General features: G+C 46.8%; 11 protein-coding genes and 1 long non-coding RNA gene across 22 annotated transcripts; 2 read left to right on the top strand and 10 right to left on the bottom strand.

Moving 5' to 3' along the window:
• Positions 1-40,950: 40,950 nt before the first annotated feature.
• Hoxd1 (homeobox D1) lies at positions 40,951-43,176 on the bottom strand. Its single transcript, XM_063259344.1, has 2 exons — positions 42,403-43,176; positions 40,951-42,069 (listed from the first exon to the last, which is right to left on the bottom strand). Exons 1-2 carry the CDS (start codon positions 43,058-43,060, stop codon positions 41,735-41,737), a joined length of 993 nt encoding a protein of 330 aa, XP_063115414.1. The 5' UTR covers positions 43,061-43,176; the 3' UTR covers positions 40,951-41,734.
• Positions 43,177-50,405: 7,229 nt separating this feature from the next.
• Positions 50,406-53,996, bottom strand: LOC134478242 (protein bassoon-like). The gene is made up of 3 exons (XM_063258745.1): positions 53,703-53,996; positions 51,039-51,401; positions 50,406-50,906 (listed from the first exon to the last, which is right to left on the bottom strand). Exons 1-3 carry the CDS (start codon positions 53,994-53,996, stop codon positions 50,751-50,753), a joined length of 813 nt encoding a protein of 270 aa, XP_063114815.1. The 3' UTR covers positions 50,406-50,750.
• Positions 53,997-54,811: 815 nt separating this feature from the next.
• Hoxd3 (homeobox D3) lies at positions 54,812-61,023 on the bottom strand. Its single transcript, XM_003478554.4, has 3 exons — positions 60,906-61,023; positions 59,642-60,262; positions 54,812-57,710 (listed from the first exon to the last, which is right to left on the bottom strand). The coding sequence occupies exons 2-3, from the start codon at positions 60,180-60,182 to the stop codon at positions 56,953-56,955; spliced, it is 1,299 nt and encodes a 432-aa protein (XP_003478602.1). The 5' UTR covers positions 60,183-60,262; positions 60,906-61,023; the 3' UTR covers positions 54,812-56,952.
• Hoxd4 (homeobox D4) lies at positions 60,913-91,058 on the bottom strand. 6 transcript variants are annotated; one of them, XR_010050881.1, is made up of 8 exons: positions 90,922-91,058; positions 81,726-81,856; positions 80,598-80,621; positions 79,908-79,990; positions 78,351-78,449; positions 76,247-78,094; positions 75,282-75,711; positions 60,913-61,025 (listed from the first exon to the last, which is right to left on the bottom strand). XR_010050881.1 is itself a non-coding variant. In XM_023561092.2 (8 exons), exons 6-8 carry the CDS (start codon positions 76,674-76,676, stop codon positions 75,237-75,239), a joined length of 732 nt encoding a protein of 243 aa, XP_023416860.1. In that variant the 5' UTR covers positions 76,677-78,094; positions 78,351-78,449; positions 79,908-79,990; positions 80,598-80,621; positions 81,726-81,856; positions 90,922-91,058; the 3' UTR covers positions 73,830-75,236. The 6 variants fall into 6 exon arrangements, 5 of the variants coding, with proteins under 5 accessions (XP_023416860.1, XP_063115415.1, XP_063115417.1 ...); XM_023561092.2 differs by lacking the exon at positions 60,913-61,025 and having other exon boundaries at positions 73,830-75,441; positions 75,615-75,711; XM_063259345.1 differs by lacking the exon at positions 60,913-61,025 and having other exon boundaries at positions 73,830-75,711.
• On the top strand, positions 90,579-93,368 carry LOC134478316 (pulmonary surfactant-associated protein D-like). Of its 2 annotated transcripts, none has more exons than XM_063259349.1 (2): positions 90,579-91,220; positions 92,837-93,368. In XM_063259349.1, exons 1-2 carry the CDS (start codon positions 90,819-90,821, stop codon positions 92,885-92,887), a joined length of 453 nt encoding a protein of 150 aa, XP_063115419.1. In that variant the 5' UTR covers positions 90,579-90,818; the 3' UTR covers positions 92,888-93,368. The 2 variants fall into 2 exon arrangements, 1 of the variants encoding a protein (XP_063115419.1); XR_010050882.1 differs by lacking the exon at positions 90,579-91,220 and adding an exon at positions 91,685-91,947.
• Positions 93,369-95,214: 1,846 nt separating this feature from the next.
• Hoxd8 (homeobox D8) lies at positions 95,215-98,191 on the bottom strand. 4 transcript variants are annotated; one of them, XM_063259342.1, is made up of 3 exons: positions 97,027-98,191; positions 96,508-96,647; positions 95,215-96,429 (listed from the first exon to the last, which is right to left on the bottom strand). In XM_063259342.1, the coding sequence occupies exons 1-3, from the start codon at positions 97,589-97,591 to the stop codon at positions 96,355-96,357; spliced, it is 780 nt and encodes a 259-aa protein (XP_063115412.1). In that variant the 5' UTR covers positions 97,592-98,191; the 3' UTR covers positions 95,215-96,354. The 4 variants fall into 4 exon arrangements, with proteins under 4 accessions (XP_063115412.1, XP_063115411.1, XP_063115410.1 ...); XM_063259341.1 differs by having other exon boundaries at positions 96,508-96,650; positions 97,027-98,147; XM_063259340.1 differs by having other exon boundaries at positions 95,215-96,647; positions 97,027-98,146.
• Positions 98,192-102,919: 4,728 nt separating this feature from the next.
• On the bottom strand, positions 102,920-118,507 carry Hoxd9 (homeobox D9). 2 transcript variants are annotated; one of them, XM_023561091.2, is made up of 5 exons: positions 118,382-118,507; positions 107,269-107,477; positions 105,789-105,971; positions 104,224-105,197; positions 102,920-103,877 (listed from the first exon to the last, which is right to left on the bottom strand). In XM_023561091.2, the coding sequence occupies exons 4-5, from the start codon at positions 105,020-105,022 to the stop codon at positions 103,636-103,638; spliced, it is 1,041 nt and encodes a 346-aa protein (XP_023416859.1). In that variant the 5' UTR covers positions 105,023-105,197; positions 105,789-105,971; positions 107,269-107,477; positions 118,382-118,507; the 3' UTR covers positions 102,920-103,635. The 2 variants fall into 2 exon arrangements, with proteins under 2 accessions (XP_023416859.1, XP_023416858.1); XM_023561090.2 differs by lacking the exons at positions 107,269-107,477; positions 118,382-118,507 and having other exon boundaries at positions 104,224-107,238.
• On the bottom strand, positions 107,878-111,636 carry Hoxd10 (homeobox D10). Its single transcript, XM_003478562.4, has 2 exons — positions 110,183-111,636; positions 107,878-108,837 (listed from the first exon to the last, which is right to left on the bottom strand). The coding sequence occupies exons 1-2, from the start codon at positions 111,135-111,137 to the stop codon at positions 108,560-108,562; spliced, it is 1,233 nt and encodes a 410-aa protein (XP_003478610.2). The 5' UTR covers positions 111,138-111,636; the 3' UTR covers positions 107,878-108,559.
• A 92-nt stretch (positions 118,508-118,599) lies between the features above and the next one.
• Positions 118,600-120,918, bottom strand: Hoxd11 (homeobox D11). Its single transcript, XM_063259343.1, has 2 exons — positions 119,565-120,918; positions 118,600-118,835 (listed from the first exon to the last, which is right to left on the bottom strand). Exons 1-2 carry the CDS (start codon positions 120,340-120,342, stop codon positions 118,600-118,602), a joined length of 1,014 nt encoding a protein of 337 aa, XP_063115413.1. The 5' UTR covers positions 120,343-120,918.
• A 5,443-nt stretch (positions 120,919-126,361) lies between these two features.
• On the bottom strand, positions 126,362-128,124 carry Hoxd12 (homeobox D12). The gene is made up of 2 exons (XM_003478568.3): positions 127,189-128,124; positions 126,362-127,042 (listed from the first exon to the last, which is right to left on the bottom strand). The coding sequence occupies exons 1-2, from the start codon at positions 127,763-127,765 to the stop codon at positions 126,804-126,806; spliced, it is 816 nt and encodes a 271-aa protein (XP_003478616.1). The 5' UTR covers positions 127,766-128,124; the 3' UTR covers positions 126,362-126,803.
• A 331-nt stretch (positions 128,125-128,455) lies between these two features.
• On the top strand, positions 128,456-131,640 carry LOC134478317 (uncharacterized). Its single transcript, XR_010050883.1, has 2 exons — positions 128,456-129,071; positions 130,413-131,640. It is a non-coding gene; the product is annotated as an uncharacterized LOC134478317 (long non-coding RNA).
• A 1,036-nt stretch (positions 131,641-132,676) lies between these two features.
• Positions 132,677-134,816, bottom strand: Hoxd13 (homeobox D13). Its single transcript, XM_023561145.2, has 2 exons — positions 133,885-134,816; positions 132,677-133,109 (listed from the first exon to the last, which is right to left on the bottom strand). Exons 1-2 carry the CDS (start codon positions 134,666-134,668, stop codon positions 132,859-132,861), a joined length of 1,035 nt encoding a protein of 344 aa, XP_023416913.2. The 5' UTR covers positions 134,669-134,816; the 3' UTR covers positions 132,677-132,858.
• Positions 134,817-138,378: the final 3,562 nt, after the last annotated feature.

Below are 138,378 nucleotides of genomic sequence, written 5' to 3'. Positions count from 1 at the left end.
TGAAAGGAGCTGCCCTTGTTGTCTATTGTTGGTCTTTGTCAGTGGTCCCCTTCTGTGACATGCAGAAGAACTGACAGTGTGGGCTGTAGGACTTGTTAAAGCACAACCTGCATCGCTCCTATTTCAGTGGGGTGTAATTAGCACGTAGAAACCACATAGACTTTGGTGATGCTTATACTTGGCCTTAATTCCCGCTCCATTACTCCTTAGCTATCTTTCTTTGGATAAGAACTCTCTGACTGTTTTCCTTCTACAATGGTAGACCTAGCAATACCTTCCTGATTAGTCCATGGTAAGGATTAACTTAGAGAAAGTATATCTCACATTTTCCACCATCAGATCCCTGTTGTGGTCCGCAATTGCCATTCTCTAACTCACTTGAATTATCCATTGTTGAAATACACCCTGCTTCAATTCTTTTTAATATGAAATATACATAATATAAAATTTAACATTATAACCATTTTTTAAGTAGAATGGCTTAGTGGTATTAAATAAATTCACATTTTTGGGTTATCAATCTTCAGAACATTTTCACCTTCCCAAACTAAAATTCTAAATACACAAAACACTTACTCCCCATTACCCCCCACCCTCAGCCCAGCCCACGATAGCCACCATGCTACTTTCCATCTCTATGAATTTGACTACTCTGGGAAGCTCATGATATAAGTAGTATCATATAATATTTGTCCATGCTATTTTTAATAAACTAACTAGAATTCAAGACTTCATTACTGATTACTTTGTTTTGACATTAAATTATTAACACTGCCTCCTACAGTGTATTGCATTCAAGATGTTGGAGTCCAACCCAACCCACCTGCCTCTGTTTTTACTATCCTAATGGGATATGAGACTATATCCATGATGACTATTATGAGGATGGTGGTGGTGGTGATGGTGGTGGCCATGCATCCTTTCATCATTATCTTCCCAGACTTTCAAGTCTTCTAAAATAGTAATTTCATTGTCAGAAAACTCCTTTCATCCTTTGCCTCTTCACAAGGCCTGTCATCTCTTGCCAATGTAAAACTTGAGAACTTTTTGTGCCAAAGCAACCATTTGTGACCATCTGGACTCAAAACTATTCATTTGTCATGTTTTGTATTTAATGGGTGCACCAAAGGTACTGGCATCCTAGTACTTCTGTTTTAAAAACCATTCCTCTTTGTTCTATATTCAGAGGTCACTTTTCCTTCAGGTCTCTTGTGAACTAAGATTAAATAGCACGATTTGCTAGAGGATTAAAAGTTTGGTGAGAAAGAGGTGTTGATACTGACACTCAAGTTTTGGCTTTGGAAGGATGAATTTCCTGTTAACTAAAACAGAAAGAACTGAGATGTCTTAGGATAGAAAAAAATACCTGGGACTATGCTTAACTTGGTATGATTTTAGTTGCTTCAAAGCTTATCAGACATTCAGTGGCAGGTGGTAAGTAGGCGATCAAGGGGCAAGAAGAGAAATCAAAAAACCATTGACATATGGGTGATATTTAAAATAGTGTAGTTAAATGAGATCACGCTGTGATTAAGTGTAGACTAGAGAGCAAAGAGGACCAAGGACTGGGTGCTTCAACATTTCTAGGCCAGTCAAAGGAAATTGAAAGGAAAGAGTGGAAGGGTAGGAAGAAAGGCAAACTAGAATAATGTCCTGGAAGACTAGAGATGATGAGTGTCTTAAGGAAAAATGTCATCAACTGTCAAATGTTGCTGATGGGTAAATTGACATAAAAACTGAGAAATGACCATTGGCTCTGGAAACCTGGATATCACTGGAGACCTTCAAAAGAGTAATTTCAATTACAAAAGGAAATTCCACCTAAATTGAGTCCAAGACACAGTTAGAGACAGAAATTGGAGATGACTACTATAAATAAAGAGATTTTTCAGCAAAAGGACAGTGAGTGAAGGGAATAGCTAAAGAAGGAGAGAGGGCAAAAGAGGTTTTCCAAGATGGAATAACATCACAATTGTATGCATGCCATAAGGAGGAAGGAAATGATGCAGTAGTGAGGAGAATTATCAGAGCAACATCCTTGAGTCAATGAGCATGATAATAGGGTACAGATACAAGGATTGTCATTGTTAAGGCCGTAATGAATTGTCCATAAATAGCTTGAGAAATTGTCTTGCATGTATGTACTGGTAGATGAGTGGAAATGACAGAGATCTAGGGAAGGTTCTCCTGTGATCCCTTCAAGTGCTCTGGTAAAGCAAAGTCATCAACCAAGAGTAAAGAAAGTCAAGGAAGAGATGGAGGTTTCACTGGATATGGTGGCACATGCCAGCAATCCCAGCACTCTGGAGGCTGAAGTGGGAAGATAGAAAGTTCAAGTCTAGCATGAGCAATTTAGCAAGATCCTGTCTCAAGATTTAAAAAATAATTTAAAGGGCTGGGGATGTAGTTCAGTGCAAATGCTTCAACCTTAGTAAAATACACACACACACACACACACACAGTGGACATTTAAGGAAAGAGAAGAAATAAAATATACAGCAGTTCTACTCAGAGGATACTCAGCAGCAGACTGGTTCTTTTTGAAAATTCTTCGTCATCTGTTCAGGAAAAAAATGACTACAAAAATTAAAAATAAACATTTAGAGTTTTTATAGCAATTTAACAGAGTAATCTTTAAGGTTTTTTAAATTTAGTAATAAGAATTTGGGACTCATATTCTTGATGTTTTCCTTTAATTTCATTTTTCTTTTAGTTCATTTCTGTTGTATTTCATGGAAATGTTACTCCAAAATGGACTGAAAATTATAAGAAACTTGCCCTTCCCCACTGTTAATTTAAGAAATGCTGGTTCAAAAAATGGACTACAATAGCACAATACCTGGGAAGCCCTAGAGACTCACCTGATGTTAGTAACCATGAATTTAAAATGGTCAACACAGCTATTTTTATTTTGTCTTATTCAAAGATAACTTTTTTTGGATGGAAATTTGGATGTAAGCAAGGTTTTGGTTTCCACAGTGAGTACAATAAAGGGGAAAAGACAAGAGATTTAGAGTACAGCAAATAATCAATTATAAAGAGTACAGCAAATAATCAATTATAAAGAGTACAGCAAATAATCAATTATAAAGAGTACAGCAAATAATTGATTATTTAACTTTCCAAATTTCAACAAATGCAAATTTAAGATCTGTGCATTTCTTCCCATGTAAAGAATACATTTAAAAAAGCTGTAAACAAATACTGAACCTAATATGCATGCTGAAGAGTTTAGGGAAAGTAGAGATGTCAGTACTTTACTTCAAAATGCAGAAACTTACTTCGAAATCCATTCTAAACGATGCATTGATGAATAAATAGAGAAATGGCATGATGGATAAATCTGTGATAAAAATGATAAAATTTGAGTGACAGATATATAGTCACTATAAAATTCCTTCCATTTTGCTTTTTAAAAATTTTTCATAGTAAGTGAAGGGGAAAATATTGCCTTGAATATTTTTGTGACCATTCATTTTTACCAGATTATTACCTCCAGAAGGATAGAGGCAATTATATCTGGAAGGCTATCTAGTCCACTCTTCCTGTTTTACAGATGAGGAAACTGAGCCCTAAAGATGTTGAGTGACTTCAAATGGCAAGCTAGGAGCATATTTGACTCAATACTTAGTTTCTTCCCATTCCACCAGAGGCTGCTGAATCCATAGCTCAGCCCTAAAGGATACATAGAAGGATTTCTAGAAAGCCTATAAAATCCCAAAAACTCAATGTGAAAGTCTGGGTATATGTTCAAATTTGCATATTCTAAGGAGAAAATACATCTCTCAAAAGACTTTTAAGTGGTCTTTGATTTGAAAGTGATTCTTACCTCTTGAAAAAGTTACTGGGAGAAATTTTCTTCCCACTTATATTCCTTGAAAATACTGAGTACAGGGCCTGGGGATTTAGCTCAGCAGCATAAGCAGGCAGTCGTGAGTTCGATCCCTGGTACCGATAAAAAGAAAAAAAGGCAAAAAAAAAAAAAAAATACTGAGTACATTGTTAAGACATTTAAGAAACACCTAGAAACTGGTAATGTATTACTTATAGTCAGTGTTACATGCATAATATTTTTTAAACTTAGTAATGGTATTAAAGGTTCTTTGTAGTTCCAAAACACACTGTAAAGGTATGAGTAACAGAAAGCCCTCAAGCTCTTTGTAGTTAATTATTTTTTACCTTGTCCCACATAAGTTTTGTTTTACATTCTGAAAAAAAACAAATGTTTTTCTTTTTATTGTAGACTTCTTTGACGTCCAGAAATTACTGTTGTTGCTTGGGTAAATTCACTTTTTAATGTCCAAGCGAGGTATTATGTAACATCCCTCAGGCTCAGGCAGTGAGTCACCCTGCCTCTGCGTGTGGTCTGCATGACAGTTGCCTCTGAGGATGGGGTTGGGCTGTGGGCCCCAGCTCAGCTCTGCTCCTCCACCACTGATGCAAGGAAAATCATCTGCTGACATTAGCTTTCTTATCCATAAATAAAATTTAATACTCCTGAAATAGAAGTGCATTATTAATATGAAATAATGTGTTAAAATAATCTATAGAATATGATAAAATAAAGTATATGATATTATGTTTGGCAAATCAAGGAAAAACTTATAGTTTGTATAATATAAGAAACCAAAGAGGGGGAAAAAAGAAACCAAATGTAAGTTATTGAAGAAATGGCTGATTTGGCCAGAATTATTCTAAAATTGGAAAGAAGTATTTCATCCCATAGTATCATGTCCAGAATGACTCTTCCATCTACCTGGGTCTAAGTTAGCCAGCCCTCTTTCTCTGTATTTCTCAACTCTGCCAAAAACTACCTTCATCTATCAAAGGCCACATTTGTTAAGGTAATATCACAAAATCTTACAAACAATAACTTCCTCAGGTTTTTCCTGAAGTCCAAAGACAAGCTAAAATCGGACTGCCTGTAAAGCTACTTAGGCTGTCAAAAGAAAGAAGAAAAGAAGAATTGTACAGGAAGTAAAAGAGTCAATGAGACAAATTAGAGGAAATAAAGAATTCTGGTGTGGATTGAACTGACAAGCTCAAGAACAAAATGATAAAGACCTTTAATCACATCAGAAAGTCTATAAAACTGTGTAAGTACCAGAACTAGAAAATGTTAATAATAAACCTTATCCTGTTACATAAGCGACAAAATGAACTGCCAAAACTTTGGAAAGGTCAGATCTATCATATATTGTATCTCTATTGAATGCTCATACTGAAAACTAATTGGAAGTCTAATGAAGAATTTGCTTCTCTAAGAAGGTGCAATCTTACAATGAGTCAGAGGCTTTAAGATACAGATGCTCTTGGATCCCTGTGACTGCCACAGGATCACACTGGAGTGATGCTGGAGCAGATGAGCTGTCCCAGGGAGGCCATCTGACACTAAATGTCTCCTAGCCGAGATCAGACAGCCACTTCCAGCCAAGATCAGCAGAACGGGCTATAAGCCCAAAGTTCAGTCCTTCCACAGACTACCTTTTACCATACGGGACAGAGCGAGTGTACAGGGGGAAACCAACGAGGAGGCTGCTGTGATTGGCTGTGCTGACACCATAAGTTGCTGACCATTATCAGCCCCGCAGAGTGGGCTGCAGGATGATGTGCCTTGGATGTGATGTGGAAGACAAGACCTGGGAAGTGGTCTTTCCCCCACACAGAACCTGCTTTGCTCGAGCGTCATATCTAACTACTAATTTACAACAAACACAGGGGACAGGAACCATGTTAAACAATAACAGCGGCTAGCAATCAGCAAAATCCAGACTGGGGTAGGGGATAATCTATAGAATAAAAAACAGATTGTAGTTTACAGAAAGATCACATTAAAGTACATTTATGAGACAATTAGGAAAATTTGAATAATGATTTTAACAATATTAAAATATTACTGGTTTTATTTTAAATGTGATGTTAGCATTGTGGTTATTTTTTTATTTTTATAGAAATACATAGTAAAATATTCATGAATGAAAAGATCTATTTGGATTTTGGATTTATTTTATTCCAAAATTAGTCACTTGGTAAGTGGGAGTGTAAACAAAACCAAATTGGACAGGAATTCATAATTATCTGAAGACGGTTGGTGAATATGTGGGGCTCATCATATTACTCTATCTTTGTGTATGTCTGAATTCTTCCAATAAAAATGTTCAAGAGTATGGGAAAATACATTTACATGTAATATATGACAGGCCACAGTACACAGACGCTGCTCTTCCTCATGAGTGACAATGAAGTCCCACTAATTTAATATGCCTTTTTCCTTTTGAAAGGATTCATTCCTCTGAAGATCTCCGGTGATGTTGTCAATACAAAAAGACCCCTGAGCTAGAGAGTGGTCTAAACAAACTGAAGAATAAGAAAAAAAGTTCAGCAAGCCTACTTCTGGGTATTTATCCCAAATATTTAAGTCAGTATACAGAAGAGACATTGGTCCTCCTGTGTTCTTTGTGGGCTGTTCACAACAGCCAATATACAGAAATAACCTAAATCCACAGATAAATGGGTAAAGAGAATGAGGTGTGTGTGTACCCAGGGAGTACCGCTTGGTCTTTAGAAACAGAGAAATCCTGTCTTTTTCAATAAATGAGCGGAGGACAATGTGCTAAGTGAAATAATCCAAGCACACACTCACTTCTCACTTCTCCACAGCATTTAAAAGAATACAAAGGTTCCCAACACAAAGAAATAATAAATGACTAAAGAGTCAAAATGCTAATTACCCTGATTTGATCATTACACAGATACATGTATCAAATTATTACACTGTACTCCATAAATATGTACAATTATTAAAAGTGAATTAAAAATTTTAATAAATAACTAAAAACAATCTATAGAATTTATAGATACAGATACTAGAAGGCTGGCAGTAGAGGAAATGGAGAGATGCTGTCAAATGGTACAAAGCCTCAGTTAAATAGAAGGACTAATTTTTGACCTGTTGCACAGCATGGTGAATGTAGTTAGTATTATACCTTGCAAAATCACTAAGAGAGTAAATTTCAAATGTTCTTATCACAAACAATAAAGGTTTGAGGGGATCGATATGATAATTAGCCTTAATTAATTTGCAACATATTAATAAATCATAGCATCACTCTACCCCATAAATATGTACAACTTCAGCTTGCCAATTCTCAACAAAATTTTTAATGTATAAAAAAAGAAAAGAACACATGCTCGACACACGTTAATGTGTGCTACAAATTAGTATGTGTTAGTATATACTCACTGAATGACTTCTGTTTTTAACTAGCCAGATTTCTTAAATTATTAAAATAAAATCATGTTCAGGGCAAAAATATCCAAATAATGAAGATAGGAAAAAGACAAAAAGCAGAAGTTCTACCACTAAAAACCCAGTCTCTCACTCTTGGAGATGTGAAACCACTTAGTTTACACAGCACTGAGCATGCTTTCAGAATCTTCAATGCGTAATTGTGAAAGTGTGTTGGATGTGCATGCAAAAGTTGTTTTTAAAGAATATTTGATTAAGCACAAAGGCAATCTGGTTTTGGTTATTTTGTTATAAACAATTATTAGTGACTATATAATACATCTGTATTTTGTCCCAACTCTTACACTGACAGGCAGACCTAGAGCTGAATCATAACTCCTTTGTCATATGATTTTCCTTATCATTCTAAAAGTTTGTGTTTGTCTTAATCCTTTGAAAATATAGCTGAACTAAAAAAATATACTAAAATGAAAACATTAGTGATTTATTTATCACTGTTTTCTAAAATCTTTGAAATTGAAATTGTTAGATTTTGGGGGGGGGCTAATTGTGGAACTATCTCATATCAACAGAGTAGATCCAAATTTTAGAGTATAAAAAGAAACTAAGAACAGTATTTCTGCTTATTTTTATATCATCTTTTGCCTGATTAGGAGTAAAAATAATTATAAATATGTGCAACAATACTTTCAAAATACATTAAAATTATGGCAGTAGGTTTTTGCTATTACCTCTCTATAATTTTTAATCTTCTTTAAAATTGTAAATGCTCATAGCAATAAACAAAAATGTTTCATTTTCTAAAAATTTAATCCACTAACTTTCTACCATACAATGTGATTATGGAGCTCTTTTGAAGTGGCTCTCAATTAAACACTGACAGTAAGTTCTTTTTTTTTTTTTTGCTCATTAACTCATACAATTCAAGGTTCACCTTAAGTTTGAGTTACCCGTTACTATATTTTTAATACTCTTTCTATTGATGATTGTTTTGTTTGTGCTTTTCCAGTGAGTACTCATTTTTCAACTACTAGAAAAAAAAAAAAGAATATGAAAGGCAGCTTTTACTTTGGTTCCATGCAGGGCTGGTTTCATGGGCATGAGACCCGCCTGCACTCAGGGTCCCATGTTCCGAAGGGCCTTAGACATAGTTTATGGCTCTGTGGTCACGTTTTGCAATTCCTAATTAATTCCATCATGTGTTTTGCGAGTGCAGTTGGAAGAGGCAATGGTGTGGGCTCATAAGCAGAAACACATGATGAATGTCCACTCTTCCTCACATATCCCGCTTGCCTATAATATTCCCTAATTAGCACAGAATCCCAGGGACCTTGCATGTCTTGCTCAGCAAGACTCAAGGCAGGGATGAGTTAAGCATTTTATGAGGGCCACTGCCTCCCACAGTGTATCAGTACGCTGCATATGTACAGCCTTTCCAGCTTCTGATAAGAACAAAACACCTGTGCATACAACAACTACAAAACACACATCATATCATTTCAGTGATTCTACACACAATTTAAATACTGTCGTTGCCCTTAAAATTCATGTCTCACAACATAAAGGTGAATGTTACGCCAATAACTTAAATTTTTCATTTTTCTTAGAGCAGCAATAAATAACAAAACAACATCAAATACGATGGGAAGTCAAGAGACTGCGGAAGAACGAAAAAAACAGCCTTATAATGGAGTAAATTTAATGATACTTTTCCCTAAATTTAAAACAAGGAGTCCGTGTTTTCGTTTTGCACCCAGCCTCACCAATTCTGTACCCAATTCTGGCTATGCATTCTTTGTCTGCTCCAGGAACCCTTCTGCAGGAAGCATCTGTCTTCCATTCTGAAGTCATTACTTCACCCTCGCAGCTGAGGTTTGGCTGGAGACAGAACATCTTTATTTTGGCAAATGGGCAGAGCTGGCAAACAGAAGTAGCAAAAGGAATAATCATGTATCCTGACGTCAAGTATGCTAAAATGCTGAGGTTCCGATAGATTAGCTTTCCTTAGCTCCATTGTGGTTTACAGCTGTGAATTTTTCACACTGAAGAGCAGTTGTCAAGTACAGTAAATATTTTTCCTTCATCACTTCTTTACAAAAGCTCAAGACTTCCCAATGGTGCCTTACTGGGAATTTTATTTTCTCTTAGAACTACTAGGAATGATCCAGGTCTAAGCAAAAGCGAGATGAATTTTTATATGTGCCTTTCTGTCCTTTTTTCTAATGAACCGTCTTCAGAGGATTTCAATGAGTATTTCTGGGAGCCAGTTTGATGAGTAACTCAGTGCTAGGCACTCGGGACATGGTGAAATAGAGTCTCCACCCTCAAAGGGTTTAAGAGTCCCAGCCGTCCCGGGGGAAGTGAGTGAGGCCAAAACGTGATGCGAGTGATCAGGTGGTTCACGGGGAAAGTTCCTTTGTGTCTTTTCACACAGCCTAGCAAACTCTATTTTTCTTGCTACATAAATCACTCCCTAATAGCAAGTTAAGCATATTAAGCTAACTTAGAGCACCACTGGGTAAATATATTATTGCTGCAGGAAATGGTAAGACGGGACTGGAACTGACTCATTTGTGAGGGGGAAAAAATGCTACTTTGAAAAAAAAAAAAAAAAAACCCTGTTGTTCTCTTGCACTCACATTTCAGTTTCCCAAATTTGCGAAGCCAAGTACAAAAATTTTATTTAGAAGAATTTGATCAACATAAAACTCCCCAAGTCCCAAATCTGCAATTCAGAGTAACTTCACTGACAATGATCAGAATCATTCCTCGGCTGTGACAGGTTGCTGTTCCACTTCCAAGTCCATTTACCTAAGTCTCTGAGGCCCTCTGCTTTCTGCATTCACTCACGCTTCTCCACCTCAACACCTCCATGCAGGCTAACAACTCGCTGTGTGTTTCCAGAGCCAGGCTCCTGGGAGGTGCGCTTTTGGTTCTATCATAAAAATCCTCCTAAAATGATTTAATGTATTTTAAATTACTTACTTGTTGGAAGATAGAAATCCTTTTGTAAAAGGCTCATAGTTACTCCCAGTAGTCCCCAGTTCCATCATATCTCCCTATTCCTTAATGTCTATGCCTTCCTTCTTTGTAGCAATAGGACTACTGATTTTTAATTCAGGCCAGACCCACCTGGTGTAAAGACATGTGCCAGCTTCCTCACCAGCTAGGTATGACCATATAACTAGGTTTTATCTAATGTGATAGAAGCAAAAAATATGTATTGGATATACTTGTCGCTTACTGAAATGCATAAACGACAGCTGGAACCGCAGCAGCCACTTTGGACTATGTGATGGAATACTAAATGCTGTAAAACAGAGAGCAGAAGCTTAACTCATTGATGATTTTAAAGACTGTGTACTTTGAGGTTTTTACATGAAAGAAAAGTAAGACTTCATCTTGATAAACCCACTACTATTTTGTATTTCTGTTGCTTTCAACCAGGCTTACTTCTAGCTGATGACAGATTATTATAGATTCCAAGTTCATCTTGCCTAAGTGAACCTAATCTTAATACATTTTTTTTCTCTACCTTAAAAATTATTGCTTTTCTACTAGAGAGTCCTCAAGGAACATCATATTTTTTGCTGTTCCAGTTTATATCTGAGTTATTTAAAAACTGCAAATATTAACATAATAGCTCAAACGTCAGTTTACTGTTTTTCTGCTGATGCATGTAATTCGGCAAAGACTTACTTAGCTAAAGCATTCAGCACTAAGCCCACCTCTAGGTTGGTTTCTGGTCTTATCCTTCCCACCAATTTGCACAATTCAACATTTAAGTAGCAAAAAGGGAAAAAGAACTAGCGCATCTGAGTTCTACTGCAAGCATGGCACATGTCTAATGGAACCGTCATTTCCTTCTTAAGTGGAGCTTGGGAGAGTATTTCCTGAGGGGGCCATTGAAGGAATAACTGGAATGTGAGAAACTCTCCTGAACAATCTTAGAATATATTGGTTGGAATAACTTTAGTTCCAAACAAGGCAATAGCTAAATATATCAGCCAGTGGCAATAAATATCTCGAATTTAGCAGAAAAACTAAATACGTGAACTCCAGAGAGCTTCAGAGTCTTTCCTGTCTGATTCCTGGGTAGCTTGGAGAACAGTTTCTTAACCTTAAGAGTTGACACTGGGTTAGAATCAGAGCTGTCTGCTCATTCTTTGGTCCTTTCCATACTGGGAAAGGGTCCGTTTACTGAGGACTTTTCCTCAGTAAAGGGACAACAAGTCTCCAGAAGAAAGCACGAATGCAGGAGCCAGGCCCATCCTTCCAATACCAAGAGCTGCCTAGTTGGTCTATGGCTGTACCAGGTGGTGTGGGGAGCTGAGCAGACATTGTTTCCAATTTGTTTTTCTTCTTTGCCTCAAGGTCATACTCAACATCAAGGCAGACAGAGTAACAGAGTCTGATCTATTAGCAGAAATTATGAAAAGTATTTCCTGAATATTATTTATGTCCCTGATATTCAATGTGTACAAAACAATAGATATATGTTCTGTCCTCTGCCTACAGTGAAGTTGGCAAAATCAGGCATGAACACTTGTAAAGATCTTTTTCTGCATCTGAGTCCACTATTAGGCTGTAAGCTTCATGTCACTGGAGTCTGTATTCAACACATTTTGCTACTCTTTTTAATCCAGTCTCTTCCACTTGATAAGTATAAATAAATGACTAGAAATGAAATCACAGTGAACGGCAGGTACCAACAGGAAATATCTGGGAAGTGAAGAGGGGTAAATGGATAGTCATAGTTTGGAGGTAAGGTGAACCCTTTAGGAAACTTAAGACAATTAAGGCACTCGAGGTGCAACCTTAAAGGAAACATGGGGACTTGGCCTCTTATTTTCTCTCTATCTCTCTCTCTGCTTCCCAGCCACCTTGAGGAAAGCAGCTGTGATCCATCATGAGCTTTCTACAATGATCTCTGTCTCACCACAAGTCCGAAGCAATAGGGCCAAGAGACCATGGACTGAAACTTCCGAAACAGCCTTTCCTTCTGCCTTAGTTACTTTTTACTCGTTGCTGAGACAAAATATCTGACGCCCAGAGTTAGAGAAATAAAGGTTTATTTCTTACAGTACTTGAAAGTTTCAGTCCATGTTCAGTTGACTCCAAAGGAGCATGGCATGGTGGGGCAGCCATCCATGGCTGCTGCAAACAGCAAGGCACAAATAAGCAAGAGAGAGCAAGACACACCTTCTTCCCGCCATTATGTCATATCCTGGCTCCACCCCTGGGCGGGTGTAGCACTCACAACACCAATCGCAGCGCTAGACAATGAGCCAATCACAAACACATAATTGCATGAGGCTTGGGGGCCACTGACATAAATCATGACACCTTCCTTTATGTTGTTTATCTCAGGTATTTTGTCACAGTTACAGAAAGCTATGAATAATGTTTACATATTACAACTGTTAACAAATCATTAAATAATAAGGCTTACCATATGTAAGACACCATACTAGACAGTGCATATATGCAATATCATATTGTTAATATTAGGTATTATTAGCTGCCATTATTATCCTCTTTGAGGAAAAAGAATATGAAGCTTAGAGAAATTAAGTAACTTCCCCAAGATTGTAAAATATTACTCAGACTCAAAGTCTGGACTCAAATCCAGGTTTATCTAGTTCTAATGTTGTTGGTTTTTGTTTTCTTTCTTATAGTGCTAGGAATCAAACCTAGGGCCTTACAAATGTTAGGCAGACTGTTGTAGTCAGGGTTGTGAGGAGGACAATTAAAACCAGGACATGAAATTTATAATATTATTTTATGATAACCACCCAGAGTTAACACAAGAAAATGTAGGAAATCTATCCACAACACTAAAGACTTGGAATATTTAGCCAAGGGCCTGAATCCTACAGCAATGTCCCACATGAGTCCAGATGAAGACCCAGAGCTCATGACAATGCCTCCCATGAGTCCAACTGGAGGCCCAGAGCCCACAAGAAGGACTCACGCCAGTCTGTTCTATAGATCTGTGCTGGGAAGGCCCAAAAGTCAGTGGTGGAATCTAGGAAGTCTATGCCAGCAGGGTGAAGGAGCTGTGCTGAAGGTTGAGGGTTCTAGGGCTGTCCTGAAAAGCACCACAGTCATCCTTCAGCAACACAGAGGTCCCGAGCTCTTCCTCCAACAAGCACAATCCGGTACATGCCAGGAAGCCAGCATGACAAGTTCATCCTGGAGATTAAGCAGCACATGTTTTCCTCTCTGGAGCCAGGAAGCAATGCTTGATGTAAGGACTAGAGCTTCTCCGGGATAACCAATGGCTCAAATAGCAACACGTAGGAGAACCTACAATGCCTCAGCGCCTCAACACAACCCTTCTCCTTCTCCACATCTCTATTTATGCTGGCAACTTCCTCAGGTGGAACATCTATGCTCGGCACCATGGTGATTTAATTCCTCTGGCGTTAAGCCGACCACCAGTTTTTAATCTATGGTGCAAACACTCTTCCACTAAGTCATAATCCACACCCTAGCTCATGTTCTGGTTTTTTGTTTGTTTGTTTTGTTTTGTTTTTTTGTCTTTTTCCTTTTTATCAGTATCAGGGATCGAACTCACGACTGCCTCCTTATAAGGGGCTCATGTTCTTAAACACTACAATATTATTGAAGTTCAAATATTGAAAAGATACATGATTCTGACCCAGTAATCACACTTGGGAGAATATTTTCTAATTCAAAAGAAAGACAGGACATTCAGAACATAACGATTATAATTACATAACAAATAAATGTACTGGCACAAGGGGAGGGCATACCTCAGTGACAGAGCATACACAAGCTCTGGGTTCAAGTTCCAGCACTACAAAAAAAATTATATATATATATATATATATATATATATATATATATACATATGGAGTTAATGTACTCTTCAAAGTGATCAAAATAGCAAATTTTACCACAATAAAATTTTTTTAATTCATTAAATATAAAAAATAAAATAATATTTAAAACAAAAAGGGATTGCTTTAAATATTTATGTTACAAAATTAATGATAATATTAAACATTATAAATACACATTACCTCTTTTGTTTCTATCTGTACAATGTATATCAAGTTGTCTACAAATTTCTAAACTCTCTTTTTACTGAGGAAATGGGATTTTTCTTAAATTCGATATTGTCATATAGTTGGGTATGGAAATATTTTAGTTTTTATTTTTGGTGGTAGAGATCAAACCCAGGGCCCCATAGGCAATTGTCAGGGTGCAAAAAAGTCTTTCCTAGCATGCATAAGGCCTTCAGTTCAACCTCTAGCAGCACAAGCAAAAAAAAAAAAAAAAAAAAAAAAAAAAAAAAAAAAAAAAAATCACTACATAAAGTAATATTCTAAAAAGAGAAAAACAAAGATGGCTTTAGGATGAAGCGACTCGAACTTTGCCATCCATCAACCATGCAGAATTATCTCAGGGGTTACTATAGCAATTCAGAAATGTACTCAAGGAAGAGAATGATATGGAAAAGATTAAAATTCTAAGAAAAAAAGAACAATACCTCATAAACAAAGATATTGGTTCCTACATTATTTTTAATTGCAAATAAACTGAAATGGCCAGAAAGAATGAGGAAGTTAGCTATTTTATAGTACTTCCACTGGAGAGAATATTGTGTGGCTATTAAATATTGTAATCTGAAGTTTTTATAGCAACATAGAAATACTTATGGCTTAATGTTAAATAAAAAATAGGATGCAAAATGTTATTCACATTATATCAGCAATATAAATATATGTGTGTTGACTGAAATAAAACACATAAAAACTTAAGCAATGGGTGTGACTGAGTGGCAGAATTATGGGTCATGCTTCTTCTCTCTATTCCCTACATTTTCGAGAACATCGCTTCAATATTGTAATAGTTATCTATTATTGCAGTGTGAATTATCCCAAAACTTCACAGCTTAGGCATTAAGCATTCATGTCCTCACAGTTTTGGGGTAGAGTTCAGGCGTGGTTTTGTCAGCAGTTTACAGCCCCAAGACTGTACTCAGCTCAAGGCAAGGCCAAGGCAGGTTTCAGCTCCGGTCTCACTCTGAGAGGGGTTGACAGCACTCAGTTCTTCACAGCTGTCATGTTGAGGGCCTGGCTTCCTCCCCGGCTGTCCTCTAGAAGTCCACCTCCATTCCTTGTCACGGCCACCACTTCACAGCCCAGCACAAAACATGGCAGCTGCTTTTCATCAGGGTGAACATGAGAGAGCAATCAAGGGCAATTGTGACGGAAGCCAGAGTGATCTTGTAGTCTAATCTCTGAACGGAAATCTCATTACTTTTACTTTACTCAGTGGGGTAGGGGCAAGTTTCTCCATCCAGCCCACACTCAAGAAATTGGGGATCACTGGGGCATTTTGAAGGATGCCTGCTATAATCTCACTAAAACAAAACTAACAAAAATAAGAGCTCTTCTGTTCATCAACCAGCAGTCCTAGTCTTTGGCAAGTCCTCTTACCACTAGTACCAGGAATAGCCAGTCGAAGTTGATTGAGATGTTTATGCTTCTGGGCATGTAGAAAGGCCCCTTGGGGCTGTTTCTGAATGGAGGTAGAGGCTGGAGGATAGGAAAGTGCAAGTCTGGCTGCTACCAGAACCAAAGGAAGAATAATTTCTCCCCCTTCTTTCCCAAACTGTATTATATTTCCTTATGTTTTATCCTTGAATCTTTTGACTTGAGAAAGTCCCCTTATATTAAATTTTTAAAAGGATCAATGGGTGAATGAAAAGATAACAGAGAAAAACAGCCCTAAGCAAGTGCGAGCTGGTAGTTTGTCATGTAGATTCTACCATAGCAGCAGCCTAATGTTTGCGGAATGCTACTATGTTCCATTCCATTGGAAGGTACCGGATGTCATCAGTAGACCAAAGATATATGCAAGGACAAGAAGAGAGAAAGAAGATGAGACATCCTCTCCTCCAAGATGAGGAGATCAGATGACCAGAAAGAGAAAGAAAAAAACTGCATTAATTATGGGGTAATCACATCTAATTATGCCCTCTCCAACAAAGTGCCCAACCTGAGTTTGCTGGTACTCACATTCCATCACAAACAGGTCATTGCAATGTAAGCATCACATGCAAATGGTACTTCTTCAGGTTATTCCCTGCAGACACATGCAGAAAAGTAACCTTGTGCCCCAGCTTGCTGTCTGAAACATGAGGTGAACTCCCAGAGGACTCAGAACCCTACTTCAAGGCTACTATGACTGCCACAAATCTGGGAACTCTCCCTTAGATAGACAAGGCTCACTTGAAGTGTGTGATTCAAAAACAGCTCTCCCAATCTAAGTGACAAATCTCTCCAACTGAGAAGGGCTTTTATAGCACTCTCCTGAAAAAGAGAAACCCATTCTCTTTTTTGTTGCTGTTGCAGTCTGGTTTGCTTGTATTTTTCTTTAGGGGGAACATGCAAAGATTTTTTTGGGGGTTGTGATAGGCAAAGATGTCCACATCCTAATCCCAAGAATTTGTAAATATATTGCATTATAAGACAAAAGAGAACTCAAATTGTGTATGGGATTATGGCTGCAAATCAGCTATCTTTAAGACAAGCAGATCGTCCTGGATTATCTAGGAATTGCAAGAATCTTTAAAAGTGTAAGCACGAGGCAGAAGAACCAGTGTTCATGTGATACGATATGAGAAAAAAAATCTCCTGGCTTTGAAGATTAAAGGGGATTTGAGTCAAGAAATGCAGTTGTTCTGGACCTGGAAGGCACAGAGATAGGCTTTCTGCAGAGTTTCTAGAAAGGAAACTCCTTAATGGTGGTGCCATGAGACCCAAGTCAGACTTTGGGCCTCCAGAACCAAAAGATAATAAATCTACGCTGTCTTAAACACTGAATGTGTGTTAAATTGAAGGGAAGTTGCAGAAAATAAATATAGGGCTTTGGAATGAAGTTCACTGATAGAGAGTTTGCCTAGGATGCATAACGCCCAAAATTTAACCTCCAGCATTATAAAACAAAACAAAACAGAACAAAAATGGATACAATCCAAACACATTGCTAAAGTATAATGTAATCTGTGTCACACTGATTGTTCACTGGAAGAGGTGGCACAGAAATCTCAGGATTGGTTCAGCCTGAGTGTAGGAATAAGAGCAGGCTGAGCCTGCCATCACAATCATTAGAGGTATTCATAGAAACAGCAAGTCTTAAATTTCTCATCGACTTTTCACACTGAGTTGTGATAGTAACATTCATCTACTGCAGAAATTGATTTCAGTTACTAGAGAAATTGGAAAATACAGGCTTGTTTATTTCAATCAAAATGAATGGAAAAATAAAGACATTTCACTTCTGCTGGTACTCTGAGAGCACAAAGCCTGCTCTCAGCTTTCTTTAAGTCCAAGAATTCAGAAACATTTTGCCAGTGCCAAAAAAGAGGAATCCTTTAATGTCCATGTAAATCAGAGGAGCCTGGCATTTTTAAGCTTGCTTTTCATAGGCTAAGTTAGATGAAATCCATTAATCTACTCTGGAAAGATAAAGAGCGAAGCCACTCTCCTGGGATGGGAACCTGTGATTTCAAACAGTTTAGCCTTTTCAAAGTGAAGGCTATGGTGTGGTGAACTGGTAAGTGGTGAGAGATGGATTTGTCTTCTTAAAAAGCCTTGGAAATTCCATGGGATTTTCTTTCCTTTCCCACCTCCCCCGCTCAAGAGTTGGTGAAATGGAAGACTGTCAGATGAGTGTGGATGTTAAGAGGCATATTCTTCCCGTGATGCATTTGCTGAGCTTCCATTAACACTTAGGGGAATTATGGGCTACTATCGGTGGGAGAATATATCCCTAATACTCTATTTTTAATTTTTTTTCAATTAACAATTATGTTTAGTCAATCCCCAGTGGGATTTGTTGGTGAGGTTGCTGGCTTCCTAATGCAAGTTTCTTTCAAGTTATCCACGCTAATGCTGATGACCTGTTTTCACTTGAGGACAGTCTGTTAGATATACCCAATGTGTACCTAAATGCATTTGTGAATTATCTCATTTAGGAAGATGGTTTGCTCATCCAATCCAGGGATTAGAAATTATATTGATCCAAGAGGCAAGACTTGCTATATTTAGTCTGAAATCAGTGCCAAAAACCCATGGCCAGACCAAGTGATTGGGGGCCCCTGAAAGATTTATTTCAGCATTTTATTAAAAATCAAGATTAGCAGTTATGCCACAGCACATGAAAGATACAATTCTCAGGTTTCCAATTATTTTAAATTTTTGTTTGGAGTCTCCTTTTTAGAACATGATATTTAAGGAAGGGACCAGAAGGTTGAAGAACCAGCCTTTAGGAAAGACCAACTGATATATTTATTTCCATTCTGCATTAACTCTTTGGAGGCATTGGCTGACCTGAAAGACACAAACTCTTTTCGCATTTTGTTAAAGGGTAACACTGATCAACCTCTGCAAGCTAAAGAAATCAATACCTATGGAAGTGAAGCAAAAGAGGTGCAGAGAAGCTACAGTGGAACAGTCGGTTAGCGTGCAATGCTGATACAGAAAGTCACAGGTGCAGCTGAGTGGGCAGCAGGATCAGTGTTCCAGGCAAGCTGCCTAACTCCGGACCCCATGTGCTTCTCTTTCCTGCTAAGCCTCTCTCAGTCTGAGGGAAGAGAACTGTTGTGTTTCATTTCCATTGGAAAGTGAGGAAGTGGGACCATTACAATACTGGAATGGGTTCAGAACCTCTTGCCAAAAGAGAAAAAGCAGAATAGTTCCTGGCTTCCATCCTTTTTTAAGCCATCATTTCTTCCCTTCCTCCCTTGCCTTTCTGAACTAAGAAAAGCACTGATTAAATTAAACATTAAAACTCCAGGAGGAAAAGGATCTCCAGGAGGGCACAGATTGTCATTTATCTTTGTATCTCCAGTGCCTGGTACAATACCTGGCCCAGAATAGGTGCTTGTCACTGACTCCTCATAGGAAAGACACTTAATTAATGAACCAGTGAAACTGGTTCTATTTATGCACACTGGAAATGCTGTTTCACTTTCAAATGTAAGAAACTAGTTTGCCATTATTTTAAGCCAGCCTACTTGAATATATTAAGTATTCCTGAGTAGTGTTATGAAAGACATAGACATAGAACTATTTTTTCTCTTGCTACACACACACACACACACAGATTCACACACATGTTTAGTACTATATTTGTGCACATATGTAGTACGCTATTTTCAGTACATCTCCCAAAAGTGATTTGAAATTATTGGTATTCAGAAATGTAGGTACTCTGAGCTTCCAAGTTACATCCTAGAAGTGATCTTTTATATTCTCATTTTATTGTTCTGGAACACACTACGCACATGCTCTACCACTAAGCTACACTCTCTAAATTTCCTCTATTGAAAATAAACGTACTAGGGCTGGAGATTTAGCTCAGCGGCATAAGCACCTGCCTTGCAAGCAGGTGGTCATGAGTTCGATTCCCGGTACCGATAATAAAAAAAAAAAAAAAAGAAAGAAAGAAAGAAAAGAAACGTACCTCTAAAAATGATGTTCATAGGTCTCTGAAATGTAGGTACTTCTGGATGGGCTTATAAATTGTCTACCTGTAGTGGAAAAGAACTTCAAAAGCTTGGGTACATGTATATGTTGTTACCATTAGCAAGAATTTTATTTTAAAGAAAAGTAGTTCACAAGAAGCTAGCCCCTTTTAGTGAGCCAGAGGCAGCCATGCAGGTTGCTAGGAGGAGAAACAAGAAAGCAGACCCTTCCTGTGAGCCGGCCAGCCTGTGGGCTGGGAGCCAAGAAGAGTGGAGCCCCACCCATTCCCATAAGCAATCAGCTGATCTAAAGGAACATAGGCTGAGATGAAAGCTACTGAAGTTTAAAAAAGAAAAGCTTAATGCTTGCAGTGGCTAGTGTCTGATTGACTTTCCAAGCCTAAAGCCAGTAGTCTGAGCATCTATTTAGAAAATGGCAGCATTCAATTGTAGCAAATATGGGGGATTTCCTTCTGAAAACGGTAACCATTATTAACTCCCTATTATCTTATTTTAAAGTCCTGTACCATTTTCATTGTTTGGTTTGGTTTTATTCTGTTTTGTTTGGTTTGGCTTAGTTTGGTTTGATTTTATTATATCTGATGTAATGGGCAGCTGTAAAGATAACAAGATATATTATTGTAGCCATTGTAGATTTCCTATTATCTTGTTTTCAAGTCCTGTAACATTTTCATTGTTTTGTTTTGATTGGGTTTATTCTGTTCTGTTTTGTTTGATTTTATTATGGCTAGTGGTATGGGCAGCTACTCTGAAGATAATAAGAGGCATTGTGATAACAAGAGGCATTGTTGATTTCCTGTTATCTTGTTTGGAAGTCCTATATTACTTTCACTGTTTTGATTTGATTGGCTTTATTCTGTTTCTGTTTCTTTCATTTTATTCTCTTGAAAAGAAAAGTAGTTCATATGTAAAACATGGCTGCTTGTGAAGCAATGGTTATAACTAAAGTTATACATCATCAGAAAACATTCAAAAATTTCCAAAATAACATGTAGTGATGCTCAAGGAATTCTCAAAATGTGTACTTATTGCTCCCCACCTTGAGATTTATTTAAAAGAAAATAAGGTGCTTTTGTTTTGTACTGGAGATTGAACCCAGATTTCTACAATGAGCTACATTTCTAGCTCTTTTCATTGTTTATATTGAGACAGGGTCTCACCAGGCTGGACTCAAACTTGCAGTCCTCCTGCCTCAGCTGCCTAGAATGCTAGAATTATAAAGGTAATCTACCTGCTTAGGGAGAGGGGAGTCTACCAAAAAGCAAAGTTTGCAACTTTTCTTATATAGCATTCCACGAAATGCTGTTTCCGAGTAAGAGAAAAAAATATTCTAAACAAAGTTGTAATAAAATACATTTCTTCATTAAAAATATTATTATAAGAATGTTGTTTTTGGAGGGGCTGGGGATATAGCTAAGTGGCACAGTATCTGCGTGGCAAGCATGAGGTCCTGAGTTCAACTGCTGCTACCAAAAAGAAAATGTTATTTTTATGAAATGTGGGACATCTGTGAAGCATTTCAGTTCATAATCTTGAGACAGAGATCCCCCCCATAATACAGCACTACCTTTGGTGAATGTATTGGAATAATGAAAGCATCAATACACTCAGGTCATACATGAGGTGTGTTTGGATTGATTATGTGTTCTAATAACCTGCAATTTAAATGAAGAAATTTTTCAATAAGAATGTAGTAGGACCACAGAGATCTTTGTGTAGCATAAAACTACATGGAGAGATGTGCTGTAATGTGAATAAGACTAATTGATCATCTTATTGAAGAGGCACTTATCTTGAGATGAAAAATGGCCACACTGTCGTTTGACATTTGGATTGCCGACGGCTTGACCAGAAGAAACCTTAGTCAAACACTCCAGAGACAAGAGCAGTTCAAGGCAACAGCTGCTTGCCAAAGGTCACTGATAGAATAATAGGACTTTTTCTCTAAATCTTAAGAAACTCATCTGATGCAGCTCCATGTCCCAGAGAGGATATGATAAGACAGTGACCCACATTTACCCTTTTATTCAAAATAACTCCACTCAGTGTTACAATCAGGAAAACGAAACAATCAAAATTTCTCCTTAACAAAATCCCTAAGTAACATACTCTTCTGAAATATGTCAAAAGTAAAACATCAGCCAGATTTCATGGAATGCTATATAAGAAAAACTGTAAACTTTGTTTTATGATTTTTGGTAGATGTTTTTATTATTTTGACCAGAGATGTTAGATTACCTTTATAGTTCCAGCACTCCAGGAGCCTGAGGCAGGAGGATTGCAATCTCCAATAACACATACATGCAAAAAAGTGAACTATTTAATATTGAATACTTTTGAGAAAAACATAAACTAAAAAATACCTAAGTTTAATTGCTATCTTCCTAGCTCTGATCAGTACTTCAGAGTAGTACTCTGAAGATAAATTTAAAATCCATGTTTGCTTTCCATCAGGAAGGAGACTTAGGCAGGCTTAAAAACATTTGCAACAAACCAAGAAATCCAGTGGGTCCTCTTCGCTGAGGAGCTCTTTTTCTGATAGAACAGTTAGATCCTTAGTCATTCATGCACTTGCTCATTCTAGCATTTCTTGTCCCCTAAAACTGCTCACAGTAAAAATTTTAATTTTTAAAATTGCTGGGAATTTTAATCTTATATTAGCAAATACCACACAGTGAATTATTTCACAGATAAGCTGAGGTTCATTAATGGAGATGAAGTATGCCCAAATCATGGACGTGTTACTCTGAACCTAGGAAAGGGTTTTACAAAGCTGCCAACTTTAACCAGTATGTTTCCCTACTCCTCACTGACCACAGAGGAGGATGCAAAATCTAGGAGCATCCCTGAGAAGTCATGGTTTTCCTACTACCCACCCACTCCTGAATTTTTGCACGGTGGATGGCAAGTTAAAATATGCACTATAGAATATAATTTGTGGCATACCTCTTAAGCAGACTATGAGGCCTAATAAAATGCACATATCTAAAAATAATAAAATAAAATAAAATGAAGTAAAATATGCAGTATAGGAGCTGGGCATGGTGGCACTTGTCTGTAATTCCCGCACTCTGGGAGGCTAATGACCACAAGTTCAAACCCAGCTTGAGTACCTTACTGACTTAGTGAGACCCAGTCTCAAAGTCAAAAACAAGTAAAGAAAGAAAGAGAAAGAGAAGAGAAATAGAAAAAGAAAATTTTTAAAGAGGGAAAGACTGGGGATATAGTACAATGTGAAGTCCCTGGGTTCAATCCTCATTAAAATAAAACAAAACACAACATGGAAGAAAGAGTGAGAGTCCTGGGCATAAACAAAAGCTGTAGAAAAGAAAACTGATAACTGATGTATGTAGTTTGTTTATTAACAGGCAAATAGGTTACAGATGTGAAATTGTATTTTTAAGCCTCTCAGTTTAATGTAGAAATATTATTAGCTTGTTTATAAATCTCATTTTTTTAAATAAAAATGTGAACACTTTCAAAACAAATGAACTGAAAATGAAACCTGAATTATGTATAGGGGTGGGGAGGAAGCAGCTCCTTTCCTCTTTACCTTGATAAGAGCTGGTTAATTATGAGCTTCGGAGCCACCTCCTTACCATGACCCTCCTCCCATGCAACTGTCACCCATTCCTTTTCTGCGCAGCATGGTCACTCTGACCACCAAGGGCTCTCCACGAACTACCTTTGCAATTCATTCTATCCCCATGCACTGTTATGAGAACTATCTGGAATTCATTGCAAAACTAGATTGACAACCAAACATTTTTCTTCCCACAGTAATGTGAAAACATTTTTGAGTTCTCTTAGGCACGAGCAGTTTGTTTTGTTTTGCTCTGTTGTTGCTAGGATTTGAGCCCAGTGCCCCACATATGCTAAGCATGTGCTCTACCACACAGCCACATGCCCAGCTCCTCTTTTTGATTAACAGAATTGTCAGTAGGTTTTTAAAAACACAGTATAGTTTGTGTGGAGACAAATGTTGTTCTTCTAAATTACTGTATGATTCAAATTCTCACCCGTACTTTCTTCATGGTGCCTAATCCATCCCTTACAGTTTGAATTGCATGGAAAGATATTAACAACATCCTACCTATTCTCTTCCATCAGGAATTCATGCTTTTAAACCCCAGAACAAAATGCATACATCTCTGAAATAATATTTTTTAGATAGCTACCAGTTCTATGAACTCAGTAAGTTATCTTATTGCCAACATTATGTTTAAAAGACTCTGAAGATCAAAAGTTTACTTGCAGCCCAAAATTGCCCAAACTTTATAACTCCTCATGCATCACACTTGAGCTATAGCTGAAGAATCCTCTGCTGTTCCAGACAGACCTACGTCTGGAAAAGTAACTTCCTTTGGAACCAAAAGATTACTTGAAACTAAAGTGTCAGGAAGAACCATGCTAAATTGTGGAAGAAAGCTATAATCCCCAGGCTTCTGTCTGAGTTTGAAATTAAGTTGAATCCTAATCAAATCATTCAAGTGTTTAAACACTCCAAGTGGAAAACACTTCAAACATGAGAAAAAAATAAATAAAGAACGTAGAAGTTGGTGTAAGAGAATGCAAAAGGTATTCGTCCTTACAGTTGCCCCCTGAGAGACACAAGTGAGAGGTGGGCACACTTAAGTGAGAGAAGTTAGGCACTGGGATAGGAAACTAGTTTACTACAGGAGTGAAATGAGCAGAGGATACTTATTTGAATTAAATATAGGACATCAGATAAAAAATCTAAATTGTAAGGCCAGGGGGTTAGCTCAGCAGCATAAGCGCCTGCCTGGTAAGTGTGAAGTTGTGAGTTCAATCCCTGGTATCAAAAGAAAAAAAAAAAAGATTCTTTAAAAAGTCCAAATTGTGTTGCAAATGCTTACCTTTGTCAAGACCCTAATGATTTAAGGTAGATAGTAGACTATGGGGGACTATGGAATGTCTAAGATGGCCAGAGACCTCTGTCTTCCTAGGACCAGCACATAAGAATCAAAACATAATTAGAAATTAAGTCTCATTGCTGTATTCTGAATTTTTAGGTTTCCTAAAGCTCCAATGTTGAAATGCAATCCCCTGTGCAATAGTTTTAAGAGGTCAGGCCTTTGGGAAGTGATGAGTCATGAGAGAAAAGGCCTCATGAATGGATCAGTGCCCTTCTAAAGTGGCCCGAGGGAGCCTTTTGCTTCTTCTACATATGAGGACACAGTTACAAGTTGTCATGTCTGAGAAAGAGGGCCCTCCCCAGTCATCAAATATACTGATCTTGAACATCCTAGCCTCCTAAACTGCTGGAAATAAGTTTTTATCTTGTGGATAAGTCACTGGGTTTATGCACTTTTGTTACAGCAGCGTAAATAAACTAAGACATTCATTGTCTAGTTCCACCAACAAATATCTGTTAAAACACAATTACAAAAGTCAGGACAAGAAGGAATAAAACTGAAAATTATTTAAGGTAGATGAAAAATTGACAATACTACTTACAAACTCAACTCATTTTATTTGGGAGCCAAGGACATCTCACTAGTAGATGGCTAATTTTCTAGTTCAAAAGGCACCTATGTCAAAAGATTCCTCTAAAATTATCTAAGAGACCAACCCTGAAACTCAGAAAAAAAAGTGTCTCTGAAAAGCAGATAAATAGCTTTCAGGATGCTGCATGATAATGCAAACTTGGCAGTCTTTGTACCTGTGAAAACTTGCTGATGGGCTCCAGTGTCCACCACGCAGTCGCAGCTCTGGATTCATCTTTTAACTATAGAAAATTCCACAAGAAGAATCTAATAATCCCCTGGGTCATCCCAACCACTGAACACATACCCTGTATTCTAAATATAATCTTTCCCTTTTTCCTTGGAGGAATACTAATGACATGTGTGGACCATATGTTACCGACAAGTATCTCTCCAATCAGCAAGGAATTTCCTAGGATTTTTCATAGGCTCCCTGAGGAACCAGAAATAGACAGCAAGAGAATTTGGTTGAAATGAGTCTCTTAGATTGAATTAAATATAGCCATATCCGTAATAGTATCAAGGTCTGCTAAAATATGTTAAATGAGTTAGGTGTTCTGGAACTTGCACATTATATCATCAAGTCATAATTATCATTTTTTACTTTATATGGAAAATATTCCATTATGATGTTTTATAATCAAGAATCACAAATATGACCATTAGCTTGAATAAAGGCATAAGTAGCATTCAAAACTATGCTCAGACCATCTCACAGATGAGTAGGGAATGTACCAGAACAACTCACAACAAGTGGGACTTGTCATGGCCAAAAGAGCCTCCAGTATACTCTAGCTGCTAAGCATACTCAGCATGCAGAGGTAGAAAGCACTGGAAATTACTGTTGGTGAGTCACTCTAAAGCTCTGTGATAATACAGAGCTTTGTCTTTTGCTTCCATCAAACAAGGAGCAAATTAGATGCCACCCCGCTCAGTTCTGAGCTGTGTATGGGTTTCCAAGGCATCTTGGGCACAGAAACTCTTATTTTCTCAAAATCTGCAGAGCTGAAGTGAAGACAAAGAGTGTGTTAGAGTGCAGAAAGAACTTTTGCCCATTGCCAGAGGTTGTTTTGATTTTTTTAATTGACAGAAGTTCTCAGAATTGTGTAGTTTTTCTTTCCTGTAGCTCCAATAAATATGTTCATTACAATTAAATAAGATTTTGCAGTCCATTACCCTGTAATGGATGTAGCCTTTGGGCATTTTTGAAAACTAAAATTAAAAGAAAAATGAGCAAGTAAATGTGTTGATTAATGTATCTATGAGGAATTACACTATCTTTTAAACAGAGTAATGAACATTTGAAGGCTAAATAATTGCATGAAAATAAACATGTTGTACATTTGTAATGATGACCTGCTTTTTAAAACCACCACCATGGAATTAAAAACTATCTAACCCCATTCCAAAGATGGAGACAGTGAGCATTAAGAGAACAACTTACCACTACACACAGAATAGAAGCAACAACAGCAGCCACTGTCTGGTCCAGCCAGGCGATGACGATAACCAATTAAACTGTCAAGAACGTCAAAGTTGTATAAGATTTGCCTAAAAGAGAAGTCATGGTGTCCGTAACTTTTAGGCAAGGATGTGCTTCTGAGATATATAGCTTCTTTCAGAAGGTGGGTCTTTCTTATTTACACTGTAGGATGATGTAGAGGATGATGAACCTTATATTCATGTCCTCTTACCTCTCCTTTGGGGTCACTTTTACAATCCCCTCAAGCCCTTTCCATCCCATGTTTTGCCTTTGTTGGAGAACAACAAATGGGAGCAAAAGTGGGTGTGGCAGCCTGCCTCCAAGATGGTGCCCAAAGGTGTTCTATTCCTACTCCTCATACCTTTGTCTAGACCGTTGTCATCTGTAAACCCTAGTCTTCTAGACCTTTATCCGAAGCAGTGATTTCAAAGCTTTTCAGTGATAAGAGCAGCCCGCTACAGCACGCGTGTCATAAGTTGCCACCACTGACCCTTCCCACAATAAGAGCTGCTTGTGTGGACCGATAAAACATTCTGAAGTGATAGTGAGTGCAGAGGCTAAATCGTAACAGCACGGCAGCCAGAACCTTGGCTTCTTGAATTGTTCATTTTGGAGGAAGTAAGTGGCTGTGTCATGAGGATATTCAAGCTGCCCTACAGAGGTCACCTGGACAGAACTGACCTGCCAACCTAGAGACCCTCCAGATCCAATCAAGCTGCCACTCAGTCTAAAGCAACGCAGATGATGTCTGGCTGTACCCTCATGAGATCTTGAGCCAGAACCACCTAACATCACCCCAGAATTTTTGACTCATTGACAATGTGAGCAAATAATTATTGTTGCTGTAAGCCTCTAATTTTTAGGGTGTCTTGCTACCTAATGATGGATAAGTAGCATAGGAGGTTTAACATATAACCCCTAATGGGACATTTATATTTTAACCAAAATCTTTTACTAAAATAAACAAAAACAAAAATGGCAGATGCCAGCAGCATGTAAAAGGTGGGACAGAAGGCTTGCTGGTGTCTGCCCTCCCCAGCAGTCCTGCTCTGTTTCCCTGTTAAATCCATCCTTCTTCCTATTGTGGAGAATGAAATGCAGCACTTTTGCCATCGGGTGACATTTTCTCCCCGACTGGGATGGAAACACCGGGGACCTTAACCTGGTGTCCTCCCCTTCTTCTGGCTTTAAGACACCCAGAAAGCTAACAACATACACTGCTTCTGATTCCTGCAGTTTCTATCCTCACTCTGTGTTGAGTCTAGAAAAACATAAAACAGGGGGATGTCTTGGAGTCTCACATTTTTTTTTTCAAAACAAAAATGAAAAGTAATTCATATGGATTTGGTGCTTATCCAGTACTACATGTCAAAATCTATCTTTAAATACTTTCTGTATCTCATTTTATTTAATCCTCCTAACAGCCCTATGAGGGAGGTAGCATTTCTCCCACTTTCCCACAAGGAAACAAGCACAGGGGAGGCTAACTCATGTCCCCAAAGTCAAACAATAATTTGAACCCTGGGCTTCTGATGTATAAGCCCATTCTCCATGGGAGACCAGGAAAATCTCTTTCCAGCCCAAACATTCTGAGTTATGAGAAACTCTACATTCACCCAATGCCCCTGCCTCTCCAGCACCACCCACTTTTAGCAAGGTGCAGGAGGGCCGTGTGGCTGTCCCACTGTGCTCACAGCTAGTTTGAGTGCACAGGAGGTTTGAGAGCTGCTTGTCTGTCCTGGCCATAGTATTTCACCTCCTCATTCATTAGCCTGCCACTCTCTTTAAATTTCACCCTCCACTGTGTCTTTAGGACTCTTCAGGGTCTATTTAAAAAGGAAAAATAATCTAGTTAAAACATAAACATGTTATCTGAAAAATGCACACCCGCATCACGGTCCTTAACACATTAGCAACCAACAGAACCCAAAGAGGATAGCAGATGGAACAAATAGATTTGAATCTGGAGAGAATTTGAGAAAGTCCTGAAAATGTAGCATTTCTGGCTGTTTGGAAGCCCCTGGAACCGTGGAGGTGTACCCAAAAGATAAGCAAGAGGCCCTGCCTGTACACACACACACACGCATGCATGCATGCACATGCACACACAAGCACACACCCACTCATACTATGAAAGCTGAAGGAAACAACAAAGTTTTTCAGTTATTCAGAAGTCTACAATTAGAAAACCCAGGAATATCCTACTTTTATTTAAGTACATACATAATTTGGTGTCAGTTTGAAATATACAATTTTATTTGTGATAAAAGGGAGGCACAGCAGAATGATTTGCTTTGATTCCATGTATGTGAAGTACCTACTGTGTCAGATTCACAGACAGGATGTAGAATGGTGGCAACCAGGCACAGAGGGAGGGGGGACTTGGGGTCTCTTGGTTAATGCATACAAAACTTCAGCTTGGAATGGTGAAAAGGTCCTGACACTGGACCATGGTGGCTGTTGCACAACCATTAGAATATATTTGATATCATTAAATTGTACACTACAATCAACTAAAATGACATTTTATTTTACGTATATTTCCTATGCTAAAAATTTTTTTGAAAATATTTCTCTGCCCAAGACTCTAAAGTCTGTATTTGGCCTTATTCCTCCTCTTTTGCATCTGTCACGAAATTCTTCCTGTTTTTTCTCTGAAATGCCTGTTGTATGTTTTTCTGTCTTCATCACTTTCAGCCTTCATCATCTCTTACCAAGGCCTACATGGCCCTGCTGACTGCGGTCTCTTCCCCGCTAATCCATCTTACCCCAGTGCTTTCCATGTCATCTTGGTGTTTAACACTCTCCATATCACACTGTTGCTTCTTGAAGAAGGTTAAATCATATTAAAACATCTGTCTCTCTCATTCTGAGGGAAACTCAGTATATGGGGGGTGCTATTTCTTCACTTCTTTTGATTGTGAAATAGAGCATGCATGCAAAACAGTGAATTAAATTTTTGCATACAGTTAAAAACAGTCATAGCTACTATCCACATAACCAGGTAGAACATGACTAGCTGTTGCTTTAATTTCATTTATTCCATCGCTGCCTGGGAGGTTTGTAGACCTGGAGGGGAGCAGTGATGCAAAGAACCCCAAACAAAGAAGAAACAGAGGCAAGCTTTCTTATTTCATCATTTTACAAGCAAGATAGGTAGCACCATCTTACAAGATCACAGTGGGCCATACTGACAATTTCTTAAGGAAAAAGTCTTGTCAGCAGTTCTGGTAGAGAAAATCAGCATAATACTAAACATAGCCAGAAGAAATATGGGAGACTTCAGAGTTAAGAAATTGAATATATTACAGCTCTTGCCCTGAAGGGGACAGACATGGATGCAGATAATTACAATAAACAGCAATCATTCCATACTGAAGATATGTATGCGACATAATATAGAGCATGGAAAGGCTTGGAAACAGAAGGAATTAAAATTAATCAAACAATGAAACAAAACCAGAAGCAATGTGTATTAGAATTGTGCTCATCCAAAATTCTCACTTAGAGTTAAGAATGTTTTGGGGGAGCCAGAAATCATGGAGGATAAAAATTGACTTCATTTCCCCATTTCCAGAATCTATAAAGAATCTACCACTGAAGGCTGTGGGACTCCCCTCTCCAGAGGTCTCGTGATCGACTTTGAAGCCTTACGTATTTAATGGACTGCCAAATTTGTTAAAGCCACTGGCTGCAGGCCAGATGGTCGCTACGTTTGTGCTGCGTAGACATAGTCTCAAGCAGGTGAAAGCTCCCATAAAGCACTTAACATTATTTTTGGACTTGCCCAATCTTCTTACAACTGAGTTTGAAGTTCCTTGAGGGCAATGCTTTGCCCTGGGTTCTGAGTGTGCACACTGGACTCATTTGAGCTCATTTCAATGTGTGTTTGGTGGGGGTTGACTTTAGGAGTCCCCTGGGAACTAAATTTAGGGGAAACTTCACAGCCAGCAGCCAACAGTACCTAGAGTATGACTCTGGCACCAGCCTTGGAACTAGTTTCACCAAGAGGGAAAAGGGATGTCCAAGAGTCCATTATTCTTTTTTAAATGATGGGCTGTTAGAGGAAGGAGGAACAAATATTATACAAGCTGAAATAGTGGCAGCCATGCAATAGATGCTCCATAAAATTTAAATAATTTCACCCCAGTAAGGACACCTAATATAAGCTGGACATGGTGGCACACACCTGTAATCCCAGCACTCTGAAGGCTGGGTCAGGAGGACCACAAGTTTGAGTCCAGTGATTCAATTTAGTGACTTAGTGAGATCCTATCTCAAAAAAAATTTTTTTCAGAAGATACCTAAAAAGGTTGGAAAAATTATATCTTTCAAGTCTTCTCACACATACCTAAGGGCACCAAGCTGCTAATGAAATCAGCCAACTTCAACAAGAAGCCAGTTGAAGTGTAGTAGACACCTGTAATCCCAGCACTCAGGAAACTGAGGCAGGCTAATGAGTTCAAGGCCAGGCTGGGCTACAGGGCAAGGCCCTGTCAAAAAAACAGGGTGAAACCAGGAAAAATATTAACATTTTTCTCTTCACAGTTACCTAAGCCTTATTAACCTTTGGGAGGGTTAGAGCATAGACCACCATCAAGCTGCACCACAGAAATGAAAGGATAAGTAATATTTTGGTTCACAAACATTCCTGTTTGCAGTTCAGTTCACAAATGAAAGCATTTGGCAAAATTTTTCCACTCGCCATCTCCACGTAGGGCAACAAAGACCCCTATGACCATCTTCCCTACAGAAACACAAATGCAGCCATCTTCCCCAAAATCGGAAATGTGTAAGTTTGTAAGCCAGGGTACCACTGAATTTTGATGTTGCCCTCTAGAAAAATGCAAAGCTTATTAGGAATATGTGTCTTTATAAACAGTTTACCTTTATTTTTATAAATTTACTTTTAATATTGAAAGTTGCATTTCTTTAGTTTGCTGTATATAAAAAAACATGGACATATAATTTTTCCGTTTTTTTGGTTTTTCCATTTTACATAAGCTAACGGTATAATTATTCCCTTGCTAATCATGAATTCTGCTTTTATCAGCACAATTTAGAACTTATTTCCAACTGAAAGGATGAAAATTGAACATATGTAAAAACCGAATGCTGAATTCCCTGTTGAAGAAATGAATGATAGACCTTATCTATCATTTATTTGACTCATGTGTACACCCATGTATATTACAGACATTTTATTTAATTATTCAAGAATTGGCACATGAGATGCATTATCTAATTCCTGTGGGGCTTTTCACTGACAAAAATAAACACAGAGACTATGGCTACCAAATGCATTTTTCTCTTTTTCTTATATTTGAAAATAATAACCTTATTAAATCTACATTTAATGATTTAATATTTTTAAATTTTGGAACAATACAGAAAGGCACAGCAAAGGAAAAAAATCAACAAAATCCTACTACATAGAAATAACCATCAGTAACAATAGGCAAAAGTCTTGACATCTTTCTCATTGCAGATACTCAGATATGAGGTGAAATGGGTCAACATATGGAACAACAGTGCAGCGCAAGAAATAATTTTATAAAACTAGGTACATACCATGGATGTTACTTTTAAACAAAAATGTTATACTTACATTTACTTAAATTTAATAAAAGATAGAAACAAAAGAAACTAGCAAATAAAGATTCTGATTTCACTAAGAAAGTAATCACTAAAAAAGTCTTCTGACATTAAGGGGAAACATTATTGAAAAGTTTGGTGGTTTTCTAGCAACTCAAGTATATTTAAGAACTTAATGAAAATATCACTCGTACTACATGATCTTAACTGAGGATGCCTGAAACTAATTCTACTTGCCCTGTGTTCCAAAGGATAATTATTTCTTATAATGAAAATTGAAGGAAGCAGAATACGGAAATCTGAAACCCATATTCTTCTTCTTCTTCTTTTTAATGTAACCCGGAGCTACCTCTGTTATTGTGATACATATTGAGGTAGGGGCAGGTATAAAGCAATACAGTTTATTCATCTTCATGCCTTCAGAACAAAATTCATGCAATTCACTAGGATGAAAAAAATCTGTAAATTACAGTTGTTCATGACTGTATGGAAGCAGTTTAAAAACCTGTAATATTCTCTTACAAAATATATAATTTTTTAAAAATCAAGAGCCAAGCCAAAAATTACAAACTTTCCATAAAAGCACATTTCAATAGTTCTCAGATAGCTTCCCTATGTGAGGAATTCCAAAGCATCTTCAGAGACACAAACACAGCTGTTTTTAAAATTTGTGAAGGAACCATATGCTGTTAGAAAAATAGATTATTCTGGTTGCATGTGTGCTTTTATTTGCAGTCAAAACAGAGGAACAAATTGGGCTTCTTGAGAAATTAACTCAGGAAATTTAAGATGCTTTTTAGGTCAATTTAAGATATTTAGGAGCAAATATTAAGTTATTTTTGTCTGAATGAGAAACATTGTCTTTTTTATTTGTCCTTTGAAGCTTATTTTATTTATTTACACAGAATCTATCTTTTTTTTAACCAAGTTTTGTAGGCTGGTAGTTTTTTTCTCTCGCTCTCTGCACAATGCCAACGTGATTCATGTAGTTGAAACATGGCTCAGGTTTCAAATGTAAGAGGAAGCGTAAATATTTGTCTATGTATAGTAGTCAGTCAATACTAACGCTATTTGGCAGCTAGGAAAAATAAAATATTTTTATTTACAGAGAACTCTCCTTTAGTCATTCATTAGCTGCAAAGTGTCCTTTTTTCGCTAAGCTTTTCTTTATTTACTTCAGTTTGAGGATGGGTTTTCATAAACTGGCAATGCAAATAGTTTTGGGCACAGCTGAGATATTCACAATTCCCCACTCTCAGCTTAGGTAGGAATTTCTTTTTTCTGCTGCAACAGTCAAGAATGTAGTTGACTGTTGCTCTGTTAACTTTGATGTCCGCAGAATATAGCAACCTCAGTCTCTATTTTTAAGGATGATGAATTCAACCGATGGGAGTACCACAATGTAGGAAATTCATGGACATCATCACTGCATTCTAATTTATGACACCTGACCCCCCGAATACCATGTATGTAAATTCACATGTCCTTTGCATAGGAGAAACTTGAACAGAATCGGATGGATTTATCTTTTCTGTCTTTCCTGGAATGACCCAGTACACAAGAAGCAGTGTTTCATGGTCTAACATCCCTTTTTTCCTGTATTTCTCCCAGTCTTCTTTAAAGGTCTTAGACATAGTGTTAATCGAGTACTGTATTAGTCCGATTCCCATTACCATAACAAAATACCTGAGACAATGAACTTTAAGAAATGAGAGATTTATTTTTGTTCAGTTTCCTTTTTCTCTGGGGCTGTGGCCAGACAGGGCATAGAATGAGGAGCATGTGCTGGAGAAAACCTGCCCACTTCACTGTCAGGACAGGAAAGAAAGTGTGTGCCCAGCATAGTGGCACACACTTATAATCCCATCTACTATTCCAGAACTGAAGCAGAAAGATATCAAGTTTGGGCCAACCTGGGTAACTTAGCAAGACCTTGTCTCAAAAGTGAAATCTAAAAAGGACTAGGGCTGAAGCTCAGTGTTCTCTGGGTTCAATTCCCTAGTAATGAAAAGAGAAAGAGGAGGAAGACATAGCAGTCTCACAATCTCCTTCAGGAGCCCAATTCCTGAAATTCCTCCCACTAGGTCCCACCTCCTCAAAATTCTACTACCTCCCAAAAATGCCACAGGCTGACCATCAAGGCTTTAACACACAGCGCTTCACTTATCCAAACCATAGTAAGTACCCACTAACACCATTTACTTTCCTGTGCTATCATGTACCATCAATACTTTGCTAAATTTATCAATAATCCCAGATTGGGCTGAAGAAATAGTTCAGTGATAGAGCACTTACCTGGTTTCTGTGAAATCCTAGATTCAATCCCCCACAGAAATAACCTTAAGTTTTGTTCTCTCTTATCTACAGTTCTTATTCCTTTCTCAATATCCCTTCAGTCCTAGTTGTTAATGGTCATAGAACCTGAGAATTCAATAAATACATCTCTGCTTCGATCTCTATCCTCTCTTCCTAGCTGCCTATTGCAATGCTTATAACCTATCCTGTTTTAAGCAACCCACAAGAATTTTCTCTGTTCATCTTCACATGTCAGGGTCAGTGAAATAGATGTATTATTCCTTTTTCCCTTTTCAGGACTAAGGATTAAACCCAGGGCTATCACACTGAGCTACAACCCCATCCTTTTTTATTTCAGTCAGGATCTTGCTAAATCATTAAGTTGCCCAGGCTGGGCTTCAACTTTCAATCCTCCTGCCTCTGCCTCCCAGAGTTCTGGGATTACTGGCATGTGCCATCACAGATGGCTGTTAATAAAGAATGCAGAGATGAATGGCACTGAGTCATTTGGGACCAGATGATTTGGGGCCAGACCTGTCTCTTCCCCATAGTCATTCTTATAAACACTACATTCTGTTGTCTCCATATCTTGCTTAAGAAACCTTACAGTGAATCTCATTTGATTGCAATAATTCTTCCACCAAAAGTTCTATTCCCATAAGCTACTCCAGAAACTGTACCAAGTAGCAGATACAATATATTAACAGGTACAAACAACAACCAAAGTGCAATATACTTTAGCATGTTCTGTAAGGATAAAAGGGATTGCTTTAGATAACAGTCACATCTTTGTTAATTTACAATATATTTAATCAAAAAACTGCTCCTTAATCACAAGGAGAAATCTACAGTTCTTCCTTCAGCCCCCTAGGTTCCCATTTGGATTTTATTGTATAGTCAAGAATCATTTCTGTTATGGTGTGAATAATGAAATATAGAGAATACTTAACAAATAAATCTTTAACAGCTTTCTATGATTGCTAGAAGAGACCCTTAATGCCTTTGATCTAATAAAATTCTATTCAACATGCAGCAAATAGTATAGGACCACTATCGTGTATAAAGTACTCAGAGAGAGATCAGTTGTATATCTGTGGGAGAGAAGTAATGACAGAGGAAGAAAGAAGGAAGAAGCAAAAGAGATCCCACGGAATGGTGGGAGATTCTAATATTAAACAAGTAACACAAACAATTTGGATGGTATAAAAATGGTTTCACAGAGGTACGGGATTAGCGCTGAGTCATAAACTATGACTCTGAGTAGACAGAGAAAAGGTAGGAGTAACTACGAGAAGAATGACATGAGGGGGCTGGGGATTTAGCTCAGCGGCATAAGCGCCTGCCTTGCAAGCAGCCAGTCGTGAGTTCGATCCCTGGTACCGATAAAAACGAAAAAGACCAAAAAAAAAAAAAAAAAAAAAAAAAGAATGACATGAGAACAGGTTCAGAAACAGAAAAGCCTAGATTTCTTCTGCAAGAGAATAAACAGACCCCATTATCTGGGGTCAAGTTTTTGTGTTGGGCAATGGTGTGAGATTAACACAGAAAAGATAGGTTGATATAGATGCCGAGGGACTTGAATTCCAAGTGGAAAATGATAGTTTCATGCTGGAGGTCAAGAGGTACTGAGAAGTTAAACTGCAAGGACACAATCCAAGCAGGACTCCCAAAGGGCTGGACTGGGAAGATGAAGGGAGGCTTCGGCTGTGCTGCTGAGTGGGAAGTGATAGAGCCTGAGCCGAGGGAGAAAGGCAGTAAGAGGGATCTGGGAGGAAATACAGACAGGACTTGGTGCAAGTGGAAAGGAAGAGACTTGATTGTCCATGTTGCTTTTCTTCAACAGAACAGGACATTCACTTTGAAATTTCTTGTATCTTAAAGGAAGAGAAAGAATTCATAGTTACTTCTCTATTCTGAAAGTTGTCAACTTCGAAGTATGAAATTAATGACAAGAGATTTGAAAATGCAAATACGGGGTGGTTATCTCCATTTAGAAGATTTCTTACTAGACCCTAGTTCATCTGTTCAAGGAGAAGTGGTAACTTTAGGGGGAGCTATCAATTTTGGCAGTTTTTACTCAAATCAAGACCAACAGGAAGCATTACCTTGTTCTCACATACATACTACACACACATTCTAAAGCCAGATAATTCAATTGTTTTCACGTCTCACCCATTACTTTTCTGATATTAACCTTACAGAATGAAAATATTGTCAAATTTTCAGTAAAAACCAGCAAAGTAAAATATCATGGAGGGATACAAAAGTGGCAAGGGCCTTTAGTGACCACTCAGTCTATTTTGTGTTACAGGAAAAACTGAAGGAAATTATTAGAAAACATATCTGGTACCAAAATTCAGATCTCCTCCCCATCTAGTAATATTTTTTCTCTCTCTCTTCTTTCTTTTTTCTTTCTTCTCTCCTTTTCTTTTGTTTCTTTTTTATCTTTCTCTCTTTTCTTTTTTTTTTCTTTTTCTCCCTTTTCTTTTTTTCTGTTTCTTTGTTTTTCTTTCTTTCTTCCTTTCTCACCCCCACCCCACATGCTCCTTCACTTCAGCCTCAGTGATGCCGGCCTTTGGGAAACACTTAGACATCAACAATGTAATTTAGTCTCCCCCATACCTTTTTCTTCTATTTGTGTCTCTGAGAAGGAAATACAACAGGGGATGCAAAAGGTAAGTTGGAAATCCCACTCTTAGGCAGTGCAGTCAGCTGGCCAGGAATGAAGAGAGGCTGAGATTGAGGATGAGACTGAGATTGCTTAGACAGGAGTACAACAGAGCACCAGCCTACCCTGGGTCCCAATGTTAACTGTTTTGTGCATTTGAAGAAAAACAGTGACTCTGGCTCCAACATGTGGCAAACTGATCATCACCATCATCTCATCGGCAATGACTGTACAGTGGATACAAAGCAGTAACTTCCAGAAATGGGCTGAGATGGATTTACCGTGAACCCAGTCAAACTTAATCTTCACTAACTTGGGCCCTTCCAAGTCCAAGGAGATCCTTTAGCGATCCCTTAGCGATTCTGTATTCATAATTTTGTTTCATTTTTCTTAAAGAGGTCCTCCTAAACCATATAGACTTAGGTTCTACCACTTCCTAAGACTAGCACGTGCTACTCTTAGGACTTCACAGTGTCTTCTGGAAATGCCTTAAAAGTATCAGAGGCCTGCTTTACTAGCTGTCACAAGTCCACATGAGCACTCTTTGGCCCGTCTTTTCAAATTATATCAATAAGATTATTAGAAGCAGAAGAGACAGGGCTTGGAGTGTATGTATAGCACTTACCTAGCACGCTTCTGAGGCCTGGGTTCAATCCCCAGCATCCCCGCCACCACCACCACAACAACAAAAAGTACAAGAGATAGTGTTGAAACTTTCACAAGTAAAGGATACATAATATTTAGATTTCTTGAAGCAAGATCTTCAATGTTTTGCAGGGCTGAAGATGGAACCCAGAGCTTTGCAAGCAAGGTAGGCAAGTGCCTCACCATTCAACCACACCCACTCACCCCACCCTGGTCCAGGTTCTGTGATTTCCTTCCTCTCAGTTACTAAATTTAGTTAAATGGCTTTTATTGAGATTATATTTCTAAATAACAAGCAATTACAAAGGAGATGCTGAACAGAGCTGTTCTGCATACTCATTGCCTTGCCATTCCTTAGAAGCATGATAGATGGAAAAGGTAAAAACCATGAAAATCTTGATTTCAGTTTATATGGACATTTATCATTATTTGTGAGATATGTCCACCATGGTTTTACTTTAAAACCACAAATAAAGTTTTAACAATGGGCATTTTTCTTGTTGAGAAGCCTGTGGTCAGACAAAGCATCTCTCTGAACTGATTAGATCTTGAGGTTTTCAAATTCAATATTCAGCAAATATAGAGCATTTCTTTGAATAATTAAGAACGTCAGAGCTAGGGCAACTCACCTGAGCTTGTTCCTTTTTTTTTTTACAGGATAATCAGACATAACCTATTCTGGTGGTAGGCTTCACTATATTTGAGTTTAAGGTAGAATAAATACATGTAAACTTTTGAAAATCTAGATGATACTACTTTTTTTTAACATCAGCAAGACCTTCATTTGCTAGTATTCCAGTTGTGGTATTTTATGCTTTTAAAAGCTTTCTTTCTTCCTCACTCCCAATTATTCTGAATCCAGAAGACAGATATTCATTATGTGAAGACAAAGGAACATTGAATAGTTAATTATACAACAGCCAGAACTGTCCACTCTCTATTCATTCTTGTAACAGATCAGTGGAAGCATATTTAGCATATTTAGTTTGAAATCTTGTAAAATAGAAATGGGATTGTTACAGCAGTTTAACAATACAGCATAGTAACCTCATACTCTATGGTGATCTGATACAAGGTAACATAAGGGTCTCAATGATCCACATGAAAAGATGAATTTGATAATATCTAAAGTGGTCTACTTTTCCTGTAAAAACAGAGTATCACTGTAATCCTAAAGACTATGATTGCTTTCTTAGAACCAAACTCCCCTCTAATAATATGCCTAAGATAAAATATGTAAAAGTCATTGAATTGTTTCAGTAGAAGGGCTTTCCAGAGGTCACCTAATTCTCCCCAATCTCCAGCCAGGCCTCTTCCTAACACTGAATATAGCTGTACAGGGATCTGCATTAAGAAAGCTTTTAAAGATCCCTGGGGCTGGTCAAAAAATAGCTAATATTGGCCTGATTCATAGAACAGCATAATACATATGTCAAAATAGCCACCTTCATCAAGAAAGACATCCATCAGGGCTGTTAAGTGCTAGCACTAGCTTCAAAAGGAAAAGTGTCTATTTTCTCAGGGAAAAGGTGGTAGATTTCGGAGATTTGTGCGTATTGCTATTTGTTGTTGTTGTTCAGGTGTACATTTGAATGCTTATCAAAAAGAAAATAATATCTTGTCGAAGACCACTGCAAGGAACCATGAAGGTGGCTGGAAAGGAGCAGATCACAAATCTTTTTGACTTGCTGCAGAGCTGGGGATGGCAAGGGGTGGGGTGTGTGATATTTAACAAAAGTCCAATTAGCATCAGGTTATTGAAGGACAGATGATGAAATGTAAGAATAATATTGACAGACCCACTATTTAAGGGATCTCTTTTCTCTCTGATTACCTGAGGTTTTTTTGTGGGGTGGGGAGAGCATACCGGGAATCAAATTCAGGACCTGAAGCTTGCCAGGCAGGCACTGTGCTGTTGAGCTAAATCCCCAGCCCCTGATCAGCTAAGTTAGAGATAATTTTTTCAACTCCATTAAACTGTAGGTGCAGAGGACAAGAACTTAAATGTAACTTGAAACTTCCAAGATAATCACATTGCTGTTCTATAGGAAAAGTAATCCACTGCTGTTTAGTCTTTAAATTACAGATTTGAAGTACTATACTGAAATCTAGGAGTCTAGCTTACAGTTGAGGTTCTTATCTTAATTGTAACTTTAAGCCTTCCTGTTGAACTATACAGAATTTAAAATGCAGCAAGAATATGAGGGAAATGACCTAACCTGATAATTGCCTCTATTACCCACTTGGTCTCCCCCCCCCCCGCCCCCCATTTCCCTGCGATTAGCTAGAAGCCTCATCATCTACGGGGAACTGAGGAGAAATAAACTTAGAGAAGGTTTTGTGAGATTTTTAAAAATAGTATACTTCTTGCCGATTTAAATCATGTTTGTACCTCTTCCAAAAAATTCATTTGAAAACATTTCATTTTAAAAACAGGCATCCTCTGTGCTCTCAAGCCAGATACTTAATCTGGGTCACAGGAAGTGGAAAACCCCTGTTTCTGCCCTCTCCCAGCCTCCCTTGTAATTCTTGACTTTGGAAATAAGAATTCAGCCTGGGAACTTTTTCATGTGCAGTGGCCTTCTTCAGAGAACACTAACCAAGAAACAGTCTTCAGGTTGCCTTTCCTCTCCCTTTTGTGAGGACAACAGACAAAAGAACAAGTAGCTCTCCTTGGCTTTACGACCTTCCCACATGGGTCTCTAACCTTTCAGTTAATATGTAGCCTCCACACCTCATAAAATTAGGGCCTTTAAGGTAAGTATTCCCTTTGTTACGTGGATATTTGACAAAGTTTTCTCCTTTAAGCTGCTCATATAATTGTTCCTAACTTGCTACGTATGTGTGTATAAACTATAAAAAGTGTTGTCTTAAAAAGTTATCAATGTAAACAAATTTCCATAGCAGAGTCAAGAAATTCTAAATAGAGGAAATGCTGAGTCAACTTTAAAGAAAGAATAAAGATGAAAAGTGTAGGAAATGTAGAGTAGTAGATTCTGTCATTTTATTACAAAACAGCTCACAACCCTTTACATGCTGACATTAAATGTCATATATCAGTTCATTGCAAGCAAACATTTTTTAAAAAATATACATATTGTGTATATTTACATTCAAGTTTGTAACTGATGTCAAGGTGTTGTTCAGGTTCTAATCTTTACCCACCCTGTGAATTTATTCAGCTACTAACTAAATAGTGATTGTATCTTCACTCAGGCACATGGAGAGGTAGAAACTGCTTTTTAAAGAAAACAAAACAGAAATGGAGTGCAAGTGTGTAAACAGATCATCATTGAAGCAGCTTGACTACTTCAAGGAGACCCTAACTAACTTTGGTCATCTCAAGAGGTTGAATACATGTAGACTGTCCTTTAAATTAAAACCAGAAAATTTGGGCAATGGCTATTTTGTGCACATCAGAAGGTTGACAGAACTCAACTAAATGATCTGCCACTCTGCACCCAAGAATTGCATATGACTTAGTTAGGCAACACGTGTCAGAGCTGGGCTGGCAGGTGGGGGGCATATTTTCCCTGGTAAGACAAATAAAATGCAAACAAATCATTTAAAAGATATCAAATTAGTATCTGCATGTACACACACGGTCTGGAACTCAGAAGTCCACCAAGATACTGTAGTCCCTTTCCAAGTGAAATGCCTATTAATTTCTGCTCATGCCCACCTCCATGCCAAGCCAAGCTCCTAATCTATAGAGGGGTAGGGATGACTTCTGCTGACCAAGGATCTTCAGCCTCAAGACTGAACCTCAGGAAGGCTCTTGGCCCTGAGAAGGGCTGCCTGGGTTCCTGCCACACTTGGTGGGGCTCGTTCCTGAGAGGGGAAGTTGGAGGGAGGCCACTGAGGTGGCTGCAGCCAGCAGTCCTTCTCGTTCCCTTTTCTTCTGCTTCATCCTGCGGTTCTGGAACCAGATTTTGACTTGGGTATCATTCAGCTGCAAGCAGTTGGCTATCTCGATGCGTCGGGCGCGAGTTAAATACTTATTGAAATGAAACTCTTTCTCCAGTTCTGTCAATTGCTTGGTGCTGAAATTCGTACGAATCGCGGTGGAAGGGTTAGCGGCTCCATACTCTGTGAGTTTGCCTGCAACGTAAAGACAGAGCATCAGGGGCCAGGGGACTTGCAGCCAGCCACGGTGTGAAGGAAGCCTTAGAACTAAAATCAGAGCGGGTCTCTATGAACAGTCTTGCCAGGAACACTCTCCATCGAGAGCTCCTTCCTCTAAGGTGCGCGGAGCCTAGCTCATTTTCCAAGCCTGGACTCAGGCACACTTAATGGACAAGGCTTGTTTTTTAACAAGGCACCCTAAGGTGTTGCCTCCACTAAACCTACACCGCTGCCCAGAGGGACAGTGACAATGCACCCCCAGTGCGTTTCCCTGGCGGAGGTGCCTGCACCCAGCGCCCACGTACTTACTTTTCTTAGGGGCGTTCCTCTTTACTTTCATCCACTCAAATGTGCTGAAGGCTGCGGCGGGGAGGCCGGACGTGGGAGAGACGGACTTGGGGTAGGCACCGGGGGCCGGGGACGCGGTCTGGAAGGCCCCGGGGTGGCCGTCCGCGGGCTCTTTGAGACACGCCGGGAAGGGGCCCGACTCGCCAAAGGCCGCGTAATCCACCTGGCCGCTGAGCAGGAAGGAGCCGCCTCCCGAGAAGACGGCCGAGGTGGCGTAGTGGACGTGCGCCCCGCTGTCGTCGGCCGGACGCCCGAGAGCGCCCGCGAAGTCGTACGCGGCCCCGGAGCCCAGGAAGCCGTAGTCCGCGCCCCCGGCAGGTGCGGCGCCCGCGCCGGGCTCGTATGCGCCCTCGAGCACGCCCGGGCTGTAGCGGGGCGCGGCCCGGGGAGGCGCGGGCGGCTGCGCCGAGGGGGCCGGGGGCGAGGGCGAGGGCGCGGCCAGGGGCAGGCAGCTGACGAAGGCGCCGTCGCCGCTGCCCAGGGGGAAGGCGGCCTGCAGGGCCACGGGCCGGGCGTCGGAGCGGCAGAACTTGGGGGAGAAGCCGAGCACGTCGCCCACCCCGCCGCCGCCGCCGCCGCCGCCGCCGCCGCCCGCCACGTATTCCAGGTAGGAGCTCATGTTCCGGCCCCGGCCCGAGGGCACAGCCCAGGCCGGAGTTCGGGACCCGGTGGGGCAGCACGCGACCGCCGCCGTCTACCCGAGCTGCCCTCGCCGAGCCATGGCAGCGCGCAGGGGTAAATAGTGGCCTAATATACCGGCGGGGGCGGCCACGTGGCGCCCGGCGGCCAATGGGCGGCGGCTCCGCGCGGCGCGGGTCCCGCCGGCGCGAGCTCCTCGTCCCTGCCCGCAGCCAACTTGCCCGAGCAGCCGCCCCGGGAGGGAAGGCCAGGCACCGACGCCCGGAACCCGACAGGTATTGGACGCGGTGAGGCGGGAGCCGGGGGCGCGGGGTGGGGCGCGCGCGGGCGTGTTTGCCTCGTGGGTGGCTGCGGTGTCGGGTGTGGCCTGCACAAGTCTGGATGAGTGTGTCACCCAGCCCTTCTCCGACTAAAGTTACCCATCACCACTTTTTCCTCTGCGCGTTTGGTTTTGTTGGACCTTGTACCATCCTGCTTCTAAACCTGGAGCAGGCGTTCGGGTTTTTCCCTTTCCGGCCTCCCCTTCGGTTCCCCGGACTGTGCTTTCCGCCCTTAGTGCTGTGCACCTAGAACTTGCAGCGACTGCAGGGTACTACCTTCGGTTTCCTGCAGCCCTTCAGATGTGTGGTCGCAGGGTGAGGAAAGTGTAGTGCGGGGTTGATTTGTACAGAAAATACATTTCTGCCTTGAAGGGAAACTTAACAGACCCCCCGCCCCCCAACAGGTCCTCTGGACAAAGGGTCCCACCGTGCGGCACGCCCCTGGGATGCCTCTTTGGGTGGGCGGTCCACTGACTCCTGTGCGTTTCAATGAGACTTTTGGCCCAGGGGCACAGAGGCTTCCCAGGGAGCGGTCAGATCTCAGAGGTTTGGACCGGCTCATACCTTGAAGCAATTAAGCTTCTGTTCCATGAGATAAGTGCTGCGTCGTCCCTAGCGAGTGAAATCTGGGCTCACGATATTAATGGGCTCACGTCTTTCCCTTGATAATATGGTTTCGTTTATTGAGTGTAGAGAGACGGGAAATAAAAGTGCAATTGGCACAGGAAGCCAAAGAGTAGAAAGATTACAAAGGCAAGCTTTACATTGACAAACTTTCCAACTTCCTAGAGCATTTCTTTTAATGCTTTCCTCCGTGGGGCTGAAGGAAATTAACTTAAATAAATAGGGGTTATTTGCACGCAGTAGTAATGAAAAAGGTTGGTTTCTTAAAACCTTGGTTGAATAAAGACTCTAGAGTCTGTTCTTAGCTTTCCAGTGCCCATGAAACTTCATCTATTACAGCTTCTAAGTTATGGTGCCTCAGGTTTTATTATTGTTTTACTGATCCACTTGTCATGAAAAAGCGATTGAGCCCTTGCCTAAAATTCCACCCTGTAGCAATCTGGAGAAGAGGAGCCATCACAATCCAGGAAGCCAGCTTCTTAGAGGGTTGTGGAGTGTGAATAGACCTGAAGTGTGGCCCGCTGGGTGAGGCTGAAGGCTCCAGGTTAAGGAGAGGGTGTGGGTGGTCACTCTGAAGGAAGGAGTCCAAGGCTCAAGGGTACTGCACAGCTATAGTTCTTGAATTTGACTGGAAGGTGGAATCCTGAGCTGGAAATAGCTCTTTAGCCTTGAGCTGTCCACACTGTTTCCCTGAAGCAGATTTTTGGACATTCAACTTTTGCTCGGAGCAGAACATGTACTAAAAGAATGAGCTTTTTGGTTGTTTTGTTTTCACAACTGTGCTGTGAGTGGAGATCAGGAGTAGGTTTTGGAATAGAGCTCAGTATTTGTCCAGACCCAGCTAGGTCCACTGATAATCAGTTCCACACAGGCAGCTACATTCTGTTCATTCATTCCCTTCAGTCTCCCAGTCCCTGACAGAGTCTACACTTCTAGCATCAGGATTTCTGTCTCCATTCCTGGGCTGAGTTCTTGACTTACTGAAGTTGGAAGCCAAGACACTGATCATCTCATACCCAGAGACAACAGATGTTTTCCAATTATCTACTGTGCAGGACATTTTGTTAAGAGGAAAGTTAGGCCAGGGGAAATAATACTTTCAAACCAAAGAGATAAGAGATTCATTTGTTACTCAGGTCTTGGCAGTGCTATAAATTTAAATTTACTCTAGAGGAATCTTATTTTGTTCTGAGCTCTACAGTTCTCTGAGAAAATGTTATTGAGGTAAATGCATAAGGATAGGACCGTTTTGAGTAGCATTAAAGTTTGTGTCACATTCTTAGAGTATGATAAAAATGTCTTTGTTGGGTCTTCAAACTATGAATTCCTGAGGGTCGCTTGCCCTGCAGGGGTCTTGGTGCTGTGAGTTCTCCATGGGAGGTGACAGCAGAGGAACCTAATTACCAGGTTGTGTTTGATGTAGGAATGCTTTGAAATCTCTGCTAGCCTACTCACCATAGCAGCCACCCCTTACTCATTCCCAGTTGAGCCCCCAGTACTTTTGTCTCCCTTTTTAGCAACTTTTCTGAAGACAAGTGTTCCCAGGAAGTTGTTACCAGGAAGTCCCTGGCAACCCACAAGTCTAGCCCAGTTATCCCCTGGAGACACTTAGTTCATTTAAACTTAGCTCCATAACCTCAAAGTATAGGTCTTTAAAGAGAGGAGTCTTTTATAACAGATTAAGAGGAAATGAGACTAATAGACAGTACTCTGTAGCATCCTTCTGTTACTCTAGGATGGAGGTGGGAATAAAGTCCTAAGGAGAGGAGTCCTAACCCTCTTAGAGGCCTGATTACATGATCTTCCTTGAGGAAAACAATTTAGGATATTGTACCTTTCTCTGAGAGTCTGTAGTACTTTTTTGTTTCTGTTTTGTCTTCTAGTATCAGGGATTGAACTCATAACCTAGCACTTGCCAGGCAGGCGCTTGTGCCACTGAGCTATTTCCCTGGCCTTGTAGGACTTAATAAACACTAAGTATTCAGTAAATGTTTGTTGGACAGAAATAATAAACAGTGTTGGGTTTTATCCTAATACTGACTAAAGGTTATCTTGGATAACTGACTCCTAAAACCACTTGATAAGGATAGGAATCACCATAAAAGCTTAGTTATAAGTATAGGGCCTTTGGCCCATTCCCAGAACTCTTAATCTAATAGATCCAACTTAGAACTCTTCCACAAACCTCTTGAGAAATCTTACCACAAGGTTCTCCAGAACCACACTTTAGAAGTTCTGCTGCCCAGGTGGGATGGGAGAATAATGTGGAGCAAAAGGAGATGTTTTTGTGGGAGGGACCATGAACAATGAAATACCTGAAACATCCAGAACCTGGTTGAGTGGCAGGGCATATAGGTCAAATGTCAAGGTCAAACTTTAGTTCAGAGAGCTAATGTTCCAGGAAATATCCTCAAGAAGTGATGAGTGAGATTTTTTTTTTTTTTTTTTTTTTTTTTTTTTTTTTTTGGTCTTTTTCGGTACCAGGGATCGAACTCAGGACTGCCTGCTTGCAAGGCAGGCGCTTATGCCGCTGAGCTAAATCCCCAGCCCCGATGAGTGAGAATTTCTCAGATTTTGCTGGCCCAGTAGTGCTTTGCAGACTCGGTTCACTTGTGCTTCTTGCCACTTCCCTTAACTTGGTTTTCATGATGCCATTGGGGTAGGAAGTAAAGGCGTGTCTTTTCCAGTCTCTTCTGAGATAATTTAGAATAGTTCTGAGATGATGAAAGAGGGAAAGGAGTGAGAATGGAAATTTGCAACTCCGATTTCCTTTTTCTCAAATTATCTGAAAGGTGCTTTGGAGGCCCAGGGATGCTAGATGGGTAAAATATCCTGTTTTACCTATTAGCCTAATGTATGACTCTTCCTTTAGCTGAAAGCTGACCTTTCTGTTTTTTTTTTTTTTTTTTTTTTTTTTTTTTTTTTTTTTTTTTTTTCTTTTTCTATCGGTACCGGGGATCGAACTCACGACTGCCTGCTTGCAAGGCAGGCGCTTATGCCGCTGAGCTAAATCCCCAGCCCCTGAGCTGACCTTTCACAGACTGTGACAAAACTAGAAGGTACCTTAGAGATAAGCTACATTAAAGTCTTAATTTTAGAGAGGAAGTTGCTTTATTCAGAAGTTAAAAGGCAATGCCACTCTACAAGAAATAAGGGAGTTGTGATTCCACAGTCCATTGACTTCCCCCAATCTTCAAAGTGGAACAAGCAAGGCCGCCATTCCTCCCCTGTGTGGCAGGCCTCAGAGCTGAGGAAGCAGAGACCTCTCTTGTTAGTCCCTGACTGAGAAGCCTAATGCCCTCCCTTTGGAATTTGTTTGTCAACCCCCTTTTTGCACTCTCATTTTGAGGCTCCTACAAGAGAGAGCAGAGGTAGACCTGGTCTCCATCATGCACCACCAAGCAAAGGTGAAAAGGTCCCCTCATTCCTACTGAGGTTGACCAAGAAGGCCAAAGCAAGGGGTGTCCCTAGATTGAGTTCACTGGCTAGTGCAAATGCCCAAAAGGAACATATTTGAACATACTCAGGCATACCCAGGTTGACTGTACTTGTTCTGGCCAATAATGTCCCTTCATTTTCAAAATAGGTAATAAATGTGTACTTACATGGTTCAAGATTCACGGGGGTCAGCCATCTAGTTTCCCTTCTCATAGGCAACTCATTTTATTTCATGAATTTTTTCCAAAGATACTGTAACAATTCATGTCTCCCCCATGTTTTTTTACAAAAACATTAGTATGTTAGATATATGTTACTGAGCCATGATTTCCCCCCATCATTCCTTGAAGAATATCTCATATAAATACAGCTCATTTTAACAACTTCATACTATTCTGCTTCATACACCTGCCACAATTTATATAGCAAGTCCCTACTGGTAAGCATTTAGCCTGTTTACAACTTTTGCTGTTACAACACATGTCCAAACTTTTATCTATTAGGAAAACTAGAAGCCAAATTAGTCAAAGGGTATGTGCACTGGCAACTTTAATATGCTTAGCCAAACTGTTCTCCATAAACAGTGGCTTATTTTACATTTACCAGTAATTTGAGTTTTTGTTTATGTTCTTGCCAAAACAGTGAGCTATTAAAGTTTTTTATAGCTCTGATAATCTGACAAGTGGAAAATAAAGCGTTTTATTTACTTTATCTTGTTTGATCCTTTAATAACATAACCAATGATAATATTGATGCAGAAAAGACAACTTATTGTCATATCCAATGTAAATGGCCAAGGTCAGATATCCAATACCCTTTCCTATGCCATGCTGTTCCATATGGAGCTTAAGGAGTTTCAAAAGAGAAGTGGCATTGAGCATTCCCTGAAAGACACATGATATATTTAATTAAAAAAAAAACACACACACACAAAAGTTTTTTGACATCTGCTAAGAGGCCTCCTCTTTAGTGGTCAAATACCAAGACCACAGTTCTATGTGAATCCTCTGAAGAATATCCCTCTGGAAAGGGGAGAGCTCTGATTAGCAATCTGATCTAACTTAGTCCTACACATTAGTTTGGATTCAGTATCTAGGAAGCAATAGGATGTTGTTTTTCATTTCCTTGAGCCATCCTTTTCATTGGCCACCCAGGATCTAAGTATTGATCAGCATGAGGGAAGCAAGAGTATGTGTTTTCCCTAGACTTCAGCTTATATAGAACATTCATGGGGATCTGGGGAAGATAACACACAACACATGCACATGCACCTCTAATGATAAACTTGTGAGGTAGATATCTTTATTGACTTTTCCACTGATGAAACTAAAGTCCAGAAAGATTAAGTGGGTTGCACAAATAGCAAAGAAGAAAATAATGTAGACCCGAAAATGAACTCATTAGATTCTTCCCTCTCTTCTGTTCATTTTGGTAAAGGCCCTGGTTTCTATTTAAGCCCTTAAAGCAGAATCCTAGGAATTAGTATCTGGCCCTTCTTTCACTCACCCAGCTTGTCACTGAATCCTGTGAGCTCTACCTCCTAAAGATCTTTTTAGTCCTGTTTTCAGTTCCTTTCTATGCTGGATCATTTCAGCATGCTCCTTTTTGCTCTTCTTGTCTCCTACTTTTCCTTCTTCCAGTCAGATGCAGCACCCCCAAAAGTCAGCTTCCACAATAAGTAACCTTACATCCCACCTTAACCCTTCAGTGGCTGCCCATTACCTACAGAGTGTGTCTGGACTCCTTTACGTGAACACAGTACAACCTCTTTCTAGCCAGGATGCCCCAATCTAAACTACCCTCCTCATTCCAAGTCTACACCTTGCTGTTTCTTCCCTTTTATTTTTGGATCCCTCCTTGATCTGAAGAAACTTTTTCATCAGGAACCTTCTCTGAACAGCCTTTTGTGACACTGTAATAATACTAGCGGCTTCTTTTCTTCATTCCAATCACATTATAGTCACATCCAGTGTAAATGGCCAAGGTCAGATGTCCAGTACTCTTTCCTAAGCTATGCTAGCAGTTCCACATTGAGCTTAAGGAGATTCAAAAGAGAAGAGGTATTTAGCATTTCCTGAAAGACACATTATGTATTAAATACACAAACACACACACAAACTCAAGTTTGAGCGAACTTCTTTTATGGTACCCATCAATTGTTCTAGGATTATTTCTCTTCACCTAGATTAAAGGGCAGAAATCATTAGTGACTCAACCTTCTATCTCAAAGCCCAGCACGGGACACACAGGAGCTGGTCAGTGGGTATTGGTGAAAGACCAGGAGCAAAGAACAGACTGAATCTAGGACAGCTGGCCTGGTGTTTTCATTGCTTCCTGGGTGTCAGATCTGTGTGAAGCATAATGCTTCAGTCTGTCTGAAGCAGAAATAATAGTACAGTATTGCTCCAAAAGAAGTCAGTGTCCACCTAAGATGATGAGGACAGATAAGGATGAGGGTTTGGGGGACAAAGCTGAGGCTTTCCATCCTTTAAAGGCTCATTCCATAAGACTGAGCAGCACATACCAACTAACTTTAGAAACGTTTCAGCTCATGGCACCCAACAGAAAGGTATCAGGAGGACCAGGCCAGAACGTTGGTAGGATTTATGAGGAAGACAAGTGGACACTCAAGAAGAGTTGTAAAAATGCTTCCCGGCCCACTACCACCCAGCAGTCCTGCTGCAGACTGCTCTAAGGCTGATGACTGCCCCTACAAGTTTGCAGTTTAGCTCTATGTTGTTTCTAAAATTGACCCAAAAGAGCTGAGGTAAAAGTCCTTAAGAGTTTTGCTCCTCAGGGCTGGGGATTTAGCTCAGTGGCATAAGCACCTGCCTTGCAAGCAGGCAGTCGTGAGTTCAATCCCCGGTACCGATAAAAACGAAAAAGACAAAAAAAAAAAAGTTTTGCTCCTCCACTGCAAGAAAAGAGGCATATCCTCCTGGCTGGTGTTTTCAATATATTTTTATTGGGACTTTAAATGACATTCAAGTTTATTTCAAGTTCAACAGCGGTCTTACCCTCCTCCTTCCTCCCACACAAATACTCCCACAGGCAAATAGAGACTTAAGAGTTTTCAAAACCTCCTGGCCCCTTGGGCTGTTTCTCCTTCTGCTTTCAGAGATGGATGTGGCCCTTTCTGGGAACAGGGCAGCAAGTCACTGGGGCCAGTGTGGCGAGGGGCGGGGAATGCGGGGTCACTATGGGGCAGGGGCTGGCTGGCGTGGGTGCCCAGAGAAGTTCGAAGGCGGGGCTGGCGGGCAGTGGGCCTGTCCCCAAGGAAGGAGGAAGCTACCAGCCCTCCGTCGGGCCCAGGCAGTGCGGGGGGGCGGGGGGGCACGGGTCGCGCCCTTTGCGAGCCCCCAGCCCGAGCCCCGCGTCTCCTCTGCGGGCGGTTTCTGGCCGGCTCCCAGCTGGCCCAGACTTGCTCTGAAGTAGGAGGAACCGCTGTCGGCGGGAAGTGCACACCGGTGATTGATGGACTCTTAATAGGACCGACCTCTCCCGCCCCCACCCGAGACGCGCGCACAGAAGTCCTCCGTCCCGACCCGGTCCTGGGCGAGCAGGCAGTGAGCTCACCTTGGTGTTTGCGCGGGGAGCCCAGGTGGGCCCGGAGCCCGCAGCCGCCGGCCAGCGCGCGTCACGTGGAGCGCGGCCCCGCGGGCTTTGTGCGGCGCGGGCTCGCACAGCCGGGCGGCCAGCGGCTATTGTTCCCGCGGGCTGGGCGCCCCGCCTGGGGTCCTCCCCGGCCGCCGCCTCACCACCGCCAGCCGGACAGGTCAGGGCTTTGTGTGTTCCCTGCCGCGCAGGCCCGGGATAGCGTCGTCGCTGTCCCAAGGGGTAGCAGACTGCAGCGAGGGACTCGGTGCAGCTCACTCGACCCACTTTCCCACTGGGCCCGTCAGAGGAGGTAGGGAGGCGCCTGGGGATTGTAGGGCAGCGCTGTGAACAATAGAGCTATCATCAAAAGACTGTCTCCAGGCTTAAGCTTCGGATGCTCTTCTCTCCTAAAGAAAGGTCCTTAGCAAGCTGCCTTCCCAACCTGATTTTAAATCCTGCTTTTCAGGTTAAAACTCTCCCTCCACACCAGAGCTCTCTATGAACCTGGATTTAAATTAGGATCTCCTCCTCCTCTATCTTGTATGAATGTTAAAATCCTGCTTTGCGATTTTCTAGACCATATACTTAAAAAGAATGCTCAAGACTACCTATAGGATTCAGTCAAGATATTTTGCCATGCACCAGAGGTAGTGGCTCAGGCCTCTCAGCCTAACACTATAAAGAGGATTGCTAGTTTGAGGCCAGCCCAAACTAAGCTACATAGCTAGTTCGAGACCAGTCTGAACTACATAGCAAGACTTTGCTCCACTCCATCCCCCTAAAAGTATTTTGCCATATGCTTGGTATGTAGCTTGTTGTGTATCTTAGCATGAACTAAGTTCTGGGTTCAGTCTCGCCCCCACCCCCAGTACTCATTTTTGTCACAAGATCTAGGATAAGATGCATGCAGTTAGCTCTTGTCTTCTACATCTCCTGGACACCTTTCATCTTAGCTATTGCAAATGACTATTCATCCACCTTGGCTCTTCCATCATGCAAGGCAATTATTCGCTCACTTGGCTTCATACTGGACTGACCTAAAGAGTTTTTGTGTTTTCCAAGTCAAGGTGGGAGCGAACCTGAGGGAAATATTTAAGAATGGATTTCAAGCCAAGTATATACAATACATTTGTTTGACACCAACATCGGACCCCAAATATAAAGACATTTGTAGCTGTAGTAGAAAACAAGTGAACAATGAGAACAAAGTTTTCACTCCCTGTAATAATCTTCTGTTTTCCATCCTCTCTGCCACCACTGATGCAGTAATTGCTGAGAATTTTTCCTTTTTTCTCTCCACCTGGGTCTTTTGCAAGAGAGATGTACAAGAGCCAGTCCTCACAGGTGTAAGGGCTTGGCTGAGGACAACCCAGTCTCAACTTCCCAAGTGTCCCAGAGTGTCCAAGAATAGGCCTGCTTACCAAGGCCCTAAATATACTCTCTGGGAACTCAAAATGCCCAAGAAGGATGAGGCTATAAGCTTGTGGGGTTTGGAGCCTTCTGCCTCTCCTCTGCCAACTCACCAAGTTCTGTTCTATTTTTTTCTTTCAGTGTCTGCAAGAATCAAAGTAATGCCAAGGACTTGCAGATGAAGAGGACAGTCTCAGACCTATAATTGGCATTAGCCACTTCTTGAACCACAGGAGGAAGTTTCAACTCATTCTCAGGATAAAAATCAAAATAAGCCTGTGACTGTCTCTGGAATACTGAAGGTGTAAACAGGCCTCTGGCTTCCCCAGGTCAAGAGTCTTGCAGCTCTGGTTATCAGAAGGAAGAGTTACTTCTTTGTTATTCAAACACACCCACACACATCCTCTTCCCCCTCCCTAATGAAAAACCTCAACAGATGGAGAGCCTGGGCTCCTGGGCCTGCTGGCTGAGAAGATGCCTTTAACTGGGGCCAGCTAGCTGGTGCAGACTGGGGAAAAAGGGAGAAGTGGCTAGTATAATCACTGGCTTTTAATAGTTTTTACAGATAAAAATTACACAAATCTTGTTCAGCAAGGTGAGTAGCCTGTGGGGCCTGGGAAACCAATTTGGCTGATGTGTCTGTATGGACTAGGCTTGAGGTTGCACCAAGGGGAACGTCTTGCTCTGAATTACGTTACCCTCTCATGTGAAAGCCTGTACACAGAAATGGTACAAATGGATAGTTAACTTAATGATGCCATCGTAGGTAGAAAGTTCTGTCAGGTCCTGGGATGAAGCTAAAGTCTGAAAACCAGAAGGCAGAAGGTACCTCCAGTGGCAGGACTATTCAGGGCCTTTTCCTCAGTAGCTTCTGCAATCCCTGGTGACTTCATCTAGGCCCTCCACTCCAGGCTGGTTGTAAGGAAAACTCTCCTGCTTCACCCTGCCTTAATTCAGATTTGATTGTCTGTACAGAACCACCAGGAATGCCAGGTGGACAGCTAACCCTCACCCACCCACAGGCCTGGGCTTACAGCCCTGACCCTTGTCTTCATATTTCAAGAGACCCCACCCTCGACACCCCCACACGCATCCCTCAACACGGTAGGAATTGGGAAAAAAGAACTGATCAAAGGCATGAGTTTAAGAGTCATTTTCTCCTCTTAGGCAACCAAGTTAGATCTCCCTGAGACCAAAGCCCCAGTGAGCGAGCCAGGCCCAGCCTCTTCCCACCTCCAGGCACCAGCCTGTGCAGCCTGCGATGGCCTCCTGCACGGCCGCCTCCGCAGCAGAACACAATGGCGCGCCTGCTTTGGGCTTCTGGCTGTTGTGGGCACCCTCAACGCAGCGTGGGGCCGCGAGGCCACAAGTAACTTCAAGGCCTTGGTGCGCTCCGCTTTGCCCACAGAGCACACTCCCTGGGGAGAGGCAGGAGGTAGGGTGAGGATCTGCTTCTCCTGCGGACTTGTCCCTGCAGGCACCGCTGCGGGTCCTCCCCAAGAAGAGAGCCAGGGCCCCGGGCGCCATCGGCGGTTGACTCCCCTCCCCCACTCGTCTGTCTCTGTTTCGCCTAGACCCGGCGGGGAGGAGGCAGGCGCCTCTGCAGATAGAGCCTCTATTGTGACCTTCCCTAGCAGAGCGGGAACCCAGCGGAGTGTGTACCGCCGGCGGTGGCGGGGGAGGAGGCGACTGTGTGCAAACCTCGGCGGCGGAGGGGGTGGCACTGGGCATAAAGGTTTGCAACCTCGGGCCCTTGGGTCCTTCAGAGGGCGCTAGGTTGTGTTTAGACTCGGGTGCTTCCTAACACTAATTGCAGGCTCAAGAAGAACGGAACTCACGGTGAAGGCCAAGGCGGCTTGTGTATAATTTATGAAGTTTTAAATGGTGGTGCCGCGGGCCCAGCTCTCAGTCGGGGGCGGGTGGCCGCGTGGGAGCGCGCCCTCCAGGACTCGCTGCCGCCCCCACCCGCGCCAGGAGCGGCCGAGTGTGCCCATCACATGACTCACCAGTGACAACAACGGATTGGAGCCACTCTCAGAAGTCTGGGGAACCACCAGAGGTGGGGAAAAGCCGAAGATTCGGCCCCAGCTCCCCCCTCCCCAACATACTTTGGAAAGGAGGGCCGTGGGGAGCTGCGGCTGCCCGGAGAGGGAGCCCCATGCCAGCACTTCCTTGGAGCCTGAGTGTGAGAGGAAGCTGATGTCAGCCTGGCCAGACACCATTTAAAGTCTAATCCATGAAACCCTAAGCCACAGATGACACTTGGGGCTTTGCAGACACCCGCAGACTCAGCAGATACTACTGTGGTAACACATCGCGCTGGAAAACGCCTGGAGCCATGATGCATTATGTATTTTTATTATTATTTATGGTAGGAAGAGGAGATGAGGGAAAACCGGGCTGAATCTAAACAGCCTGACGATTCATCTATTTAATATTTAGCCAGTTAAGAAAGATGGTTGTAACCCCTGCAAGGCAACGAGATCTTTGATTCCCCTAATAGTTTAAAAAATAATTTCGTACAACTGGAAATTCCTCCCATGGATGCAAGTTTTATATAAAACAATGTTAAGTCTTGAAAGTGGGTAAAATGTCAATTGAAGTCATTTATTCTGTCCATACACTTCTACAACATATATACTTTGAACCTGCTCAGATAAAGTGAAATTTAGCAAAAGAATATCCCTCGCCCCCAATCTAACATGCTATTTTAAAAACAGCACAGAAGTACGAGGAAATTAACTGTATTTTGAGCATCATTAGTTAGTGAAACACATATCCAAATAGAAACAATTGTTGTTCCACCAGAAGTTAAATTATTTCCACACAATGGGAATTTCACCTCTTGTCCCCGGGGATGTAGTGGGAGTTGCATTATTTGTCAAACCAAATAGAGATGCGTGGGACGACTTTGCTGAAATACAAGAGAATTGAAACTTACTGAAGGCGTTTTCCAAGTGTCCCCTCCTATAGAAGTGAGTGTAAGTTGTCTGCTCCTAGCTAGAGTCACACCAATATTTACAAAATGGTTATAAATCTTTGAAGACAAGTTTTTGCCCGTTTTGTACAAAGAAACAAGTAAACAGGGTGTTTACACGTGTTATGCTCCAGTAATGAAACTTTTATTACTTCGCATCATGGAGAACATTTGTTTTCTTTAGAAATGAACTACCCACCACTACAAAGGAAAAATTGGTGCCAGCATTTCCTAGACAGCTTAGGTGCCTGTCCCCAAATGATCATTTCTTTTTCTGCACCTTAGCTTTTCATAGCTCAATTCTTACCATTTGTCTTTTTTTTTTTTTTTTTTGATTGTCAGTTTTCTTTCAAAGTTTTTTTTTATTTAAAAGTGAAAAATGGACTCTGGCCTCCCTAATGTGACAGTCGATTGTGTCTAGAGAGGGTAATAAAAAACGGCAGGCAGGCACTGCTTTGGCAAAGCCCTGTCCCGGACATTTCTAGGTTTGCACTCCCTCCCCTACTTAAATAACTGGAATGTAAGCAAGTATCACCTCCAAAATTAATTTATGTACTAGACTCCAAATAAAATAATGTCTTCCAAAGCGTTGGTCTTTTTCTCAGCCTCCATTGGGATTGTTCAAAAAGATAAAGGCAAGAGTGAGTTGCTTGCAAGTGGGTGTGATTAACACAGATAGACTTCCAACTGAGAAATTTTTATTCTAAATATTTGTTCAAATAGTACCAGACAATTTGAAAGCAATAAACTGTGTCAAGTGGCGAGGGCCGCGGCTGTTGAGAAATGAGTAAGATGTGTCGTGCCATGCCACCGGGCTGCTTGACTCTACAACCATGAAGGACAATTTGTGGTCTTAATCCTTTACATCAACTACGAACACCAGCCACGGTTACAACTGTTCAAAACTACTCTCAACTAGTTCAGACCAAGGGGACTAAAAAAAGGTGAAATGTGATGCCCAAGGCCTGGGAGCGCGTTCCTAAGCTCGGCTGGAGAATTCTACAAATATACACATAAATACATTAAGAGGAGGATAAATAATCAGGGAAACGAAACGAATCACTTCAAATAATAAATACGGATCGTTTAGTCCGATGCAATCCTTTACTGGACGGGAAGGAGCATATAAATTAATATCTCTGAAACTAAACTAGATGTGGGCCAGGCCCAGGACTCCAACTCTAGTCCTTCTGCAGGGCGCACCGCCCATGGGTCTCAGACTTACCTTCGGGACACCATTACCAGATTAGAGTCCCTGGGTCCGCAGTACATGGCACTGTCAGGCTTGCGGGGGAGGATCCTCGCGACTGATTTATGGCAAGCCACCCAAAGGAGGATGCGCTTGCAGGCGAGGCCGCATAGCCTCTGCCTCCGAGGAGATTTGGGAAGCAGCGGCCAGGCCGGAGCCGGGGAGAGGGATCCCCAACTGCCCCGCGGGTCCCGCCCGCCACCCCACCACCAAAGCAAAAGAGGTAATTAGCCGCAAGTTCGGACCGACGGCGACCGCTACAGATGTGTCAGTTTGGGGGCCTCGGGTAGGCGTCCCTGAGACGAGTGGTGGGCCGAAAGATCTGTGTAGGTGGGATGAGGGTCGCAGGGTCCATGGTGGTGGTTGCCAGGAATTTGCGCAGCGCAACTGTAGTCCACGCTGGCTGAAGACGGGTGTGAGAGGTGGCCCAGGTTGAAGACGGGCCCGGAGGCGGGCGCCATGGAGTCGACGAAGTTGCCACCCACGTACACCGGGCTGCCCTGCAAGTTGGCGCTGGCGAAGCCGCCGCCGTTGCTCGCCATGGGATGGGGCTCGAACTCGGGCGCCGCGTAGCGCTTCTGCTGTGGCAGGCAGCTGCTGAGCGGCGCCGTGTAGGCGGCCAGGCCGTACATATTGGGCTGCGATTTGGCGAAAGCTGGCGGCGAGGGTGCGTCGTAGGCCAGGCCGGGCACTGGCGGCAGCTGCCCGGAGTAGGCCACGTGGCCAGCGGCGCCGCCGAGCGGCGGGCTGCGCTCAGGGGACTGGCCAGCCGGCGAGTGCAGGATGCCCTTGGCCTTCTGGTCCTTCTTGTACTTCATGCGCCTGTTCTGGAACCAGATCTTGATCTGGCGTTCGGTGAGATTCAGCAGGTTGGCCATCTCCACGCGGCGCGGCCGGCACAAGTAGCGGTTGAAGTGGAACTCCTTTTCCAGCTCCACCAGCTGCGCGCTCGTGTACGCCGTGCGCACCCGCTTGGACGCCGGGCCCGGCGGGCTCTTGTCCTCGCAGCTCTCTCCTGGGCAGGAAGGGAGAGAGAGGGGGCGCTGAGGGAGGGGTAGAGACTCCCAGAAATGAAGAGGAGAGCTACCCTAGCTCTACTGGCCGCCACCCTTCCCTCACTTGCCATCTTGGCTAGGTGGGAAAGAGGCGCGGCAGAGGTCAGAGTGCAAGGGACAACTCACACTCCCTCCCCCAGGTCTACCATCAGTTGCACCTGAAACCTGCATAGGCCTTCCGAAGTCCTATTCACTCTGCTTTCCCTTCCCCACACCTCAGCCCACCATCTCATCTCAAAAGGCCACGAAGGACTTTAATGGGAGCCAAGGAGCAGCTGATTATGCCTCCCCTCTGTCAAAGAAGGGCCAGACTCCTCTTGGAACAGTCCTCCCGAGTCTGCTACTGAGGGGTCTGAGCATCTTCTCTACCTTGCTTAGGGGCTGGTTCCTAGGGAATGCACCTCCCCAGAAAAACAAAAACAAAAAAAAAAAAAAAAAAATGCGGGTGAGAGATCTTAACACCTCACTCCAGCCCAGCTGCTCCCAAAAAAATACTGCCTAGGCATGTCCAGTGTCCCAAGGCCAGGCTGAAAGCATTTTAAGTAAGGCAGTGCTGGTGCAGCAGAGTCAACACGGGTTTCCACCACCCCTGCCACCTCTCAGCTGCTTGTCCACTCCCTCACTGGGAAGACAAATGGATTTCTCCCTGGAGGGAGGGCCTGAGCCTAGCTGAGAAGGGAGGGGCAGGAGAAGGAGCTTGCAGCCTGGAAGACACTTTCCCCCTAGAAAGAGCAGCCCTAGAGAGCTGCAGGCCAAGCAGAGACCTGATAAGCCACATCCTAAGCCTCAAACTAGCCCTGGGCCTGAAGTCTGCTCATATATCTGAAAATACATTGCAGCAGAGAATACAAGGCCAAAAAAAATGTTAGAACCAAGCAGTCTGAGCAGACAGAGGGAGTGAGCCAGGCAGTGGGTGTTCAGCTCCTGTGAGCCCGCCTTCTACCACATGCTCTGGGTGAACCTAAAGAAGTCCTTCACAACCCCAGGGTCTCCCCGGGCACACAAAGCCCAGGCTGCTCCCTTTCCCAGAACTTCCTCTCCACCTGGGAAGTGTACCTCCTTGTTAAGGATTTCCTGATGAGTGAACTGCGCTAAAATGGGCAGGTAGTTTCATGGTTATGCCTGACAGGCCCTGGAGTCAGACTGTTGGATTCAAATCCACCATCTTGCAGTTTTGTTAACCTGGGCAAGTTGCGTATCATCTCTGGTAGTTTCCTTATCTATAAAATGAGCTGTCTTACATACCTACCTCAAAGTAGTCTTTGAAAAATTAGATAATGCTTGTAAATTACTTAACACAATTCTTCACACAGCACTCCTTGGATTTTAGTTGTATTAACTGATCCATGTGATATGGGCTATATAATCACCTGTACTTGAGATATCTGTCTTCAAATTTTCTTCCTTTTCTCTTTCTTGCCTTTTCTTTTTTAAGACAGAGTCTCACTATGTTGCCCAAGCTGGCTGGCCTTGAGCTTCTGGGCCCAAGCATTGCTGGTACCTCAGCTTCCCTAGTATACTACTGTACCTAACTCTGTGTTCAATTTCTGACGGGCCATTGGATTGAAGAAGGAACTGAGTTATAACCAGCAGCCCAGGAAAGCAGATAATATGTCAGGATAGTGAAAAACTTTCTATTAATAAACATGAGATCTGTTCATCAATGACACCAGCAGCCTGGAATAGAACTGAGCACCCTATTCCCACAAAGCTAAGACTTCAATCAAAGACAATAAAAAGGAAGAATATTTCTGTAAGAATAGAACTTTAGACATATCTTCCAAGGTTGCTCTTAGGGCCCTGAGTCTCTTGGTTCCAGGGTGATTGGGGCTTCCTGGGGCCAGTCTGTAGGAAACTTGGTCCAGGAATGACCTCCCCCTCAGAGCGCTACCTGCAGTGGCACAGCTGTTCTTCTGCTTGGAGTTCTGTCGGGACTCTTTCATCCAGGGGAAGATCTGCTTGCTGATGGTGGCTGAGGAGTTGGAAGCATTGGGCCCACCCTTGGCCTTCTTGGCAGGCACTCCACCTCCAGGATTGGTGGGTGAGGATGGGGGCAGGGTGGGTGGTGGAGGAGGGGGTTGTGGTGCCTGCTGCTCTGAGTTCAGACCAGGAGGCTGGCTGCCACCACCCCCACCTTGGCTGTTCCCAGTGCCAGGTCTCATGCAACTGCCATTGAGTTCAGCTCCCTTGTGGGTTGGGGCTCGAAGTGGTGCAGAGCTCTGGATGGAGCAGGCAGAACCTGGGTAATCAGTGTCCAGGGAGTTGGCAGCAGCAGGGGGTGGGTAGGGCTGATGGGGAGTGCCATAGCCATAAGTGTCAGTGGCCTTGCTGTAGCTATAACCTCCGAAGAGTCCTGGGTTTTCATAGTATGCAGCCTTCTGCATTGTGCACTCAGGAAGTTCCAGGGCCTCCTGACCCTGCTCAAATAACATTGACTACCACTGTGTCCTTCACCACTTCCAATGTCTGCTGAATCCCAAGAGAGCTGGGCCAGCCCCGGCCTCCAGGTGACCTGCCAAGAAGAAAAGTGAGAGGTCCCAGAGGGACTGTCATTGGCAAGACCAGTCAGTGTAGAAGGACTAGCCCAGGCTCTCTACTTTGCACCTACTTCATAGTGGGAAGAGATGTCTAAGGCTCTGGATCTGGGATTTTATGAAATTCAATTTATCTGGACCCTTGGAACAGTCAGAAGTAATTTTTCCTAAGTATAAGAAAAGACTTTATCTCCTCTGGGCTTTTTCCTGCCCACGCCCATCAATTTTCTTTCTCCAAAGTTATCAGTTTGGCTTTTGAATCTGCAGGATAGAGTACTTATGGCTTTATACATTTTACTGGCTGATTCCTCCCTAAACTGAGACCTTACTGCAGCCAAAGACTATGCCTTATTTATCTATATATTCCTAACATCCATTAAGTGCCCTGCATGTAATAAATGCTTTTTGGATGAATTAATTAATGGATTAATTTTTGGGTAATCCTAATGTTTTTGTTTGTTTGGTGCTGAAAACAGCTCAAGACTTTATGCTTGCTAAACAGATACTCTTACTACTGAGCTATACCCCTACCCCATAATTCCACTGTTTTAGCTGGCAAAGGAAAGAAGTATAACACACTCAGAACTGCTAGAGCTCCCAAAAAGAAAGTTTATGCCCCACCTTGTTTCAAAATCACAGCATCTTTCATGAAGACTCAGATATCCACTTTTCAATGACAGGATAAGAATCCGCTCAGTTAAGTTCTGTGGGTCAGCACTGTGAAATCTGCAGTGTAGAAAACTAGGAGATAAAAACCAAGGAAAAAACTTAAAGACTCCACACTTATTTTGCTGCTAAAAATGTTTCCTCCTTCCATCTATGTTTCTCTATAGCTTTTGTTTTGTTCCCTTATTCTTTTTAAAGGTATGACACTGGGAATGAGTAGAGAGATTTAAAGTTTGAAATTTATGCAGCATGAGTGAATGGACAATACATTATAAGTTTATCATTTTTGCCCTGGATCTATTATATACATACATATTATTGTTGACCTCTCTGGATCATCTAGTGTACCCCGCCTCCCACCCAACTCAGCCAATGAGAGAATCTCTCTTGACATGATGAATAGACCTAGAATTAGAAGAAGAAGCTCAGAAAAATTCTACCCCTTTTGTATCCTCTGATTCCTGATGGGAGTTCTTCTTGGCCTCCCTTCCCTTTCTTCTTCTGAAAAGCTCCTAAGGGGTTAAAGTATAACTAGTACCATTCAATCACTTTTGTCTGTTTGATAAAGAAAACTCACAGGTCAGCTCCTTGGTCTTAATTCTTGGTCTCCTCTTTCAGGCAACTTTCCTTTCCATAATCTCTCCCTTAGTTTCCACTGTGGACAGTTTATGTGTTGACCACAGGTAAAATCGTTTCTCTATGCACTCAATTTTCTATCAACTTTCACCAAAGAGCCAAACCAATTTATAAAAGTCTTCAAGTTAGCTTTTGTTTGGTAGTATTGCTGCCCGTTTTGTTTTAGAATGTAAATCAATATACCATTTATCTTGATGAGGGATGGGCCTTTAAAGGATATTATAATACTAAGCTACGTTGTAGAAATTGTTTCAACTGATATTCACAAATGTGTACAGTTAGGGTCTCTACTTATTAGTGCTAGACCAATTCTTTCAATTAATTTTCTGTATCATTCTCTGTTAAATTTATGGAGTGTCAAATGGACAACTAAATTCATTTTATGACCAATATTTATGTGTTTGCTCCCAGACTACCACTCTGGGATACTTAAGTTGCAGAGATCTTTTGGGATCCTGCTTCTAGCCCTAAGCCTCTGTATGTCTGAAGGTTCACTACAGAAACCAAAACTTGCTGCTGCTTCTGTCACTGCACTGACAACTGTGGAAGCAAAACATCCCCCTCCTGCCTCCCAAGCTGATCAAGTTTATCTTGATGGGGGACCATTCACATTAAGAGATTTTTTACAAAATGAACATGTTATGGGACAGATGACTTCACACACACACACACACACACACACACACACACACACACAGAGCAGCATTTTCCTAGAGAAAGCTCTTTGCACCCCAAAAGTTGTACACATCCTGAGTAGTGTCCTGAGTAACTAGTCTGTTCTCTAGCCTGTTTGCATTGTCTTAAGGAATTTCCAGGCCTACTGAATGATGATCCACTATCTTACTATCCATTTCTCTACAAGCAAAGGCAGCAACTGCATTGTAGTCAACCAGCAAAGGCTTGGCAGATCCCCCAATACAGTGCCCCTAAGACACCCCCTCTCTTAAAAGCAAAACCTAAGAATATTGTTATGAAACTTTTTAAAAGGGGGCTTCTTTCCAGATCCCTACTCCTTGTGAACTCTGCTTGAACCTAAAAAGCAGAAACGGGTCATAAATCACTTGGACAATGGTCAACTGTTCAGTGGCTCATCTTTTCGATTTCCCCCCCCCCCCCCAGCTTTCTTTTCTGGCTCTTTGGTACCTTTGCTCAATTGGGCTCTGAGACCCAAATGCCTTGGGGTGAAGGCAAGCCCTTAGCGGGGGAGGGGCGGTCGAGGAGAGCTCAGTGCAACCCACCCCCCATCTTCCTTTCCTAGGCTTCCTCCTACTCTCCAACCCCTAGCCCAAGGAATGGGAGCCTGCAGCCACCCCAGTCACCTCCCATGCCACCCCCTGCCCCTCCTGGACAAGGGGCACCAAGTGGGACTGGCTAGTGTCTTCTCCAAGTCCTTGGAAATCCCAGTCAGCTCAGAGACCTAACTGCAGGCCCCGAAGCGGGGGTCCATGCTGTCTCCAGCCAGAAGGAAGGAGTGCCCCAGCCACCACCACCCCTGCTTCCAGGCTTCCCGGTGGTGACGGCCAGCCGCGTCTCTGAGGCAGCGGAGCCCTGATACTTGCTCACCGCACTTAATTCTGCCCAGGATCAATACCTAATATGATACCGAATAAATAAAAGGCGCTCACAGCAGCCAGGGGACGGGGTTATTAAGCAGCTGGAGCTCTCACGGTGCATATCAATGCACCTGTCATTGTGGTTTGTAACAAAATTTATGACTGCGACCACGGCGGCAGTAAACGCTTCAGTAAGGAATGAAAAGAAAAACACTTCCCAAGGCCCGGCACTTTTCAGAAGTGGAGAGCAGGCTCCGCGTAGGAGGCAGCACAGCAAAAGAATTCCCTACTCCGCACTTTTCCCACTCGTGCACCCCTTGAGCAGCGGGATTATATAGAGCCGGCGCTGGCCTCTGCGAGCAGCTCTGCTCCGCAGTGAACGCAGGATGGGACGCGCGCAGCTCGCCGCCGCCGCCAAGGACCGAAGCCCCCGTTGGCCTCCGGACCGCGAACGCCCCGAAGGCTCGAAGGACGCGCAGAGGCCCGCGCTGGGCTCCTCCTCGCCCATGGTGGCCGTAGGAAGGCCGGGGAGGGGAGGGGGATGCTTTCAAAGGGAGGAGGTGACAGTGGTATGGCTGCGTCTAGGCTGCAATTGCAGTAAATCGAGGACGGGTACAGTCAATTGTGCAAGGAGACAGAAAATGGGGAGGCGGTTGAGTGTTGGTTTCATCATTTTCTCTCAAAAATGTCTAAGGTTCCAGTCGGCCTCTGCTCTTCCCGTCCTTTGCCTAAACCAAGGCCGCAGAAGCCCACGGAGGTCTTTGTGGCCGCCAAGAATCTCCATGAGCACCAAGGATTCTCCTCTCGCTGATGGCTTTGCTACTTCAGGTTTTGGAAACTACTGTTTTGGGGGTTCCCTTCTAAGAGGATTGATTTATGTCTCACCCAGGTTTCCCTTGTCTGTCAGCCTGAGCCTCTTTGCCCCTCTGGGAAGCTCTAGATGTGCATTCTAAATCACTCTTATTTAGCCCAGATAACTCAATACTGTAATACACCCTGCATTTAAAGCACTGGGCTCACCCCATTAAAGCACCATAAATTTGAAGGCCGATGATCGGTTATCATGTAACGGGCGGCACTTCACACTGAGGTGATCCACTTCAAAGCTGCCCTTTGTTTTATGTCTTGATGTATGAATCCTGAGATGGTTACCTTGAGCCTCAGGAAAGATGGAAATGTACTGGAGATTATTTTTAAAAACCATCCCCACTCACCACCATTTTGTATGTGTGTTTTCTTGAATTTGGTCTCTAACTCTTTTTGTAGGCTCTTCAGTTTCTTTTGATTATTCTGTGGAGGCGGTTCTGGAACAAAACGGAAAACTCAATAGCAGCCGATTCTTTTCTTACAAACACACACTGAGAAGCCTTATCCCCTTTTAAGGGTGTCATAACCGATGTGACTATTGTATATGGTGCCACAGCCATTCCAGATGCCTTCTCCTCAGCAGAAAGAAGAATAGCTGGCTGGGGGAGGGGGCTTTAACCACCAAAATCCTTGACAGGTTGGGGGACAGCGTGAACCTCAGCAAAGTGCTCGGTCCTCTGGCTAGTGCCTGAGCCAAGAGGCCCAGAGGTACAGGGAAAGCAACCTGCTTACCTCCTACCCCCAACAAGCTCTAAAAGCTCCTGGTCCCAACCCCAGGCTTCAGAATTGAGGTGGGAGAGAGCCTACAGTTTAGGGCAGCCAGAAAAGAGAGGAAGGTGGGAGGATTCTAGAGTCAGGCTAACAGCAGAGCCCAAGTAAAGAGGGTGCTGGAAGCTATTTCCTAGTTTGCACATTATGTCTTTTCCTTGCATTTATTCCAAGTAAGCAGTCACCCTACTTGGCCTGGCCTGGCCACTCCTGGATAGGACTAGGTGGCAAGCTGCCTAAGAAACAAGCATCCTTTCCATCTCCACCGGCAAACACAGACCAAGCTGCCCACCACTGCCGCTGCTCAGCGGGGGATGGCCCCTGGTCAGGTGGAAAGAGAGAGACACAGTCTCCCTCTTGCATCTGCCCTGTGCAATTTGTCGACTCAGTAGTTTGCAAACACTAAACTGCACCCGGCAAAGCCCCACACAAAGCGTTCCGGGCGCTTCTAAAGACAAGAGCGCACAGCCATAAGCCTTTGAAGTGACCTTTGGCTCGCACCGCAATAACTCACCCCTTAATGAACACCCAACGGAAGCGCCTCGGAGAGATCTCAGCCCGGTAGGGCTCCTAACTTCGAACCCCAGCTTCAGCTTCCCAGACGACCCGGGCCCAGGGGGGCTAGCACTGGTCTGTTCCCCATCCCCCAGCCCACTCCCCAACCCTCAGCTGTTCCGCTGGGTTCAGCCCGAAGGGCAGCGCGACAGAAGCCGCAAGGTAGCAGGCCCTTGAGCCTGCGGTTCCGAAGCCGTTTAATATAATACATTCACGTGGGCAGATGTCAACTATCTCTGCTTCATTTTTATTTATTTTTAGAAATCGGTTCTTTAGAAGTAGGAGCACCCCTCAGTGAAAGAGCAAAATTGAAAGGCCACTTAGGTCCTCAATCCCTGACGCCTGTAGCTAAATTTTGTTTCCTGCTGCGGAGGAACAGGGGGTAAGTTTGCCTCTGGGTGTTCTGGGGTTCACGGTGTGCTCAGAGCTCGGGCACAAGAGGCTTGGGAAGGGGAAAAGAAGAAACTCCAAGTTGGCTGAAGTTATACCACCAGAAGAAAACCCTGTACTGTCTCACATGCCCTCCCACGCACACCCACCGCCCAGCACTGGCCCAACTTTGGCCTCTTGCGTGTTCCAGTTCACAGGCTTAACCCAGGTGGCTCTGGTGTGATATTCTTTCTACAGCCAGAAACTGGGGGAGCAAGCTGGAGCCCAGTCTGGGGGCTGTCAACGAAGAGCTGGTTCCAGGCCGCCTCTGGCCCCCTATCCTACCTCACCCCAGGAAAACTCTTTAGGATAGGGCCAATTTGGAGCCTTGGTGGGGATTATTGAAATTTTCAAGGAAGTTATAAGTGAGTGCTCCACGGGGCCAAATGAAATGCTGCTTGAAGTAATTGGATTCAGCTGACTAAGCTGGCAGGCACTCAGCTCCAAGGCAGTGAGCAAAGAAAAATGTCCACCGACTTTAAATTCTGATGGAGCCAAGCGCAGGCGATTGACAAAACAACTTTACTGCTGTCCTTTGATGGCAAGGCCCCTGGAAATTAGCCCACCTCCCACTGGGGCCTGTCCCAACCTGGGTTAGGGAGCACTCTTGTTCTTCTCTATGGAGGTCCAGTCCCATCCACCCCAGGAACCTTCCAGGAGTGGGGAGTGAAGACTCTGTCTTAGGCTCTTGGAGCCACTCTGGCCTTGGCAAGGAGAGACCCAGGATGGGTTGTCCTCTTCTCCCCCAGCCAGCAGCCAAGGGGAACAAGTAAACAAAAGGATAGGTAGGATTTGGGGATCAATATAGGATTTAGCTTTCACTCAGAGGGTTCTTTGGGTGAGAGGGATCCAGAGACAAACCTTTTTTCTGCAAAACCTTTTTTTTTTTTATTGCAGTAAAATCCTAGGTTGGTGAGAAGTATGGAGAAGTCTCCCAAACTCTTTAGGGGTCCTTTTGAATTTGGGGTGGGGGAGATTGGTAGCATTTTAACTCCTAAGGAGAGCAATAACTAAGTCAACAGCAAGAGGTAAAGGCAGAGTGTGTGGCGCTGGCTCCTAGAACAATGCAAGGAGCTGGCTGGCCACCGAGTTTATTTTAAATACATATAAATCAGCATGCCTGTACCCAGCCCAGCAGCCCAAGACACAGAATTAATATGATGCTTCATCTTACTTTGGCAGTGACAGTGTAAAAAAAAAGTTTCTTTTTATTCATTTCATTTTCAGCCCATTCACATAACTGCACATTTATCCTCAAAACACTGACTCTAATCCCCAACCTCTTACTGGACCCCCCCCCCCAAACTGCCACCACCACCCGCAATCCTGCCTCCAGCCACCCTCAGCCTGGCAAGGTAGTGTCCCCCTAACCTTTTGGTAGGCGGGGAACATCCCCACAAAGCGGACCTCTTTCCGATTAATCACCGTCCTCTTCGATGTATATATAGAAGTGTATCTAAGTCTATGCGGGCTGCCTCACCAATTGGCAATAATCAAGATCACAGATTACACAAAATAAATCATATTTAGTATCCCACTCAGGGCAACAAACAGCCCAGTGCCCAAAGATTTCCATTTTGTCATGCAATTGCTTACCTGGATCCCAATTTATCATAAACCTGGTGTCCTCGGCCTCAGAGTGGGCGCCAGTGGGGGGCAGAGCTAGCCTTCCCCCTTTGTCTGCAGACAACACCGTCCCAACCCTGGTCTTGCGCGCTCGCAGACGCGGCCATATACCCGAGCACACGGAATTCCCGGTAGAACAGAACCAAGCTGAGGTTCAACTACCAATAAACGCAGGAGGAACGAGTTTGCAGTCCCCGAGCTGGCTTCGCCTGCACTGCGCGCAGGTCGGTCCACCCGCCCGCTGGTCCGCTCCCAGGCCCACAGCGGCGGCTACTCGCGCCCCCACCCACTCCTGGGTTCCTGCCCAGCCCTCCCAGGCCCCCCAGAGCTCAGGGTTTGTTTTGCTTTCGGAACGTGGTCGTTTCTGGATTTGGAGAGAGCCCCGGAAACCCCCTTAGAGTCGGGAAATACAGACGCTGCCTTCAAATGCGAGCATATTTGTTCACGTGACCCCAGGGAAGATTGTACTGATTGAGGCTGAAACTTTCACGCCATCCAGCCCAGAGCGCAGCCAGGCCTGGGAGCTGGGAGGAGGGGTGCGGGAGGCGTGGGATCCGGGCTCCCCCCCGCCCCCACCAGCGGCAAACACGGGTGGGTGTGGGACCGAAGGTAAGCCTCGATCCTGCAGCCTGGGACCTATGCAGCCGCAGCCTGCAGCCTGACCGCACGAAGTGGGATGTGAGCTTGAAGAGTTCCCACTACGACCTCTCTCTCTGGCCAGACTTCTGCCACACTGGTGGTGGTGAGGGTGTTAGAAATTTTAGAGGCTGCTTCCTAAGGGCATCTCTGGAGGGCTGTGAACCGGCAGAAATATAGGGCTCCCCTAGATCCCTGGCAACTGATATGCTGCATCCGAACACTCCGGGGTAAAGCACCTTCTCCATTGCTAGGGAGGACACCCCACAATTTCTATCTCCAGCCAGACAATTAAACTATAGCACCACACAGGCTCTGGGCTGCAGATGGGAGCTACTGGCACTCAGCCTTAGCTGGTCAACTAAGGGAACTGGGGAACCGGTCACCACCGCCACTCTTTGGGGCCTTGGCTCGGCCAGTGGCCAGGGGGCTCAGCAGACAAGCCACCATTTCTGAGCCAGAAAAGGCGCCTAGCTGCTGGTCAGGACCCTTTCTAAGCCCTTTTGCATCCCACCCAGGTCCTTCGAGGCCCTGAGTCTCCCAGGCACTGAGTTGCTGCCTTGGCAACCTGAACATCTCCAGATCTGTGCAGTGCCAATGGATCCCACAGGACCAGTGAGACTGGCCACGGTTTCCCGCTTCCTGCGGTGCCTCAAGGAAGGCGAGAGGGCCTGCAGAATCAGTCCTGGCTGGGCTTACCTGGGGGATAAGGAAACTTCCATTTTAGAAATAGTAAATCAAAAGAGGATAGAAACACTGTTCAAGAGGTTGGGTGGGATCCACGGTAAGGATTCTGCATATGGGATGAAGAGTAAAGTACACCTGGGCCAAGGGCCAGTCTCCATTTCCTGGCTTGTAGTGAGCTCCCTCCTACCTCCACCAGCTCGACCCACACCCCTAGGGAGAATCCCACCCTAGGGAGGCTCTGCACTCCAAAGTCAGACTTGGGCACCAGCTCTGCGTCCTAGTGGCATGGGGCATGGAGAAAGCCGAAGCCCTGGGGCTGGTTGCAAGGTAGTGCTGACAAGAGCAGTGTAAGAGAGGGAATAAAGTCCTCCAAATCCCCACTCCAGAGGTATGTGGAGGTCCCGGAGGGCCCGCTGAAGGCTTGAGCCCCCAGAGCTGTTGCCAAGCCCTCCTTCTGTTCACTTGTCTGAACTAGGGCAGAGGCCCACTGGTGTCTCTCCTCCGAGCTGGACAATGGGTGCCCCCGCTGCACGCTCACCCCAAAGGCCCTTCTCCCAAGGCTCCCCCAAGGTCTCAGCCTGCGACCAGAGGCAAGTGTTAATCCCCAGTCAAAAAGGGGGGCTGCTTTGCGGGAATTTGTCTCCAGGAAAGGATCTAAGCCTTCTTCAATCGGAGCATATGTTCATAGAGCAATAAACCGGAAAGATTTACAGTCCTCACTCGGCCCCCAACAGCCTCACACCCTTTCAGGAATTACTTACGATGATTTATCACACCAACCCGGGCAATTGTCACACTGATAAAATAGCCCGGGCCACTGCCCGCCAAACCCGGGCTTTGGGAGGCTGTTGGTTGCCGCGCTGCCAGTGGGGCTGGGGCAGCTTTTTGTGGGTTCCAGTCTTGGCCTACAAGGGGTATCCGGTGAGTTAAAGTGGGTGGGGGTGGGAGGAGAGCCCATTCTCATTGAGAAAAATGCAAGCATCTCAGAGAAAGCGCCCGGAATCTGCGCCTGAGTCACTTGCTAAGCACATAAACATTTGTCATCTTTGAATAATTGAATTAATGTGTTATTGTTTGAATGTATAATTCATAATGGAGGAAACTTTGTTTCTGTCCTGACGGGGAAATATACACACACCAAAAAAAATGAAAACACACAATCCCAAAACAATCACCACCGCAAGCCAGCCGGTGCTCCGTGGATATCACCCTCAGAGCCAACGGAGGCGACTCGCAGAGACAGAGGGAAGGAGGCCAATACAGAGGCGGTCCTGTTCCCCCAGGCACCCGCGTGGGAGCTGCGAGCAGAGGTCTGCTGCTACCCCTAGCCCAGGTCCCCGGCCAGCTCCGGGGTGGGTGGGACAGAAGCTGCGTGGCTTTCTGGACCGAGTGCCGCAAAAGCTGCTGAGATGGAGCAGAGAAGCCGCGGTTGCCGGCCTCCCCGCCAGACCCCTCTCCTGGAGGCTCCCCGCGCCCGGCTGTCCCGCTAGGGGTGCCAGGCACATCCCTCCTTTAGCTTGTATTTTTAGGTCTTCAAAAAATAAAAATACAAAAATAAGGGGGGAAAGAGGGAGCCCCTCTTGGCTGGGGCGACAGAAGCAGCAGAGCTTGGGCGGGGAGGGAGGAGAGCGCGAGAAGCAACTCGGAAATCATTATCTGTTGGTTAAACCCTGCCTGGGGTAAAATTTCAACCCGATTTTATAGCCTTCTATTATGACGCAAGGAAAAATTTACGACCCTCGCTTGAAAAGAGGGCCAGGGCCTTTTCTCGCCAGTTTAAGAATAGGCGGCAGATGCCGTGACAGCGACCATTGTTCCCCGCAGACACAGGCGAGCGGGCAGCCCCGGCCCGCGTGCGCCAGGCGTGTCCCCAGCCGGGCCGGCTTTTTAGGGCTCCTGTTGTCTCGGAGCGCGAGCCCCTCACCCCTCACCCCTCACCCCTGCACCCGGCCCGCACCCCTCCGAGCCGCACGCACACAGCCTGGCTCCGCGCTCCCGCTCTGGCACTCACACCCTCGGTCGCTCTCGGTAATTTTTCACAAGTGCAAAGCTTTGCTGAACCCGAGGTCACCATCCAAGCCACTAACAACTTCTCGGCCGGCGCGCGGTTCCAGATCAGGAAGCAAAGGGAACTATTTGTCAGCGACCCTGACAGCTAAGTTCATTAAGGATTTAAATCTGATGAAATAAAAGTCGCCAAAATATTTACCTGCCGGGCCGCCGCCGGGGGCCGGGGCGGAGGCCGGGGTGCAGCGAGCGGCCCCCCTCGGCGGGCGGGCGGCGCAATTCTCGGGATCCCTGCACTTTCCGAGTCGGAGAGAGCCCTTTGCGTGGCAGATTAATGACGACTCCTTGTTTCTTAAGGGACGTGCTGAATTAATTATTTCGCCAATCACGTGGTCGGGACTTGTAGAAATCTATTCTTATCATCTTCCTCGCACTTTGAAAATTCGCCGGGTTATGAGAGGCCCTCCTCCCCCGGCCGCCGGCGAGCCCCGGCCGCCCAGCCCGGCGCGGGGGGCAGGGAGGGCTCCCCAACATGGCGGGCCGCGCCGGCCGCCTCCCGCCGGGGGCCTGCGCTCGGCGGGCTCGGCTGCGGACTCGCGTCCTCCGCGTCCCCGCCGCGACTCGGTCCTCGGCGCGGTGTTGATGTATGGGTGGGCACAGGAGGAGCCATTAACCAGGAGACGGGCAGAGGACAATCATAAAATGTGTCTGAATATTGAAACTTCTGTCTACGCACTTATAAATACACATGTCCACGCGTCTGGAGCGAGCCCTTCCATATATTAAGGACACATGTCTGATTTTATGCATTCTACTCATTTCCTGTCTCGAGCACCCCCCCCCCCATCTATTTTGGGACTCCTGTCTTGGCCCCTTCTTCAAGGCAGAGGCCAAGATGTGAAAAAGCCCTGGAGATAAAAATAGTTGCAGGATACTTTTTATAGTGGGGGTGTGTTTCTTGTCGTCTGAGGGGCGGAGGGGTGCAGGAAAGGAGGAGGCAGGTACTAGAGGCCCCTTTGCAGCTGAGCAGCACGGGAAAAGTGGGTGCCAGGGACTGGAGGCCAGCCAGGTCAGGTCAGAACAGCCGCCAGCCGGGCTCAGCTCGGCCCAGAACCAGCACTCTTCCCTCGCGTCAGGGGAGCGCGCAGGTTTCTCATACAACAAATCACCAAGACCTCTTCTGAGGGCTCTGGACTGAAAGGGTCTAGGGTTGGACCCGGCCAGGCAGAAAGCCAATATAGAACCCCCTGTTAGCCCAAGCAGTTCTTTTTTCTCTTAACAAATAATGCCCACCCTCTGCAGCCTGAATCCAACCCCAGGCTTCCAAGTGCTCACAGAATACAGTAACCAAATTGTGTGTGTGTGTGTGTGTGTGTGTGTGTGTGTGTGTGTGTGTGCTCATGCTGTATGGGAGAAAAGGTGCTAACAGCATTGCTAAGCCTTGCATGAGTTTAAGCTTCACACCTTAGGCACCAAATAAATCGGTGATTAATTTACTGTAGAAAATAACAGTGTTTCTGTCAAGGCACCAAACAGGAGGGAGATTTTACTACACCTTTTTATTATTTCAAATATAGATCAATGAATTACATCAAAACTACAGGCAACAATTAGTATAAATAATACTTTAATCAGTGGCAGCAAAACATTGGTCAATTCTATTAAAAAAGCATCTCATGTGAACAGACTCCACGGGGCTGACTGACAATGTCATCTCACAAAAGGCTGCAATGGACAAAGTGAGATGGGGCTGGAGGAACAATATCCTCGACAATCACTTCATGGCCCCCCAGCCAGGACCCCAACACAGGTTAAAAAAAAAAAAAAACACCACCAAGCAAACACTTCTGGCTCATATTTGGGAAAACAAACTGGAAACAAATAATGGCAAATGGGTACTGGACCCTTCCCACATCTAGCTTTCTGAAGAGCACATTCCCAGATGGAAACTCATTTCTGCCCCTGCCCTAGATGGCTGAAGGACTCTGCCCCCTGGCCTGGCCCAATTTTGAGTGCCCAAATGGACACTAGGGTCGGACTGGGACTTCAGAGTTGGGAGCTGCCTTCTGGGCTGGCCAGCCTCCATTAACATTTCAAAGGACAATCCCTCAAAGCTGAGAAGGCGAGGTCAGACTTATAAACAAAGAAGTTGTTTCTCTGATTAAGTTACTTTCCAAAGCAGTGGAACTATATAAGAGGAAGAACTGGGATTTACTCTGGAAAACATCTCTCTCTCTCTTGGTTTTCCTTTGGGGAAGGGGCAACGGCAGGTAAGTAGGGTCACATATGATCCGAACCTGGGTGAGTAACCACAACTTCTCATAAGAGAGAAAAATCTATGTAATAATCTCCAGAATATCTATCTGTGTAGTTAGATATTATAAAAATATACACTTTCCCCCTCTCCCAAGTAGAAGCTGCAATATATGCAGATTTGGGTTTCAGCAAAGAATCTGAGCAAGTTTCCAAATTGCCTAAGGATAGAGACTCTTTTCAAATGCTAGCTACATCCAAAGACTGCTCTCCATGTTACAGAGGGGGAGAAAAGAAGAGAAGGGTAGTTAGAGTCCAAAAGGTTAAGGGTTTAGAGGTCAGTCCTCCTGGCTGAAATACAGCTAATCGAATAGAAAATTTGTCCTCTGGATGAACCTGATTCTGTAATTTAGCCGAACTTCAGTAAAATACCTTTTCAGCTTCTCAACGTGAGGGCGTCAGAAAAAAGACATCTTGACTATGTATGAACTCTGTGCTTTTTGTCATAGAAACAATGATGTGAATAATGCAGGAATATCCATCTTTAATATCCCGACGTGGCCATATTCAAGTATTGCCATGTGCAAGTCTGAGAGCCAGGCTCACCCCAAGGAGGAACAAAGAGCTGTCCCCAGGGTCTAACACAAAAGACCAAGGCTTGGAAGATACTTTAGAGAAGCGGAATTTCAGCCTAGGGACTCCAGTGAATACCTGCCCTTAGCTCTCAGGATACACACAACCAAAGAACATGCCTGCAGAGAAAGTCACTCCCTCTTCCACTTAAGAATATTTTGAAGAGTATCACTGAAACCTTCTAAAGAGGTCTGAAGCACTAAAAAAAAAAAAAAAAAAAAAAAAAAAAAAAAAAAAAAAAAAAAACCCTTAACCTTTTAGAATTAAATTTTAAGCTAACCCCTTCTCCCTCCCCCTTTTGTCACTTTTTAGTAACTGCAAACAGAGGTTTCTTTCTTGGAGCCTGAGGTTTTGGGCTTCAAACTTATGAAGACTTGTTTAGAGTATATGAACTCTGGTGGTTCTCTTTTCTCCTTATCCTTAAGGGTCAGCATTTCACAAAAATAAGCTTTGAACTCTTTCCAGACATGGCATAAGAAAAATGACTAAAAACATCTCTCTTGTTGTTTGAGAGTGTTTTTAAACCACTATTCTAAAGGCAAAGAAGAGGGCCTGAAAACTTTAATACTTTCACAATTTCTGCTTCTAATTAATGGTTTGAGAAAAACTTCCTTAGGTATTTTTTTCAAATTGAAACATCAAGAGGGGGGAATAAATCTACCAATTTTTGCTCCATGGCACAGCTTGTCTCTCTATAAGCAAATACTAATTCCTACAAAATACTTCTATGTGGGGTATTTGGGACATTTGGAATCCAGTTGGAACAGAAAACTCAAGTCATTATCTGATGACCCAGAGCATGGAGGTTTTGTTTTCCTTCCCCAGAAGGAAAATGTTGGACCATTTGTTTCTTTTTTGCCCTTTCCTTTAATCACCCAGAACTGGTTGTAAGCACAGTGTTGAAAAAATCACATGTGGAATTATATTTTTAAGAACTCAACTTTGAGTGGATCCTTCCCTTCTCTTTAAAAGGGTTAAAAGCCCCCTATACATATTTCCAGGGAGTTAGGAGGGGGTGGAGTTCAAAATGTAGGTTACAGCCAGAATCCAGTCTACATATCTGATTCAATTCCCTGAAGCTCAGGCCCTTCCACCATCTTTAAGATTTTTGGTATGAAGGTGTCAGTTACTTTTGCACCCAATCCCCCAACAAATAAATATTTAAGCAAATACAATCTAAACATAAAATAACCCGTTTTCATTTCCTTCTTAAACTTATTTCTTTGGGCATGGGGCCACTGTGAGCAAAACTTTTTTATTTATATAAATTACACTGGAAATTATATAGACAACCCAGAAATTCAGAATTGGCCCAGCTCTCCAGATCACACGGAGCACCTATCACAGGGGGGCCAATCTTCTGCCTCAACTCCCCCACATTACCAAACCACAAAACTCCCTGGAGGGGTGGAGTGGGGGAGAATGTCCAAATCCACAGAGATAAAGCATCCAACCTTCATTTGCAAATTCAAAATCCAACAGCAGAGATTTTCATGAGTTTAATGACTCCCACGTTTGTTTTATGTTCTCAGTAGCTTCTGCCATATGATAATATACTTAGAGAGAGAATCCCGCCCACCCCTCCCACCCCCATCTCCACTCTAGGGAGGGGGCTGCCCTCGGGCAGGATGCTAACCTAGTCCGAAGGCGGCCTGCAGGTCCCAGGTCCACCCCACAGTACCTTAGAGCCCAGCGAGGTCACAGCAGGCCCGGCCTGACCCCGCAGCTTCGGCTCAGCCTGGAGCGCAGGGAGGGATGGGCCCAGGAGCCTCACTTCTATAAGGTTGTCAGGTCCATGTGGTGGTCCTTGGTCATCGGCTGCAAATGCTGGCCAGGGGTGGCTGAAGAGGAGCAGGAGGAAGAGGAAGATGACGATGATGACCTGCCTTTAGTATTGGGCAGCTTGTGGTCTTTTTTCCACTTCATCCTCCGGTTCTGGAACCAGATCTTGATCTGGCGCTCAGATAGACACAGGGTGTGAGCTATTTCAATCCGACGGCGCCGCGTCAGATACCTGTTAAAATGAAATTCCTTTTCCAGTTCTAGGACTTGCTGCCGAGTGTAGGCCGTCCGGGAACGCTTGGGCTCTCCACCGGTGTAGTTGGGGTTCACTGCGAGACAAAACAGATGGCACGGTCAGGTCAGCACCCAGCCACTAGTTAGGCCCCTCGCCTCTGCTGCTCACTTCCTGGCGCGCCCCAAGGCCCGCGCCTCCCAAGCCCGCTGGCTTCCTCCCTCCCACCCTCTGCCTGGCCTGGCGCACAACCTCGTTCCCACCCACCCCTCACTCCCACTCTCTCCCAGGCTCGCAGTGCAGGATCCCCAAATGTGCTCCCTTCCCCCTGGCCCACCAGGAGCTCGGGAGTCCCGAAGCATTTTGGAAATGCGCTTCTTCTCCGGGTTCCCCGGGCTCTGCAAATGGAGTCCTCCCCCCACCCCACCCCCATCCCCACCCCTTTGCGCCCACAGCCAAGCAGCCAGCCACATGGTCCCGGCCTGCTCCCTCAGCTATAAAAATTTATGGGGAGAGTAATTGGAGCGCCCACGGAAGCTCCAGTGCCCCCACCCTCTCGCATCCCCCCTCCCGGGGGTCCTGGGCAGCGGGCTGGAGGTGGGCGCCCGGAGGAGGCTGGTGCCGCGCCTTACCCGAGTTCACGTGCACCTTTTTCATCCAGGGGTACACCACGGCCGGCTGCTTGAGCGTTGTCCCCGGGGGCGGCTGCTTGGGGCCGCCGGGCTGGCTGCAGGCCCGGGCGCCTGGCAGGGGCGCAGGCGGGGGCGCCGGGCACGGCTCTCCCGGGGTGCCGTAGTGTCCACCGGGGCCGCTCGCCTCCTGTCCGGGGCCCCGTGCGGGCAGTGCCGCGCCGGGCCCGGGCCCGCCGCCGCCTCCGAAAGGCTGCTCCCCGAAGTCGGGCCGCGGGTAGAGCCCGGGGGTCTGGAAGTCGGTGCCCTGTGCGCCGCCGCTGTAGTAGTCGGCGCCCTGCTCGCCTAGGTAGCCGCCCTGCAGATATTCCTCGCACGGAGGAAACTTGGGGTCCACATACTTAGAGTTCACCATATACGAACTCATGGCCATTAATTTCAGAAGGTAGAAAATACTAATTTTTCTCGTGTTGTCTTTTTTTCTCCTTCCATAGGGCCCTCCTACTTGCTGTCAACTGAATAAAGTTGGGCGGCCATGTGACCAGGGCAGCCAATGGGGAGGGAGCGAGTTTATCACCGGTTTGGTGAGCATCTCATAATTTTTACAAATTTAACTAAATAACATATGTGTAATCAAATGACTTGCCGTGCCACATTTGAGGGCCCCTGCCTGATGGTAATGTAGTTCCTATCTCCATCGCCCCTATTTTAAGCAGATAATCTCAAATCTTTTGTCTCCACTGACTTTTGCTAACCTCTTCTGCCTTCTCCGCTCACCTCGATGGAAGCACCCTCTCAAAGTGGGCACAGTGCAAGGGAGAATGAATACTTTTATTGGGTGCAAGGCGACAAAAGGTGGGTGAATGGGGTAGCCTCTGAGTTGGGCACTTTGCCCGCCCAGCGGCCAGAGTAGGGATTCTGCCATACAAAGACTGAGACCCGCTTTGTCCTCATCAGGGTCACCCAAAAGTTACCAGAATCTGGCAGGCCTGAATTAAGTTAGGCAATGAGTAACCACCATGCTTTTCTTACAGGTGCCCAGGCCAGGCTGTTGCTAGTCAAAGCTGGGCCTTGCTGATGTGGCAACAGCCATGGATGCCCAGGTTCTTGCAGCTGAGGGTTGGGCCCAGAAGGTGATGAGGTACCCTCGCCTCACCTAAATGCCCCCTAAAGGTTTCTACTGGTCTTTTATCTCAGCTGGCTTCCCTTGCCCCGACAAGGTCCCCAAAACCCAGTTAGTCACCACTTGTGTATATTTATATCTCATGCTCTGGGGAGGGCAGAGATGAGGGGGAACTACCAGGGATGCTTCACTCCCCAGCATCCCCAAACCTAACTCTTTTAACCCAGTGTTCATGCAACCAGTTAGGGGTTCTTTTTGCTACAGCAGCACCGACTGAAACCTCTATTTAAAGGTGAGGAGCTTCTTGAGGAAAAAAGCTGTGCTACGATGTCACCAGGGACAGTGGATCTTCCCTGGAACAGAAAGAGGTGGCTAACCCACACCCTCCACCTCCATCTCTTGCCATTTCGGAGAAATGTGAAGTTTTTGCATCGACCATATATTCCCCTAGAATCGAATCTGTGACTATGTGGATACCACACAAATTCGGTTCTACAGGGTATATATAGACAACGTTACAACCTTCGGGTCCCACCCGAGACAGATACTCAAACTGCTGCCAGCCCTAGTCTCTTCCTCAGACCCACCACCAGCCCGACGCAGCCACCCACGATTTCAGGGACAGTTCAGGTAGTCTGACAAGCTTGGTGACAATTTGCAGCAATGAGTTCCCTCATTCTTTTCCCAGGGCTGGTGTTACCGAGCAGCTGAGCAGCAGCCAGATCATTCTTTAAAAAGAAAAGAAGAAGAAGAAAAAATCCATCCTAGAGATGGCGGCTTTATCATTCCCCTCTCAGGATCCCCAAACCCTCCCCCTCTATCAAGTGGTATTTTCCAAAAAGAAGCAAATGCCCTCATCCTCATCGGCAGGAAAAAAAAAAAGAGGCAAGAGGGAAATATCCTTTGCCTATTTTTTTTTTTCTCCACTGCCTCGCCAAGCCAGGTTGGTGGCCAACCTAGTTCTGTAAGAAGTCATGCATTTACCTTCCTGGGCCCTCAGCCCCGCTGGCCTCTCCGTGTCCCCGCGGCTTCTACTGCAGACCCCGAGGCAGGCGCTGCTCCCAGGCACCAAGCCGCCCTGGTCTGAGACAGGCACACTAATGGTGAAGGGCAGGGCGTAGGGTCATTCGAAATCATTTACAAACATATCACAAAGTTTCATTATTTTTGCTTTGCCGACAGCAGCACACAAGAGTACAAAAGTTCACCAATTTTGCCCGCCCCAGCGCCTCTGTCCTGTCCAAGGCTTGCCCCTTAGTTCAGGGCACCTAGGGCGGAGCCGCACTCAGGAACCAGACAGATTTCAGGAGCAGTGGGCTACCCTGGCTTGAGTGGGGCTTTTGGATGACTGCTAGTAGGCCACAGATGTCCAGTTTCTAAAACATTGTTTGGATTCCCCTGTCTCTCCATAATTCAAAAACCAGTATCAAACAGGGCCTGAGCGTGGTGGGGGTGGGACAGAAAGGCTCCCCCTACCAACTGCAAAGTTGACCACTGGCTTCTCCTCAAAGCACTCACATGTTCCCCTCAATCCTTTGGTACCAGTGATTTAACTATTTTCAGGGATTTTCGGGGTGCCAAGTCTAACAAGGGCTCTAGCTACCAAATCTGTTCCTCCCAGGACAATCCCCCCAGTTTCCCCAAATGGCAAAGTGTTTTCCCCCACCTACCTTTCTGGGGACTCTGGGCCTATCTAGACTTTATCCATACAAACTGGGGGACCCGCTGGGCTGGGTGGGGATCCGGGCGAGTGTACACATTTTCATATTTGTTAGACGCTGTGACCTGCATTTCACCTTATTGCTCGACTTGTTCAGACAGGTCAAAGCCAACGAGTTATTGATGAACAAAAGCGTTAAATATTCACCTCCCTCTCAACTGCCCATACTAATGCTTTTGATCTCTCAGGCTTTTTGTGCTGTGTTCAGTTGCAAGGCGCCAAATGTGAGTTTGCAAGCAAGCAGCCTCGGCAGAGATAAGCACTAAGTCAAGGCAGCAGGAAAAGGGGGGCCAGACCAGGAGATTGGGGGAAACCAGATTTTCAGCCTGGAACCCAGAACCTGGTTCACTGGAGCCAGCCTGGTTCATAAAGGGGAACTATGTGCTGGGCGGATCTCAACTTCTGTGGGTGAGCACAGCCTCCAGAGGGTCCACTGGGCTACTCAGCCTAGCAGGGCAAAGAATTCTGGCCCTGCACCTAGTGCTGGGGTCTCCAACCATAAAGAGAGAGTGTCTCACAAGACAGGGAGGATGCCTGCTTCCTGCAGTCCTGCATGACCCATCTTTCTCTAAAATAAAATCATCTTCATTTTGCAGGGAGAGAGGGGCCATTCGTTTTCTTCCTTGACTCTCCCACCACAACCACCATCCTAATGAGATGGTCCTCCTGGAGACCAGAAATGTATCTGTCTTCCAAAGTACAAGCAACTCAGAAAAATCCAAACTTTGGAGCTGAGGAATCCAAGAGTCGCTGGTCCCGCCCCATTATGCTTCCTTATGGCATCAGAAACTCTGACGCAGAAGTACTTGAATTGCACTCACGGAGGAGGAGAGGTGCACAGAAGAACAGAACTGTATCTTCTCTGCTCAGCCAGGTCCCAAACCCAGGATGCACACCACGGAAGCTGGGGCGGGGGAGAGTGAAGGAGGGCTGTGCTCCTGCAGCTGGGACCACGCAGCCCCTCCCAGAAAATAGGCCAATCAGCCCGGCTAAGGCCATTGAAGATTGTTTTTGTTATTTTTAATAAACGTTAAAAGAAAAAAACACAGAAGGTTGGGCTAAATTGGGCCGGGTTAAACTGCGCTGGGTTACAGAGGGGGTCGTCTTCCCCAGGTTTACTGTGTAGGTTCCGGTGGGATGTGATGCTCCCCTGCTTAGGGTGGGCTGCTAGTGAGCTGCAAGCTCCTCACTGAGGCCAGCGCTCCAGCGGCGTTGCACCTGTGCCAGCTGGCAGGGTCTGGGGAGACCGACAGGTCCCAGGAGGCCCGCGAAGGAGAGGACAAGGGGAGACACCACTGTGTTCCTTTAGGCAGTGACTGTGAACTAGGCCCCAGGAAGGCTGCCTGAGTTCAACTTTGAGCCTCTACCTCCCCCAGCGGGCCGCTGGCCAGGCCTGGGAGGCAGAGCCGCAGAGCCGCTGTTCCTGGCGCAGCACTTGCCCCCCACCTCCCCGGAGGAAAACCCGCCTGTCCCTCTGCTATTCTATTCGGAAGAAACGGGAAGGTACTCACAGCGGCGCTCTCTCGGTCCCGAACCTGTTGCAATGAAAAAGGAGGTCACTTAAATTTAACAGGATAATAGAGCAGAAATAGATGACACAGAAAAATGACAAAGCCAGACACCCCACTAATACCTGGACCTCTCTGCTCTGGGCGCCTGCCTCCCAGGGAACTGTGCAAAGGTCTCCATGGACTGTAGTTCTCCAGGACAAACCCACAACATGAGAGAATTCAGTGCCCATCACCACCTCCACGCCTCGCACCCTTAAATAATACCTTCCTGGTGGTTTGGTCTGTATCCAATTGCCTGTAACAGGGTTTCCCCAGTGGGAAACCGGGAAAGGAGAAGAAAATGGGCCTTTGTGTGGTTTCTTCTGCACAATTGGTTTGGGTGGATGGAGGTCCGTCTGTCCCCTTCCCCAGCTCCCCTATCTAGCTCTGGGAACAATTCAACTTTCTTTCCCCCGTTTCAAACTGGTTTTAAATTCCACAGCCCCAACCAGTAACCCCCAAAACTGGGGGTTCCTCTTCCCAAAAGAAAGATAAGGCATAGCTGGGACTTGCTTTCCACTTCTCCAATTCAAAACAAAGACCGATTTCTAGGGGTAAATGAGGACCCAAATGATAATCAAGGAGAAGAAAATCAATAGGTTTAAGGGTAAATGACAATACTTTAGAACGTTATCTAGCTCTTAGGGGTATGACCAATTTTTCAGCATTGCTGCAGGAGACACACAGACCAATCTTACAAACTAAGTCTTCTAAGAGTGAGTATCCAGCTTTAAGTTTTTGGTCTTCTCCAGTTTTATGGTAGGATAGCAATCTTTCTGAGACATCTCACGGGCAAAGCCATCTCCACAATCATCTTCCCCCAACCCCAGTGTTTTATCCCACTTCTGAAGCGATGCTCTAAAAAGCAGAAGAGAGAGACAGAGTTCTTGTGAGGTGAAAGCTCTCTATTCTTAACTCTCCAGGTCCAGAAGAGAGAAGAAAGAAAATCAGGATTCCCATTCTAGGTATTAATTTAGATTCAGGTTAAAATTGGAATTAACTTCAGTGGTACTTCCCCAAGAAGAAAGGCAAGGCAGAGAAAATCCCCGCTCTGGAGTTGTTGAAGAAAAAGTAATATAAGTGACTTACTGGTTTGCTTTCCTAGTGGGCAGGGGAGCTGGGAGCAGCACTGTGTCCTCCTGAGCCGGGCGCTGGCTGGAGCCTCTCACTTTCCTATCGCTGCTCCAGGATCCAAGCATCTGCACTTGTATGCTCTTAACCTAATTTATGGTGGGAATTATATTTTGGCTTGTCAACTCTCAAGCCATAAAACAAAGTTTATTGGAATCACGTGCTCGTAAATAGCCACTCAGGTCTCATCTCTGCAGAACCATAAATAACCTTTGGCTTTAAACTTTTATTCACTAAATAAAGCTTCACTGCAACTGTTCCTTCAGATTTAAGTAGTTCCAAATATCCAGAATGCAAGGGAGGTCATATTCATATCAATACCCCAGGCTTTTCAAATAGCATCTTTTCAGAGAAGCCTGCTTAAATTGGGAGATAGTGCTATTTGAAAAAGGCTGGTTGGTGGGCATGTCTTATGATTCTTTGGCTGCATTCACTGTGAGTACCATCAACTCCTTTATTTCAATCCTTTTTAGCTTTAGATGTGATACGGAAGAATGTCCAAAGCCACTTCTTGTGTATGCCAGAAGTTGGGAATTATTTGGGATTTCATGCAAGTTTCTATAAAGAAAGTGGTTAGGGAGAGGCTGGGTGGGCTTGGGGGATGGGGTGGCAGTTGGAATTAACAGTTGGCTTCCTCTGTATTGTTGTGGATGGGCTCAGTGAAAGTTGAAGATAGCCACATGACTAGAGGTTTCTATAATTTGCTTAGATCTAAAAGAGACGTCTTTGCAAGTGACCAAACTGCTTAAAACAGCAAGACTTAGGGTTTGGTGAAGTGAGAAAGTGGAGAATAGCCCATCGGAATCTCTGGCAACTGAAGCTCTATAGGAGGTTATAAAACAATAAAACAGACCTGGTGTGAAGGGGACAGGGTGTGAGGAGGCAAATGAGACTCTCAAGGAACCCAAGCCCAGGAAGTCAGATGTCCCTCTCCCACCATAGAGCTCAGGGCTTCCCTGAGTATCCAAATCTGGGCAGGGTCCCCAGCAGAGCTCCTTGTCACTGCTACCCCCACCATGGGACAGCCTAAGAGAGAAGAGAGTGTATGTCAGGGCCTGCTGAGAGAGCCAGGGAAAAGCGCTTGGGCCCAACTCTGCTCAACAGGAAAATGTGCTTCAGGGAGGAGGGTGAGGTGGGGGTGGGGAAGATGCGCCCAGCTCCACTGAGAAGCAGAAATAAAAAAAGAATTCACCTCCCAGAACCTTTCAGTGGTCCACCAGAGTTGCCACCAGTGTGAAGACCTGATTTTGACTATTATGAAATAATGAATTTTCTGTGCTGATTTGTAGAGCTCTCACACACACACATACACACACACACACACACCCCAAGTCATATGTGATTTCTAAATCAAATTCAATTGCAACAGTTCCGTCATAAAGGCTGCTTAAGTCTATAAAAGAGATTCCCTGTACAAAAATATCTGCCTCCCAATTTCCACTCCATCCCACATAGATTTCCAAGCTTAATTTGACCTTGATTAGCAAGAAAACAGAGGGCTGTTAGACTAGACCTTAGGACATCCTTTTCCCTCCTTTTTTAGTCCATTAGCCAGAATTTTTTTTTTTTTTTTTACAATTGGTGGCACTTGTTATTAAAATAATGGGCAAAGATAACTTCAAAAATGTTTTCTGAAAAGCAAATGTTTTCAGGATCAGGGATTAGCTCAGTGGCTCCTGCCTGGCAAGCACAAGGGTGTAAGTTCGATTTCAGGTACCAAGAAAAAAAAAAAAAAACAAACATGTTTTCTGATTATTAGAAAAGGTGAGCAATTTTTAAATTAAACCTTATTAATCACTTGTGGAAAAAAATCAAAGCTGAAAGCGTTGTAAATAGCTTTATTTTTCTTTAAATTAATACAAGTCAGTCAATGGACATGTGATTTTTCGAGGCAATGGTGATGAGCTTTTTATGGGGCAGAGGTACAGAGAAGCCACATCAGAGGAGGAGCAGTGGCTGACCTAAGGGCTGCCCAGTAGGTATTTCTGAATGAATGGCGATGAAGAAGGGTGCTTGAGATTTGCTTGCAGCAGTCACTGTAGAAGGTGACTTTATGCAGCCTACTCTGTCTTATTTAGATAACAAAGAAAAGTAGCTGTAAGTAAGGAAGAGGAGAAAAGAAAAGAGCACTTTAAAAATGGGCATCTTCAATTTGTTTCTGGTCTTAGGACACCCAGGAAAAATGATCAAAGAGCAGATGTTCACCTTCCTACAACTGTCCATTGTCTCCACCCGCCACAATGTTCTTGGCTTCTGTGGATAAAAGTGAGAGTGGCAATGGGACTAGAAGCTTGGCATCAGTGGTCAGAGAATAGTGAGCATGATGTGATTTGTTTGGGTTTTCAAGGGCTTTCCATGGAAAGTGACTGGAGAGGACTGGGGGTGGGGGAGAGACTGAGCCTTCTTAAACACCTGTAATGAATGAGTTTCAGGGTAAAGCAGGATTCTGGGTGCTGGGTAAAGTCAGTTTCTAGCATTTCTGACTAGTGAGCTCCCGTAAGATAGGATGCTTTGTAGGACTCCTCCAGCCCAGAAACCACAGTTGTTGCCAGGAAGCAGAGAGGAAATGGGTCCCACCAAGCAGCAGCTCTCCTCCCCACGGGACAGAGGTCAGCCCTCTGCCCACCCTAATGAGCCCTGTGATTTGGCTCCAGAAAAGAATACCTCGATCTTGTTTGTTCCCCCTACCACCACCAAAACTGAGGATTGAACCCAGGAGGCCTTTACACTGAACTACAGTTTTGGTCACTTTTATTTTTTTGAGACAATATCTTGCTAAATTGCCCCCAGATGGATTCAAACTTGTGTTCTTCCTGCCTCAGCCTCCCAGAATCCTTAGGAGTACAGGCATGCGCCACCACACTTGGGTTGTTATTGACTATTAAATGTCCTCTAGCTTCTTCTCTTACTTATTTGATTTCAAGACCTTTACTTTTATTTATTTTCAGTCATTTTTATTGTCTATATAGATTAGTAAGCTTCACTGTGGCAGATGCTCATAATATGGTTTGATTATATTTGTCCTCCATCACGCCTTTGCCATGCTTTCCTCCCTTAGATTCACATTTTTTGGTGGACTTTATTGTATTTTACTGATGTCTACTGCCTCTCCTATTAGAAAGTTTGTATAACCAGAAGGGATAGATTTGGATAAGGATTTGCATGAACTTTCTGGCCAAAGGCAGATGGAACAGGAGCCCTAGTTCCCATATTTGGACACCAAACTGGAGTTAGAGTTAGAGCCAGAGAAGTACTGAGCAAGTGAGCAGGTGAGCAAGGAACTGTAAGCAGGACAGAACGTGCGTATTTCTGCTATAACTGAAAACACAACACTTTTATTTCTTCTCCTCGACACACTCGCTCATTGGCAGTCTAGTCTGGAGTTCTTTGGGTAGAAGAGGTGACATCAAATAAAAAGGCCAACAGTGGGATAGGAGATGCCCTCCTGCCCCCACTCCCAGGATGCTTAACTCAATCAGGACCAGGGACTAGAGAGTTTCCAGTGGTCTGGAGAAAGGCAGTAGCTAAGGTAGCTACGTAAGTTCCAGGACTAGGGTTAGATGGCACAGGAGTTCGTGTAGAGGGGTCCAGTGCCACCATCCTAGGCCACAGGCTGAATTCTGCCTAACACAGCTGCTAGCCAAAGAGAATAGGCATTTTCAGAGACAATCTGATTTACATGAACTACTAGTTAAATCTAAAGATGCATCTTGGCCAAGGGCTGAGGGGGCCATGGTAGGAAAAGTAAACAGGCAGATGCCACAGAAGCCAGAAGCTCCAGAAGCTCAGGAGCTAAAACCGGTTACAAGGAGTATGGCAACTCCTCATAAAAGATTAGAGCTTTTGAGGAGTAAAATGTCTCTAACATATTCCTTGGCATCACTCTAACACAAACAGATTAAAATTTGGAGAGGAGGGGCTCCTTAACTTCCTCTGCTGTTGCCATTTGGCTTTTAGCCTCCCACCCCACCTTAGATTTTGAGAGGCTGAAGATGGTCCTTGCTCTGAGGCAGCAGAAAAACAAGAGGAACAACCACCCTGGAGGTGTGGCTGATAGGCCAGGTGGGGATGAGGAAGCTGACTACAGGAGATGGAGAGGAGAGTAGGGCCTGCCCTTCGGAAAGCTCTGAAGTCTTTTGCAAGAGTAAAACACTAGCCTGTGTGAGTGTGAAGCCTCCCACCAAGGAGCTAGGAGTGCTTTCTTCCTTCTGGTGGCCGAGATACATTAGGTACTAGATACTGAAACCCAACAGACCAGGGGCTATGAGGCCCACCACAACAATAGGATAGGGCTTGGAACTATGTCCTCCTAAATCCAATACTTCTGTACATCCAAGCTTCTGCTTGTTGTAGAATTCAAGGATTGGATGAGTGATTCAGGTCTTTTTTTGGCTGCAAAAGTCTAGGCCTGTTGCTAAGCATAAAAGGGGTACTAAGAAGGAACATGTACTGAGTTCTTACATCTCAAAACACCATTTTAAATATGAAACTAATGAGTCAGTGTACATGAAGTAGTTAGTACCTGACACACAGCGCTTATAAGTGAAAATCTTTGGAGCAATCTGGGAAGGCATTCGTCCCTACTTTTCAAAGGAGAAAACAGACCTAGGGAGTCTAAGATCACACAGCAGACAGTGGTAGTGCATGGACTTGAACCTAAGGCAGTGTGAACACAGAAGTTGTTCTCTTTGAGATGGCTAGGTGGGGGAGGGGGCAGTGACAGTATGAAAAAAAAAAAAGAAAAAAATCATGAATGGAGCCCCAGGAGCTCCTAGGGATGCCCTTTTGTAGAGAGAGAGAGAAGGAAAGCAGCAAAGAACCAGGCAGGAGGACTGCCACAAAATGTGTATCCTAAATGCCTTGGACATTCTGATTCTCTAGGTCTGGCATGGAACCCAGACACCTGCTTTATAGACAAAGAAATCTGGGTGCAAGTCTTCCCCAAGAATCATTGATCTAGAGTAGGGAAAGGAGGAAGCAAGTGTCTGCATCACTAGGAGACAACAGATCAGTGGGATTTGGGGTCAGACCCAGTTGTTAAAGTAGGGTGTCACCCCTGATGTAAGAAATAAGCGGACTGGCAGGAGAAGAGTATGTTATGGTGTTGAAAACAGATACGCACATCTACATAGTTTTGATTCGTGGTGCAAGGCCCGGCCTCCATAACACTGCTGAAGACCAGCATGATGCGGTACAGAGCAATTTTCAAGCAAAAAAAAAATTTTTTTGGCCCTGTTTCTTAGAGGGTACATATAGGTCTAACTCGTTCTAAGAGGCAAGAGAGGGGCTGGTTGGGACCGTTGGCTGGGAGCAGCTTGCTCCCACCCCCTCCTCCAAGGCACAGCGTGTGGGAATCGCGCCCCCTCTGGGAAGGCGGAGGAAACGAGGTGTCCTGTTTGTCGCCGCCCCACCCCCGCAGCCTTTAGGCTCTGGGTTCCCGAAGCCGCCTTCTCTGTCCACCGAGAGAAGCGACCTCTGAGGATGGAGACAGCACCGCCGACCCTCGTCCCAAATCCACTGCACCTTGCACGCGAGAAGGGGACAGGTGGGGGAGGGGCGGCTCTCGTGTCCTCCCAGTCCCCGCCCACTTGCGTTGGGGCAAAGGCGGCGCAGCTGCAGCAGGCGAGACACTTGTCCTACAGCGCCTCCTCCTGGACAAGGCGCTAGACTGCGGAGCGGGGAGAGCACGCCGCCTGGAGAAACCCGAGGTCAGGATCTTCCTCCGCGTGGCGGAGGGCTCCCCGCACCAAGGCCTCACCGACCTTGTCTCCGAGGGAGGCCAGGAGGAGTTGAGAGGATACTGAGATGCTCCCCTCCCACGCTCCCTGTCCCCGGCACACACGACCAACAAACTCAAGGCCAGAAACGGGCACCCTTCATTCATTAGGGGAGCCCAGGTGCAGGATCCCTCCAGCTTGTCCATTTATTTATTTATTTACTTGACGGCTTTCCACAGCGCCGCTGTCCCCGGAACTCTCAACCCTGCAAGTGCTGGAGTAACAAGATCCAGGAACGATTACCCCGAAGGATCGGCCTATATTCGGAGGTTTGAACAAGCACCAGGAGGAGAAAAGGCCTTTTCCCAAAGCAGACGCACTATGCAAACCCCTCCCCCACAGATATAGGTACATCTTTTGGAAAGATTTCTTCTACTTTGGCTACTAGCTTATATTTTCAGTCTGTTTCTAACCCCCAGATTTAAATCGGGGTGGGAGGAATCATGATTGAAAATAATGTAATTGATGATGGGCAGAGCTATTTGACTATATTTAGACAGAAGGCTGGAATAAAGGAAATGAGAGTGGTGAATCCAGAGGCAGGGGTAACGGAAAGCCCTGGTTCTAACCTCCTCCACCGAGTCCCCTGACCTCCTATCCGACCCTCGCTGAGTCGGGGCTGGATGGCCTCACTGCACATGCGCGGGACGCCCGGGGAGCACGCGTGGCTCGCCTCTTGGGGCTCTACGCTGTACTGCACCACACACTGCGCCCGCGCTTGGCTGCATGCGGGCTTGGCAGCCCCATGTGAAAGAGACAGCGAGTGCACTTTTCCTTTTCAGGAAAACCTGTATGAAAACCCCTAACCTTTCTGCTTCGCTGGCCCTGGTCTGCCTCACCAACAAAATCTGCATGTTGCCAGTGACCACACTCAGCTTTGGCTTTTGGATCAGAAATTTCACGTCCGTCCGTAAGACCCTTACTTCCCCTGAGTCGTCTATCAAGACAGGAAAACCACCCAGTGTCCAGCAAGCACAATATCTCTCTCATTCTGCAAGACCAAGTTTAAGAGACCAGTTCCTAAAAAGACGGTATCTGTTTATATCATTTCTGAAAAAGAGGCCCTAGATTGGATTCAAATCGGAATTCCGGGTCCGTAGTTTCTCCCCACCTTCCGGTGCCCCCACATACCCTGCCCATTCGCCGCACTGCGGCAAAGGCCGTAAATACCTCTAACAGCTGCCTGCCAGCCCAGGGTGAAATACTGTCTTTGTTCCTATTTCTTCTTTCTCTCAGGCTCAGAGACCAGAACTCTGGAGAAAAATATTTATTTACAAGAGCATCGGACGGGAAACACACTTGGTTTTCAGTCCTTGTTCTTGGCTTGTTTGGATTAACGAGCTTCATTCTTCTCCTGATCCACCCAGAGATCTCAAGGCCAGCTCCGAGTTTGACCCGTAGATACCAAGGCCCCGACAGGCTAATCTATAAATGGTCAGAGGTTTGGGCCAAGACTCTGGGACTTACACTTCCAGCCGGCCTCATGGCTCTTGTAGTACCTTTTAATTTCGTTTCCTTTTTTCTCTCTTTGTTTTAAGTAGGGTTAACAGAGACAAAGGGGACAATTCTGGCAGTGGCAACAGCCTTAACTAGTTTCCTCCAGTATTAAATGACCTGAGTTCAAATGCATTTCATGGATTATTTAGTCCTCTACATGCAACTGACAATTTCTTTCCAAGGACTTCCTAGTGCTGCTAGGACACATACAAAGAGTCACTTAGCTCTCTGTATCTGCCCATGACATCACTGCACACAGGGTTTCAGTCACTTGAGCTTGTTGAACCACCACATCGAACCCAAGGAAAAGTGATGGAAGCTCTGGACCTACAGATTAGCCATCAGACCCACAAATCCACCAGCATCCTCTCCTGCTCCTGGTCCCAGTGGACCTCGGACTCGGACTCCCTCAGATCCAGAGCTGCCCCCAGCAAGGCCTACAACCCGGTTTAGGGGCCTGCTTTTCAATAGGGAGTGTAGATTACTGATATCAAAGAGTGATCTCCAGGCCATCATTATGCAGTAAGGAAATAGTTACAAATCACAGATACTCTACATGGAAAATAACACTCCAGAGTTTCCCACTTGTAAGTGGTCATCAGAGGTTAGTGACCCAAGACAATTCTGCAGATGTCACCTGGCCACATATTGTGATCCTCCATTTTGAAACGAATGTGATTCTGTCGTTAATTGTTAAAAACACCAGTCTACAAATATATCCTTTATTTTTTTAAAATGTTTTTACGACTGACGTTGTTAACCTGTAACGTGTGGATGTACAATAAGCTAGGATTTGCCGCTATGTGCTTCGTGGAAGGCACGCCGCCATGCGCACGTCAGCTCCATACGCAATGCGGCAGATTTTGTGAAGGTTTTCATGTCTCACAATGTGCTTACGAGGGACTGCATCCAAATGCCATTCAAATCAATGAGAAAAAATATTTTCTGGCAAAAATTTTTTAAAAATACATAATTTTTTGGTTCAGTGATTTCGAAGTATAGAGGAAATTATATAATATTATCAGGTTTTTAAAAAAACCCAATACAGATAAAAAGCAAAGAAGATCTATTCTTCCTACTCTGGCAAATGGAAAACACACGCAATGTTTGAATTTAGAAATGCTTTGCATTTCTGAAATGTCTACTGGGTCTATCCTATGACCTGCACCAAATTTTCTGATACTAATCCAAAACATGTATTCATTTTGTTACATATAAAAATCCAAATTCATCTGACAGATCATCTGTCAGGTGTGTGAGGACCATATCTTGAGTTATTACAAAAACTCTCCCCCCAAAACTAGGGAAACTTAAAACATTTAAGATTTCATCTCATGCACAAGGCCCAATAAACCATACACTCTAGAAATCACCATCATTCATTCACAGCCTAGATTCAAAAAACCAAACACATAGTGGATAGACAGAAATCACCCCAAACCCCATCCAGAAGCCCTAACCCTCGACAAAACAAAACACCTGTTATCCTCTGGGGTACCTCTGACCAAACACAAACTGCAAACCCACTGTCCTATACTACAGGGTGACTTCATTAACTCCTCACCCCCAGCAAAGCGGGCACCATCTGCACACCCTTTTCCCAGGCAGGGATCCAGGGGGTCTCCATTTGGCAGCAGGGCCCCTAGCTGCTGCTCCCCACCCCTCGGGATCTCCGGAGGAAACTGCATTTCCCCTTTCCACTTCTAACCCCAGCAGGACCCCACCCCGAGCCCCAGGGGACAGCCTGGGACGGAATGGCTGGTGGCCTGGGGAGCTGATGGCGACCCCCCGGTTCCAGGGAAGCCTGGGGGCCGGCCTTGCTCCCCGGGGTGCCCAGGGCCCCCTTGGCAGTCCTTGGGCTCCGAAGGGGCGACTCTTACCGGAGGCTGCCGAGCCGGAGGCGGCGGCGGTCGGCCCGGGCGGCTGCCGTAATCCACGAGGCGCTGCCGGGCTGCGCGCCCTCCCGGCGGCGGGGACCGGCTCATGGTGCCGGAGGAACCGCGCGGGGCCCGCGGCTGCCCGCACCGGGTGCGGGCCTGTCGGCGGGCGGCGTCGGCCGGCGCCCCGGCTCTCCCGGCTCCCCGCCGGGCTCCCCACCGGCCTGGAGGCGGGAGCCGAGGCCGCGGCGCCCCCGCAAGCCCGCAGCCGGCTGCCGGAGCCCACCTCTGCAGAGACAAAGGTTAGCAAAAGAGGGGGTGAGGCTCCGGGAAGGCAGAATGCGGGGGGAAACTCGCCTGGGAAATCAGGAAAAAGGCCGTGAAGGCGAGCGGCGCCTGCACATGACCAGCCGCAGCCAATGACGACCGCAAATAGGTCATAAAAAGGTCTATTACCAAGTTGTAAATTTTCTTCAAACAAAAAGGAATTTACTGCAATTCCTTGCGGATTTTGCACATACAGCTCGCAAGCGCCATGTTTTTTCCTCTCTCTCTCTCTCTCTTCCCTCCCTCTATCTTCTGTCGCTCTGCGCTCTTGCCTCCTCCTCTCTCCCTTTTCTCTCCTTCCCTCTCTTCTTACTCCCTCCTTTCTTTCTGTCTCACTGTCCTCCTGTGTTTCTCTGTCTCGTCTCTCTCTCTTTTCTTAGGAAAAAAATTTTTTTTTTCAAATTTGGCTGAAAATCGCTGTGCGGGTGGGCCAGCCTCGTAAGTCGTGAGTGCGAGTACTGCTGGGTGCTGGCCAGGCTGTCCCTACCGCACCCCCCCCCAGTCTCCCCCTACACGGGTCACTCGGCTTCTCCTCCCCTCCCCGTGAGCGCGCGCACACACAACCGCTGGTGGGGAAGGGCAGCCAAGCACTTTCGGTTTTTACCCTCTCATCTCGGGCAGCCCAAACCCAGTGATCTTGCCCAGGAATTCTGGGCAGTGAAGACCAAGCAAGGACGCTGTTTGGCCCCACTCCACTCCAAAGTAAACTGAGGTCCCGCCCATTTCCTGGGGGTTTCTGCGGTGGGACAGTCACCAACCAGCCCAGAGGCCTGATATGGTTTTAGGTACTTGTCAAAATACTCTCCAAAATACCATTTTGGGTGCCTACTTCCTGGTCTTCATCTCCATAGAAACCTCGGGAAGGCCTAGAGTTAAAGAAATAATCTTTCTGGATGTCCAGTGACACCCCTCTCTTTAGGCCCCTTCTAAGAACAGTTACCAGTTTTATGGAATTTAATCTAGCTCGCCCTCCCTGGTTGCATCCTAGGTGTTTTGCCATTGAAGAGCCTACTGCTGCAATTCTGAAGAGAGAGAGGGTTTCCATTCCTTCAGAAAGACAATTTGGTTCCCCAAAATCAGCTTAGAAAAAAGGACCTCTTCCTCAAAGGCAGACTCACCTCTTCTTTGCATTTATTGTTGGACCTGCCCTGGGGAACACCTGAAAGTAAATGTCCTTGCTGGTCCCCAGCATTCCTCTCCCAGGCTTGGCTGTACATGCTTCAGTACCTGCCTGAAAGAGAGAAGCACCACCTTGCCCCAGGGGTTCTAGCAATATGTTTGTAAGCGTGTGCATTGGATATCTGTGTATAAATTCTCTGCTGTTAACATTTCACACACAGTAAGTTGCTAAGTAGATGGTGACTTCAGCAGGAAATGGCACTGCATCCTCTAGGGCAGGTCATTTGTAGCCCATGAGAAAGTTCCAATGACCTTGTATATTTTTATTAAAGGATTCCTGTTGCTATATGTCAGCAAAAGTCATTTTTTTCCTAAGCCAAGCCAGTGGGCCCTCATTCTGCTGGAGGAAACCAGACCCAGACCGGTAGCCAGGGTCCATTGAAATATTCAGTATTTCTCTATCCACCCCCAGGTGACCAAGGATTCAGCAAACACCAGGAAAACAGAGGACACATGGATGTGAAATAGCAATATCTTCTGCATCAAATAATAAAAATATGCTTTATTACATGGCAAATGGGGCAAGTTATTTGGCCCTCCCACGCCTGGAACAGTGTATACTGCTCGGTACACTTGGAACTGAGCAGAGATTATTCAATTCTAAAATTTTCAGAGAAATAATCTCAATCAATTTACCTTTTTAGCTTCTCCCTTTCTACTCAAATAAAAGCGGAGCTTTATGACCCTCCTTTTCATCTCGGGGAATGGGGCCGGAAAGAAGCTTGCACCGAAAGGGCAGCCATATTTGCATGTTTCCCCCTGCGCAGAGGTACACGATGTATTGATCCTTGCGGAATTTTACAAAATGGCATCCCTGAACTGATTTCTTTAGAAGCCAGGGAGCTCTCCACACTCTTTTGTGTGTTTCTCATCCTTGCAAACAGCCTAAGTCACCCCAAAGGCTTGGCTCTTTCAATCTAAGTTAACATTAAAGAGCCCCAATATTTCTTTAAACAGTTTACTGAACTGTTTCAAGGCAATGTGAAGGCAAACTATCTCGAGGCAGGCTGCGGGAGTTCCAGGCAAACAGAAAAAACACCTGCCTGGGTTTACAAAGGGTACACTGAAGGTTTATGCAAATTTCTGCAGCAAAAATGTTTGGTGTTGCCATAATGCTTACGTGTATATAGTGTGTATACATCTGAGCCAATTAGGAAGGCGTCCTGTGTGCTCCTCACTGCTCGTCAGCTGGAGATACCATGATGGGGGGTGGGGATGCCTAGCTATTGTAAGAGAAGGTGGTTGAATGCATTTGTGAGATGCGAAACTTTGTCTTTACTTACAGACAAATCTACGAGATTTCCTAACTACAAGAGGAAACATAGATATCTACATTATAACCAACACTTTTTGCATGTGATATGTGTACAAATTGGTACCCTCAATTACACCAGTTATTCTAACAGTAGTTTTCGGTACATGACCTATGATTTTTATCATGGTTTAGGGGTCTGATGGGCAAGAAGGTACATTTCTGAAGCAGTGCTGAAAACTGCAGAAATGACATTTTCCATTGTCTTCCTTTTCACATCCACCATGCATTGTGTCCCTTACCTGCATGTTACAAAATCAATAGGTTTAAAATTGGCATCTGGGCACATTCTTGAGCGGCAAACAGCAACTTCTGCTACTAAGCAAGATTTCCTTATCCAGGGCAACTGGAATGTAGCCCGCACTAGTCTTGTACAGTTTTGGCCCCAAGCTATTCCCTAGCCAAGCTCTTACCCCTAGGTATCCTTGCTCTGCACCATCCAAAAGCAGAGTCTCAGGAAGCACACACAGCCAAAACGTTCCCAAATTCAGCATGTGTTTGCAGCTGTCTCCTCGCGTGCAAATGTTTAAACCTCAGCCACCCATGACTTAAAATTGTCTTTCCTGGCTTAGGTTGACAAATGTCACAGCCATGGCCTCTTCCCTGGGTAGAAAGCCAAGTGCTGCTTTGTCTCTGACCCAGCCAATGCCGATATTTTTCTGGTCCGTGAAATGGCAGGCAGCAGGCAAACAGCTTACCGACACCTAAAGGGGTGAGGCTGGCTCAAGAGTAAAGGATCAGCCAGGCGTGATGGCGGACCCCTATAAGCTCAGCATTCAGGATACTGAGGCAGGCATACCAGGCCAGCTTGGACTACATAGTGAGATCTTGTCTCAAACAAAAACCCTAAAGAATCTTCTTTTTACTTACTCAACTAAAAACAATCTGGAAATTTTTAGAATGTATCTGTAAAAATAAATGTGACTAGAAAAAGCAGGAAGCTTTCCAATGTCTAGTAAAGGTGCTTTCCATTTTTTAGGGGAAAATGTTATTTACTTGAATTTCTTCCCTTCCTCCCCTCTTTCTGCTCCCTCCCCTGTAAAATGGCAGCTGCGAGTGCAGCCTCCCATAGGAAAATGGATATCTTGTTAATAACAGATGCCAAACCCTGGCATCAACCAGGTTCAGTGGAATTAAGCTGTGGTGTAGCCTGGACTCAGGGTCATCCCCTACTGGGCTACAACTCTAGTCCTCTGTGAAGGTCAAAGCTTTCACAGTATTTTAGGATTATTTAGGGCAAGATGAAGCAGGGATCATGTAGCCTAGCATAGCATAGACATCCTTCTCAGGAAGCAGTGTCTCCCACCGCCAGCATTTTTAAAGGAATTGTTTGGAACCTGTGTTACCCATACCCTTCTCTTATCTCCTAGAAGCCTTTAGCAAGTCCTAGCCTTCTCGAGGGTCCTGGCCATTGTTCATGACTCAGGAAAAGGGTCATTTGCAGCTGCAGCGGCGGCGGCGCACTCAAAGACGTTAGCTCTAGAAAGACATTCATTTCTTTATTGAAGAGCAAGCTATGTTCTGGAGCAGCTGTTTACACTCAGAGATTTCTGCGTTTGCTCTCAGGGCTTGTTTCAAATACATGAGGCCATATCTTTCCTGAAGAAGAGCAGAGGACGTACCAACCGACATCTGAAACGCACACAGCAAGTTGGCTTAAAAGGAACATGCGAACAGAGCAAGCGAAGAGTGAAGTAATACAAATAAATATGGCACCTACTCAAAAAAAAATCATGACGACCTTGGCACAGAAACCTAGCGATTTCCAGGCAATTACAAGTGAGATTCAAAATGAAAGCAAGACAATTTGCTAAAGTAAGAACTGAAAATCTTGTAATTGGCTTTTCAAGTATTATTCACTCTTGATTATTTAATTGCCATAATTTGTATGGACTACAATGATTAAATGTCAGCTTTGACATTGTCCTGAAACTTGTGACTGGCCCAACACTTGCAGTTTAAGGAAGCTGCAGAGCCTGAACTATAAGTTACACTCTTCAGCTAACATGTGCTTTTTGAATATTTGGCCCAGACATTTCCCTGACATATTACATTTGCAAAATGCTCAAAGCAACCTTTTAGGAGTAAACAAAAGACACCCAAACCATTCATTATAAAAGGTAAAAGAAAAACCATAAATAATACATTTTAATCAAATAATATAAAGTAAATATTCTGCAGGCATAATTTTTTTAAAAAATTAATAATTTCTTTTAATTTACTCACCATAAAGAAAAGATTTAAACTGTTCAAGTGCACTTGTTTGATTAATAAAGCATTTTATATTCAACTATTTAGTGCTAATCATTAGGAAGTTTATGTTGTTGAGGCAAATCACCAGCTCAGACATTAAAAACTACCATTATAAAAATATAGCTACAAGGTCAATATCAAATTACCCTATCATAGGATAGCACAAGGACTGCTTCTGTGCCATCCTAGAAACTTTTTTTAAACACCCAAATCCCTCTCAAATCCTAGAAACCTCAAGAGCAGTGACATAAGGTAGCTTGAAACACAGGTAAGGTCCTTTGCAAAAAAAAAAAAAAAAAAGGTGTCCACCAGCATATGTAGATCATTAGTTTTAATTGTGTGTGGTAAAATTTTAAAGGTAAAAGTTAATTTGCAAGGCCTTCAGCGCTGTCTTCCTCCAGCTCTTGAACTTCCTTTTTGGTTTCCCCGTCCTTCACCTCCTGCCGGGAAACGGGAAATTTGTCCTTGTTGTTCTCCTTTTTCCATTTCATTCTCCTGTTCTGGAACCAGATTTTTACCTGTCTCTCCGTGAGGGCTAGAGCATGGGAAACCTCAATTCTTCTCTTCCTGGTCAGATAAGGGTTAAACAGGAATTCCTTTTCCAGCTCTAGGGTTTGGAAGCGACTGTAGGTTTGTCTTCCTCTTCGTCTACCAGGAGCTGCTGATTAAAAGAAACAAAATAGGGGAAATCAACGTTTTAAAAATGTGATGGTGTCTCTGCATATTGCTGGAGGTTTCTAGAACTGAAACTGGTCTACTGGTGAAATATATATACATATATATATATATATATATATATATAAAATTAAGCAAGAGAAACAGACAACGTCTTCACAATTATCCTGTTTCCATCATCTCTACACGGTTTCTACTTTTAAAAGAAAGTCTGTATTATTTTATGAATAAAAGCCACTGTGGCTACACAAGAAGGAAAAGGAGGGGAAGAGGAAGAAGAAAGGGGAGTTTTAAAGCTAGAACGTGAGATGAAAGCAGATTTCTCCCCTTCTCCCTTCTTAAAAAAAAAAATGCATCCCAACCTTGTGGTCTCATCCAGGGAAACATTTGAGAAGGAGACGCGCTCTGATTTAAGTGGTCTGGGTCCTCGCCAATATTACCACTGGACGATTTACAGTCAGGATATTGTACCAGCTCGGCCTCTTGCTGGGTCGTAAAAATCGGCTGTCTCTGTAAGTTATCGTATCCGTAAAACTTCGCGGGCTCCCCGTGACAGGCAATCCCGCCGCAGGGGGGAGGCGGAGGATGCGGAGGAGGTGGGGCGGCCTGGTAGGCAGCGGCCGGGCTGCCCCCGCCGGGGTGGAAGTAGTCCTGGCCGGGCCCCGGGCCCGGGCCGCCCCCGTGCCCCACGGGCGGTGGGGACGGGTGCGGGTGCGCGTGCGCCTGCGGGGGCGCGTGCGGGAAGCCGGCGGCACTGTTGCCATAGAGCTGCAGGGCGGCGGCGTGGCGGCCGCCGGCCTCGGGCGCGAAGTGACAGTCGTAGTAAGTGGGATTGATGGCCTCGCCCGCCGCCGCCGCCGCCGCCGCCGCCGCTGCGGCCGCCGCCTTGTACTTGGAGTACAGCGGGTTCACGAAGTACGAACTCATCGGGGCGACGGCGGCCGCGGAGCAGCAGGGAGCGCGCCCGAGCTCGGCCGCACTGCCGCGGGGGCCTCTGGGGCGGCCGCTCGCGCCGCTGGGGCCGCCGGGCCACGTCGTTGCCGCCGCCCGCCCGCACGCCGCGCGCGTCGCCTCTGCGGCCCGGCTGCCCGGGCGCTCGCCTACTGGGCGCTCATGCCCGGTGCTCGCGCCGCCGCCTGGGCCTCGCGCCGCCTCCCTCGCGGGTCGCGGGGCCTCGCCCAGCCCCCGCCCGCCGCCGCCCTCTCGGCCTCTCCCGGCGCGCGCCGGCTCGGCCGCAGTCTAATCGCCGACGCCCCGGGTGACCTGCCCTGCCGCCTCCACTGTTTCCTCTCACGCACCGGGCAGCCCCAGCGCACCGGGACAAGAAAAAAAAGTGCGCCGGCCCACGGGGGACACTCTGTGGCCACGGTTTACAAACCCTCGCTATGAAGGGAAATGAAAAAAAAACCTCCCTCTGCCCGCTACGCTACCACCTCTCACTCTGCCCCCCCGCGACCCCCTCCCGCCGTCCGCGCCGCCGCCGCCGCTGCCGAGGCTGCCGCCCCGGTACGCGCCGGCGAGGCATTTTCGCACCCCGCCACTGCGCGGAGAGCGAGCGAGATGGGAGCGAGATAACCGCGCGGAGGGATTCTCTCGACGGGACGCCTCACGCCGACTCGGAGATGCCTCCGCGGGCCTTAAAGGGGGCCCATAAAGCCGCACTGCCAAGGGCTCGCGGGGCCGGGGGTTGGGAGCGCGGGCTGCGGCGGGCAGAGATGGGGTGCCGCAGAAGCTTAGACTCGGGGAGTCGGGGAAGGCTGCGGAGTAAGCGACGCCCTCCTGAGCCCCCGGAACGGCTAAGCGGCGCAGAGTGTCCATAGCTTTTGCGGTTGTGAACCCGCGGGGCACAGCCCGGGAACTTGGAGAAGCCAGGTCGACGGACGGGAGGGACCGTGCCTGGGTTTGGGGCCTAAGTGGTTCCATGAAAACCCACCAGTGTGGCCCCAAGTTCTGGCACTATCAGATCGAATCAGGGTCCTTTTCCAGCCCAGCGGGCCTTGTGGAAATGAGATGTACATTTACCCTTGACGCACTGCATGCCTGGCTGAGGCTCCTAGGTTAATTGATATTTAATGGAAATCATGCCTCTGAATATAGTTTCCGTCATTTCACCCTTGATAGACGTCAGTGGGAGGCGCAGGGGGGAGGCTAGAGAATGCTGAAAGGGGCATTAGCATTACCGAGGGAGTAACTAAGAGAGCGGCAGACCTGCTCCCAGGCGGGAAGGAGGACGCAGGCCGGGGTGGCGGCGCTTCCTGGGCAGGACGCGGGCGCCCGAACCGGGGCAGGCTGTGGCCCAGGGAGGAGTGCGGGGGGCAGCACAGGCGAGCCCCCCTCAAGAGCCCCTGGGCCGGCGTTTGGATCGCGCCGGTTCCAGGCAGCTGCAGGCAGCCCCGCGCTCTGCCCAGGATTTGAATTCATTCGCCAAGCTTGTGCAGTGACTGCCTAGGGTGGGCAGAGGCCTCCGATTAAAGCTACTAGTTTCCGTAAAAGAAAAGAATATGAGCGATGGCAGGAGATGTGGGCAAGAGGAGCATAAATCCGCAGAATTTTCCTCATTTACCAGGCTTTCCAAGTTGGTTGGGTTACACCGCCCAACACCCCCGCAATACGCTTCTCCCCCCACTTCTTTCCTTTTAATGTCCGATAAATGTAATGGGTCTGCGTTCCGTGTATGGTCTTTTTTCCTCTCACCTACCTGGCCTTTCTCTTGGGTTCGCTAGGTGCCAAGACACTTTTTCCTTGAGGACACCAGGGCCACTGGCTTTGAAAACAGACCTTGAAGTCACACCCAAACGCCCCGAGAGGACGCTCCAGCTGGCTAAATCAATCCACACCACATGCAAATTTCTGAAAAATCTCACAGGGGGCCTCAAAAATCTCAAAAACTCGGCAGGCCAGCGATTTCTACGATTTCTACTACCCCGCGTTAAATGTTGCTTGGCCTAGCCTGTGTGAGCATGATCCTGAGGTTAGTCTAGATCAGAGTATTATTTTTACATATGGAAAAAATAAGGTTAAGATTAAAAGGCATAGCAAGATAATGTCTATTTCTACCGAGAATGGCTGGAAACGGTGAAGGCAAACGGATTATTAGTGAACCTGGAGATGGCAGAGGCAACGCTTTATTGAAATTTCAAACTAGTTCAGAGTGCAGAAAACTTTTGTTACAGGGATGGCTGGAGGGCAAGGCTGTTCTCCTAGTTTGTATGTTTTTTTTTTTTAAATACTGCTGTTTATCATCATTGTTCCCAGGTAACTTCCTGTAAATTTAAAAAAAGAATGAACTGATTCTGACAGTAAGGATTTGTACTTTAATCTCATAAATACCGAATTAAAAGATTATTATTTTTAATAAAACTTTGTCAACTTTGTAGTTGTCGTTTTATTTCACTGTAGAGTATACACGTGTGTGTGCACGTATGTGTCTGTGCACAAGTGTATGTTGGAATCCTGGATAAATGAATGGGTTTGGGAGTGGAAAGGGAAAAGGCAACCCAAATCTCAATGACACAAGACACTTTTTAGAACTGAGTGACTTTTGAGGGACATAGCAGGATGGCACAGGGGGCAGCCACACTACAAAATTCCCTTCTACACATTCAGGCCTAATTTGGAAAACATTTCAACACAACATTTCCTCTTGAGACAAAACACTTTTTAAATTTATTAAATCTAAATAGAAAGTGAGCCCGGTTCACATCGTGAATAAAGGTCTCTACTTTTACACGTTTCCGTTTTGATAGAATGCATTAATTTACCATAACATTTTATAGTTTCAGCTGTGTCCATAGTTCAAATTTTCTGAAATCCTGGCTGAGCCAAAATTTTATGCCTAACAAACATGGCTGTAGAATTTAATAGTGCACATTGTTTATTTTTGGTTAAATTTATCCTAATTTGGGATTAAAAATAAGATTGTAAATATTTTTAATCAAAACCTTCCTCTGCCGCATAGCGTTTTACGAGATCACACAGTGGAGCAACAGCGCTCTCTAGTGGTCAAATGCCAAGTCGAGCGGACCATGTTTAACTTCATTTTTATTCGCCTCAGACCAATTCTAATGCTTCAGTTTGACTGGGACTTGGACCGCTGACACGACTAATGCTTCATCTCTCTGATTGTCAACAAGTCAAGTACAGCAAACAGGGGGAGGCTCCTGAATGCTAAGGATAGTCTCATCTGTGTTCCCAAGAACTTCCAGTAGTGTCTTTGCCAAAAGCACTAGTCTATCTTTTGCCAGACACTGTAGGTTCCCATTTTGTAATGGCCCAGCTGTATCTTTTATACACAATTATAGGACAGGCTAGACTTAGCAAAAACCACAACTTTTTAAATATCAATTTCCAAGAGGCTTTCTTTCAAAGGAGCCAGCCATTTCAACAACTAACAAATTTGGAAGTCAAGCATCATTATATTTTTCTCTTAAAGCTGTTATCTTTTGGCATCCAATTATAAATATTTGGTATTTGAGCTTTTTAATTTTAATGTTGTATGTCCATTTAGCCGGACAATTTGGAGTGGGATTAAAGCCAAATTGAAAGCTTTTTGCTCGATCTTTGAATATATCTGGAAAGTCCCCTTTGGGTGTGCGTCCGTTCAAATTTCCACGGACAGTGAGATTTCAGATTTTCATATAAAAAGTCTTGGACTGAACCAGACTACCTAAATCTTGAATTTTTTTAAAAAGCAAAGACTATTAAATCAGCTTAGGTGTTTCCTGCTTGCTTAATATTTTTTTCTAATTTAAAAAGATGCTTTCTGACAGTTCAGGTGTTAATGACTGTATATTTAATGAACAAATAGATATAAATTCCAGTATCTTTATAGTGAAGTTTGGAGTGTCAGATTTATTTTTATGAAAAGGCATGTAGCTTCATTTTTCCCACCGACCACACTTCTGGGAGGCATTAGCCTGAATGAATGGCCCGATTATCAGTAACCTCCCTACTTCAAATAACAGAGTGTGTCCTCTTATATTTTCTTAAAGAACCAGCTAGATGTGGCCATCGTCAAAATATAAAAAGCCACCAACCGGTGTAGCTACACCTAATGCTCAGCTCATTAAAATAATTACAAATACGTTGCCTCCTTCCTTCTTGTCACTTTCTATCTAGGTGTTCACACCTCACCCTGGGCTCCCAAGCCCCTTCCTTCTGCATCCAACACAGTCTTGTTTATATTTTTATTGTCCAGATTTTAAGACCTAGTTTTGTCTGCATTTTTCCTTTCCTCTCACAAACATCAAAATGAGATGGTTTCAAAGCGAAGCGCCTGGCCTGTTGTAAACTCATTACCCCCAGACGTCTAGCCGGCTCGATGGCTTTATGACACCTTGGCTCTTCCTGTTTTCAAAGAGCTCTAGGTATCAGGCTGGCCACAGGGGCGGGGGTACCAAGCACCTTCTGCCGGATCTGGGCCTTGGCTTTCCCTCCCAGCCCCCCTCTGTTTTTTCTTGGAGTCCCCTCTTTCATCAGGATCCCCAAGATCTCTGCCACCTCCCCCGTCTTCCGCCCAGCCCAGGCCAACCGGCGCCACTGCCTCCTCTAGGGCCTGCAGAGGCTGTGCTCCTCCTGAACCCTTGCTTACAATGACCTTCATTTTAGCCTCTGAATGTGGACCTCAGAAGGCCAAGCTGGGGGCTAAACATACACAGAAGCTGGGTGGAGGGAAAGGGGCGGTGGGTAGAAGGTGGCCAGCCCAAAGCAGTGCCTTGACCATTTTGATCCACTAGGTCACTTTGAGGCTCTGCTGGGGAGGGGTGGAAGCTGACAGTCTAGCCAGCCTGCACCTTCTGGAGCCAGCCAGCCCTGCGACCAACCAAGAGAGCTACTCCAGAGTGCAAAGCTGGACTTTCCCTTGTTTGGAGACCTAAACTGGCAGCAAGGCTCTGTGAGCTATGGAAGGCATGGAGTGTGGCGTGCTGAAGCCAAAGCAAAAGAGTGTCTGGTTCCTGGGGCCTGCCTGCTCCATTGCTCACTGCTGCCAGGCTGAGCCTGAGACCAAGGCAAGGAGTGCACTGAGGCACTGGCATCCAGAGAAGGAGGCACCAAGACACCCCACGCCAGGGAGTGTGCCTGAAGCCAGCCTGCCTTAAGGGAAGCTGAGAAGCACATTAGAGAGAACTGGCAGGTACATGGGTCCCGAATATTTAGCAGTGTCTCCCCATCAAAGGACAGGGGAGAAGTCTCAAAAGGGTGCTATTTTGCAGAAAGAAAGAGAGTAGGCACACAACTTCAGGCCAGTGTCTGGGCTCCATTTGATCAGATCAGCATTTATTGGTAGGAAGCGGTAACATTTACAACTGGTCCTTGGGCAGGTACCGGGAAGGCCAGCACCAGGCTGCCCACAGGATCCCAGCCCTCCCGGGGGGGGGGGGGGAGAAAGCAGCTCCTCCAAAGCACTCAGGACAAACCACCACCCACCCGAGGCCCTGGGCTCCTCCTAGGCCTCATTCGTGGTCTCAGTGGAAGGCCTGCGGGATCCCTGAGGAAAGGGGGCTTTTGAAACCCGTGGCCCACCGGGCTGGGCTTCCACCTGGACAAGCAGCAGAGGCGTCCACAATGTCCCTCTGCATTCAGAATCCCAGAATTGGGGTTCCGCCTGGCCCTGTTGGGGCAGCGCTGAGGGCTGGGGGACTAAGCTACAGCACATTTTGGAAACATGGGAGACATTTACACAGGAGAGGGCTCCTTAAGCCAGCGTGCACTCACAAAATATAGCATTTCCTAAGGAATCCACGGAGCAGGAAAGGGCGTGGGACAGGCGAACCCCGAAGTCACTTGGTTTCTTCAACACATAAGCGAGCAAATACAGAGTCCCCCAAATACCTCACAGAGACCAACCACACAGTCACTTCTACCTAATAAAGAAAAACAAAGTCTGAGTCGCTGGAGAGTTTCTGGAAATCAAGCACCCACAAAGAAAAATCCCCGCTGCCTCTGGGCGCTCCTGCGGGTACTGCGCTGGGTCAATCTCCTTTCGGGCATTTCTCCTTGCTCATCTTTTTCATTTTCATCCTACGGTTCTGGAACCATATTTTGACCTGTCTCTCTGTGAGGTTCAAAATCCTGGCCACCTCGTAGCGCCGGTCCCGGGTGAGGTACATGTTGAAGAGAAATTCCTTCTCCAGCTCAAGCGTCTGGTATTTGGTGTAGGGACAGCGCTTTTTCCGGGTGGAGCGAGCGTGGATCCAGTTCGCCGCGGGGTTGTCTACGAAGAGGGGGGTTTGCAGAAGGGGAGCGAAGGGCGGAGGGGAGGCAGGGTAAGACGACAGGGTGGGGAAGAGAGGTCGTTAAATTAATTTCACTAAGGATGGCCGCTTTTCACAACTGGGGGGAATTATCATAAAAAGCCTTAATGCCCGCGCTCTGTTTACCGTACAAACCGCGCGCCCAGGGTAGGTGGTTATGGGAAGGTTTTTTATGGATGCGTGTTGCTCGCCTAGGCTTGGGTAGGCGTCTAGACGTTTTTATAGGTTAGTAAAACTATCAGTTTTGCACATTCGAGCCTTACAGGTTTCAGCAATAAATCAGGGGGCAATTTCTTTTGCACTTACTTGGGTCAAGTTGCTGCTGCGGAGCCTGCGGATGCTGCTTCTCCTCCTCCTTCAGCGGGCAGCCTGGGCTCGGGTGATCGCTGCAAGCCGAGGGCTCCGAAGAGCCGCCTGCTCCAGGCCCGGCCCGAATCCCCGCCCCGGGCCCGGTTCCCCCTGCCGCCGCGGCTGCCTTGTCCCGCAGGAACGAGGTGCACGAGAACTCGGTGCCGCCGCTCCCCTGGGACTCTCGGGCCGCAGAACACTCAGTCCGTTTGGAGGAGGAGGACGAGGAAGTAGAAGAGGAGGTGGAGGTGGAGGCTGCGGCGGGGGCCGGGGCCGCTCCGGTTTCAGGCTTAATCCCGTAGTGGCGCCCGTTGGCTGGGCCTCCGGGGCCAGGGCTGGGACCGGGGCCCGGGCCGCCGCCTCCTCCTCCACCTCCTCCGCCGCCGCCGCCGCCGCTCGCGCCCCCGGGGAAGCCGGGCAGCGGCTCCATCCAGGAGCGCACGTAGCGGCCGGGCTCGGAGGCGGCGGCGGCCAGGGGCGGCGGGGGCACGTACGGGTGGTAGAGGCCGCTCATCGCCGCCGCCGCCGGGGGCTGGGCGGGCACCGCGGACCACGAGGCGGAGAACACGGCCGATTTGGGGGCAAAACTACACGAGGTGAACTCGGCGGCGGCGGTGGCCGAGCCATCGGCCACACCTGCAGGCCGGCCCTGCGCGCCCGGCCCCGGAGGCCCGAAGCGCGCGGCGAAGACCTCGTCGCCCTCATGGCCTATGAGCGAGTCCACGTAGTAGTTGCTGAGGGTGCCACTGGAGGACATTTTGAGGCGCCGCGCGCTCCCACCCAAGGTTACACTGCCCGCCGCCGCGCCGCTCCCCGCCGGCGCCCGAGCCGCCGACTAGTTCGCAGGCTGCAGCCTCCACCATTGGTCGCGCGGCCCACGTGATCATATTTACCAATACCGGGAGTAAATCAGTCCGCTAAACTGGGGGCTGCTGCGATTAAAAAAAAAATCATCAACACAAGCGCCGCAATTAGAGCCGCAGGCCCAGGCCGGGAGCCCGCGCGGCCCGGCCCGGCCCGGCCCGCCCCGCCCCGCCCGGCAGCGGCTGGGACCGCAGGCCCGCGGCAGCCGAGGAGGCGCTGGGACTATTTGTTCGTCTCCTGCTGGCTCCCTGGTCCTGCAGTCTCGGCCCCGCGCGGGCTCCCAGCTCGGCGCATCGGACGCCGCTGGGAGCCGGCAGCCGCAGGCGCGCGCGGGACGGGCCACCCGAGGCGGGCGGGCGGGCGGGCGGGCGGGCGGCGTGGGGGCGGCCCCTGGCGCCCACGGGCAGCTCTGGTCCCCTCGCCCGCTCCCATCCCGAAACCGCCCCTCCCCACACATCCCCTGGCACGCGCTCTCTCACAGCTTGGCGTGTTGTTTAAAACAGGTGGAAGACCTCTGTAATGATATTATGCCTTTCAATAAAAATTTTATGAGGTGTATTTGATTATAGATTAATGTGTCCCTAATAAAACGGACGGATGGAGCAGCTCGGAGGGCCCCCTCCCCCCGCACACTCACACACGCCCGCGCAGCCACACACCCTCGACGTGAGACTGGGCACTCGCGGCAGCCCAAGGGGACCAGGAGCTTGGCTCTCGGGCAGGGCCGGCGGGGCGCGGCGGAGGCGGCCGTCTGCCCTGCAGGGCCGGTGGGCGGTCGAGGGCGCGCGGCTGGCGCAGGCAGTGGCCTGGGGGCCTCGTCTTCTCCGGGCTGCTGGGCGGCCCTGGAAGAGAACACGTCACAGAGGCGAGAACCCCAATGCTACAGCACGGCTGCCACCCCGCCGGCCGGGCCCTTCCTCTCCACCCTCAGGACCGCTGCACTCCTGCGCCCTGGAGGCCTCCAAGTGGATTCCCAAGATGTCTGAAAAATCCCAGTGGCCAGGTCCTAGGGCCACTCCCTTTGCAATTTTTCCCCCTTGACTTCAGAGGTAAGAGCTGGGCAGCCTTGAATCTGAAGGAAATGCCCATTGTCACTCCCAAATCCATGGTACAAAGCCTCTGAAGCCCGGCTGGGAGCCGAGACAAAAGCGGCGCGGGCGACAGCGGCGGGGGAGGGCATATTCCTCGCTCTACAAGTTGCCCGGCACCCTTGGAGGGCTCCCAGCCCACCTCCAGCCCCGGAAAGAAAGGGGGTAAATCGCTGCTTATGGCCTGATTGATTGCCTTTGCCAAAGGCTTTCTGATTTTGTTGCAGAGGGACTGCCCTTTCCTGTAGCACAGGTTTCCCTCCTTGACAAGGCCCCCTCTCAACAACTAATGGCACTCCCCACATCGCTGGGAGAAAACAGCAGAGTTAAAACTACCCTCCTTCTTTTGCCCATCTAATGTAAGTCTGGGGCAAAATATTTCAGTGTTCACAGCCCAGTACTGATTCAGATCCCTCTCTCACCCACCCCAGAAAATGACACCCCTAGAGACTTCTGTTTGGGAATTTGAGAAGGATCCTCTCAAAGGGGGAGGAAGTTTTAAACTGATTAAATACTGAGTGTCCCAAAGACTCTCTGAATGAGACTCTGAGGCTCAGAGAGTCTTAATGGGTGATTCTGAGGGAAGGATATAGGAGAACTGAAGAGGATCAATTTTATGAAACTCCTTGAGGCTACTGGAGACCCTTTGAAACTGAAGGCAGGGCCTGGGGCAACGAATCCTCTGTCAGTTCCCCCACCACACCCCCCACCCGAAGCTCCTTTTCCCTTTCCCTGGCAGTGGTTGATAAATCTGGGCTCTCTAGTGGGAATTCTGCAGAAGTTGGTGGGAATTTCCCAAGCCATGGCTGTAAATGCAACACTGGACTTCATAGGAAGCCATGTTCACTTGCAAATTCTCTTTCAGTTACTTTTTCTGCATTTTCTTGCCTCTCAGATGCAGCGGCCATCAGCATTTTGTAATTAAATAGTAGGTGGTTTGACTAAGGATAATCTTTGCATTTGAAAAAATTCATGTGGACCACTAAAAGGTAATGAGAACAGAAAATCCCTCCACAAGGAAACCAAGGCAAAGTGGGATAGGAAAACTCACCTATCCTTGGTCTTGCTGGGGTCTGGTTGTCTTGCGCTTGGGATAGGGGTGGGGATGAGCAAAGAGGGGAAAATTGGATCCAGTGCAATGCTAACTTGCTACTTGTCCTTGCTGCAGTAATGGAGGCCCGGCCGCTTCCAGGTGGGCAAGACTAGTTTCAACCTAGCCCCTGATGATGGCTCCCCCAGCCAGAAGTCATCAGGATCCCACTGAAAACATTAAAAATAACACAACTAAAACCAAAGAGAAGAAAACACACATATGGGGTGCTGAGAGGAAAAAGTGGCTTTGGGTACAGACTTACTTACCAGGCTCCCACTAGGCAGAGGCTCACACCCATTGAGGGTACAAATATGTCACTGTGATTGGGGGCTGAAAGAGGACACAGAACTCCCAAGCTGCATTATCACCCGTCTCCCCTCAAGCCCTGCCAAATTCCAGCGTCATCCTAGGCCTCCGCTAATTCTTCTCTCCATCTCCTTTTTCTTGCCTTCTATCACTCCCCCACCCAACTGCCCCAAACTGGCAGTTGAATCAGAAGAGAACCTCCTCAAAGGCTTTCATTTCCATCTGAACATATTTCCGTTTTAGAAAGCAGAGGGAGCGAACTCATTTCCAGAGTTTATTGCATTATACATGCGACCAGAACATGCACAGAAAGGACAGGTTGCTGTTGTACTTCTACCAAACCACAGATGCACCACAAGGGAAAGGCTACAAGGCATAAGTTGTCAATATTCCATCTCACCAAGAACAATTGCTAAGTTCATTTGTGAAAAGATACATTGTAATGTGCTTTTTTTTAAAAGTCCCCCTCCCCCCAAAGCTTGTGGGTTTTCTTAAATATGTATGTGTGTAATTTAAAAGTACTGGATGTATTCAAAATGCCATGAGTTCATGGACTAACCACACACAGAACTTTTGCGTTAGGAAAAACATGAAAAAGTCACATTGCTGGAATTATGGATGGATGGTTAGATGGATGCTCTACATTTCCAATAAGTTAAGACCCAAATGAATATGCGCAGTAATAGTTACCCTGCATTACGATGAAAAAATAATAAATTACACGTGCTAAGTTTTTTAATATATATATATATATACTCATAGCGATTACAGATCACTTGCAGCACGAACAGAATAACCCCAAAGTCACATTCTAACAGGAAAACAAAACAAAACAAAAAACAAAGAGCAATGAAGGTTTTGTTTCCGCCTTCCCAGTCCTCCAGCACTGGGCCCTGGAACGCGGTGCCCCCTCTCTGATCCTGGCCTCCCACCGGCCTCGGACCTAAGAAAAGGTGAGGTTGGCGGTCAGTTCTCGGATCCGGTTCTCTCGGCTCATCTTCTTGAGTTTCATTCGGCGGTTTTGAAACCAAATCTTGACCTGCCTGTCGGTGAGGTTAACGCTCTTACTGATCTCTAGGCGGCGCTCGCGGGTGAGGTACATATTGAACAAGAACTCTTTCTCTAATTCCAGCGTTTGGTGCTTAGTGTAAGGGCATCTCTTCTTTCTCCCACTCTTTGCAGTGAGCCAATTGCTGGTTGGAGTATCAGACTTGATTTCCTCTAACAAAATTAAAGGAAGAAGAAAAAAAATCAAGATCTTTTTTTTTTCCTTCTCAGTTTGTTCAAATATACCCTTGGCCATGACCCTAATGGCAAGCAGGCCGCTTTGGGCAATGCTGGTATTAAACATTACACAGGTGGGTCCTGGGAGAGCTTTTCAACTGATGGCCAAATTAGAAATGCCCAAAGTGACAGAATGGGAGGGTGTACTCATCAGATCTCTCTGTCTCTGTCTCTGTCTCTCTCTCTCTGTCTCTGTCTCTCTGTCTCTTTCAGAACTTTCTGACTTACACAAAATCTAAGTATAATGGAAAACTTTCTAGGATGTCCCCAGCAACCTTCTAAGTGACCAGCTTATGACAGGGCGGAAGTGAATGCAGGCACAGCCTGGGCAAGCCCACCAACCCCACTGCAGTCTCAGGTCCCTAAGCCTGAAGCTTCTTCCCCACCACTGCTAGGCAAGCAGGGAGCCTAACCGGTTTGTAGGTACATTATCTATCCTTTCTCAAAAAATAAATGAGCAAGCAAGGGTACCTTCTCCACTCTAACTGGCATTGTTGCATTCCGCCAGAATTTCCTAAATTCTCACGTCTTCTGGGTCCATACAAAAGCATTCCCCAGCACCATAACTCCTAAGGTGGCCCACCTCTGGGCATGGGGGAGAGTCTCAGGGAACAGGGTTCTTCTCAAAAACCCAGATCCTTAGCTCTGCCTCAGCCCAGCCCTCAGGCTGGCCTTGCATAGAGGGCTATGCAGTTGCATTCTCCCCCCTCTGCCCTTGCCTTCTTTGTAGACGATTGCAAAGCCTGCGGCACTATCCCCAGACAAAGCCAAGGTTACCTAGCCCTGCAAAGGCAGAAAGACCTTTTACCCCACCCAAGAGCCAATTGGCATAACCATCTCGTTCCCCCACGCTCGCAGGATGCGGGGTGCACACACTTGGACACAAACACGGTGCCTTAAAATGATCCCTGGATGCCAGGCAAAACTAGGACTACAAATCTGACCAAGGAGAAAGGAGGCTCTGGGGCCCTGTTTATGAACCGCGGGTCTCTTTTGCATCTTTTGTTGCATTTCAAGTCTAATTCAGGAAAAACAAACCCCACAAGCCTTTCCTCTTCCCCAGGCGCCATCAGCATGGGGCCCGGGATGGCCAGGCAGAGGGAGAGAAGCAGGGACCAACTCAAGACTGAGATCTCTCCTCAAAAAGCAGGGCAAAGCACCACCTGCCAAGTCGGGCACCCGTCTCGGCTGTCTGGGCTCTGCGATGGGCACCCAAGCGCTCCCTCTCCGCCGGTTCCCGGACTGCGCGCCCCGCTGGGGTGGCAACTCTGCTCATACCGACCTTTGCTTTCCTTCTCCTGCACTTCAGGACTGGATACGGAGACCTCAGCCAAGCAGCTCCTCTCTTCAGAAAGGCCGCCTTTGGCCTCGGGGCTCTCCACCTGGGAGACTTTGGTGGGCTCCTGGCCGTTCGCGGTCTCGTTCATCTTCTTTTCCATCTGCAGCTGGGCAGCCGAGAGCTGTGGCTTGGCCGCGCCACGAGGGTTGAGCTGGAGCATGACAGTGGAGCTGCCTTCGGGGCTGTTATTGTACTCTTGGGTTTTCCCGGTGGCGTAGGTCTGACTCAGTCTAAAATATCCAGGGACAGGAACCTCGGGGTTCTCAACGGGACAGGACTCGGGGACCAGCCTCTGGTACGAAGGGACCTCGGCAGAAATGAGTTTGTTGCGCTTATCAGAATACATGCAGCAATTGGATTCTTCTTTAATGTTGGTAGTGAAGGAGCAAGTGGGGACTTGCTGTGTAACAGGTTGCTCTATTCGACAAGATCTGTTCGGGTCTGTCCAACTGTCTACTTGAGGTATATAAGGATGCACATTCATACCCATATTTTGGTGGTTCACTTCTCTTTTGGCCAGAGACGGGAGCAGTCCACAGGTTTGCATTCCATAGGTCCCCATGTCTGCGCTAGGTGGTGGCATGTACATGCTGGCGCTGCTCGAATAAAAACTGTCACTCCTGCAGGCACTGATCAAGGAATCTACTAAAAAAGTATTAGCAGCAGGAGAGCTGTTGGGAAAGGACATTTTGGGGAGGAATTTGAAGAAGAGAGATTGTGTCCTTTGTAGGCTGACATCTCTAGGAAAACATTCCCCGTGTAATTGTGGATGCCTCTGCCGACCACATGACAACCAAGCCAATGAGATTTGAAAATGGCCTTGAGCCGCAGCCTCCTCGCAGGTCACGTGCTCCAGAGCCCGGCCGGCCGGCCGCGTAAGCACGGACAACAGCGACATCTACAACGCGCCGGTGATAGTGCGCGCTGGAGACAACCGGCCCAGAGCTCTCCGCCGCGCGCCCGCCCGCCCGCCTCCCGGGGCTCGCCCGGCCTGCCTGCCCCACTCGCGACCCCCACCCTAGCAATCCGGCGGAAGGAAAGGCTTGGTCGGAGGGGCGTCCGGGAGGACACGCGCAGGGAGGGAAGCCAGAGCGCCGCGGCGCCAGCACACATTGAAGCATTTCCCTGCACACGCCCAGGCAGAGCGCGCCCCAGAGGGCCGGGTCCGGGGCAGGGAATGGGGGCGCGGGCTGGTGATTTTAGTAGCCGGGGAAGGTGAGTCGGATTCCTCTGGTCCCGAGACATCCCACGCCAGGGGTTCAAAGGGAACAACCTTCGCGCAAAGACGCGGCCAAGGTGTCCTAGGAAGCGGCGGCGTAAAGGGCTGCGAGGGCCGAGAGGCCAAGCAGCTGGCCGGCCCCGCTGCCCAGAGGATGGGCCAGGCCTGGCGGTCTCTTCTCCCAGCCCCACCGCCCCTACTCTGAGCCCCTCCGCGCCCCCGCGAGCTACATTAGCTCCGGGCTCTCAGAGGAGCCACACCTGACCTTTGCGGGCCCCGGGCCGGGCGCTGGGCGCTTTCAGCCCCAAGACCATCCTTCGCCAGCAGTTCCCCTTCCGCGAGAGCGTCTCTGAGACTCCCAGCGGGAGGATTATGCCAAAATTTCTTTCCCCACTCCCTGATGACAGAGGGCAGAGAGGAAGAAAGGAAGAAAGAAAATTTTTGAAAGCAGAGGGGGAAACCCTGACCCTCAGACTCCAGAAGTTTTAGAACAGTGACTGGGCCAGGCAGGAGGGAGAGAAATACAAAGGTGTCATTTTGTTCTTCTACGAAGAAAAATATGTTTTCCTTTTATGGATTTTGTAAAAGCATTGGTTTCTGACAAGTGCTAGGTACAAAAGGTTGTGGAATTTATTAATACATATTAAGAAGAATCAGGGCGATCAATAAAATTCTCATCTACATTCTTGGGCTACTTGGTAATTTTCTTGCTTCTGAAGGTTTTTAAAGAGTTATACCCGCTGTTGCCACACACGGGAAGATATTTTATTAACAAATCAATCGAGACTTTGTAAAGGATAAGATTAATAGTTAAGATTTAGCATAATGGTGTTCGCTTTATGAATTATTGAAAATTATACTATTGATTTTTTCCCATCGCTACTAACCAAGAAGGTCAATTTTTGTTTTAACACAAATCGTCAAATATTAAAAGCAATACTTTTGTCAGAAGTTTAGTTTTACAGTTTTGAACAATCCTTAAAATTATTTGATAAGGTTTTGCTTGGGGAAAAGGAGGAGGAGATAAAGGACTCTTAGTCCTGTGTTTGTTCTGGTGAGGAAAAGTTCTATAAAGAAGATATGGTGTAGGGTTGTAGTCCAGATCATTAAAGAACAGCTACCACCACTACCTCCATGGAAACTGTTTTATGAGAAACTTGAACAACTTCCTCCCTCCTTCTCTGGTTGCAGGCAGTGAGCCTGCCTGCGGAAGCCCAGCTTCTGGACAGCAGCGGGGAGCTTTAACCTTGATTTCCAAAGTCTTGCCCAGGGCGAGGGGCCCTGCCAATTCGAGGGAGTTGTCCTTTGGCCTTCCGGGTTCCTTTCCTGGAAGCCAAGAAAGTAAACCGGCCCCGGAAACTGACCATGAACCAGTTCTCAGAACGGGAAGGCATCCGGGCTTTCTTCTCCCCACGCTCACCCAGGAATGGGCTGGCCTTGGATTTCAGGCCCAGAGACTGAACTTGTGGGTAAATCGGGTTTCCGCCTCAGCAGAACATTTCTTTGGGGTCCACCGCTCATTAAAGCGCTCCAGCATTCTGGGGAAACCTAATTGCCTGCCTGCTCTTTCACAAAAAATTTCCCAACAAATCCTTTGTGCCCACTCCCCAGAAAGAATTTCCCCTGGCCTGGTGAAAACAGGCACTGAACGTTATTTTCAGCCTTGGAACCGATTTGCTTGTCTCCTCTCAGTGCCCTCGCCCAAACAATAACCCCTTTTAAAAACTCTGCGGTGGCAATGAGACAGACCTTCTAAACCTTTACGCAGCTGTTCAAATACAACATCATTGTCAGGTTAAAAGCCTGGTGCCTCTAACTGCTCAGGCTGTAGCACCCCGGCTTAGCTGGAGGTTTAAACATTACCTTTCCACAGGAGTGGCTATTTTTGAGCTTGAGGGTGGGGGTTGAGGAAGGCAGGAAAACACACACACACACCACAACTTTTGACCCTATGTTGCTAAGATCCCGTTCAAAGCCAGCAGCCACTAATCAGTGCCCCACAATTTCTTTTCTCACATTATAGAAATCTTGTTTTAAGCCACAGCTAAATAGTGCCCAGGGCACCACAAAGTGCCCGCTGCACTCACTAGCGGCAAAGCCCTCACGACACCAGCCCGGCGCTTCAGAATTTGTGTCCCTTTGCATCTCGGCCAGGAGAGCTGCCTAGAACTCGGTTCCCACTTTTCCCCATCATCTCCATCCATCGAGAGAAGACTGTTCAATCTAATCAGGAATTTTATGCCCATCAAATGCCCTTTCATAATCTTTATTTATACATGAAATAAACATCCAGGCTAAAAACAAGCAATTCCTTCTGGAGCGGGTAGGTCTTCAGTGAACCAGGGCAGACAGGATCTGACTTCTGTATTTGGGGGCCTTTTTATTTCAGCTCCCTGTGACTTCAAGCTCAAAGTCACCCTATATTGGATTAGGTTTTAAACAGATCTTCACTCACAGGGGCTTATCAAGTATAATTTTGAAATTTATTCCTACAAAATGCTGGTTTTTGTATTTCAAATTTTGCCTTTCAGATTGGCTCCTTGGGGCCAGAGATGTAACTTCTAAAGAGACTTTTTGTTATTAGGAATCAAGTAAAATAGAAATAATTCAAGAGACTAAGCTGGATGGAGGTGGATGGAAAGTGTGCTTTGAGAGCTTAAATTGGAGATGATGCAAACAGAACCAAAAGACAGTGCTATTTTGCTTATAGTATTTAATGTAGTAGCAGTTTTTGATCATCTTTAGATCAGGTGGAACAGTTACCATTAATAATGAATCAATATTGCACCATAAAGGAAATGAATAACCACATTTGTGCCCAAGACTACTTTCTTCCTGGCACTTTCTTCCAGAGAAAAATTCAAAAGGTAGCCTATGCAAGACACTAGCCTTTGCAATCAAAAAGTGGCTTGCATCTGCACTGTCCTGTCTCCAGGAGGAAGCATGGAGGCCCTGGGCCTGAGAGGACCTGGGGGCTGCCAGGGTTGCTCTGAATTAGAGTCCTGAGGCAACTCTGGGCTGTGTCACTCTTGGAACAAATGAAGAGCTGCCTGCCCAGGGTGCCCCTCTGGGTTGCACCGAGTAGCATCCCGCCAAGGTGTAAAGATGTGGAAGGAGCAAATGGGGTGAAGGTGCAACCGCCAAGGTGATAGATAATGGGTCTGCGGAGCATGCAAAAAGGCCAGCAGCCAAGAGCCCCTTTCCGAATGGACACAAAAGACTCCCACTTCACGCATTTTCCCTCCACTTCACAATCTGAGATCTTGGCGCCCAGGGATCCACGGCCACCCTCCAAGAACCCCACGCTGCTCTGAACAGTGGAGGAGGGCTGGGTCCTTAGCCTCCCAGGTCCCAGCGATCCCTTGGTCTTTATCATCGGGGCCTTGCTGGGCGTTGCCGGAGGAAAGGAGCTGCCGACCGCTGAGCAGACACAGTCCGCGGCGGCTGCCAGCCAAGGCCAAGGGGCCCCGAGCCGCCGCTGGGGCCGCCTCCGGAGCAGAACAACGACTTCTGGGGAGGGGGTTCTTGCCCCACATAAACGGAAGCCCTGCTTAGGCCCCAGGAAAGATCGCTTCACAATAACTAAACTGGACCCCCGGCCAGACAGGCGGAGCCTGCATGCCCGCGGGAAACACCCACGACTCGCGCTGGCGCCTCGCCGGGGAGTCCTGGCGCCCCAGCCCTCGGGAAACCAACGCCAACTCCCGGAGGCAGCCAGCGGACAGGCGCCTCAGCCTTACAGCAAGGCTTGCAAGGGGGAGAGAGACCGAGGAGCCAAGGAGGCCAGTGCTTATTCTGCGGGCTGCAGCTCTTCACAATGAACTTCAGGGGCAAGGGCACAGACATCCTCCTTTAGAGCGGCCACTATCCTGGAGCCCTGGCTTCTTTCTGCCTTTTGGACCTCAGAACAGGATACTGCCAACAAGGACGAGGACCCGTGCCAGTGTCAGGGACTATGCTGGGGCATGGAGGGCACTCGGTGAATTAAGCGCTTCTGAGGGTCCATGCTGAAATCAAACTCCACACCTCAAGACCAGCAGACAGATTGGAAAGGTGGCTGGGGTTGCCAACCCCACCCAACAGCGGTTTGCTTCAAATGCATCTCTGTTTCACAGTGCCTCGAAGTACAGACATTTCCTCATTTCCTTGAAGGAGCCCACTGCTTGCCTCAGCCACCGCAGCCCAGCCCTGAGCAGGCACTCCAACTTTCAGCCCCCTGGCTCCTGCGGTGGTGGCCGGCGATAGCTCCACACCAGGCGCCCCTGGGCCCCTAGCTCAGAACCAGCCGCTGGTAGATGCATCTCGTTTTTTTCTAAATACCCAAGTCAGCTAAACTGCCAACACCCTAATCTGTTTCAGACAAAGCCTTTTAATCATTCCAGAGGACTGAGAGCTCACAAAACGCACGCGATTTTTGGAAGGTGGGGAGGAGGGTCCTTCACAGGAGATCACTTTCCATACACAAACCAACAAGAACAAGATTTTTTCCTAATTCAATTAACCCACAATGGTTCTAACACATTTCTAGACATATAGGTTTGACCTTTAAAAATCTCTTCTTGTCCACCATTAGTTTATATACCAAGGTACTGTTTACAACAGCTTTATCCTTAATGTGACAACGATTAGGTAATCTTTTGTCTCAGTAATCTGGTTGCCCCTCACTTCTCTGTCTCTAAACAACGTCCTACACCTCCTGGCTCCTCATTAGAGCAAACAGCAAATACCTTAGCTGCGCCTGTTTCTAACGGGCCAAGATCGCCTATTAGAATTACTGTATTGCAAAGATAAGGTACCGCAGCCGCTCAGCCAAACGCGGCTTCTGGAACATGAGCGCGCCCTCGTGTGGCTATCTAAGCTCCTGCAAATGAGAAACGGAATCTCGGGTTTGTCTTGCCTCTGGCGGCTGGCAGACAAGCCTGCTACATTTACACGCAGTTGAAAAAAAAAGATGGAGAATGAAATAGACCAGTTTTCAGCTCCAAGAAAGAACATACTATACTAGGGCACTGACATGTTACCCTGATGCCCAGAATTTCAAACAAAGGAATCCCCTTCTTAACGAAATTATTTGATTGTCCGTTTTGTTTCTATTGCATCTTTCACCAAAGGTTGAAGGATGCTTTTTAAAAATATATATATTTTCTTTTATTCCATATCTTGGAAAGTGTCAAAATTTATTTAGTGTTGTCGCAAATGATTTTCAAATATGACAAAGGGATAATCCTGAACAGAACTTACTCCCCCCGCTAAACATCTGCTTTTAAAACCGCAGTTCTTCATTTGAGCAAAAGAGACCACATTCCAAGATGTCCAAAACATCTCTACCACAACAATTTAGCTGTAGTGAAAATTAATAAGTATTTGAATCTGAGCAATGTTTCTGAAAACAAGCCTATTGCTACTGAGTTACTCAAATGTTTGAAGGGAAATTAAGGTTATTGATCCTGAAATTAGGAATTTTCTTAGATTTATGGCAAGCTCTCAATATGATTCTGTGTGGTCATAAATGTGTGCATAGTATGGATGTGTGAGTATGTACGCATGAGAGTGGGTGGCGGTGGAAAATCACAGAAGAACCTTAAAGCGCCTAATTATTCAGAGAGGTTAAAGGTGATGACCTTGACATTTTGGAAGTTCAAAGGCATACACTTATGCACTTATGTTTTTCCTTTCCTCCAAAGCCTTAGCAATTTAAAAAATCTAGCATTTCAAAATATACACTTCCTCAAAAGATGCATAAACTGCTATGCACCTCACAGATTTATATTTTGACTTTGGGTTTATAAGATGCTAAGAATCATAAGATTCATTTCACTCTCTTCAGAGAAAGAAACTTTTCTCACTTCTCTAGTTTATTGCACATTGCGGAAATCTCTTTTGGGCCCACCAGAAGGTGTATAATATAACCCAATTAAGCTATTTAGAACTTTGGCTTTTATGGTGTTGTCTAGACAGTTCAAGGTTTTGTAAACAGCCTGGCCTGGCCCTGCAACATAAAGTGCAGTGCCCTCACCACATTCTTTACCTTAAAGCGATAAATGTGGTGAGAGACAGGTCTGCAGCCCTGGCCCTCATCCAGGGAAGGGCCTTAACATTCCCTGCCAGACCTGCTCCAAACCCAGCAAGCCCTCTCTGCCTACTAACTGCCTTCTAGCAAGCTCCCCCCATCCCCAATGGAGGGTTCTAATTTGGGCTTCTTTAAAGGAAACCTGGTGCCTTATCACTCTGTTAGGATAGACTTTGGGTTTTCTAGTCAGTTTTTAAAAAACTGTTTTGTCTTTTCAGAAATCCAATTCCTTAGGTTGAGAGAGGAGGCTGGGACTTGCTTCTTAGCTTCCAACTGCCCAGCCTCATTGCCTGGAGAGGACAGCGTCAGCATGGCTGGCTCACATCATCAATTCAGAAATTTATCACTGACGTGATTTAAAAAAAAAAAAAACAGTGTAGCCTTGAGTGGATTTGAGGGAACAACTCCTTACTTTAGCACAATTAAAAAGTATGTGCTGGATTTTCAGTTGAGAGAGAGAGAGAGAGAGAGAGAGAGAGAGAGAGAGAGAGAGAGTTCTGGCCACTAAGATACCCTAACCAGGCACTAGCATCTTCACAGAGCAGAGTTCATACAGTGTATTGAAGCTGTAACCTCCATTTTACTAGAAACCATTTATTCACACTAAAAAAAGACAGTGACTCGTGCCTTGATATGACAGACCAAAGGTACATTTCCCAGAGTTTAAATAATCTGCATTCACCGAGAGGGAAGAAAAGTATCTCTTAGGCTCAGAACAAAACAGCAACGCCTTCTAGCCCGTGGCCTAACTCCCTACGGATCCCGCCGCCGGGTCCCCACCTAGGATTCGGAGAGGGGGAGGGGGAACAACAGCACATGGGCGGTAAAACTGTAAAGGGACGTTTGCATTTACCATTTTCCCCTTATTAGGATCCGTTCGGCCAAGTCCCCGGCCTCGTCCGCAGGCTGCAGTGGTTGCTGGGAGGTCCCGAGTTGACCGTGGGAAGGAGTCGTGAAGTTCCACAGAGAAGAGGCGTCATTAAACCCAAAGACATTGGGCCTGCAGAGGGCAGGCTGGTGGGGAGGTGGGTGAGTGACTAGGGCTCGGGGAGGGGGCGCTTCCTGGAGCTCTCAAAATAAGGGGTTTCCAGTGAAATACTGCAGACGGTCTCTGTTCAGTTTCTTTTCTTTCATCCTTCTATTCTGGAACCAGATTTTGACTTGCCGGTCAGTGAGGTTGAGCATCCGAGAGAGTTGGAGTCTCTTCTCTTTGTTTATGTATACATTAAAGAAAAACTCCCGTTCCAGTTCTCGGATCTGATACTTGGTGTAGGGACAGCGCTTTTTCCGGGACCTCTGGGGGGCCACTGCAAGCCAAAGAGACCAGGAGTGAGTGAGGCCGCTGCCTGCTACCCCCCACCCACCCGCCGGGGCCACTGAGCAAGGGCCAGGCCTGGCCCCGTTAAGGACGTCCCCTGCCTCCTCTGAAAGGCCCTGCCTGCCTCGTGGGGGATGATATATGGGCGGGCACAGGAGAGTGCGGGCGTGGACGTGTGCTCACGCCCAGTGACACACACACACACACACACACACACACACACACACACACACACACAGGCAAGGACGTTGAGAAGGGCGAGCCAGGCTCTAAAGTGGAAGCCAGTGGGAGAGAGGAGCATGCCTGCTGCCCGCCGCCGCCGGGGCATCTGCTCTACTCCAGGGGCGCGCGTCAGCCAGCGGCTTGGATAAAGTCCAGTGCGAGGATCACCCGCCCCCTCTCTAAGAAGCCTGGGGCTTGCCTGTCCACAGTCACCAACCGGCTGGAACTCTCCGTCCCTCCCTCCCACCCTCCGTGGTCTTCAGCACCCCTCCCCAAAACAGAGGGGAAAGCGCTCTGCAGCGATTAATGTCCTCCTCGAGGTCTACCTTAAGCCCACCTAAATTGGTTTCCTATCATAAACACGCTTTACAACGACCCGGGAAATCTTATAGGATGTATAAACCCCTTCGGATGCTTATAAAGTAGCACATAAAACGGCGCAGCCGAGGGAGGCCCCCGCCCCCCGCGCGCCCCGCGCCCCGCGCCCCGCGCCTACCTGCGCCGCCGCTCTTCTCGGCCCCCGCCTCCCCCGGGGGGCCCTCGCCGTCGCCGCCGCCGCCGCCTGCTGCCGCCCCTTTGGGCTCCGAACCCGCGCTCCCCTTGGCGCAGGGGCTGCCCCCGCCGCCGCCGCCGGCCCCGGCCTTGGGGTCGCCCTTGTCAGCGGCGCCCTCGGGCCTGTGCGGCGCGGGCGGCGGCGCGGCCTGCGGCCCGGCGAACGGGGGCCCGGGCGCCGCCTCGTAGAACTGGTCGAAGCCCTGCGGCAGGATGCCGTTGCGGCCCACCGCGCTGTAGAAGTTGGAGGCGGCGCCTGGCGGGCCGTGCGGCGGCCCGGGCGCGGCGCACACGGGCTCGGGCGCCTTGAAGAGCACGTCCGGCCGGCGGCCCGCGGGCGGCAGCAGCTCGCGCTGCATGGCCGCCTCCTCGGCCGCCGCCGCCGCCGCCGCCGCCGCGTAGTAGGGAGCGTAGCCCCCCGCGCCGCCGCCGCCCCCCGCGCCGCCCCCGCCGCCGCCGCCGCCGCCGCCGCCGCCGCCGCCGCCGCCGCCGCCGCGGTACGGCCACTTGGCGCGCTCCAGGCTGTAGTCGCGGAAGGCCACCTCGCGCACGGGCTGGACGTGCGGCGCCAGGTTGGAGGAGTAGGGGAAAGTCATCTGGCAGGACGACGGCTGCGAAAGGAACGACGGCTTGCCGGCGAAGTCCGACGGGGCCACGTAGTAGGCGCAGCCGGGCAGGTACATGCTGGCTGCGCTCGGGCCGCACTCGTCAAAGTCGTTCATGGCTCCGCGGCGCGCACGCCGGCAAGCCCTGGGCCGCTCCCCGCGCCGCCAACCTGAGCCATCGATTGCACAAGAGGCTTGGGCCAGGATCAACTAAGCAAAAATCCCCACCGGGCGCTGACGTGCAATTCATCTTGATTGATTCTGGTGGTAATTATGTCACGTGACGCCATGGAGAGAAATGTCCTTATATCTATATCAGCTCTCGCCAACACGCCCCGGGACGGCTCCTGGCGCCGAGAGGAGCGCACGCTGGGGGTGGATCTGCCTCCCTCTCCCGCCTGCTCTCCCTGGGCGCCTCCTGGCTAGGCTGAGCCGCAGGCCGGTCACCTGCGCTCCGCCAGTGGCTGCCACTGCTGGGCGCATCTGCCACCGCCCGACTGGGCCGCCCGCCCGCGTTCGCCCTCCCGCGCCGCTTTAAGTACGCAGACTTAGGCCGGCTGGGAGGAGGAGGGAGGGGGAAGAAGGAGGAGGAAGGGGGAAGGGAGAGAAATGGCGAGTGGAGGGGGAGCCCCCAGCCCCCCGCACTGGGGACTAGGTGTGAGGGTGTGAGGTTCCCACTCCCACCCCCCTTTCCTGCGGCCGATCCCTCCCCCGCGATGCCGACACCCTCAGCAGCTCACCCGCCGGGAGCTTGTTGCTTCTTGTTCAAGGGGCGCAATTGCGCCACTCTCCAAGGCGCTGGGAGCCCTGATTTACATATTTCTCTGCCCAGTGCTCTTCACCTCCGAGTAACTTGGCTCTCTCCGGATCTGACCCCAGGGTACTGAGTGCTGGTCTCGAAACCCCACGCCAAACCCCTCCCAGGCGCTTGCCCAGGCCACGGCCTCCGGTACACACTCTGCTTCCTCTCCAGGGTCCCTCTCAATTCCCCTCTCCCTTCCTCCTTTTTCATCACTCTTCAGGCTTTCCCTCTGACTTTCTTTTCTTCCCCCATCCTCTCCACTCTTCTTTCCTTTTCCCTTCTTTCTTCCTCTCCTTCCCCACCTCTCTCAGTGTGTCCTCTCATCTCTCTTTCCACTAAGCTGTGTATCACTATCTGTCTTTCTCCCTATAGCTTCTCTGTCTACTCTCAGGACTACAGGGAGAAGAGAGCTCTGCCGGTAGAGATGCTCCAAGGTCCGTGCCTCCCTAAAAGATGGGGTTCCTTTGAACAAAAGGATCTGGACTCCTACCACACACGGCCTTCTGCTTACCTCCCATGAGGGACACATCCCCAGTACCTCTGTCCACCTCACTCCCTCTGCGTTCAGGCTTGGCCTGGGACCAGTTTGCCTTACACCCGTTCCTTCACTGCAGCGGAGCACGGCCAAGGCCTGCGCATTCACGCGGCAGCACCACCAGGCTCCTGCGGCGCCCTTGGGTCTGCGTGATCACTGCAGGTCCCTCGGAGGTCGGTCGGCTCTCCGAGGGCTCCCATTGGTGCCTGGCTCCCCACTGGAGCCCTCTGCACCACCTGGCTCTGAGACGTCTTTAGGCCCCCATCCACTCTTCCCAAGGCCTTGCTCTCCCTCTGCTGCAACCCTCTCCTAGTCCAGAGGTCCAGGCTAGGCCTGGGCTCCCATCTCAGGGACAGCTATCGATTTTCTCCTCAAACCCAACTTCCAGAACCAAGGGCAAGAGCCGGCGCCCAGGAGTCCCCTGCCCAGGCAACCCAGCCCTGAAGGCAGGGCCGCGGTTCTGTGCCAGGGCAGGCGGTGTCTGCTGCACTGTGGTCCCCTCCGCGGCAGGACCTGGCTGCTGCAGTGTCGGTGCTGTGCTCCCTGCCCACCATGCCGACAGAGAGAGAAAAGGCTGGTGGTCTGAGCAATATCTATTTTCTGGTTGATGTGCCCCCCCTTCCCTTTTTCTCCTCCCTCCTTTTTTCCTTCCTCTGTCTTTTCTCCGCCCCCTCCCACAGCTGCTTCCCTCCCCCAACACTGCGCAAACAGGTCCGTGGCGACTGGAGGGTACCAAGCCTTCTCCCACCCTAAGTGTCCACCCGAGTACCCCCTCCCAGCAGCTGGTACCCCCGCCCACCTTCCATCTGCCACCCTTCTCAGCCCAAACCCCCAACACACTTATCTGCCTCCCCATCTCCATCCTAGCCCCAAGCCTCTCCTTTCGGACGCCCAGTCGACGCCCCTGGATCTCTCTCCTAAAATGGCTCCCTGGACACTGCATTCTGGCCCCGCGGTCGCTCAGGACCCAGGGCAGCCGCTGGGCCCCCACTCGAGTCTTGCTGTGTGCGTGGGGGGTGTGCAAAAAATTCTCGCACCTTGTCTACGCTCGCCTCATGGAGTGGATCTCAGGCAGCCACCGCCCCCAAAGTGAAGCCTGCTGACCGCGGAAAAGGGAAATGGAGAGGACGAACCATTCAAGTTCAACGACATGGCGACGGCGGCGACGGCGGGAGCCGCGCTTTGAGGGGAGGGTGCGTCATCCGCAGCAGCGCGCGGTGCACAGAGGAGAGGGGCCCCTCCAGAGCCTTAGCGTGGACACTCGCCGCCACCCCCTTTCCAGACCAGGGCGCTTGTTCCGGGCTCAGACCTCATCGCTCTTTAACCCCAGCTCTCTGCTTGGTCCTTACCCCGAAAAACCAAAGAAAACCACCGTTTCCGGACCCGCGCGCATTCCGCTGCAGAACCTACCGTCAAGACCCCGGCGCTGTGGCCTTGTCCTTGCCTGTGCGGCCCCACCCGAAACGCAGAGAGCACACCAGGCCTTCGGGGCGCAGCGAGCAGCTCCTCCAGCGATAGCTTTCCGGGCAGCGCCGAGAAGCGATGCGGTGATTTTGAGCCACCCAAGATAAGACACTAACTTGACCTTAACTTTGTCAGGGCGCCCCTGGTATCTGGAGAACGTGAACAGACACTGTCTGGCAGCTCTCGTAAAAGCTGGCTGGGGAAGGGATTCTGAGTCATTTCATTTATTGCCACTACAGTTCTGCAAGAAAGCTTTTCCTCCCTGCCAAACTTTAATTATTTATGCTCTTTTAGGAAACGAAAGAAGAGAAAAGCAGGGGGGAAAACACCCAGAGCGAGTCCCTTCCCTGCAGATCCTTCCAAAAGGACTCCTTAAGTCAAGTGACTGGAGAACAAAAATGTGGGGAGATCACCTTTGTCCAAGGACAGTCGGATAGGCGCCTTCCCTCCCCCCCCCCCAACCACCGAAGGGTGGATGCAGCTGGGAGAGGCCTGATGGGGCACACAGGCATCTCCCTCCCCCCACGGCAGACATGAATATTTACAACGATTCTGGGTTTCTCCTCCACCCCTCGGCATCCGGGAAGTGTCCCCAGCCGGCCTCCCTTGGGGAGAACCCCCAGGCCTCCAGAGCTTCCCCCTACAGCCCTCTAAGCTAGCAACCGACCGAATGTCAGACTTAACCATTCGTTTTCGGTTTAAAAACCTCTTACTTTAGCCGAGAGGCCCAAGTGGACTGCACCATTTCAAGGACACGATTATCTTTCTGAGAGGTAACGTTAAGCCCTCAGAATTCAGCATCATTTCTCTCTGACGTTTATTTCTTATCAGTTTCCTCAAGGTTTCAAATCTCTGCTGTCCGTCATCTTTGTATTTGTGTGGATCAGCAAAGGCAACATATTTGAAAAACACTGCTGAACCGACTGATAACATTTAGAATAATTTAATTCCCTTTGGGGAGTGGTCTCCATAAATACCTTCTCATCCTAGACTAAAGGGACAAAGCATGATGATTTAATCATATATATATATATATATATATATATATATATATATATATATTCTACATGTGTTGATTAGGGCCTGCATCTGAGAAAGCCTGTTTCTTCTTCCTTTCCCCAACTCTCTGAACTGAGGTCTCAGTGTGGCTTCTGTCTTTGTTCAGGAGGCAAACCTCTGAATACAGACTCAGACTGGACTCTGGGTGCCACTGCTTCCCTGTGCCCAACCAGGTGGGGAAACATTTCTAGGTATAAGGCCTAGGTGTCCTCTTGTTTCTTTCCTTCCCATTGTGTGTGTGTGTGTGTGTGTGTGTGTGTGTGTGTGTGTGTGTATGTGTGTGCATGGAGAGTTGTGTGTGTGTATAATTTTTAAAAGATTAAATATTTTAAATGTATAAATCAAATTGAATTGAGGGAAAGGTGTTAGAATGTTGAATACTCAGTGTTAGAGATTTATCAGTTTTGTTGTTTTCCCTTCTAGCTAAAAGCTAGTTTCCACCTCCACCAGTTAAGTGCTGGAAGGGTTGGCAGAGGAATTAGCACTAAAAACAAGCCTCTAAATTTACCGGATTGAGCTAGAGGCTACAATGGCTTAGAGGATCTGAAGGCCACATTCCCCAAGGGGACCTCATGGTTTCTGGTGGAGGTGCCTCAGGGGTCTTCATTGGGCTTCAGAGAAACCTGACCAAAACTTGGCTTTGTTCTGAAATCTGAGGAACCACAAATCTTGGCATCCCCTCACAATAGCATGCATCGAAGTATGAGAATTTAGGTAAAATGCAGAAGCCTCAAGCTGCAACGAGCTGAGTGCCCCACTAGTGTGTGAGGTGCTCTCAAATCTGCCCTGTCTCCCTCTACTACCTTTGGATATTTACAGAAATTTTGTTCGCAGGCTTTTATACACCATTTCCTGACTGCCTCGGAAGCCATTTTCTCAACGAACAGTCGAACAGTCACCACCCGAGGTAAACCTGCCACCAGGAAAAAATTTGGTGGAGAGGATGGCCTGAAAACACTAGAAGGGAATCTGAAGTGTTTTTAAAAATCCATCAGCCCCTTGACAGCATGGTTGGGACCTGGATATTTATTTCCACTTAAAACATTTCTATGCATTTAATGAATATGAGGAATTATTCTTGACAAAGTCAAAATATTAATGACAACTATAGCACAGAAAATAAAATTAGTCTAATGTAAGGTCATTTGGGCTGAGGTTCAAGGTGCTCTGTGAGGCCTTCTTCCCCCATCCAGGGCCTGGTCCTCTACTGAAAAAAAATCACTGGATGCTGGGAAGGAATCATGAACCTCCTGGCTATTGTGCATCCTACTAGGACTCAGAGGAGAGGATAGGGGGCCATTATATTTCAGGAGGATTGGAAGAGGCCAGGACCATGGGAGCTGGGGGGGGGGGCATGGATTCCCTGATAGAGGGTTGAGCGGCACAGTACACCCAGAACAACACCATCTGGGATCCAGGAACCCCACCTTCCACAAGGCAAAGGTAGCATGGCTGAGGCCCTGGCACAGGCAGAATTGGCCTCTGAAAGGAGACAGCAGCTAAGCCTTCGTTGGAGTTGATGGGTGGTAGAGACGGTGAGAGAGGAATTTCTGATCCTTGATCCTTCTGGCTTCCTTCAAGAGCAGCAACTAGGGGCTGAGAGATTTCCTTGCCCAGCTCATGGTTCTCTTGGAGTTTTTTTTTTTTTTTTAACCTCTCTCTGGTGATGTATTCAGGTAATTCCAGAGTTAAAAGACAAGTGGACCACTTTACCTACCTTGAGAGAAGGGAACCCATATTTTCAGCCTGATTGTAAGACCCCTCTTCCTCTTGCTTACTCCCTTCTCCTTCCCCTAGTAATTTTCCCTCCTCTTTGTGCTGCTGGGCCTCAAAGCAGACCAGTAACTCCTTTCACAAGCTCAGTGTGGAAAGTCCAGTTACAGGATTACACAGGCCTGGCCTAGGCATGTACAAAGGAGTGGGAGTAGAGTTTTGCCAGTCTTGTCTGGTGATTGCTGTTTGCTCAAGAATCTCTTAGCAAAGAGATTTTGCTTATCTCACCCTCTCTTGCTTATCTCTCAGGGAAGTGTCCAGCCCCTTCCACCCAGCTGAAGGAGCCTGCCCAACCCACATTCCCAGGTGTCTCTGAGTCTCTCTGGCCGCACTGCCCGTTCCCTCCCCTTTCCCTAAGTGTGAAGATCTAGGGCAGCTTTTGTCCACTTCAGGGGCCAGGGCAGATGGGAGGGAATCTGCCTCCTTATTTCCTCTAGAGTGGAGATCCTAGCAGTGCCACAAAGGGCTTCAGTTGCAATGAAACAGAAGTGTATCCACAGCACTTGTCATTGGGGCTGGGTTTTGAGGCCCTTCTTATATTCACGACAGTGGTGAGCTTTTGATAGGTGCTTGCTAAGGGAGAGAGGGGAAGAGAGAGGAGGAAAGGAGAACTGAACAGTTGGAAACAGGTAAGTCCAAGTGCAAGGGTTTGCGAGTGAGCCCCAACTGTAAATGCCACAGACATGAGCCAGGACAGGTGACTCCAGCCAAGGTTGCACTGCAACTCCCAACATCCCTCTAGAGTTTCTTAGAGAGAATGGAAATTGAGGCCAAACTGGCCACATCTCCCTAACTCCTACTGGCTTCTGGGCCACTGGGCCACTGAACGGGAGGGTACCCGGAACCAGCAAAGAAAGTCGAGGGAAAAGACCCAATCCCAGCACCTGCTGTCCACTCCAGGCCTCCGTCCAAGAGGGCAGGCCTGGCTGGCCGCGGCTACGCTGGCTAATAGAGCGCCAGCGCCTGCTCACGCAGCACCACGCGCTTCTTCTTCATCCGCCGGTTTTGGAACCAGATTTTGACTTGCTGGTCGCTGAGATTCAGCCTGTTGGACAATTCTTTGCGCTTCTGCCGGTTGATGAATTCGTTGAGAAGGAATTCGTTCTCCAGCTCCGCAATCTGCTGCTTCGTATAGGGTTTCCGCTTCTTGCGGGCCCTCCCCGGGGCCGCCCCCCATGGCAGGCCTGCAACACAGCCCCCAACCTGTGTCAGCCGGGCTGGCTCCCCGTCACTGCCCGGCCCGGTGGTTCCCCTTGCCCCTAGAACGCTCCCCGTCACTCCACCTCCCATCCCGGCCCAAACCGGCCCGGAGAGCGTGGCCCCGGTTTACCGTCGGGCGGCGAAGGTCGCAGGCAAGAAGCGCCGCCCGCCGCCTGCACTGTCACGTTCAAGTTGAGCCGGCCCTTGGTGTCATCTTTGAAGCCTGCGGCGCAGGGGGCCCCCTGGAGCAGAGTCGATGAGCCTGGCGCTGCACGACCCACGCCCGCGTAGTCGAACTTGGTGGCTTTGAGCGCCGCAGCTGCAGGAGCCAGGCTAGCCTCGGGGACGAAGGGCGGCCGCGTACGGCCACGCTCCTCGGGCCCGGTGGCCGCTTCGGGCGGATAGAACTTGACTTGTTCTTCGGGGCCGCTGTCCTTGGCGCCTGGGGGCTGCAGACCGAGAGGCCCGGAGCCGGCCAGGTAGGGCTGCGAGAAGCTGCCAAAGGCAGAGGCGCTGGCGGGCTGCGCGGGGGTGCAGGAGGCGGGAGTGGAGGCCCAGGGCAGCGCCCCGCGAGGGTAGGAGATGGGGGGAAGCGCGGCCAGCTGGCCGCCATTCGGCCGCAGGTTGGAAAAGTAGAAAGAGTCGGGAGACTGCAGATTCAGAAGCGAGCCCACATAGCCCGCTCTGTAGAGACTGCGCTCACACATCTCCAACAAAGGGCTTCGGCTGCGCTCGCAACAGTATTTAGTTACAACCGGGAATAAGAGGACCGGCTCAGACGATTGGACGAAACTTTGCCTGCAGGTTCTTCAAAGTCGGTCATTTCGGCACCGCCTACATCCCCCGACCCGTTTCCCCCCCTTCGGGGTATTATGATAACACCCGTAAGGTTGGATGTCGAAGGAGGAGGCTGCCGCAGAGCCAAAACAGGTTGAGCAAAGCGAAGCCACTGTAAGTTTTCGGGCTGGCTTCAGGATCTGGCGGCAGAGGGCTGAAGGTGCCTTTGCCCAAATGTCCCTTGGGACTCTTCTGTTCTTGATTGGCTTTGCCATTCCGTTTTCCGCTGGCTACCTGGGCCGGGCTTGCTTCTACTGACTTTAAAGTACCGCTGAGGCATTTTGCAGTAACCAGCGGCTGTGGGCTTGTCTGGAGAGGGCGCGGCCTGGCAATGCCACTCCTCTCTTAATCCCTTTCATACAAAGGACCTCGCAGGAGGCCGCTGCGGGGACGCAGGAGAATCAGGCAGCAAAGTCCCACTCACTGCCGGAGCCCTGGGTCCCAGGCGGTAGACACATCTAAGAAATTTACCAAACTCAAAGGAAGGCATCATAAACTCTGTCAAAGTTTGGCGCTCAGGAAGGATGCATCACACCACTCCTGGTGTGTGTCCCCCATGTCAGGAACTCTGCTCCTAGAGAAATCCAGGACCAAGGACAATGCTGTCAAGGAATCCACCAGCTTGAGTAGACACAGTGGTGGTCATAGGCTACATTCTTTTTATCACCTGAAGTCACTTTAGCGACTACACTCTGCAAATCAGAACTCCAAGGCAGATAAAGACAAATTCCCTGGACAGAAGGTGGAAAGACAGAAGAGCCAGTCACCTGGCAGAGTGGGGATGGGGGAGGGGGAGGTTGGTGCACTGAGGCAACCAGCCAGCCAGCAGCCTTTCATGCCTCTAAGGTTCCAGGGCGCAGGCAGCTGGCGGGTTCACAGATCTGGCAAACAGGGAAGCAGGAAGGGCAGCCATTCCTCCTAAAGAGCAGAATTCTTAGCCCCTGTGACAGGCCCTCCTGTCTAGTCTGCTAGGAAATCTAGGGGTCTTCTGTCTCCAGTTTTGCGAACCCAGGGACCCAGTGAGGGTCAGTTCAGAGAGAGGCATCTGTCCCAGCCTGCAGCGGCCCCCCTGATCCCTGAGCCAAGCTGGAATTGGTTAGACTGCCAGCTCCAGCACGGAGACCACACAGGCGCCGCCGGAGGGCAAGGCTGACCACCGCGCTGAGACTTTATTGTGTGAGTTATGGCGACCAATTGGGCGGCTCTGCGGAACGCAATCGGCCGCTTCCTCTGACTTTAGGGAGGGGGAGGGGGCTGAGGTGGGATAGGACTTGGGAGGGATGGGGATGGGGGTGGGGCGGTGGGGGTGGGGGTTGGGAAGTCTTGGGCTTCTCAGGACAGTGTTTTTTCCTTAGGAGCTCAGGTTAGAGTCTCTTTTCCGCCCGACCTTCCAAGGGAGACAGGGTAGGCAAAAGCTATAACCCTAGTTCCTAGAGACTTAGGGAAACTTGGACCTTGGCCCCAGATATCTCTCATTTTGGGAAACTCGCCCTATTTTCCAGGAGCCGCGGCCTTTTCAGGCCTGAAATCTCCAGTTTGGGGTCCCTGCAGTGCCTGCGCCTGGCGTCTCCACGCACGGCGTTTCCGTGATATTCCTAAGCCTCCAGATGTCCCCTGGAGCTAATCGGGCAGCCTTCACAGCAGCTGTTTGCCCATCAGGACTAAACTCAAAAAATGAACCAAGTGCGAAGCCGAAAAAGACTAGAACAGTCAGATTTCCTCCACTGCTCCTTACCTAGTCGCCCCACCTCAGCCCCTAGGTTTATGACTTTCGAAGTCTGGCAGGCGCAGTCTTAAGCAGGGAGCCTGGGGACAGTAGGGAGGTGGGGGGCGGGAACGAGTCTCGGCGGGTGAGAGAATGGCAAAGCCGCGTTTGGCGGAGGAGCTGGAGGCGAGCTGTGCCAATGCCGCCGACCGCCCAGGAGATGGCGAGCGCGCTCCACGCCTGGCGAGGCGCCGCCGCACGGTCAAGATCAACAGCGAAGGGCGGTGCGGCGGCCTGGGGTCGCAGGCTGCGCGGTCACGGCCCGCTGCCAGGCGCGGCGACTGCCTCTGGAAGCCGGAGATGGGCCGCAAGGCTGCCCGGGCAGCCGAGCCCAGGGACCCAGCGGGTTGCTGGGACTGTCGCGCAGCCTCTTTGTCTGGACTGGCGTCCCGGCTGCAGCGCGTTCGCTGCCTCTTGAATCACGCACAGAGCGCGGGCCTCAGTCCCCCACCCGCAGCGCTGAAAACCTGCCGGATGTCCGTGCAGCTTTCCCAGCGGTTTCTCGGTCTCTAACTAAAAGAAAGCCCCCCCCCCCCGCCCCCTTCTTTGCCTACCCAACTTCCAGGGGGCCTCCCTCCAGCGCCCAGGTCACTTTCCCCACTCCTCTCCGGCCTTCCGCAATTCGGAATATGAAAAGATCACATATAAATAACAGAGCCTTCATCTGTTATTGATTTAGCCGTCAATTCAGATTCCACCAGAGAGCATTTGAGCTCAGTTTTAATCTTTGGCTAACCTCTCATTTCTCTTAGGCGGAGGGAAATTGACGTGCAAAGTACAGATGAAAGGAAAACTTCGGCGCAGACCCCTCTAACCCATGATGGGAAATCTGAGAAAAGGATCCGGGAAATGGAGTGCGGTGCAGGAGCCTGGAACTTAGCAAAAAGAAATGAGGGGAAGGGGCGGACGGCGACTGGAAGAAAGAAAATTCGGCTCATTTCTGATGAAAACACAACCTGTGAGAAAAATACTTAAAATCTTAGCGATCCTTCCCAAAGTGACGTCGAGGACGGTGTGGTCCCATGTTCAGGGGTTTTTCTTCTGCGAAGATTTGATCGCTGTTCTATCTCTTCGTGTCTCTGTCGGACCCTGTCTTTCTCTAAAGGAATCTGGCTCTGTGCAATTAGCAGTAATATATGAAAGAAATCAAGCTGGGCCGGAGAAAACGAAAGTACTTCCCAGGACTGTAGATCCTTGTGATTTCTCGAAGAACCCTAAAGGAATCCTCCTGCCAGAGCTCACATACTGTGGGAGATTTAAAAAAAAAAAAAATCTGTGTTTTGGAACTAACCCACATACTAAAAAGTTAGCAGCCATTAGAGTTACCAGGAGTTCCTACCCGGAGTGAGTACCCAGCTTCCTTAGTGGCCATTTCTGAGTGGCAAAAAAGGCCTCAAAGAAAAAGCTCTTAGTGTCTAAAAATTGTGCCTAACAGTTAGGATGTGTGTTTGTGTTTCCAGTTGTCAATTGCTGTGTGCAGCCTGTCCAGACAAGAGGAGAGGAGATAAGGCTGAAATGTTTCTTTTTCGATTGCCAAATATGGATATGGCTTGCTAATTTCAAGACCTTTGTAAGCAAAGACATTTATAACGGGCCTTTCTAGGTTGAAAATTTCCAAGGGAAGAGTTTGCCTACACTTGGGCACAGTCATACTTACCTATTTTTTAAGTACATAAAACTTTTAAAATAAAAATTGATTATATTGAAAGAAATAACATTTTATTGGAGATGTTTTTGAGCTGGAGTGGTAAAGAGTTTTTAGACATGGCAAGTGATAACCTCTTAAAAACATCACTTGTGTGAAAGGAATGAGGAGCAGATTCAGCGAGCCGAGTGCGGAGGTTTCAGAGGTCTGGTGCAGAGTTTTCTTCATCTATAGGGAACATCATAGTGTTCAGGATAGCAATACTTTATAATAAATAAGAACACTTTCTAGAGGCAACATAAGCTTAAAAGAAAAAGAGAACACATGTGTATTAAGACTCAGGATACAAGAGAGTTCTGTTTATTTAGCTCTCCCTAGGAGTAAAAAGTGATTTTTAAATGCCTGAAGCACTGTTCATGTATATCAGCTCACAGACATTGCCTCTACAAAAATAATCTCTCAGCTGTATAAATATGCAGCATGTAAAAAGTAGTTCTTTAACATCACTTTCAGAGGTTTTTATTTTTCTTCTTGGACCTTACAGTTTTACATTTTTCAAATTTGTTAGATGTTTTAAAGCTCTTTAAGAGGCCCAATACATTCACTAAGATACTTAAATTCTTCATTGGGTTCTTAATAAAGTTTCCACCTATGGACCACAATGGTTCAGCCTCTTTGCAGAGACTGAGAAAGGCCTCAACCTTAGTCTCAGATTGGAGGCCAAGGAAAAGAGTGCATTTATATCACCCATAGGTTACTCTGCCAATTGCAGTTATTTAAATATCTTTATCAGGATTCTGAGAAATGAAGGCATCCATGAAGACATTATTTTCAAATTAAAGGTTATAAAAGCACAAGTCACAAGGTGTGTTGCAAATGTATAACTACAACAGCAAGTGAGAGACCCAACACTGGGAAGATTGTCTTCATTCTAATACTGATACAAACACTATCTAATAAGGTAGCTGCTTTTAGGGCTATCACAATGCCTTCAGCCTCCTGTTTTTAGATGTTCTGGGAGACCGAGGAGCACAGCCAGCCTAGAGCTGTTTCACTTGCCTCAGGGCAACTGCTGAAAGCTAATGATTCAATTACCCAATCACAGGATATGAATGACTGCAAATTATTCTGCCCTAATGGATTACAAAGATAATCAATTCTAAAAACGGACATATAAAGTGATTTTTAAAAAGTAGAACTCTTAAATCAGAATGGCACTTCTGAAATTCATTGGCGGGGGATATTAAAAAATACTTCAAGTCCTTTATACTGGCCTGGAGGGAGAAACAGAACATTTAAAACATCATTAAAAAAATAAACCTAGACAAGAACAAAACCAGTAATAAACAAGTAAGAAACAGAACTACAAAGTCAGGTTAGGCAGCAAAAGGTTTTAGAGCCAGGTGAGGGTTAAGAGAGAAAAACATTTCACAAAATTTGCCATCATCGGCAGGAGGTGGGGTGGGGGGAGGAATTAAATACACATTCAAGTCTTTCCAAAGGTCTTTTGGAGACAACTGAAAGCAACTGAACTGTGGTCAACTTGGCCCACATCAGGAGACGGTATCTTTGAGCTTGGAGACGATTTTCTTGTCCTTCACTCTTCGGTTCTGAAACCAAATGGTCACTTGTCTCTCAGATAGGTTCGTGGCAGCTGAAATCCGTCGCCTCTTGTCCTTGTTAATGAACTTGTTAATGGCATACTCGTTCTCCAGTTCTTTGAGCTGCAGTTTGGTGTAAGGCACCCTTTTTTTCCTTCCCCGTCGGTAGACACACATGTCTGGCTGATTTAAAGCCACATCCCCTGGTACAAACAACAGCATGGGAAAAATTAGACTGGGATATTTGGAACACCTAGCTGAGAAGTCTATGTGTATGCCTGTCTGTGTGTGAGAGCTTGGTGGGATAAAGAGAATTTAAAAAAAAAAAAGGCTGTTTACATTTATTGTTACTTACACAGTCATATCACTCACACGTTATCAGAGAAAAACTATTTGTATTTCAAAACAAAGGCTAATTTGATGGATCATCATGGTTTCTTAAACCGGCATCTTAACAAGTCTGTTATTTTATGGCCTGCATATTGGGGACATTCATAAGGACAGTTTCTGCAAATGCCAGTTGCTTACATTAACACACACACACACACACACACACACACACACACACACACACACGGAGTCAGATATTTTGCCTATGCTTTGATTGTTGTATTTCTGTATTTGGAATCTGTGGGTTGTAAGAAGTCTTAGTAGCCACCCTTGCGTAGCTGTGACACCCCTTAGGAAAGAGGCCTCTTCAGCATGGAGGCCTTAGCAAAGGGCAATCCAAAGATCCTCAGTTTAAGGAGAAGAACGCACCTGCACCATACAGGGTGCAAAGCATTTAGAGGCTGTTTATATAGCAAGAGGATTTTACAGGTTTCACAAGAATGGGATAAGCTTATCCACTGGGTTAACTTTGGTCAGGTGGAGCACCGGCACCCACTCCCAAATAGAGACCCACGCTCTTTTTTCTTTCTTTTCTCCTTCTCTGGTTCCTTTTCCCTCCCCTCCTCCCTTTTTCTGCATTGCCCCTACCTGGAAAGGACGATTTCCAAAAGTGGGACCCTTGCGGCTGGTCCTTGGCACAGTACACCTGGCTATTCCACCCGTTGGCCAGCGTCCAGGACTGGTAGCCCTCCATGGAGATGTAGGCTTCGTGCCGAGGCTCCCCAGAGCCGAAGGTGGACACCATGTCGATGTACCCGGGCACGTGCTGGTAGGGGCTCGTGTAGCCCTGGTAAAAGGACACCTCCTTGGCTCGCGCGGGGACCTCGTTGGTCGGTACACTGCTGCTCGCCAGGCCGGACACGTCCATGTACTTCTCCACGGGGAAGCCTCCCAGAGACGCATGAGGCGACGACTTCAGCGCATTCTGCTGCAAGCCCACGCCGTGCGACATGCGGCAGCTATAATAGCCGTTGCCGAAGTGGTAGCCGTAGCCCAGCGCCGGCGCACCCGGAGGCGCTGCAGCCGCGGCCGCCGCGGGCGCCGGGCACTCTTTGGTGGGGGGAGCCTCGGGGCGCGCGGCGACCACGGCAGAAGATGACGACGACGAGGCGGAGCCCGTGCGCTCAGAGGTCCCGGGGTACGCGAAACTGGAGGCCGCCGCCGCCGCCGCCGCCGCCGCAGCCGCCGCCGCCGCCGCCGCGCGCCCCGAGTGCGTCCCGGCGAACACGGGCGCGGAGAGGAACCCGCGGCACTGGCCGGGCGCCGCCGCCGCCGCCGCCGCCGCGGAGGACGAGGAGGAGGCCGGGGCCGGCCCCGCGGCGCCGCCGTCCGCCCGCAGCCCGTCCATGTCCCAGCTCCCGGCGCGGCTCATGGCCCGGCTCGGCCCGGCCCGGGGCCCGGCCCTGGCCCCGCGCTGGCCACCATGGCGCGCCGCGCCTCCTCCCTCCTCTCCTTTCTCTCGCGCTCGCTCCTCGCTCGCTCGCTCGCTCGCTCCCGCCCTCTTCCTCTCGCCCGCTCTCCCTCTGCGAGCCTCCCGCCTCCCGCCCGCCCGCCCGCCCGCCCTCCAACAGGTTAGCTCATCGCGGGACGTTTATAAAAACGAAGTTCAGGTTGGGAGGGGGCCTGGGCCGGTCGGGGGGCCGCCTCCCGCCCCGAGGGCGCCGGCCGGGGACCGTGCCATTGGCTGCGCGGGGACACGTGGGGGCAGGGGCGCGGGGAGCCTGGCTCCAGGAACGGGCCCGCCTGGACCCACCCACCCCGGCCCCCAACCCCGGCAGCCCCTGGGGCGGCCCACTCCCCTCCTCTCCCTCCCCCAGACCCAGGCGTTGGCGCTGCAGCCACCCCACGAGTTGATTGCGCGACGGCCCATCCCAGGCCCTGTCTGCGACCGAGGCGCCGAGGCCTGCGCCTTGTCTCAGCCACGGCTGTCTTTGCCACCTCTCCTAGAGTCCCCGAGCTGCAAACAAAATGAAGCTGAAGAGCAGAGATGGTCAGAATGATGTGAAAACGGACCCCCCAAAATTTTTTAAGTCCTGTCGATTAATCTTTCCTTAGCCCACCTCTGAACTGTAAATTTGGGGGAGCTGATTTTCCCTGCCTTGGACGCTGCTAACTGGCAAAGGCATTTCACTCGTGTAAGACTCACGAGCGTAGGCCCTATGCACACACGGACCCAGAAAATATACACACAGCGCCCTTGGGCGGCGGCAGAGACTTGCAAGCAAATCAAGCAGAGGGAAGACCAACCTCACATCGGCCGCACCAAGCCTGACAATCTGCCCCAGCGAGAAAGTCCGTGATCCAGCCTCGGTGTCTCCACACTCAGCCAGCTGGAGTCACCTCTTTAGCCGGGATGCCTCCCTCCGCAGGCAGAAAGACCCTCTGAAGGGCGCGGGAGGCGAAAGTCATTCTGCAGCTGCCGGGAAGCCTCTGTGCCCAGTCCGCAGCCTACCGGCCTCTAGCATTTTGCAGCCACCACCCACCCACCCCCGCCCGTTACTCACACCAATTAATTGAAAACTTCACTTTCCCAGGGACCTTTGTTTCTCTTCCTTTTCCAAATTGCCAACTGCACAAAACTGAGAGCGGCAAATTAACAAGGTGCTTTTTCCAAGCAAAGCCTACACTTGCAGTAGTAGCAGCCCAGAATACCTAAACCTGACTTTGAGGCCATCTCTGGGCATCGCTGGTGGAGATATACCCTGCTCTGGGGCCCTGCTGCCAGAGCTTTGGGGATTACTGCCCCAGCCTCTCTGCATCCTTTCTTACATTCCTCAGTCTCAGAGTCCTAGGCTATTCCAATGATCTCAGCAAGAATCAGAGCAGCTGTGTGAGTCCTGTGGAGATTTGGGTCTCTGCCCCAGGAGCAATAGGAGACCCCAAGACCCAAGGGTGCTGGAGTGGGCATGGGAGTTCTTAGGGTGAGCCAATTTGATTCTGTGCCATCAACTCTTTAGGCCAGTCTATCTCCAAGAAAATTGCTCCCCCAAGCCTGTGACTGGTGAGGCCAGTTTTTGACTCAGTCCCCTGGTTCCCAGATTGAAGAACTGAGTAGGCAAAGAAAAGAATAAGAAGAAAAAAAGAAAGAAAGAAAGAAAGAAAGAAAGAAAGAAAAAAAGAAAGAAAGAAAGAAAGAAAGAAAGAAAGAAAGAAAGAAAGACAGACCAGCAAAGTTGTCCTGGGCCTGGTCTGGCCTTGCAGGGTGGGCTGCTGGTGTTGGGAGTGTTGACACGCAAAACACAGTAACCATAAAAGGCTCAAATAAAGGGGAAAGTTATGAGAGAGGTGCTGAAAAAGAAAAGCAAGAGAATTAGTTTGACCTTTTTGAAGTTCTGGACAGGTTCATGATCCAATTCAAGGCAGTGGGGACCTGAGCTTTGCAGAACTGTAGGGAAAAGAAGTTTTCTGATGAGAACAATTTGGGCAAAAGTTAGCTGTGGAAGCTGGACTTCATTTTTAAATAGCTAGCTAAGGCCAGGTGACAGAGTTGCTGACTTTTTGAAAAGGATTGGCTAGATTCTTTACCCAACAATTCCGGTACCAAACCGCTAACCATAGACCACCTAGACATGGAGATGCATTGCTTTTTCCTTTGTTTCTCTTTCTTTTCTCAGTGAGAAAGAAAACATGCAGATACTTTTAATTTTTTCTATGACCTCAAAAAATTTACTAAAATATTTCTAAGACCAAACTGGGAACAATGTTTCTTCAGCCTCTTAAAACTAAATATTGTGGTGACTTTATGCTCTTGGACTTTAGTCCCATTTTCTCCCCGATAAATACATTTTTAAGTTTAAAAATGAAGAAAGTAAAATTAAGATAAGAAGGAAAAACTTATAAGGGTTTACTAATCTCATGAAGCCCATTGATTTTGGCTTAATTCTCCATGCAGCAAATTAAATTTGTGCTGAATTAGGAGACAAATTTGAATTAATGCTCAGGCTGAGACTTCTCAGTGGTAGCCTTGCTTCTATAGGTCCTGAGGGACAATGGCAGGATTTGGAGTTTCTCTCCTTATCCTAGTGCATATTCTGGGATCAAGGAGATTTTGAATCATAAGGAGTTTTGCTTTTTGCATCCTGATTTGATCCTGCCAGTTTCACTGCCTCCAGAAAAGCTTTTGATATTCCAGCCCTGTAGGAGGAGGTTACCCCCAGGAAGGTGTCTCTGATTGGGCCCTATGTTCCAGTATCCCAAGACAAGACTATTGTTGAGTACTAGACAAAGTCCTACTGATCTGTTTATGGACTAATGTGGTACATGGTTTACAACACAGGGGTGGTAGTTAGTGGAAGAATTTTGAGATTGAATTGGCAAAAACATTTCATTTAGCTTATACAGGCTATGTCTAAACTGATTTCAGCTAGAAACTTAACTGGAATCATTTTCTTTAATTATCCAGGAGTACAGACTGAGGCTTACATTTGTATGTGTGTGTTTCATACTGGGATTTTAACAAAAGAAGTAGATTTTGTTAAATGATTTTTTTTGTTACAGTGACAGATATCTCCAAATCTACATTCTTCCACAATACATTTTGCTGCATTTCCTGATTTTGGTGAAAAACTCATGATGTCCTTTGTTCCCTAAAACCCCACTTTACTCTCCCATCACTTGGTCTTCTTCGTTTCACTTCCTGAACACCCCCCCTTTTTTTTTAAAACTGAGGCTGTTCTGGAAATCATAGCTCTATTTTCTTCCTTATAGATGATCTTTCAAATTGTACTCCTGTCTGGGTTTGAGGAATAGTTGAATACAGGCTGCAATTTAGGCTTTGTGGTTTTGCCGTGATGGGGAGCAAGCCCAGGGCAGATTTATTGAAGTTGCTCTGCTTGCCAAGACAGCAATATGCTCAATTAACCACATAATCTGTGGCTATTAAGACTGGGGTGACAGGGTCCTATCAGAATGGGGTCCTGGGGACTCCTTTGAAAGCATTTGCCTTGATGGCCACAACCAGGAAGCACAAGACACCTTCCTAATTAACTTGTAAGAAGCCAAAGATTCAGCATAGAAAGAGTATTAATGCCAAATTCTTAAGTCCAGTAGACCTGGCTGAACAAATTTCTTAACCAAGTCCTG

This window comes from Cavia porcellus, unplaced genomic scaffold (genome assembly GCF_034190915.1).
Source record: "Cavia porcellus strain 051 isolate PalLab524CR breed Dunkin Hartley unplaced genomic scaffold, mCavPor4.1 scaffold_12, whole genome shotgun sequence".
NCBI classification, from domain to species: Eukaryota; Metazoa; Chordata; class Mammalia; order Rodentia; family Caviidae; genus Cavia; species Cavia porcellus.
This window is presented reverse-complemented; position numbering and strand designations above follow the sequence as displayed.

Excerpts from the sequence above, each read along its gene's own strand:
- Hoxd8 (XM_063259339.1), bottom strand. The coding sequence starts at position 97,591 with ATGAGTTCGTACTTCGTGAACCCGCTGTACTCCAAGTACAAGGCGGCG. Across the intron at positions 96,651-97,026 it reads TCCCTGGATGAGACCACAAG|CAGCTCCTGGTAGACGAAGA; the intron begins GTTGGGATGCAT and ends TCTTTTAATCAG.
- Hoxd1 (XM_063259344.1), bottom strand. The coding sequence starts at position 43,060 with ATGAGCTCCTACCTGGAATACGTGGCGGGCGGCGGCGGCGGCGGCGGC. Across the intron at positions 42,070-42,402 it reads GAGGAACGCCCCTAAGAAAA|GCAAACTCACAGAGTATGGA; the intron begins GTAAGTACGTGG and ends TTTACGTTGCAG.
- LOC134478242 (XM_063258745.1), bottom strand. The coding sequence starts at position 53,996 with ATGGCGCCCGGGGCCCTGGCTCTCTTCTTGGGGAGGACCCGCAGCGGT. Across the intron at positions 51,402-53,702 it reads GCACAGGCTGGTGCCTGGAG|CGCTGCCCTACAATCCCCAG; the intron begins GTGGGAAGAGGC and ends TATTGTTCACAG. Across the intron at positions 50,907-51,038 it reads CTCCCCGCGCAAACACCAAG|CGGTTCCTCCTACTTCAGAG; the intron begins GTGAGCTCACTG and ends TCCCGCCGACAG.
- Hoxd11 (XM_063259343.1), bottom strand. The coding sequence starts at position 120,342 with ATGAACGACTTTGACGAGTGCGGCCCGAGCGCAGCCAGCATGTACCTG. Across the intron at positions 118,836-119,564 it reads CGAGAAGAGCGGCGGCGCAG|TGGCCCCCCAGAGGTCCCGG; the intron begins GTAGGCGCGGGG and ends TTTGGCTTGCAG.
- Hoxd4 (XM_063259345.1), bottom strand. The coding sequence starts at position 76,676 with ATGGCCATGAGTTCGTATATGGTGAACTCTAAGTATGTGGACCCCAAG. Across the intron at positions 75,712-76,246 it reads AAAGGTGCACGTGAACTCGG|TGAACCCCAACTACACCGGT; the intron begins GTAAGGCGCGGC and ends TTTGTCTCGCAG.
- Hoxd9 (XM_023561091.2), bottom strand. The coding sequence starts at position 105,022 with ATGTCCTCCAGTGGCACCCTCAGCAACTACTACGTGGACTCGCTCATA. Across the intron at positions 103,878-104,223 it reads GCAGCAGCAACTTGACCCAA|ACAACCCCGCGGCGAACTGG; the intron begins GTAAGTGCAAAA and ends CCCTCTTCGTAG.
- Hoxd12 (XM_003478568.3), bottom strand. The coding sequence starts at position 127,765 with ATGTGTGAGCGCAGTCTCTACAGAGCGGGCTATGTGGGCTCGCTTCTG. Across the intron at positions 127,043-127,188 it reads GCGACCTTCGCCGCCCGACG|GCCTGCCATGGGGGGCGGCC; the intron begins GTAAACCGGGGC and ends GCTGTGTTGCAG.
- Hoxd3 (XM_003478554.4), bottom strand. The coding sequence starts at position 60,182 with ATGTTATTTGAGCAGGGTCAGGAGGCCCTGGAACTTCCTGAGTGCACA. Across the intron at positions 57,711-59,641 it reads GAACAGCTGTGCCACTGCAG|GAGAGAGCTGCGAGGACAAG; the intron begins GTAGCGCTCTGA and ends CTTCCTGCCCAG.
- LOC134478316 (XM_063259349.1), top strand. The coding sequence starts at position 90,819 with ATGGCGACCCCCCGGTTCCAGGGAAGCCTGGGGGCCGGCCTTGCTCCC. Across the intron at positions 91,221-92,836 it reads CCACCTCTGCAGAGACAAAG|GTGACCAAGGATTCAGCAAA; the intron begins GTTAGCAAAAGA and ends ATCCACCCCCAG.
- Hoxd10 (XM_003478562.4), bottom strand. The coding sequence starts at position 111,137 with ATGTCGCTGTTGTCCGTGCTTACGCGGCCGGCCGGCCGGGCTCTGGAG. Across the intron at positions 108,838-110,182 it reads GCAGGAGAAGGAAAGCAAAG|AGGAAATCAAGTCTGATACT; the intron begins GTCGGTATGAGC and ends TAATTTTGTTAG.
- Hoxd13 (XM_023561145.2), bottom strand. The coding sequence starts at position 134,668 with ATGAGCCGCGCCGGGAGCTGGGACATGGACGGGCTGCGGGCGGACGGC. Across the intron at positions 133,110-133,884 it reads TTGGAAATCGTCCTTTCCAG|GGGATGTGGCTTTAAATCAG; the intron begins GTAGGGGCAATG and ends TGTTTGTACCAG.